At 40.7% G+C, this 107,072-nt stretch overlaps 7 protein-coding genes across 16 annotated transcripts; 3 read left to right on the forward strand and 4 right to left on the reverse strand.

Annotated features, from left to right (window-relative positions):
* Positions 1-20,088: 20,088 nt before the first annotated feature.
* On the reverse strand, positions 20,089-37,759 carry rpgrip1l (RPGRIP1 like). Of its 3 annotated transcripts, none has more exons than XM_076264634.1 (27): positions 37,679-37,759; positions 37,445-37,572; positions 37,170-37,261; positions 36,932-37,076; positions 36,032-36,342; positions 35,718-35,823; positions 35,435-35,578; positions 35,136-35,241; positions 34,705-34,851; positions 34,276-34,349; positions 34,013-34,152; positions 33,608-33,714; positions 33,444-33,494; positions 33,172-33,336; positions 32,946-33,063; positions 32,393-32,845; positions 32,163-32,305; positions 31,574-31,934; positions 31,182-31,444; positions 30,149-30,238; positions 29,985-30,065; positions 28,410-28,560; positions 27,495-27,592; positions 26,638-26,824; positions 24,692-24,776; positions 24,147-24,283; positions 20,089-20,956 (listed from the first exon to the last, which is right to left on the reverse strand). In XM_076264634.1, the coding sequence occupies exons 3-27, from the start codon at positions 37,255-37,257 to the stop codon at positions 20,832-20,834; spliced, it is 3,876 nt and encodes a 1,291-aa protein (XP_076120749.1). In that variant the 5' UTR covers positions 37,258-37,261; positions 37,445-37,572; positions 37,679-37,759; the 3' UTR covers positions 20,089-20,831. The 3 variants fall into 3 exon arrangements, with proteins under 3 accessions (XP_076120749.1, XP_076120746.1, XP_076120748.1); XM_076264631.1 differs by having other exon boundaries at positions 36,932-37,079; XM_076264633.1 differs by lacking the exons at positions 37,445-37,572; positions 37,679-37,759 and having other exon boundaries at positions 36,932-37,079; positions 37,170-37,385.
* A 2,223-nt stretch (positions 37,760-39,982) lies between these two features.
* On the forward strand, positions 39,983-54,980 carry bmal1a (basic helix-loop-helix ARNT like 1a). Of its 3 annotated transcripts, none has more exons than XM_076264636.1 (19): positions 39,983-40,102; positions 44,797-44,861; positions 45,011-45,155; positions 45,262-45,282; positions 46,713-46,751; positions 46,897-46,935; positions 47,283-47,440; positions 47,892-47,971; positions 48,065-48,157; positions 48,242-48,359; positions 48,970-49,119; positions 49,601-49,847; positions 52,203-52,309; positions 52,432-52,582; positions 52,820-52,905; positions 53,300-53,408; positions 53,540-53,633; positions 54,037-54,130; positions 54,263-54,980. In XM_076264636.1, exons 2-19 carry the CDS (start codon positions 44,849-44,851, stop codon positions 54,418-54,420), a joined length of 1,902 nt encoding a protein of 633 aa, XP_076120751.1. In that variant the 5' UTR covers positions 39,983-40,102; positions 44,797-44,848; the 3' UTR covers positions 54,421-54,980. The 3 variants fall into 3 exon arrangements, with proteins under 3 accessions (XP_076120751.1, XP_076120750.1, XP_076120752.1); XM_076264635.1 differs by having other exon boundaries at positions 39,983-40,098; XM_076264637.1 differs by lacking the exon at positions 46,713-46,751 and having other exon boundaries at positions 39,983-40,098.
* Positions 54,981-56,711: 1,731 nt separating this feature from the next.
* btbd10a (BTB (POZ) domain containing 10a) lies at positions 56,712-69,559 on the reverse strand. 4 transcript variants are annotated; one of them, XM_076264638.1, is made up of 9 exons: positions 69,421-69,559; positions 68,065-68,218; positions 63,351-63,547; positions 62,532-62,781; positions 62,337-62,439; positions 58,953-59,073; positions 58,293-58,490; positions 57,978-58,088; positions 56,712-57,565 (listed from the first exon to the last, which is right to left on the reverse strand). In XM_076264638.1, the coding sequence occupies exons 2-9, from the start codon at positions 68,163-68,165 to the stop codon at positions 57,249-57,251; spliced, it is 1,398 nt and encodes a 465-aa protein (XP_076120753.1). In that variant the 5' UTR covers positions 68,166-68,218; positions 69,421-69,559; the 3' UTR covers positions 56,712-57,248. The 4 variants fall into 4 exon arrangements, with proteins under 4 accessions (XP_076120753.1, XP_076120762.1, XP_076120755.1 ...); XM_076264647.1 differs by lacking the exon at positions 68,065-68,218; XM_076264640.1 differs by lacking the exon at positions 69,421-69,559 and having other exon boundaries at positions 68,065-69,394.
* Positions 69,560-78,783: 9,224 nt separating this feature from the next.
* On the reverse strand, positions 78,784-81,252 carry LOC143101350 (phosphatidylinositol N-acetylglucosaminyltransferase subunit Y-like). Its single transcript, XM_076264652.1, has 2 exons — positions 80,996-81,252; positions 78,784-79,369 (listed from the first exon to the last, which is right to left on the reverse strand). Exon 2 carries the CDS (start codon positions 79,161-79,163, stop codon positions 78,948-78,950), a length of 216 nt encoding a protein of 71 aa, XP_076120767.1. The 5' UTR covers positions 79,164-79,369; positions 80,996-81,252; the 3' UTR covers positions 78,784-78,947.
* A 1,780-nt stretch (positions 81,253-83,032) lies between these two features.
* vac14 (vac14 homolog (S. cerevisiae)) lies at positions 83,033-97,230 on the reverse strand. Its single transcript, XM_076264656.1, has 19 exons — positions 96,588-97,230; positions 96,028-96,178; positions 95,410-95,577; positions 95,177-95,239; positions 94,941-95,048; positions 94,308-94,417; positions 93,194-93,315; positions 92,564-92,701; positions 92,197-92,340; positions 89,494-89,557; positions 88,977-89,121; positions 88,789-88,854; positions 88,556-88,697; positions 86,960-87,092; positions 86,645-86,819; positions 86,338-86,456; positions 85,984-86,063; positions 85,410-85,560; positions 83,033-85,161 (listed from the first exon to the last, which is right to left on the reverse strand). Exons 1-19 carry the CDS (start codon positions 96,689-96,691, stop codon positions 85,002-85,004), a joined length of 2,343 nt encoding a protein of 780 aa, XP_076120771.1. The 5' UTR covers positions 96,692-97,230; the 3' UTR covers positions 83,033-85,001.
* Positions 97,231-97,822: 592 nt separating this feature from the next.
* On the forward strand, positions 97,823-100,599 carry zpd (zona pellucida glycoprotein d). 3 transcript variants are annotated; one of them, XM_076264695.1, is made up of 9 exons: positions 97,823-98,070; positions 98,444-98,495; positions 98,578-98,685; positions 98,779-98,987; positions 99,129-99,286; positions 99,367-99,609; positions 99,738-99,921; positions 100,179-100,290; positions 100,451-100,599. In XM_076264695.1, exons 3-9 carry the CDS (start codon positions 98,655-98,657, stop codon positions 100,576-100,578), a joined length of 1,065 nt encoding a protein of 354 aa, XP_076120810.1. In that variant the 5' UTR covers positions 97,823-98,070; positions 98,444-98,495; positions 98,578-98,654; the 3' UTR covers positions 100,579-100,599. The 3 variants fall into 3 exon arrangements, with proteins under 3 accessions (XP_076120810.1, XP_076120792.1, XP_076120800.1); XM_076264677.1 differs by having other exon boundaries at positions 97,823-98,495; XM_076264685.1 differs by lacking the exon at positions 98,444-98,495.
* A 178-nt stretch (positions 100,600-100,777) lies between these two features.
* On the forward strand, positions 100,778-106,766 carry mmp15a (matrix metallopeptidase 15a). Its single transcript, XM_076264665.1, has 11 exons — positions 100,778-101,289; positions 101,410-101,551; positions 101,919-102,067; positions 102,409-102,531; positions 102,683-102,990; positions 103,192-103,353; positions 103,477-103,724; positions 103,867-104,005; positions 104,478-104,628; positions 104,799-104,914; positions 105,170-106,766. The coding sequence occupies exons 1-11, from the start codon at positions 101,273-101,275 to the stop codon at positions 105,598-105,600; spliced, it is 1,986 nt and encodes a 661-aa protein (XP_076120780.1). The 5' UTR covers positions 100,778-101,272; the 3' UTR covers positions 105,601-106,766.
* Positions 106,767-107,072: the final 306 nt, after the last annotated feature.

A 107,072-nucleotide genomic window follows, 5' to 3' on the forward strand; every position in this document is an offset into this window, starting at 1 on the left:
GCAGCTTTTTAAAAAGGGGGAAACACCAACACAACATCTGGGGAGCTCAGAGTGAAGACGGCAGCAGAGCGAGAGGGGACAGTCTCATCTGATTACTCTCATTATCAACCAACGTCCAGGAGTCTGGCCAGGTAGAGAGAGAGAGTTAACAACGTCCAGGAGTCTTGCCAAGTAGAGAGAGAGTGAGCAAGAGAGAGAGAAAGAGAGTCAAATTCTCGGCTACAGTCTGGCAAAACTGCCTTTGCACTGTTCACTAGATCGGCCCGGTGAAATCCCATGGGCTTCTGCTTTGATTTATGACACACTTACCCATCTCTGTCCTCTGTCTGAGAAGTGTCTTCCCATTAGAGAGGAGATGAGTAGGGAGGAAGAGGTGACAGGGGAGAATCATATGGCCATTATTGTCAATCATCACTGGAAGTGAGCTTCAACTGGCCTGTTTCCATATCTCACACAATGATATAGTTGTCGTGGAGACAAAGAAAACAGTTCTAATGCAACTCAGATAGGAATAAAATTCATATCACTCTTTTCCCCTTCGCCAAACGGGCTGTGTGAAACTCGTGCCCAGAAGCTATCAGAGTCTGATCAAGATAACATAATGAAGGAATAAGTAGGCTATCTCTAAATCTTGCTAGACTGCTTCTAGTGTTATTCTTATGGTTTCAAGATATTGGTCTTTCGCTTGTCTCCTTGTGAAGATAAAACATAATAGCCCAACAAATATTCTATTTCTGAAAGATTATCATTTATGATTGATGTATGATTTTGCGTAAATGAACACTTATGCTATATCGGTATACCCGCAGATGACCATGATAACGGCTGAATAGGTCATAGGTACACTACTTAGCAGAAAACATGTCAATGTCAGTAGCCTAAGATAAGACTAGTAAGTTAACCTTAGCTAGCTAGCAAACAACCATGCTCAGCTAGCTTTAGAATACCAGCTACTTATTGAGAACAGCACTGAGAAAGATCAGACGTACCCTCATAGAACTGGTATGATGAATAACAAAAGCATGTTTCAGTTGTTTATATTCATGTAGCACTTTTGTATTAATTTGGCAACATACTTTTACTAAACTGTTACTGCAAACAGTTATTTATTTATTTAATTACGGTCTTTTTTCATTAGATATATTGCAACATTGTCAGATTCCTGTTTCATCCTCTCAAGTGTGTGTGTGTTATAAACTGAGCTTCACTAGGCGGCATGTGTGTGAGGGAGGCTGTGTTCATGTCTGTATGGTTAAACACAGTGGACAGACTGTGACACTGGATCAGGTAATTATGCTAGATGTGCAGATGTTGTGTTGTGAAGTCTTTACTGTAACACACAGCACAGCCACAAATACGACAGCATCTGCCTACACATATCTTTTCTTCATGCTGAGGTCTCTATTGATTACCCCCAACAGTAAAAGGGGTGGGTGTGGCATGCTTCAGTTAGGGGTGAATGTGATGTGTTGGTTTGTAAGCTAGCTGACCTCCAACAGTGTTTTTATTTTGATGTACATGATGGAAGCAGCGTTCTAACAAGATTCTTCAGCGTTCTTACAACCAACATTCAAGTAGCCTACATGACAGTTGTTATGAAGGTACATTGTTAGCACATAATGGGATAGTCTTTTTCATGGGGTATTGGCATTGGGTGTGCCAAAGCAGAAATGTAAAATAATGTCATGACATGGATAACATACGCATGTTGTATGCACTAAAGCTTCCATTTCTCTTCTGGATCTGGATCATCATCAGAATACAGTTAACAATGAATCAATCAAAACATAAACTTAGCCTGCTGGACATTTTTACTCAAACATATAGCATTTTTTACTCATGTTCATATAGCATAGCATGTAGTATATATTGTGGTTCTTTACAAATGAGAAGATGAGAATGGCAAGGTTCAAGCTTCATAGAGGCTTACTTCACTTAACTACTTCACTTTAAAATGAACATAATAGATATATAGATAGATAGATAGATAGATAGATAGATAGATAGATAGATAGATAGATATCATAGACACATATCACTTAGACACTGATTTCTTGTGATGATGAAATCACTTATTATTCATGGTATCAGGGTGTGTGTGTGTGTGTGTGTGTGTGTGTGTGTGTGTGTCTGTGTCTGTGTCTGTGTCTGTGTATTTGTTTGTTATTATCATCAGTTTGAGAAATACTGAAACCCACAGGAAGTGTTGCTGGCCTTGGCCAAACTGCCAACACTGAATCCCAACAGCATCTAACAGCCTCACCCCGTGGAGAAGCCAGTCTGTTCGCTGAGCCCTAATTATACCCCATCTGACACATCTTACAGTGCCAAAGCAGCGCATTTCTCCACTGATGTATACCAGCTCAAAACAAAAACAGTGACAATAATGAAATGGCAGAATTAAGGTAAGTATATGGAAGTACTTTATCATCTGCCCACGCCTATTCTCTCTGTTGACAAGTGACACTTAGCTCTTCTCTGTTTTACACTACGGCACATACTGAGCTCAGTGACATTCCAGAGTATTAGGGGTGTCTGTGCAGATAGCACAGACATGTTTTACTCACTAAGGATAAGCCCCTAGAGTGGGCATCTGCTGCTATAGGGGTGTGTGGACATAGCTGTTAAGTCCTACATACTTACATACCTACATTCCTCATAGATGGCTCACCCAAAAGTAAATCCCACATGATTAAAAGTAGTTAGCAGAGACTGGCCATGTCGCATACGGCTAAAGCCACAATAATTAAAGAATAACAGCAAACAACATTCTACAACAGCAAATGGCATCATATAATCTGCAGATCAGCTAACAGAGAAGGCACTGTCCACACATTTGTCATGGACTGGAATTGTTTTTGGAATCCATATGAAGAGAACATGTAGGAATGACAGGAATAGGAATCTCACACTGCCTCTGCACAATGCAAATATTTCCTGTTCTTATATTAACGCTATAATGTGGTACAAATGATAAAGTAAGGTCCTTCAGACTTGGCAATAACTGAGGTCTAAGATAATCCAATCATGTCAAGTCATCAAATATTTTATGTAACATATAATGTTGTATATGTAATATTGTATATATTTTATTTTATGACTTGGAGCATTTTACTATGTTAGGTGGTTCTACCAGTTTTGTTCATTTGTAATGTTTTTCTTTGACTGTACTGGACCACTTGAACAAGACCCACATTGTGTTTACAGTGTTCACTATGTCAGCTCAAAGTATTACCAATTGCACCTAATGTGGTCACATTATGCAAACACTGTACACACCTCAGAGCTTATCCAACTCAGAACACAATTACACCTGGATCATTACCACCGAGCATCGTATCCTGTCTAAAATAAAAACAGACTGGACTAAAGCTTCGCTGATCTCCGGACGTCATGTTCTTGTGTAAAATTAAAGACACTCAAAGCCTCCTCCTGGCAGGGGTAAAAGTGCTGGTACAATTACCCCTAACACTGGAATAACAGGGCACCAAATGGTGCCGTCAGCCTGTGGTTTAATTGCCTTGGCACTGCTGCCACTTATAATCACCTGTCATCACAAACAGGGGCTGCATCTGTTTCAACGTCTGTCCCGGCTGCCAAAACGTGCCAGTTTGAAGAGGAGACGGCTTTCGCTAACACCTTTCGCCCAGACCCACACAGGGAAGGTCACTCGCGCAATCAGACATCAGATGTCCTCCCACAGTGAAATCATTTAGAATGCTGGGCCACATTCGACTTTCTCCCGTGTCAACTGAAAAGCCCAGGGACAATTCTGACCACTGCCAAGTGTCTGTGAGGAAGTACACTTGTCCAAGTGCTGGACTATGGGCAGTAAATGTATCCCCTTATTTAGTTTATTAACGAAAGTTATAAATCTTTAAGTCCCTCGAAAAGAGGACATATTCACAGAAATAAACAGTCCCTCTACAATTACATGCCTGTAAACTTAACTCAGTCATCAATAGAGGATATTTACACCTTAGATGGAAGGAGGCCATGTCTGCTCTGTTGTTCACCAACAACCTAGCCGCAGAGCAGACAGCAGCAATGCTGCAGTTAACTCCACAAGCCCTCACCTAGTCTTAATTGACAGATTGAGGAATGGGTCAGGGGCTCCACACCTGATGGGAAGATGCTATGCGCTGCCATCCCACACCTGAGTGCCAGTCTCTAGGGTCAGGCTAAAGGATGGGCAAGGCGGCTGATGTATGGTTGCGGATGGGTGGCACAGCTGTTGGCAGGATGGGGCACTGGAGGGGGGGACCTCTGCCTGCTGGTCCAAAATGCTGATCCGAGGAAGTACAGAGGACGGCGATTATATCAGACTGGAGCGGTGATTACAGGGATTCATCTTTAGGAGTGGAGTGTATCCTACCGATATCATCTTATATAGCTGATGGAAGAACAATAGTGTACCCAGAGACATCTATGTGTGTGTGTGTGTGTGCGTGTGTGTGAGAACACCTTTTAAAGCGAAGGCGGTGGTCTTGTCATTCTCTAAAAATCAGCAGGGGGACACCACAGTGAGTCTGTCCTGCTTGCTACACAACATGAATAAATGATTGTGGAATGTGGTCACTTTGGCTTTGACAGTGCCAGAGGAGCGGCTAAAGATATGACAGGTCCGCTGTGTGCCCCATGGGCCTGCCCTGGCCATCAGCAGAACTCCTTTGCAATGTGGACTCTGACAGGAACAGCTGTGGCTCTAAGGACAGATTGATGAAATTTTCATAAGCGCTTCCCCTAAGTTCCAGTTCACCTTCAAGATAATTTATAGCCCAGTCACATGCTTTGTAGAGACGATATGCCTTACTGGAAATGAACAGTAACTGTCGTGTTAACTGTGATTAACAGCAGTGCAGGCAGGAGCTGCTACCCACTAAACATGAATATAATCAATTACTATTAATATTAATGGTGATGAGGAAATGTAGAGGCTCTAAAAATAACATTTAGCGCCTCACACGTTAGTAGACATATTTAAACATAAACAAAGAATTACATTACATAATTAACGTATTAGTTTAAAATCAAGATACCATGACATGTGGCTAAATATTTTGGACACTTCACACAGCATACAGAGCATGAATTTATGTTCTGGGCACAAACTAGCCTTGGCAATTGCGATGGTCAATCTTATTTCTAAAATGCTAAAATGAGCTGTACACAGTGATTTTTACTGTATCATAATCACCCACTCCTGAACAATTTTTGCACACTTTTATCGAGGAAGTAAAAAATATGAAAGAGATTAGAACTGTATAGTAGCATCAAAAATGCTACTCAAAAACCCAAAAGGCCCAATAGGAAATCAAAGGATGATGAATGTGAGCATTCCAACTACACTGTGATTTCTGAGACAACATACAGTACGTACATGCAACGATCCAGCATAAGCCACAGAGTGAGGAGCATATGAGCATTTATTCACAGATCATTTATCAAATCCACCCTGCCAGGCTCTTCCCTGGCCAGGGCTGGCTGCCCACTGTGGCTTTGGAGCCCCCACACACACTTAAATAAAACGGCCTGTTATTGTGTAATGACCTCTCTAAAAGGCCCTACATTGGCCTGAACGTATCCAAACAAACCCCCAAAGCTGTTTTCTGTGGGATCAGCTTGCTTGTGGAGTCACAACCCATATTTAACCAGTCAGTTCACATCCTTTCACTGATAGGAGAGTCAATGTGAGGTCACATCCTGAAGTAGTAATGGAGGTATGGGTCAAAGTGGAGCTCACATGTTATCATCTCCATGCATCTGCTACACCTTGACAGGTGCTGTAATCAGCATGTAATAAGCACATGCTCCAAAACCTTTCACATTTTTTATATTGTAATGCATTTTGATAAAGCAGTGGGGGCACATTGTTTGGTTCATAAGCAAAATACATTCTGCAATGTGGCCAGAGTATATCAAATAAATATACCCTTAGAATAAGTCAAGCTTCAAACCTTTTTTTAAAACTATTTGTGAACTAACATTCTCCTCTACCCTCATTCTCAGTCATGAATGAGTCTAAACAGAACGTTCAAATGTAACACCCCAAGTGTCCACCTTGTAGAGTTTTTCACAAAATCAACATGTTGATATCTGTTTTTAAATACCTATGACAGACAGACGTCTTGTGACGTTTCCATTATTTTCATCAATAAGAAACAATGTGTGTGAAAAAATCACTTTGATGGTTACATGCATACACACATGGACATGTATGGACATGTATATGTATATGATCCCCTGGGGATCAATAAAGTATCTATCTATCTATATTTCCGTCGATATGCTGATGACCCAATTCAGTTGTTGTTTGTTAATTATTTCAAATGGTTTGATAAGCCAAGCATTCATCCATACCTCTAGGATAGCACCTGATGTGTGTTATTACAGTTGTACAGTCTTGTTTCGTCCTTCTCATTGTTTTCCTACAAATCATTCTAAGCATTCAAAACAAATGTTTTTGGAGAAGATGCTCAAGATCTGAAACATCATACTAACAGTTCCGATTAACCAGTCATGTCAGTCTCCTACAGTCCAATCGTCAACATGTGTTGGCTTACAGAGTAACCTACCAATTAACCATTCAACTGATAAATCATTAATTAACAAGTGCTGCTTTAAACATTACCGTTGAGGGCTATTACTTCTCACATACTTCAAGAAGATTACAGTGCCTTTGTCACCTCACATGCACTGAGTACAGAATCACTCATGCTAGAGACTCAATGATACTGCACTTACAGTCACTGTGGATTGTAATAGGTCCCCATCTTCTACCAAAAAACAATTGATTTTATTTTCACATCTATAAACAAAAAGCTGGGTATGTCATTACGTTGATTTTGGAGAACATTTGTCACAGCATCATTGCAAATCCTACTACTTTGCACAAACAACACATGAGGTTTTAGGTCCAACCTGTTACCTGATAAGTGTTACTGGAGCACAGATGTGTGCACTTTCACATCCCAGAGCAAAGGTGTACTGACAGATGTCAGTATTATTGATCTGAAGCACGATGGACAATGATGAAACAACAGGGGAGGGCAAGTAATACACATGTATTAGCTATTCCCGATAGCTCTGACAATACTTTTCTCATACCCGAACAACTGGGTTTTCCTCTGCAGATCCACCCAGTGCATCCATCAGCCCCAACTCCCAGAGGGGCCACAACCCGCCATGGCCAGCAGCACTTACATCTACATCAGAGTGTGCCTTCTAAAGACACCCACACAAAAGGGACTTTATGGGCTGTCAGGCATTTAAAGACGTGTCCGAATTCTGGAGGACCTGAGGACCAAAGTCACAGTGAAAAGGGAAAGGATCAACATATTGCTCCAATAATGGAGACTGTGTCTGATCCACTTCGGCATACCACAGTAGGACAGAGCTTTTGTCACCGTGATGCTCTGTCATTCTGTCCAACTGTTTCTCACATGCTTGGCCATATGCTCTATACGGAGGAACTGAGGCGGAATGATAGGGCCAGCCTATTCCAGGGGCAAGAAAGGAGAGAGATCTGTACAGGCTTCAATCAAACCAGCCCCTAACAACACCCTATCCACAACATGCCCCCTCGGGCTCAATCAGAGTTCAACAGGCTTGTGCTCTTTTCATTCAAAACAGACACTATTTTGTTTTCCCAGAGTGATTTGAATGAAGACTTTGCATTTCAAATTGGCTTTAAAACTGGAAAATTAAAAACTCACTTGGAACAAACATGGATGCTGCAGAAAGACCTACTGTCTGTGTAAGAAGTTGACCAGAACATCTCTAGTGATGAATAAAAGAGCACATTTGATAATACTTAAAGATTTCAGTTATTCCAGAATGTACTAAAGTGTTTGTACATGGTAAGAATTGAACTAATATGGAGGAGAGAGTTAACCACAGAAGTCCCCTTCCCCCTGGAATAGCTTTGGGGTTAGATATAAGCCATCACAATGTGCGCGTGTGCATGTGTCTGTCTGTCTGTCTGTCGGTCAGTGTGCATGTGTGTGTGTGTGTGTGTGTGTGTGTTCATTAATTTACCAAGGAAACCCAGGCAACAGTTGTTGTAAAATGCACCAATGGTTCACATCGCTGTAAAGGCTGCATGGCTGTGGGAAGGGCAGAGTGCCAGGGTGTCACAGGCAGAACGGTGTAAATGCTTTGTGTTGGGGCTGACAGTAAGGGGTCAACTAAGCTGACGCACAGGTCAAAGAAGCTCAGCATTGCTCCCTTTTCCTACAACTCCATTCAGCTGTCCAGCGAGTTCAATAGATGGTGTGCTTGGTTGCACAGGTCAGATGTGGACTCTCTGCTCCTCACTGTGTTCTTTTCTGTGGCTCCGCTACAATGAGTGATTTAAAGCAAGCCTGGGCCTTTGCTGTGGCCACTCCTTCATGTCCACCGATACACCACATAGAAAGACGGACAAAAGCCGCCGCTCACCCAATTGTTACCATGCCATGAGGTTACGTACGTGACCTTCACAACTGGGGTGCTTTGAGAAGAACCTCTTGACAAGAACACAAAATGCCTAATAATGCTATTTGATAGTCTTTGATATCAGATGGAGTCTCCAGCTCTAAAATTGTTTTGAATCTAATGAATACACGTTTTTCCTATTATAGGCTAATAAAGAGAATTTCAGAATATTGTATGCGGTGTGTATCCTGTGTATGGTTAACATTGTGGCTAATCCATTTTCTACGGAACCCGGGAAATTCGATATTATTGTATCAGGAGAATGTGCACTCATTTGACTAAATTGTGCACTCATTTGACTAAATTATGCGCTCAATTTTACCAAATCATGCGCTCGTTTACTAAATCGTATGCTCACTTTGATTTTGTTCCCACATTTTATTCACAGGAACTAGGAGAGGCAGCACAACAGACTGCATGGTAAAGATGAAAGTTTTTGGCAACATTAGACATTCCCCTTGATCAATAAATCAGAAGTCACACATTGTTAAAACTCAAATGACAAAGTGATTTTTACAGACTGCAGCCACTCTCTTTTTGGTGTTGCAGTATGTAGTCCCACTCTTCCTGATAGCTAGCAGCACATAATATTGAGCCATTTATGCAGTTTGTAGAGTTTGATCTTGTGAATATTAGGTTGCAGTTTGCAGTTTGTCTACCTTAGTTTGTGTTTTAACAAAGACCTGCCTCTGACTTAATGATCAAGGGGAACTTTGTATATGTACAGCAAAGTAGTCCAAGTTGGTCTGTTGTGCTGGCCTACTTTCTATGAATAAATCATGGGGATGAAATCTTTCAAATAAGTGCACAATTTGATTAAAACAAGCACTGTGGTATAAAATTATCACTAATGTCTGTAAACATCATGATGAGACAAAGAGTGTTTAAACGGTAAAACATGTATTTATATAACCTCAATGACAATCAAGTAATACCCAGACATCATTTTTATATAATAACCTTTTATAACTTTTTAAATAACAAGTTTAACTATTTCTAATAACATAACGAAGCCATCCTACCAGAATGTGCACTCTGTATTCCGATGTCTCTGTTTGCTGCCCTGTGTCTCATTTTGTTGCACTGTGTCTCATGCTGCATTAGCCTAGGCCTTTTGAAGAAACCAAAGTCGGCCTTGAAGCTGCAAGATAACGCGTACACAGGGCGAGCTCTACTCATAACAACCAGTAGGAGAGTGCGGGGGGGCGAACAATATTTAACCCATGCACAATGTATGACCTGTGATCACTCTATACTGTACACCCCTGAACTTTCCGTAAACTTAAGGTGAAAAGTTCGTACCATTGGCAGCAATATTGCTGACTTGCGAAGATAAGAGCGAACAACGATCCTTTCATAACGCCATCTGTGGGTTCGGGGTAGTGTTGTGTCAGCATTGTGGAGGGGTATAAGTAGGAGAGTTCTACCTTTGTTCGGGAGTGCCTTCTCGAGATACACTCCCGTTTTATTGCTGTTGGTATTGCTGCTAGCATCAATAAAACAATTTTTGCATCGAATTCTGCCTGCTTGAAAGCTCTTTTTTGCTTTAGCATAAGTTTTATTGGTGATTTTTCTTGAAGTCGTGAGCTCAATTTTCTACTTATCTACTGACCGATTTGATGACCTTCCACCACGACAGCACATGTTTTAGTAAAAAATGACCACACATTATAGAAAAACAAGTGTACATTTTGTAAAAAGAGTGCACGCTTTAGTAGGCTACACGTTTTAGTAGACTCCATACATTCTCATGTTAATATAATAATAAATAATTCTAGTTGAATAGGTGCATTATTTTGAAAGAGCACAAATAATTCAATAAAACCATTAAAATGCAGCAGGAGAGCAACAATGATACTGTTGTTTCCTAATATCACTGTAATGTGAAGGTCTGAGTGCTAAAACAGCCTTTTAAAGAGACCCAATCTCAGCGGAGAGAATCAATTCTGCTCCCTGACTAACTGCGCTGCAGAGAAGTCCTTACCCTCACTGGTCAATAAAGGGGATTACTTCACACTTCAATTAATCTGGACCATCGTGCCTTTAGAACATGATTCTATGGAAACTTACTTATACGCACTTGAGAATGCCTAAAATAATTCCTGTCTGTCTGTCGACCCATCAGGTTTTAAAGGCTTGGGGTGACTGTTCTCTTCTGTGGCTTAGATTTTGTTGCTGTGGGTGAAAAGTTAAGATGAGTTTGAAACCCATCTGCATTTTGCACAGCATGGGGGTTATGCTGAAGTAAGCAAGTAACATGGGATTTTGCTGTATGAGCTAGTGATACAATGTAATACGATGTAGGCTACTTAATGTAATTTATGGAATAAAGAAAACCTTGTTACCATGAAAACCCATGAAAACCTTTTTATAAGTAAGTATAAGTATATATACTCTTTTGATCCCGTGAGGGACATTTTTCAGATATTATATAATGTACCTTTAACTTTCTTCTTAGGGGGATGGAATAGATGTGGATGGGCTTTTGCTGTGTCCACGACGCATAGTTGATGACCATGACAAAAAGGGAATGAAGCAGTGTTATTAGCAGAAGCCTGCAGAGGGGTGATGGTGGTACTCTTTCAGGAGCTGCATCTGGAACTACAAAGCTGAAAGCTGCAATGGCTTTACCAAACACAAGCCCAGGATTCTATACCCATGCCTACTCACTCCCTGGAATTCTCAGTGGAGTTGATCCATTTTTCTCTGGGGTGCCATCAAAAGAGCTTGTTTATCCTGTTATAAGCACTTCAAAGAGTGGCAAATATTCTGCTTGCACCATCTTTTAAGTCATGTTTTTTCTCTTGCTGTATTTCCAGTTTACAAATGGTCTGTGTAATAATCATTGTGTAGGAAAATAGCATGTTTACTGTAGGGAAAATTAAAAGTATTATCATGACAAAAAACAATTGTATACGATGCAGAGAAGCTAATGTGTCCTAATTTCAATAAAATACTCCCATACCCTCAGCAGATCTTCTCAGATATTGTTTACTAGTTTCTGTCATTGTAGATATCATATAATCTATATGAAGAGGGTTTATGGATAGACCGAGCAACCTTACAAAGACATAGCATTTTATGCACTGTGAAATAAGAAATATTTTTTAACAAAAACTCATAGTCATATTATTAATTATTAACACAGTGAAACAAATAGAATGAAGGAATGATGTACATTTTCAAATATTTTCTAGTCATTCTGTGTGGTTATGCTCAGTGATTTTTTTTGGTGTAAATTTTGTGATAAATGTCCAATACACCACCTGACACACAAACAAAAAATGTAGTGAAAGGAAAATCTTTTATGCTTTATAATATATTGGAATGAATCCAAGATCATCTGAATAATCAAAGAGACACTAGGTGTCCATTGATTGTCCCAAGTTGAGAGGGAGAATGAGAATCTGTGTTTACAAGTATCTGTGCTCACCATATGCTGTTCTGCTGTCTGGGCACCTGCTGGCTGTTGCCATGGGATCCAGTGGTCCAGCAGTGCCCCCTGCTGGTCAGCATCGGGGCCGCTGCTCTGCCAACTTCAATATGAGCTTGTGTGCCGAGTGGAAGTGAGCGTGAGCCCACATAACTGTGCGGTCGTCATCACACGGATCAGCTCTGTGTTTTCTGCAGTAAACGTGGCCTTTGTTGCTGCTGACAATCCAGAGCTGTCAGTTTCTCCCCAGCAGTGCATCTCACGGAGTCAACAGCAGCCGGCAGAGAGCTTTGAAACATCTCTCACGGTAGCAGAGCACCTTATTAATTTTGACAGGTCAAATTGTTTATTTGTCCCTTCTCACACCTGGCAATTACAGGGACTCCCATTTGGCAACAGTTATTATGATAATGTGTCAATCACGTGGCAGAGACTGTTAGACTTCATCCGTGTCAGCAGCACTGTGGAGAGAGCTGTCAGGGCAGCTGATTGGATGGCTGATGCTCAAAAAAGAATAATAAAAAAACAGATGGCTTGATGCAGAGGATATCCACCCACAGCATGTCTAACATTTGGGTACTGCATCACAACCCTCCAATTCTAGAGGATTCACTCTCAATTACGCTTCTGCATCAAATACTGGGAGGTACACTGATTTAGAGTAGCTTCAGTTAAAACAGGAGGATTTCCCTCAGCTGTTGACAAGGTTGATAAAGAAACAGGCTGACTTTCCAGATATTACCACATATATTCCAGATATTACCACATATATTCACAGCATCACCTCTTCACCTCTAATGCCCCCTGCCCACCCGGGCAAGGTTTGTTCAAAATATTCTGCAACTTCAAATACATCTGCAACTGAATTTCAATATTGTTAAAGGGTTTAGGGAGTTGAAACATTGTTCTAAAAAAAGCAAACAAATGTTGAAAATATTGTTCTAAAAAAAGCAAACAAAACTGTGCATTGGTTTGCACATAATGTGCTAGTTTGTTTTATACTATGTTGTGTAGAGTAGCAAGGTAGATTTTCAACATGCCTTATTTTAGGCCACTGCAAACTTGGTGTACTTGGTAAAGGACAGACGGTGTGACTGTTCAGTGGGAGAGAAACTAATAAAGATGTTCTCTTAACAAATGACAGATTAGTCTGAGTTGTGCCCAGTGACAACATTATACAATCTCCGGTCTATGATAGGGGAGTGACCACTTCGATGGGGGGGGGGGGGGGGGGGGGGGGGGGGTTGCTACAGCGTGTGGACTGTGTTCAATCACTGTTGCTACAAAGTGTGAGCTTCAAATACACACAGCTGAGAGAGCAACCCCATCTGAGACTGAGAAAATGGTATGCATGTGTAAAATACCTCACACCGCCAACACATTCCACAGAAAAGGCCACTGTGCACTAGATGGGCTTCACCCAGGTTTGACAATATCACACCTTTGAAGTGAAATTTGAATTAAAAGATGAAAACACATGCTTCCACGCTGAAGATAATATCGAGATTAATTAGGGGTTGTGTTGCCAGCATCTTCCCTGATGTGCTTAATCCCTTTTATTTTAAATGGTCTTACATGCCTGATTGTTTGATATGATGCCCCCAATACAAAACTAAGTATTAGTCATGGCTCTTACATGATGTTTAGCTACAACCTCAGAACAATTCAGACTGAAGAAAAATATTGTGTCCTTAAAATGTGCATTTATTTAAGTACACAACCATATAAAATCTATTGTTATTTCTTTTTCTTCTTCTATTGATGTTCACCTTATCAGCAAAACAATGTAAAGTGAGCATTTCAAACTTTTGTTTGAAGCACCACTTCAATACAAAGTAGGCAAATAGAGTACACACCTTTCATAAATTATGAACTCACTCAGACTCATTCTTCCACACACATGTGATAAGGAAATGTTTTTTTTTACCTGACAGTGCAAAGACAGATGTTGGTGTTTATTGAGCTCTCTGTCCATGTGTACATGTGACACGTCTGCCTGAAACAGCCTGCTCACATAAAAGTGACAGATTGGCAAACATTGTGACAAGCAGCCTGTAAAATGCACAGCACCTTTGGCTCTGCCAAAAGGAGCTTCAAAAATACATCATGTTCACCTCTGAGCTGACAAATCTGTAAGCCTGACGACACACCTGTGCAAACAGGTACGTGTTCAGGTGCTACAGCTAAATCCCATTAAGTGCAACAAAGAGGCCCAAGCATACTTTTAAGATGCCACATTTCACTTTTCACGTTTCAAAATCTTAATTAATTCATCACAACAGCACATACTTCTGAGGGGAAAGTTTTGTTAGCCATTCAGTTGTACATGAATCACTCAAATGAATCACTAACCCTGCCAATGATGTGTGACGTCTAACCAAGACAGAAATAGGTGTGCTCAATTATGCAGGTTATTCTCTGAAGGTGTAAGAAATTATACTCATTCACTGAGGTTAAGCACTCTGATGGCAACATTGGGTCAGTGATTGACATCTGAGGCACCGCTGCATCAGCCAATATGTCTCTGTGTTATTTATTAAATCTCTCTATGATCTTGTGCTAGTACACCAACAACTGCTATAAACAAGCTGCCCTTTCCCACTGAGTACAGAGAGTGGATGAACCTCTGAAACATGCACAATATGGACAGTCCACTTCATAAATCATGGCTGTACCCCACACAGAGACAACAATGGACTCATCCTGGACGAGACACTCATCATGTACCTATTAATCAGAGATGTGCTCACACTCTGCAACTTACACCCACTCAACACACACAGAGACAGTCAGTGCCCTTTGTGCAGATCATGCAGCTTTTTCTTGCTTAGTAATTAACAGTTAATTTATAGATAATTGATTGATATTGCTGTGACAAATCCTCTGTGTGTCTGTGTGTGTGTGTGTGTGTGTGTGTGTGTGTGTGTGTGTGTGTGTCTGTGTGTGAAAGAGCGAGAGAGAGAGAGACAGAGTGACTGGGATAACAATATCAAGGATAAACTTGAGGGAAAGGTCAGAGTTTTATTCTTGTCCATGTCCTGTTTCATGTACCTAGAAGAACATAGGCAAAACATTACAGACCTACCACCGGGTTTTTAACAGAAAGGTTAGGTTCACAATATTTGTTGTTTTAGGAAACTGCAAACTCAGAGTTGGTCTAAGTTTCAATCTTACACTTCTACTTAAAATAAAATATTTTAGAATAAAACAGTGTGAAATGGCTGTGAAATGGTAAGTCACCAACAGCAAATCTTTTCATAAATGTTTCCAACGTCTGGCAAGAAAAAGCACAGTTATCCGAGTTTTAAAGCTTACTGTCAATCCAAAACACAGCGGCCAGACATGTCCTCCACTCCAGACAAAAATTAATATGTTACTTTAAAGTAAATGACTCTGTCTTTCTTTAACTTTACCTGGGACAGTAGCTTGAAATGGTGGAATATTAACTGCATGAGAGGCATGAACAGGCTGATTTGAAAATGTAATGTTTGGAGAAACATGCTGTGCATATATTAAAGTAATGTTAATGTCAAGCTAGTGAAAACTTCAGGTCTGATGTCAGTGACCCAAGAGTGACTTTAACACCCAAGGAATGTCCAAACTGTCACGTACCGAAACCTCAAAAAAAGAAAGGACAAACTGAAGGGACAGTTTATGGCTAAGTAAGTCCAACCACTGTTCTGCGCAACTAATAATTAGCATAAATCAGTGGAGGAGCGAGCGGAGGTGGTGGAGCACAGGACACTCTGGGGCAGAGGTGAATAGATTACACCAGACCCTATGACAACCAGGCCAAACACATGCGCAGCGCAGTGCCATGGGTCAGAGAGGATGCCCAGGCAGCAGGGGGGCTGACCACAGCATGAAGTGAGACCCAAACGCCACCTAGTGACTCCCCATGAGCACAGTGCAAACCAAAAGAGATTGGCATGGGAGTGTCCTTTTACTTTGCCTTAACTCACACAAAACTAATCAAAATTGGACCGTGTTGGCTCATATGGACAATAGCAACATAAATACACATCTACAGCAAGCACTTGTACTGTTTTTTTCGGCTCAGTTAATGGCCCGAGAAAACAAATAGATATCACTGATGACATCACTGTGCTGACCACACAAACTGCTTTCCATTTATCAGTGTGAATCAGGCTCCTGTTTAACTGATCAGACTTAACAATCGCACTTCCTCTTGTCTGACCTATAGCTCATGAAGGACTCTTCTGAGTCTTGCAGGATCACTTCATTTTTGTCCGTGACAAACCCTTTTGCAATGCAGATGGATCTTTGGCTGACAACAGTGAGGTAGGTCAGAGAGTCTGGGCTCATGGTTCCCCTCCTCCTTCATTTCTTACCCTGACAGGAACCAGTCATGTTTCCACTCTGGCATTCAATGCTGCCTCTGTGCCCAAGTCAAACTCATCTGAATACATTTATTTGGAGACAGCAGTCATTTGGGGAGAAATCTACCTATATTACAATTGAAAATAGAGCACAGCAGCCAGAGGAAGCCCTATTTTCATGCACTTCTGATCATGTGGTTGACAGCACTGGTCTGTGGCAAAACGGATCGCTGAACAAAAGGCTGAGAACCATAATAAAGCCCAAAGGCAGGCTAGCACTACAGTAGCAGTCAATCGGAGACAAGCTGGAGCGCTCACTCACATCCACATCAACCTGTTCGAGCTGCGCCACAGACAAGCAGTCCAGCCAGGGGTCAGAGGCTACTGACTGGGCAGACAGGAATGAAAGGCAAACATCATGCACCAGTGCTTGCCGTGTGGATGTCCTCTGAGGAACATGCAAAACCGCTCTCTCATCCTGTCCACTTAGGCACATGTGTCAGGGTCCTAAATGAGCTCATTACCAATTCATGAAGGACAAAAAAAAAGATCTCCTGACACAGCGCTAGTCAGACATGCGGTATCTGTCTGAAATAAAAACATGTATGTGTGTGAATACTGCATTTCAGACGTCTTTCAGTGGAAATGGCAAGAGACGCTGCCTGTGCCAGACAAGAAAAAGTGATATTTGACATGCTTCCTGAAATGAGCTCAAAATGTCTGAGGTTTGCTGCAGCCCATCATAATATTCTTACCCTGTGAATTATAACTATAGAGAGCTGCAGTCTATGCCATGCACACCATCAGGATCAGATAGCATGCCACACAAGTGTACTGACATTTGTAGACATCTAATTTGAGTTTAATTCTAGTGTTTTTTCTAACAGTGGTTATTTCTATTTCTATTTTATGCAAGGCATATACACTGAAAAACACACAACTTAATTCCTTTTAATTATTTTATGGGGTAAGTAAGGCACCAAAACATGTACAGATACTGAATTCTATTACATATACGTATTATCCTGATGCTGCTGGCAAAAGCTTACGACTAATTTTTCACCGATGTGATCCTCTATTGTCACGGCCAAATCAGCCTAATGGTGGAAAATATGATAATGGGAGAACTGAGGGATTGTTTGATTGTTGAAGGATACTAAGCAATGATGATTATAGAACATTAATGCAAAGAGTCTCATGGACAGGTAACGCAGTACCTACCACAATATGAGTGGCCACCACATTCAGATTTTTCACTTTATCTTTACCAGTCCAGTGGACTTAGGGGGACGCACACACTTCCTGTGTCATATCATGAGGGTCATTGCCACTGTCCTTTTTATCCTTATCACCGATCTCATTGTGCTCTTTACTGAGCTTAAGGCTCTCCTCGGGCAGGTGGTGTGATGCCCCCTTAGGCGGTGGACTCAAAGTGTCACACACTCTCCAATGTGTCCTTGCCATCTCTCACCTCAGAATACGTGTGTTCCTTGATAAGCTGAGGAGAACAGATCAAACTGTTGTGAGCTATGACCGCAGCAGTGTAGTGTTTCAAAGAGGATTGTAAAGACTGCATCATCATCAGTCAAGAGTTCCATGGCTTCTGGCTCCTCTTTAGCATCCGTCTCAGTGAGCTCCAGGGGTGTGGAGACCTCCTCAGTGGCGTTCTCATTGTGCTCTTTAATATGAGATTGATGCTCCTCACTGACCTCCTGATCAGAGCCCATCTCTGCAGCCAAATAGTGGCTTTCTCTTGCTGAACAGATGGAGGAAAGGACACGGTGTCCCCAAGAGGTCCTTTGCTGTCCTCAGACTGCTGAGAGAATGTCAAATGTGTAAATCACTAACACAACATATATAGCCAAAGGCAGGTAAGGCTACTTCAAAACGTCCTTTTGAGATTCAAGGATATTTGCTTACTGGAGTTGCAAGGGAAGAAAACTCAACAAACCTGTTGGGCCTCCTTAAGGAAGACTGAAACCTCCTCAGTGTCTTTCTTGTGTTGAGACTGTGGCCTTTCTCCTGCTTGGGTGATACCTCAGATGATTCATTGTCCTCAACATGTCCTTTTGTACATCACAGGAACAGCATTGACACATTCATTCTGGGGCTGCTGACAAAAATAGTTTAATATTGTGTGTAACACAATAGTACCATTTAGCTAAGGACAGGTGCTACCACAAATCCATGGATTCATACACATAACTTTGACAAGACAGACACTTACTGGAGTTGAAAGGGAAGAGGACAGCTCAGTCAAATCCTGTTGGGCCTCCAGTTCCTCAGTGGGGTTCTCGTGTGTTCTTTAATATCAGGTTGAGTTGGATAACAACTGTTGTCTGAGATAGGTGGGCGGGAGTGGGGTGGTTCTAGCATCATGCGCCCCCGGACGCCCCCCACCTCCCTCCTCAGAAGTGGATCTTTCATATATTCTAGATTCATTAGATATAAAGTGAAATATTTCAAGCCATTTTTGTTGTAATCTTGATGATTACGACTTACAGGTCATGAAAACCAAAATCTCAAAACATGGGCCATGTGGGCAACAAGTTGTTACTTGTTGGATTTGTGATTTTGTTTCTTTTGTTCATACGTCCATAGGGACGGATATATTTCAATATTGATATCCTGTGATGCAGATTTATTATTGCATGTATATTTATGTATATATATAACAGGTCATTCACTCTCTGCTCTGCAGCTATCATGGGAGACTTAAGACGAAAATAAGTTTATTGTTGTTAATGTACTGTATCGCTTATATTTTCATCTGAGCAGCAGCCCATTAGTGTATCCGTTAAACTGCCCGAGTGTCCATCTCTCCGCCTCTGTGATGGGTCAGCATGATCTTCTCCTTCTCTGAGTTGTGAGTCACTAATAAGGCCTCAGGGGACAGAGCCAGTCTGGGTCATCAGTATGCCAGCCCCAAAAGACAAGGCCACTGCTGCGAGATATTGACCAGGCATATCGGCAAGCTCATGAATACAGTGGATGATTATCATGAACACAGCTGAGGTGCCAGAGCCATGAGGCCATGAGGAGGGTCAGTGGAGTGCTGCGCTGGGCAGACGACACCTACTCAGATGCACCATGTCGACTCAGGCCTTTCAAACCGACGATAAACACGTCTGAAGTTGAAACAATGTTTTTGTGCCATCCGAATCAATAGCTCAGAGAAGCTGAAACTACTACTCTTTAACCATAGAATAGATACATGGTGTTGTTTTCAACTGAGGAAGTTAGCCTAATCCAATAGATTGGCCAACATGCTTTCTTACAGTAACCCTGTGTAAGCAGCTCAAATATATTTCATTTGATGAAACTGGAAGATTTCAACTGATCGGTGGCAAACATGTATATTATGTGAACATGAATAAGAACAGCAGGTTTTTAACACACACTGAGCGGCAGTTAGAGTAACTGTGAGCTGTGAGAAACAATTTTCTGAGACTGACAAAAAAAGGGCATTGGATTAGAATCACAGACCGTATACCTTCAAGTACCGAATAACGGTTTGAATAGTTTATTCATCTCTGGATGCAGTATTTTAACCCATAAACTCAACATGTGCTCATAGACATTAGTTATCTATTTAACTATATTTAGAAGAAATAAGTGATCATAAGTGATCGCTCATGTCTCTGTAAACACTGAAATCAAACTACTGGTAGATGTTTTAAGAAATAATTGAATAATCCTCTATGGAATACAAACAGCATACACAGACAACAATAGCAAGCTTTTTAGCGAATCTGGAGTTCATAACATTTAAGAGATTATTCATTCACAGAAATTAGCAAATTTGTAGAACAAAAAACACAGAGTAAGATATTTGTGGCATACTTAGGTTGTTTATTTAATGTGCTTCAGGTTTCATAATGAACACAGAATTTGCACCACCACAAAGATCTTTTAAAATCTCTTAAAAAATCTTTCACTTTAAACCTCTTCAATAAATAAGAAATACATTCAAATACATTCTTGATCCTTTGAAAAGACATTTATGATCAAGAACAGTTTAAAAGAATATCCCTTGTTTTTTACTGCATGAAACTGAAACAGTTGCATTAATCAGTTTATGGGGTTGAATGGCCATGGAGACTTACATTAGCATTTTAAACAGCTACGTTAAATCCTATTAAAGCCAAATGCATTTTATCTGGCATCTTTAATAAAATAAAGCCATTTGGTAGTAAGGCTTATCAGGCTTTTCCCCAATAAGCCTCAACACTCAGTGCAAGTATAAACACTGCCATCAGTCAGCTATGCCCAGGGCAGAACAAATGGAAAGACCTTTCATTATGAAAATTAACATCATTATATGCTTCTTAACTCCAGGGTGCAACTGCCTGCATTAGGGTGAACAGACTGTTTTCTGTACCATTTTAGCTATATTATACAGAATACATATGAGGCCATGTGCACAAACAGGGATAGGGACTATACAAAACATAGTGTCAATGCCACTGTTTTAGGGACTATACAAAACATAGTGTCAACGCCACTGTTCTAGTGACTATACAAAACACTGTCAATGCCACTGTTCTAGGGACTATACAAAACATAGTGTCAACGCTACTGTTCTAAGCCAGGGCAGCAATGGGGTGGTCATGGTCAGGATCCTCCATGATGGACTTCAGAGCATGTAGAGCCTCAACAGTCACCTTCAGACTGCCCACCACCTCACTGCTGTCTGCAATGTCCACAACTGGCCGAGGAGAGAAGAAGCAGACAGGGAATTAAGAGCTGTGGAAATCAGAGAAGCCACAGCAGAAATGGCAAGGGATGCAGACAGATAAGGGACTAGGGATCGACCAATTATCGGCCTGGCCGATTATTAGGGCCGATATTTAGCATATTTATAATAATCGGTATCGGTCATTTTTTCCACCGATAAGCCGATATTGAAATGAATAAAGAATGAAACGCGCTACTTTGTCTGTAAAGTGTCTCTCACTCCCTGCATTTGCTACTCTGTGGTCAAGAGCATTGTCCCGCCCACTACACCGTCTGATTTGTTAGTTAGCACGAATGCAGCCAATCAGGATCGAAGACTGAACACAGACAAAGTTTAGGATTCTCACTGAGGCAGACTGTAGACTGGCCTTCAGCTGTACGGAGCTATTTTTCGAAGATGAGGAAGGTAGCCTACATTGCTGAAGTTGCAATGAATCACAATCATCTACACTGAAATTACAATAACACCACTTTAAGCTAATGTGTCTTTGATCCGGATCAATAAGTAAAGCACCCACTTCCTTCATTTAGCGAATTCCCGATTGATGCACATTACTGATGCTTTTTATAGTTAGCCTACAAACTCGGGTGCTGCATGTCGGGGGTTCTCTGCCTCCGCCTCGTTCGTTAATTGTGAATAACGGGACACCCTTGGCGGACATAGTACAGACAAGTCCTAAATTATGCGATAGCGAACGTCAAAAAGTCTAATTGCTCCTTTGTGAAACGGACTGTCAGAAAAGACAACATGCACCCAGGGCCAGCAGTAATTTAATCCGACCTGAACTAAATCGCGTCCTGAGCTTTAGGCTCTCAAAAGTGTAGCTTGTAGCCTATACATGGACACAAATTGCATACTTAAATAGCCTAAGAACTATTTTAAAACTGTTTTGATAAACTATTCAACCGTAACACTTGCCATCACGCATGCACCTCTTCCTCTCTCTCTTTCGTGCACTTACACACACGATGGCAAAGCATCCTCTTTGTGACAGGTCCCTTAACAAGCACATAGCCTATTGTGTAGGCCTAGTCTATGAAAATAATTGCTATCACTTAGCTCTTGGATTAACATGATACACAGGATTTACACTTGCAAGTGATGCAAGTTGATAGACAATTGTGTATCAAAAGAAGAAAGAAAAGTTTGCATAATTAAATGCTTTTGAATTAATTTTTTGCAGCATATCAACTTTACTACCTACCCCCCTTTTTGACAACTGACATATCGGTTTTACATATCGGTTATTGGCCTCCTGTTTTGGTAATAATTGATATCGGTCGATCCCTATAAGGGACTGCAGCATTCCTTTGCTGTTAAAAATAGAGCACTGTCCATTGTATTGGTCACACTTTACTCGGATAGTCTACTCACAGACCAGAGCCATTTCTCTCTATGGCTCTGTCACAGACTATTTACAGATGCTCGCATATTATTATGACCGCCGCGCAGCGAAGCGGCGGTCATATAGGTTTAGTCAGATTTTTTTTTCTTTTTTTCTTTTTTGCATGTCCAAATTTCCGTTAAGGATTCCCGGGACACTGAAAGACCGGGGTAGACGAAACTTGGTGGGCATGTAACCCCATATGGATAGCATGGAACCATCGTTTTTCGTTTTGATCTGTAGCCCCCCCCCCGCTGGACTGCACCCCCTGAAAGGAGGGTAGGGCAGACACAGTTTTCTGTGAATATCTCGAGAACCGTAAGGTTTAGGAGGACCATTTTTTTTTGTATGTTGATCTCAAGGGGCCATGTCAACCCATTCCATAACCACTCATTTCATGTATAGCGCCACCTAGTTAAACACAAAAAAGTAAAAATTAGGTGGTTAATCGCAGGTATCTGTGACCTAACATAGTCAAAACTGCACGAAATTGGAAGTGTATGATCATTATGACACCCTCTGAATGCACGCCAAGTTTCGTGGAATTCCGTTCATGGGGGGCCACACAATAAATTAATTTATGTTACTATACACCAACTGGCCTGTAGGTGGCCGGAGACAGTTTTCTGTGAATATCTCGAGAACCGTAGGGCCTAGGAGGTCCACCTTTTTTTTGTATGTTGGTCTTAAGGGGGCATGTCAACCCATCCTATTACCACTTATTTCATGTATAGCGCCACCTAGTTAAAAATTAAAAAGCAAAAAAGTAGGTGTTTTAATCACAATATCTCTGGCTGACATGGTCAAAACGGCACGAAATTGAAAGTGTAGGATCATTATGACACCCTCTGAATGCATGCCAAGTTTTGTGAACTTTCGTTCATGGGGGGCCTTACAATAAAATAATTTATGTGTACATTTAGTGACCGTACACCAACAAGGATTCCCGGGACACTGAAAGACCGGGGTACACGAAACTTGGTGGGCATGTAACCCCACATGGATAGCATGGAACCATCATTTTTCGTTTTGATCTGTAGCCCCCCCGCTGTACTGGACCCCCCGAAAGGAGGGTAGGGCAGACACAGTTTTCTGTGAATATCTTGAGGGGCCTAGGATGACAAATTTTTTGCCTCCAGGGGTCATGTTAACCCATTCCATGTGCACACATGTGCATAAACAGATACACACACACACACATACATTCACAGTAATCATACGTATGACACATACTCACACAGTAGACATATGTACGCATGCATGCACATGCACAAACACACATACGCAGGCAAACACACAAGCACGCACACACACACACACCCACACACATAAACATAAACGTGTACACGCACACATGCACACAATTCAAGAATTTCTCAGAATTATGAACAGGCAAGATGGGGGTGGGGTTGTATAAAATTAATTTTACATGTGAAATCAATGAACTAATCATGTTTTGGTACTTGTTGTCTAGCAGATACCAGTGAGAATTGAGTGTGGATAATGCAATTTAGTGAGACAGTTAGAATCATATAGGCCTTTCAGCGTGATTTATTTTTGTGGAAAAAATATGCTGGACTGGGCGGCGGTCATATTTTGTACCGCTATGCGGTACATCTAGTTACTAAACTCTCTGTTGACTACAATTTACAGTTATGGTTAAGGTTTCGGGTTGGATTTGGTTAAAATTCAGTAATTGTTAAACAACAATATACTACTGAAACATTTTCTAGCACTCGATGTGCAGCCCTCCTGTGGAGAACAGGCTATACTCACTGTTGAGGGGGACGTCCACCATGTCCTGCTTTCTCTCTAGGATGTCAGGGATCCTGAGGTAGGCCACGGCCACGTCCTCACACTCCTGCTCCTGCTCCTCCTCCTCTGGGGGGTCACTCACCACCGTGAACTTGATGCTGCAAAAGCCAGACATGGGCAACCTCATCACACAGCCACAGAGGGGCAGCCAGGCATGGGCAACCTCATCACACAGCCACAGAGGGGCAGGACTGATGAAGTGGACTACTTATGGGCAGTAGCATTTTGATTTGAAACCCAATCCAAAACAAGAACTGCACCAATCCCTAACCATTGCTAGTCAAAAAAGGAATGTGGAAAATAACATCTTAAACTTCCAGCTTTAAGCTGCAGCAAAACCTTGTGACTTCTCAATGTTACCTTTAATAATTTTGCCCCACCTAGAGTAGGAGATCTATAACACATTTCTGGCCATTCACATTTTGAATTTGCAATATACAACCCATGCAACTTGGGGACAGAAACAGTAAGAGAGCTTTGGCCAAGAGCTGGCTGCCGTGTCTTACCTCTCAAACTGCTTGGTTCGGCCCTCCAGCACTGCCCTGAGAGCCTGCCGCCGAGCCTGGTTCTTCTCCACATCCACATGAATGACTACAAGACAAATCAAACTCAGTCGCACAAAGTGGTTCAATGATTAGCACTGATGTAGCTATGCTCAGCTTTTGGTGTGCTATTGTCTGTGGCAACCTTTACCTTTAAAAGTCAAATCTTGACCATACCAATCTGAGCAACTACAGGCCTATATCAAATCTACCGTTCCTGAGCAAAGTACTTGAAAAAGTTGTTTGTAATCAGTTAAATACCTTCCTCAACGAAAACAGTATCCTTGAAAAATTCCAATCAGGTTTTAGATCAAATCACAGCACAGAAACGGCTCTAGTAAAAATAGTCAATGATCTCAGACTGGCTACTGACTCAAACAAAGTCTCAATCCTTATTCTTCTGGATTTGAGTGCGGCATTTGACACCATTGATCATAGCATCCTAATTCACCGCCTTGCGAAGTGGGTGGGTCTCTCTGATAATGCTCTAAACTGGTTTCAAACCTACATTACTGGCAGAGATTTTTATATCAGTCTAGGAGATCATGTATCTGAAAAACATGACTTGCCTTTTGGTGTGGCCCAGGGGAGCTGCCTTGGTCCCCTGCTATTTTCCCTATATATGCTTCCATTGGGAAATGTCATAAGTCAGCATAATGTAAACTTCCATAGCTACGCAGATGATACCCAATTGTATATTTCTGTGGAGCCAACTAACCCAGATGGCCTTTGCTCCCTCACTGCATGCCTAACCTCCATTAATCAGTGGATGAGCAAAAATTTTCTGAAACTAAATGATGACAAAACAGAGGTACTTTTGGTGGGACCAAAACTAAAGCGAGATATTGTTCTTAGTAATCTGGGGAACTTGGCACACCAGGTCAAACCAAAAGTAACAAGCCTCGGTGTCATCTTAGATGCAGAGTTAAGTTTTAAGCCCCATATCAGTAAAGTTACTCAAACAGCCTATTTCCACTTGAGAAACATTGCCAAAGTGCGGCCCTTTTTAACTCAACAAGATGCAGAAAAACTAATTCACGCCTTTATCACTAGCAGGTTAGACTACTGCAATGCACTTTTCACTGGTCTTCCCAAAAAACATCTAAAGAAATTGGCACTCATACAGAACTCTGCGGCTAGACTTTTAACTAAGACTAAGAAGAGAGAACACATCACCCCTGTGTTGGCTGAACTGCACTGGCTCCCTATTTCCTATAGAATTGATTTTAAGGTTATGTTAATTACTTACAAAGCTCTGAATGGCACAGCACCTTCATATATCTCTGAGCTTTTAATATCTTATCAACCACAAAGGAAACTTAGATCATCCAATTCTAATCTTTTAATCGTACCCAAAGTGCTCCACAAACAAAGTGGAGAAGCTGCTTTTATCCATTATGCCCCCAAACTATGGAACACCCTGCCTCTGTACATCAAGCAGGCGAGTTCAGTAAATATTTTTAAAAAAGATCTGAAAACATACCTGTACAGGAAAGCTTTTAGTTAACTCGTCTTATCCTGTAGACTACTTTTTCAGATTATTCTACATCTGCTGCTATTGGAGGGCGCAGCCAGCCAGAAGCAGATGGGCTCCCCCTATTAAGTCAGGTTCTGCTCAAGGTTTCTTCCTGGAATATGGGAGTTTTTCCTTGCCACAGTTGCCATATGGCGTGCTTGTGGGGGGTAAGAGGGTTAAGGCTGCCAGTCTTATGACATGTCATTTTCTATATTTTTGATATGTTGCTGAGTGGATCATAAACGGCCCCAGCAATGAAGAAATGTGATTGATAATGACTGACTGACTATTATTTTGTTACATGCTTCAAATGTAAAGCACTTTGAGCTGCATTCTGTGTATGAAAGGTGCTATACAAATAAAGCTTATTATTATTATTATTATTATTACACACCGTTGCTGTAATTGTAGTGGATACTCTGTCCAGGCAGGGGCTTGGGCAGTGACAGAGGGGTTTCAATAGAGGGCAGGTCCAGGATTGAGTACTCCACAAATAGCCGAGCGATGTCCTTATCAGCAGCCACCCTCGAGCCGGCCTGTAGCGTCAACGACACCACCTCCACACGAATGCGCTCTGATGGCTGAGAGGACACCGAGAGTGAGCAGCACTCTAACCAAGCACAACATGCAGCAGGAACCATACTATGGGACAAACTGTTCTATATTTGAACAGTCGTTATTTGCAAACCGTAGTCAAATCTAAATGGGCTTCTGTGTAACAGCATTATATCATAACACAGTCATTTGAAAACTAGCTTCTCATTTAGACCACACTGAAATGAGTCTGGATGGTTAAAGCTGAGCTAACAGATAAACCACAGGCATCAGTTTAATTTGAGCTCAACCACACACCCTCCATAGACTCTCATATCTGAGAAAACTGTAGAGCTGCTGCGTGTATTGATTTGACCAATTATAACCACACCACGGCAGGGATGAGAGCTCAGGAGTGGACAAAACATTCTATGAAGTTCTGCCTCACCATAAACAATGTAGCTATGTGTTTGGTGAGAAAACAACAAAAACAAAACAAGAAAATCCACTTCAGACCAAACTTATGCACTTTCACCCAAGTTTGCAGAGTGAATCTTTCCTCTCCACTGTTGTCTCATAATAATAACAACTTTCTCTGTGGTCCCTGACACATGTAACTATGGGAAAAAAAACTTGGTGTATTCCTCCTGTTCGATTTTTAAATGTAGAGTTTTCCATAAGTCCCACTGCTCCGAAGCGTAAACTTGCTGGACTTACCTGCTTCCGATTCTGTGTGCTATGACCTGGAACAATGCAGTCATCACTATCGGACAGGATCAGTTCATTCACTTCAGAAGAATCCATCTGTTGTTCGTCTAGGGAGAACCCAAATGCAAAGCAGTTACAAGCCACTAACAACAAAGCAAACGTGTCTCGGTTTCAGCCACATCTATTTCACACAGTGAAGGGACACTGAGGGTGCGATTAATTCCCTATGTCGTCTCTATGTCCTCTTATGCTATCTAGAATTGGTTGCCACTCCAGAAAACAAATTTGATCTATTTACAGAGCTTCCCCTGGAAGCAAGTTGTTGCTTAGGGAGACCGTTGCCTTGCTCTTTTCACAAGAGGCACACAACAATGAATGTAAACACTCACGCCCAAGGTTGTAGGGATTTTTCTTAGTGAATGGGAAGGATTGAGCTTCAGTAATATCATTCACACTCTGGGAATTTGTTCTCATTATTTTCTCCATGTCTCTTTCTGCCCCTCACCCTTGCAGTAATCCACTACTGGCCTTCTCAAAGCTTAAAGGGTGTCTACAGGCCAAGGCCAACGGTCATTAACATTTATGTTGTTAGTGGTCAACAGCACCTTACTGGACACAGTCAGTGTTATATTTGTGTTTACACAGTCAGCGCAATGTTTGTGTTGGAAGCTATTCTGTAAACAACAGCAGGGATATTCAGTATTCTGTATATACACATGAGAATAAATATTGATCTAAAGGGAGGATTTAGACTGAGACTCAAACATTCTCATTGCGGCAAAAGAACTATTTAAATATGAGTTATATTACATTCTTACCACTGCTTAATTAATAAAACAAGAAAAGTTGGCAGTCAATTGTAGGGTTTATAAGTTTATTTTTTTACTGATTATGTTTATTTTGTAGAAATAAAAACAAACTAACCCATTTCTTGCTTGGGTATTTCCTCAGATATTTCGGACTCCTCGGAGATGGAGAGAGAACTGGATGCAATCACTTGACCTTCAGAGAAATGGGATTCTTCCTCATCTTCCTCTTCCTCATCCGCACATGCTGGCTGCATGACCTCCACAGCCTTTTCCATCAGAGGATAGCAAGTACACAATTATTAATGACTGCATTTCAATTTGCAATTCCCAACTCCAGTTCTGTTCAATAATGTTGTATTGATGACCAACTTAAATTCTCTAAGCAAGTAGCCTTAATTGCAAAATCATGTCGGTTTATCCTTTACAACATTAGGAAGATCAGACCTTATCTGACACAAGATTCAACACAACTTCTTGTACAGACCATGGTTATCTCCAAGCTGGACTATTGTAATTCACTGTTAGCTGGCTTTGTAGTAAGATCGTTACAACTGATTCAGAATGCTGCAGCATGCCTGGTCTTCATTCAGCCAAAGAGGACACATGTAACTCCTCTCCTAGTTACTCTCCACTGGCTCCCTATAGTGCCAGAATTCAATTTAAATCTCTCATAGGACACTGACTGGATCTGTTCCCTGCTATTTTAATTCAATGATCAAGATGTACATCCCCAACCGCCCACTGCGGTCTTCTGATGAGTGTCTGTTATGTCGTCCAGCCATAAACGCTAGGTTTAAATTCAAGACTCTTTTCCTCAGTGGTTCCTTGTTGGTGGAGTTGCCCAGTGATAGTGATAGTGACCATTCCTGTGATAGTTTTGGGTCTTTCAAGAGGGGCGGAAATAAGTCCTGACAGGGCGAACAGAACCCCGACGCACAGCGACCTGAAGGGACTTATTTTATGGCTACTTGCCAAAACAAGAAAATAATGCACAATGGGTCTTTAAAAATGATTTGGCTATCGTCGTGGCAGAATTATATGAAAGACGTGAATCAAAAGCACAAAACCAGTTGCCATTAACAGCGGTCATTATAGATTTACCACAACTCCGAACGTTGGGAAGGCCCATTCATGTGAATGAAACTTTCTGCAGCACTCTGAAGAGCCGTGGAATAAGGTTTGTATTTTATAATATTTATTTATTTTGTAACACTTTACTTGACAGTATCGACATAAGGGTGTTATAACACTGTCATGAACACATGACACTGTCATGAACACACGATCCCTAACCCTAATCCTAACCTCTAACCCTAACCCTAATCCTAACTTGTTATGACAAAAACCGAATGACACTTAATGACAGAAGCATTATGTCATAAATGTTTATGACTTGTTTATGACACATTCATGACAGTGTCATGTCACTCTTATGTCGATACTGTCAAGTAAAGTGTAACCATTTAGGTTATTTTCATTAGGCTATAGATTGAATTGACATTGTTGTTTATTATTGCTATTCTCCTTAATGTAGTCTTACCAACTTTTTAATTGTTTGCTGTTAAATTTAACTATTGTATTGTTGTATGTCGCTTTGGACAAAAGTGTCTGCTAAATACCATAACCATAACCATAATATCAAACCATAAACATTTGTACTATGAAAAGTCCTTATGCTGAAATGCAGAACCTGTGGTGCTGCTGGGACCCTGGTCGTCTCTGGGTTGATGATTCTGCTGTTTTCGGCCCCAGAGGGCCCACTCTCCTCCACCTTAAACACACAAACAATCCTCAAGACTGAAGAACAGCATCCAGAACTTTACGGATTGCACAGTATAAGAAACAGAAACTTACTGGATGATCTTCTGTTGTTACGTCCACAAATGAGACTTTTTTGCTGGATGCCTTCAAGCTGATAAGCTGCCTGGGTTTAGGAAGTGGAGTCTACAGAGACGTGATGAATTAGGAAATGAATGTACTACTCATTTAAAACTCTCCAACTCTCTCTCAAGAAATCAAAACCTTCAAAATTCACAGATAATTAAAAAAAAACTACATTGCATAGTCTGCTTAAGTGGATTTAAACATTTTAATTTGGCCAGTAAAAGAGCCTGAAATATCAATTAGTCATTCTATTAAGTAAATCATTGTTGTGGTCTCAATTTTTAGAATTAGAACATTAAGATCTTGACTTTACTACACCTACATAAAATGTTTTCACAAAGTATCAAGTATAAAAGTATCATTTAAATGTGTCTCAAAGTTGGTTGCAATTAGGTCGCTAGTCCTACTAGGAGCATCCCCAAGGACTGGATTGTTGGCCAACAGACATTAATAAATCAACATCCTCATACTTCATATGGATAATATTAACATGTGTTTGTCTGCATGTAGCCTGCTTGGTAATCCAATAGGCAAAACAGAGTTCAGAGTGCATTCAGAGTTAGCAATGTTCAAATCAGTCCTTACCACAGACAGTGTGCTATGGCTATGGACATGGGTCTTACCACAGACAGTGTGCTATGGCTATGGACATGGGTCTTACCACAGACAGTGTGCTATGGCTATGGACATGGGTCTTACCACAGACAGTGTGCGTTGGCTATGGACATGGGTCTTACCACAGACAGTGTGCGTTGGCTATGGACATGGGTCTTACCACAGACACTGTGCGTTGGCTATGGACATGGGTCTTACCACAGACAGTGTGCGTTGGCTATGGACATGGGTCTTACCACAGACAGTGTGCGTTGGCTATGGACATGGGTCTTACCACAGACAGTGTGCTATGGCTATGGACATGGGTCTTACCACAGACAGTGTGCGTTGGCTATGGACATGGGTCTTACCACAGACAGTGTGCTATGGCTATGGACATGGGTCTTACCACAGACAGTGTGCGTTGGCTATGGACATGGGTCTGAGGAGGGGCCTTCTGTTTTGGCTCCTCTTCTCTCTGCTCCTTCTTTTCCTCTTCGTCTGAATGTTTTGCTTTGGTGGTCACTTTCACAGGTGTGTTTTTGACTATGAACTTGGCTTGTTCAGGGGTCACTGCAGACCCTGGTGGTGGAAGGTAAGTATACTTCCATTTTAGCATTACCTCAATGTGACCACTTCGACACCCTGCAGGATCAGCCAGCTCAAATGTCCCTGTGAAAACAGATGTTAACATTCAATATAAAAGTATATAAATGTGTGTGTGTGTGTGTGTGTGTGAGAGAGTGTGTGTTAAAATAATATTAATTAATGAATTAATTACAGGGTTTAATTACTACATACCAGTAATGGATTTATCATGGGCAAGGGATAACAGTGGAACTCCGGCTTTTCCCAAATACAACTGTTCACCTGCATCCTGGTCATCAAATACATAGAAGAAGAGCGTCTCTGCCCTAAGATAGCGATCAAGGTCGGCGTTCATTTCCAAAGGGAAGCCCTTGCAATCGTCAAAATAAGCATTATTACTGCTAGCAATGATTGGTGTATCATGATCAGGAAAGTCGTAAAGTTTGTAGACCACATATGGGCTTGGCTGACTGTTCAGCTCCCGAGATTTCAGGTTGCTGCAACAGCGCACTGTGACATAGAGCTCATTGAGGCTGCCCTCTGTAAGAGATGGGGAAGGATTCACAGAAGCACTCTGGAGAGAGAGAGAGAGAGAGAGAGAGAGAGAGAGAGAGATGAAAACATCACATCTAAATATGTCTGCATCATCAATCAAAACTGACAGCACTTGACACAAGCAGACACATAAAAAAGTTACATTTGTCAAAAGACAGAAAAGTTACATTTGTCATAGGACAAGTAAAAAAGGTTCTTTAGTATTGTCCCTGATGTAAGTACCGGTATCTGAATGACTAGGCAGTACCTGACTGTCTTGATTCATGCTGGAGCTCAGGTAGCCCATAGCTTTAATCCTCTCTTTGTAGAGGCGGATGGCCTGCTCCATAGGAACCCGCAGGCGGAGCCAATAGTCCAGAGTCCCAAAAGCCTGGGTTTCCCCTTCAACACCTTCCAAATCACATGACCAGTATTAGCTGAAAGTGACCTAACCTCAAAGGATGGACTTCAGAGTGTTCAATGAGTCCCCATACTCACCCACAAGATGTAAGGTACCAAACACTTTCCCATTGCGGTCCAACAATTGGTTGAGACGCAGATGACCAGCTGCTACTGTCCGATAGTCCACCCCCTCTGCCAGCTGGGTCTCCACCACAACGGTGCTGGTGTGAAGGTACTGCAGGAAGAGGTCGTCCATGCGCACCAGGTACTGAGAGGTGAAGTTGTAGGCTGGATGGGCGCCTCGCACCACGGGAGTGGACTGAATCTCAAAGTCAAAAAATGCAAATGTACAGAAAGTGGTAGGGTCAGGGTCGCCCAGCTTGCCCAGGGCTTCAGGGGATAACTGAGCATTGCCAAGGTGGATCTCTAGGAGGTTCTCTCCTCTTTCCAGGTTGATGGTTTCATCAAACTCATCTGCTGTATCCTCCTCTGTCACTTCAGGTCTGAACACATGGGATTTAGTGCCATATGCAATGTCTCGGAGCTGAGCTGTAAAGAGAAACAAAAAATATAAATTTAAAATTTACAGGAGTTTTGAGGTTAGAAACAATGAAATTTCAACTAAAATGACTGAAATAACCAAGCAAACCTTCTAGTTTCCTGATTTTAGCCGCTCTCATGTCTAGTAGGTGGGCAAGTTTCTCAAGCTTCATTTGACTCTCCAGCTTCAAGTCATCTAATTTACGATTAACTGCTTCAACTTCAGCCTATTCAGGACACAAAAAACAAGCATATGTTCATACAGCTTAAGAATAACACTGTAGCATTTTGGTAATCCTAGCTCTAAAATTTCTTCTCTGAATGAAGATCTTTACCTGATAGTCTTTATTAATCTTGTGTTGCATGAAGAGCAAGTTCCTAGTTTTCTCAAGCTCTTCGACAGTCTCAGCATGGGTGGCCTGCAACTCCTTCATGGAACGCTCCCCACTGGGCTCTCTCTCCAGAAAATCCAGATCTCCCCTCTTCTGAACCTTACGAACCTGAGGAGACAACGGTAAGAGTTCTAACAATGCAGAATTAACCGTAACCGTGACAACCTATGGCTAGGAGAAGAAAAAGCTATTATTAGCATAATTGCTATGAATACCTTAATAAGCATCAGTGCCTCGCTGAGTTCTGCTGCGTCAACATCACTCTCCTAAAAATGAATCAGTAATTAAAAACATCACCCAACACAAATGATGACAATCACACGAGTTGCATGGACACAGTGACTGAAATGGTCATATCAACTTTTTTCACTTCATGTACCTTTGTGAAAAACGCCATGCGCTCTTGAAGCTCTTCCAGTTGTTGTTTCTGCTCTAAGTAACGCAACTGAAGTTGTGAGTTTTCCTGAGACAATTTTTCATTTGTATCTGAGAAAAGAAAAAAAGTCAGATATGGTTTCTGTATCCAAGGATTACACAACAACTTTAGATAAGAAACTGTGGTCTCTTGTTATAAAATGTAAGAACTTTCACCAGTAACTTAAAAGGCAATAAGTGAGTCAAGAGAAAGTCCAATGAGAATAACGTGAAAGGCAGAGCCTGAGACAGCTGTCTCCGCTACGAATGGAGGCCAGGCAACCCAAGCCAACCAAAGAGCAATTTCAAAATACAGCTGCGCTAATTAGCATTAACATTCCCATATGATCAGATGTATTTCACCAAGTACCTCTCTCTGCCTTGATCTTGTCGAGAATCTCATTCTTGTCAGTTAGGTCTGATTTCAGTGCCATTTCAAGCTGGGCAATCTGAAGTTTGAGCTGTTGCTCTCTTGTCTTCCATTTCTGCTCCTGGCTCACGTCGAAGGCACTGTTGTTTTTTTCCCCATCAGAAGCATTTAAGACTTTATTAGAGATTACTGCTGAATTGACAAAGAAGAGCAATTAAGAGAACGAACAGAGAAAGACAGAGAGAAAAAGAGATATTTCCCACCTGTTCACCAGTTTATCACAGTTTTCTTTTAACAGATCTCTCTCCTTCTCCAGGTCCACAATCTGGTCTTTCAGCTAAGTGGCATAAAGACTGTTAGTCACATGTACAGTGATGCTACAACATCTGGGAACCATTTCAATATGTCTACATATTTGTTTTGACAAAAATGTGGTCAGATCATCCATGCAGAGGAACATCTCCATTGGATTAAGATCCTGATGTTCTGCACACAGATTGCACAATCTTTCTTTACATATGCAATTCATCCATTACATATGAAATGGCTAGATTCACAACATAGCAAGTTACCATGCAAAAAATGGCTAAACAAGCATCAACACTGTCTAGGCCACTAAGCACACAGCTGTAAAGCAGGGAGAGATTTAACAGTAAGATCATTTGCAACACGTTCAGCAGGATCAAATGTACCTCCTCTATCCTCCTCTGTTCCAGAACCTTTAATTGTAACTGGCCCTCCAGGTTGAGGTTCTTGAGACGCTCTTCCCTGAGTTGCTCAGTCAGCTCATCTACCTTAGTCATTACCATATCATGGCTGGCCTTCAGAGTCCTCTGGCTCTGCAACAGTAATAAAACAACCTTCAGACCCAGGCTGATATTATCATTATCCAACAATGATAGACTGTGGCCTACTAATGCTATGGGAAGAACATGCAACATTTACATTGACCAGCAGGGGGCAGACTATGACCTTAAAAAGCAGTAATTTACATGCAGCCATTGATAGTTCAGATTGAGATACATAATCAGAGTAAACTGATAGTATGAAACAAGGATATATTGATATCCTATTATGCCAGCAGAATCAGCTTTATTTGTGTGTGTTATTTTGAATTTCTTACCTCTTGAAGTTGTAAAAGCCTTTCTTCCAGCACAATAAAAGCATTCCCCTTATCAGCCAGTTGTTTCTGAAGTTTGATCAGTTCAACATTTTCTTTGATAGTTGATCTGGAAAACACATAAAAAAAACTTTCAGAACATCAATATGATTATAAAACTAACTAGGTATAAGCAGTAATGACCTCATATGGTCAACTCAACAGAAAGCTGATGCCACTTCAGATGGCTCTACTGAAAAATGCATGCTTTTCGGCTGCCTCCCTCACTAGTGAACAAATTAATGAATAAAACTGTGAAGTACCTCTGGCCACTGGCCTGCTGTTCCCTCAGCTGGAGGAGAGATTCCTCATACTCCCTCTCTTTTCTCCTTAGCTGCTCCCTGCATGCTTCTGTCATTCTCTCCATCTCTTCCATCTGGGCTCTTTGGTCCTCGATCACATTCTCTCTTCCAACAAAAAGACAGAAGACAGACAGAGACAAACCCATGTGAACAACCTTATGTTCTCAACAGTCAAAATCAGTATGTAACTGATTATTTTAAACATTTCAAAAGTTATTAATAAATCAGAAAATTGTTTACATACAGGTTTCGTATTTCAGCTCTGGCATCATCTAGTAAACTGTGGCCATAACGTGGAAGCAGACCGTGAGGTGGACGAGCACCTATGTCTGCTTCTGCACTCCTGGTGGCTGAAAAGAGTCAGAGGAAAACGCACTTACTAACTTTAGTATTTTGCTCAAGAAATTTCCAAATAATCACAGTGTGACATTGTCAGGTTAGAAGTCAAGGTTAAAAATGGTTACAGGTTTACAGGTTCAAGCCTCAGGTGGGAAAGGAAGACTCTCCCTGTGACAGGTGAACAAAACACTGCAATAGTTCTGAGGCCATAACATGCACCTCTGGTCGGAGTGTTGGCAGTGTCTTCAGGCATGGCAGGGAAGTCATCCCTCAGCCTGCGGAGGCCTGTGTTGATCCGTGACTGGACGTGGCCATAGGGAGTGGGACGGCGACTCTGCACCTGAAGCTGCTGCTTGGCAGTTAGCAATCGCTGTTTGAGACCCTCATTCTGTTTTTCGAGCTGATGGACCTTCTCCTGAAGCTCCTCAATCATCTCCTCCAACTCAACATCCCGACCTGCAACCACGCCAGAGGACGTCTGCTCCATACGTTTACGGTCCTTCACCAGCCGGATGAGCTTAGTGGCCATTCTATCAGCATTCAATGATGATAAAAAAACAGACACACACAAGTCCAGACACTAATGCAGAGTTCCAATAACACTTGTCAAGAACAAAATGAAAACGAATGCATAAAACATTAAAATTCTAATAAGTGAACAAGTAATTCTTCTCAGGAGAAAAAAATCATTGGTTCATATGAACTGAACCTATATAGGCTTTGTTTCATTTCTTTTATTGTTTATGGCTGTAGCCTGCAATGTATGTTTTTAGTTTTTAAAAATAGTGAATTTAGTGTTGGACATCTTTAGCACCACAGCTTGGTTTGGGATTCATTAACACAATAGATGGCCCACAAATCCCACAAATGTGAGATGTTACTTAAAATATAGTAGGTTAGAATATCACTGTAAGACATGAAAGTTCAAGATCAGGTTCACAATGAAACAGCACTTTCGTGAATAATTTATCTAACAATCATTAAGACAGCACTTGTTTCACTCTCTAACTGTACTCTCAATTACTACAAACTTTTAAAACTCTAGCTGTTTTAGCAGTAAAAAATATCTGCAGAGTAGGCAACCTCCTCAATAGCTTCAAACAACATGTATCCATGTACCTCTTGATCTTGTCCTCCTGTTTGTGGGTGTGCTGTTTCAGCAAAAGGTTTTCCTCATGCAGACGGAGGAAGCGATCTTCCAGCTCCTCCCTGCTGACTTTTGAGACTGCTTGCCTTGCCTTGGCATTCTGAGTAGTCAGATATTCTGCTGAGAGGATTTCACTTAAATCAGTCAATCAAGTCTGGTGTGACCTAAGAATCTACCCATCTACTACACAGACATCACAACAACCCAGACCTGGCGTCCCAACTCCTGCGAGGTTCAGCGACATGTCTCTGACTGGGGCGTCACCTGCCGTTTCATCCGCAAAGCTAGAACGTGACATATTTCTATAAAAAGAACAAAGTAAGTTACGTTACAGTTACATTGTTTCGAGGGGGTAATAGGGTAACTTTAACGCTACAGCACTAAATTAGCTAATTTGACAGGTAACTTGCTTTTCTGCAAATATACACTAACGTTAGGTCTATATAAAGCTACTACAAATACCTACATAATGTTGGTTAACTTACGTGGCTTTCTTCTGTGCTGATCGTGAATTCGAATAACATTCAAAACAACATTAAAATCAGCGCATCGTCCTCCTCCTCTCCTACATCAGCTAGCCATGACAACTAGACATTCCCGAGGAGATTATACTCTAAATATCAAAAAAGACACATTTATCAAGATTTAACGCTCCGGTCAGTTAAATGTTTCCACATAAACACGACAAAAAATCACATAAAAACAAACCAAACCCATACCATATGAGCAGAGATGGTTAAAGCGGATCTTTGATATGAGTGCAGATCAGAACGCTACCGACCAACCAACAACCAGCCAACAACACTGGCGCCTGTTATCCACAACAACAGTTGCTAACCAATTCTTCTCATTTTGATTTGCAGCATTTAGATTCTACTCACCGAAGATTACTGCCATCTACTGGCCTGGAGTATAACAAGAAGAAAACATGTTTTCTCATTTTTAAAAGCCATATCTCAGCATTGCTAGCTTAAATCTGGCCTAATTTTGTGCCTTTCATAAAGTAATGATAAAAATGGTTTTGTAATATGCATGCAGATGAATGCACATTACAGATTATAATATATTCACTTTTGACACACCATCCTCCACTCTGCATTTCTCAAATCAATCAACAACCCTTTCAACAGCTCACATATTCTCTACCTGTGCTTGCTGATTTATGCCATTCTGAGTCACTAAGCCTAAAACCTGTGTCACTAAACTGGCTTGTTTTTTTCCCTCCATCACTTTTGTTGCAACAGCAATTTATTTCCTGCCCAGTAGAAACTGTACTTTATGCAACAATTAGGAAGGCTGGTCTGTCACAGAGCTGTTGATCCAGTTCTACCTATCTTTTACTGTCTATGAGTTCTACACTGTGCCCACCCATCACTGTTTGGTGCAGCTACAAAAGAGGATAGGAATAGACTACAGACAGTGGGGAAATTTGGAGATTTGGAGATCTTTTTGAGTTCACACTCACATATACAAGGAATTTGGTAGTGGCTATTGGTGTCACTCTTAACAGTAGGCAATATATAGACAATAGACACCAAAACATTATTATAGACAGAACAACATAGGCCTAGCTACCAATTATAGACAACGTAAAGTATGCTAATATGACGAGTAGGCCTAGTATTAAGGCGAGACACGGCAGGTGAAAACATAGTTTTTTCATATGCACTGGTCAATTTAGAGATTTGGGCTAATTTGCTACCTTAGCATGTATTCTTTCACATTACAACAACAAAGTCCGATTTACACATTTAGGTGTTTATTTCATTACATTTTGTCTACTCGCGCCTGTATATTTCGCCTAAATTCACCATAGACTCTATATATACAGTCTATGAAATTCACCAAAGGTTAGCCTTCTAACGTTTCATGCTCTACCGCGACCGTGATACGAAACATGTGTAGTGGTAGTACCATGGGTAGTACTGTTGGAAAGCTCTGTTTTTCCTGCATGACGTTCTGCAATCCAAATATGGACACTTCCTTTGTATCCGCAACCAATCGCGAAAGTTCAAAGGCGAGTCTAGGCTGAGAACGGAATCTCATATATCTCGCATATGTAGCGCCTATGTACACCAAACTTTCCAGTTATACACTTACCAGTATTCTGAAGATATTTACAGAGGGATTTGTTAATAAATTATTCCTGCCCTGATTTATGTGACATTTTAATAAAAAAAGTATGGCAAAAATCGACTCTGAAATCCCTCTGTAATTTTATTTTCATCTTGTGTGTAAACAAAATGAAAAAATTAATTTTGTACCTGGCTTTATCATATGTTCAGATCTATCTACCGAAAATATATGCAAAATCGCGCATATTAAATGAGATGATGCCTAATTTGCATAATGAAACATTCGAATTTCAAAAAACTTGTAATACATTTTTTGTTCATACTTGTTTAAGTAATCAACTGAGGAAGTTTATTGGTAATGTCTATTATTTTAAAATTGTAGCCTATTCACCTGTAGTGTCTTGCCTTAAGGAATTATTAACTGGGCAACAGCAAACATGAACTAAATTTAAGACACTAAAATGAGAGAAACACATAGGCTTCATTGTTCAAATGCTAGTCCAGTTGGTTAAGTAAGGTAAGTAAGTTGTGGCACTGCCCGTCAGTCTTTCCTTCATGAGGCTATCTCCCCCACCAGGTTTACATCTAAGGCACCTTACATTTTTATTCAACCTAGTTAGATAATTCTGCAAGTTAACCAATTATTTTGTGCATTTATTGGAGACGTGTATTTACTCTACTTCAACATCCTACCCAGAAATGCTTAAATGGTAGCATAAGCCTACTAAAGGTGGGGTACTTCTGACACAAGCACACGTTACATACTCCTTTTACCCTTTTACACAACGATCATAGACTTGGAGGATGTATTTGTCATTCCATTGGCTGATAGCGATGTCCTTTGTGGCTTTTACTGTGTAAACTGTGCTTGGATTGGCTGTAACACTACATGCCTTATTCCAGAGAAATGATTGGATAAAAATATAGGTTAGTGTTTCGACAGTCATGACGAGGAGAAGAAAGTAGGTCACAGACCGATGCCATTTATGTCACACATTTTTTCAAGTAACGTTAGACTTCGCATCTGGGAAGGGAAAGCTACATGATATGCCCTAAAATCAGAGGCAAGTATGTTTTTTGATTATTGATCATGTTAATGTGTTCTTGTGTCGTATGAAGTCGATGAACAATGTGTTTTCTCCCCTAGTGACATAGCTAGCTAGAACTATTGATTTGCAGTAGGAGGGGCATTCTCTTCTTCAGGGTTCTCCCTCTGTAGGTGCAGTAGGACAACTAGCTGAACTGGTATTTGCTCTGGGCTATGTTGCGATTTCTCAAATGATGGATAGGTCATTGTCACGAAAATGAGTACTTTGTCAACTCAGACCTAAGTCGATATAGTATTTATTTAATCCCCTGCAGGGACATACGTTATGGCTAGGGAGCCTTTGCATATTTGATTAGCTTCTATCCGCCTAATTTCTGTCGAACATCTTTGTCAGATAGTTTCACAACCAGGTGTCGCTTTATTAACTATATCACGATATTGAAATCTGGCGAAGATCACAGTTTCCTTCCTAGCGGTCTGTTAGATGTATCCTTCATGTCATTCCATTTGATCTAGCTAGTCAAGTTGCATTTATTGTGCTTTAGCATCAACGTTAGCTTATGCTACGTTTCTGTTGCGCTGTGCCGAGCTGCCAAAGTCCATACGTAACGCTAGCTGACCGTAGACGGTCTAATCCACCATGATTTAACTAACAACGTTACATATCGGTAATGTAAATTCGTTAAGGTTAAATGTGCATCGTAATTTGTGGCGACGATAATTAACTCAAAAATGTATTTAGTATTGAATGATGCCTCCCTTCCCGTCTGACGTCAGTCTGGAAGAGAGATGGGGGTGAATCATGAGTGATGTGGGTAGGTTATTACAGTCAGCCACATTAACGTTATGCGGAAATATTAGCACGCTAACATTTAATGATTTTAATCAGAGCCATCTCTATGGCTCTTTTAATGTTATGTTGTGAATTTCGAGATGGCTTCCTAGATGTCATCCACAAACGGATTATAACTAAATTGTTTTTGTTGCAACTTCATGGTCATTACAGACACGTAAAATGTTGAAGATTGAGGGTTTTCATTTTTGTACCTGCATCGTACGTAGTTTCTTTGGGTAACAAGGACTGTCTTTCATGTATATAACTGGCTTGTTTAGCTAAGACACTGCGGCGCGTGTTTCCATATTCAAACCGTATAGAACAGTTTATTATTCAAACACACAATGTATGGCAAAGTTTTTTTTTTTTTTATCCCTTCTGATATATCCATCAGATTCTCTACGATGCCACCGGCCCTGGCTATACGAGGACACCCCAAGCTTGTGTTTGCTAATTTGACTCAATTTTGCTAACTTAACTCAATTTTTTCACAAGCCTCGGATATTTAATATGTAACTACAGGTTGAGATAAAGAGTAAAGAATTCATGTTACTGACGTTCGTTTAAAGATGCATGCTGTTGCGGTAATTTGTGTAAGTAAATACATTTCAAGTGACGTTAATGCTTCCAAAGATGAGGATTGGGTTACGCATGGGTGTTCCGCTGGTTGGAGTAGGCTATGTGAGTGAGCACAGCACAGCCGTGTGGGAATATGGCTCAGAGTCAAATGGGAAGATGCCATCTCCAGTAAAATGCACTATAATTCATCTTGCACTAATTTCACTACTGTGCACTTGCTGATAGACGAATAAGGGGCATTTGTACTCTTGATTTTTTCTTTACCCTTATCTATGATCTACACCAAGTAATAAAGGGTTTCCAGGGAACATGCACACTGATGGAAAAAATGTATAGCCTATTTGGTGCACCTCAAATATTACATTCAAATTTAAGCTATTGTGAGGCGCTTAAGTGAAAAGTTACAGTATTTGTATGTCGCTTTGGACAAAAGCGTCTGCTAAATACCATAACCCTAAAAGCCTTTGCCTCATAAAAACTTAATGTATTTAAATGGGGTCTGGGGGCTATTGTTTGCCTTATGATGGCAGGGATTCTCTAGGTGCATGTGTGATGTTAGGCCCTGACAGTGCTTGAATTTTCCAGCATCTAAGCTACTGTATTTCAGCAGACTGGTGACTTTAAGTGGGATGCAGACTGATCAGCAGGCAGAACGCAAATGCTCAAAACCCACTTTTTGAAAACGTGTCAATGAATGCTGGTGGCAAGTGGTTAAAGTGTGAGGAAAATAGTTTAAATATTGGCTCACTTCCAAAAACAGTCTAAGCAGTGTCGCTCTATAATTTATATAATTAATCTATAGTTTAAAGCATTTACTTTAAAGTTCCGAGTAAGCTTTCTAACAGTGGGGGGAGGGGGGGGGGTCAATATGTAGCGTCCACATCTCTACCCACTCAGCACAGCAGTACGTACATTCAAAACAACTTTGATGTTTGTTCACAGTCCTAGGTCTGTTAATAGGAAACAAAACAAGCCATAAAGAATCCCAGCTGATCAACGTGATGCTTCAGGAGCACGGAAGGGAGGGGTGTCATTTGATTGGCTGTTGATCACAAATATCAGCAATCTTTTGCAATACACAAATCGCTGACTGCATCTTTACATATGGATCAAGATAAGATGTGTTTTGTCAAGCTCATATCAACTTGTTGTGCTCCTGGCCTGTGTAACTAAGAACCCTACATAAAAATAAATGTCAACACTATAACTGTGTCACTTGCATCTTAATACATTGATTGGAAGGATTTTTTTCCTATTCCAAAGCATATTTATCCTTATTTTTAGTCTACAAAGTTATGCATGAGTCAAGTACAAAGTAGTGAGCTAGGGGCTAATGTGCTGAAAAATAGTCAACTGTTGATAATAAAATGAAAAATGACCAAAATAACCAATGACCATTAATCTAAATGGAAAAATAGAATGTATAGGTTTAGGTTACTAAATAATAACATTCCAGACTTAAAGGCTGCACTCAGTGAACACAGACCTCTGCTAAGGCTTGCCATATCTGAAAATGGGAACATGAGTCCGATCTGCTTGAACATTCAATGGGTTCTTCATTGGCCCAATCCTCCACCTTTTTGCCAATTTTCATGAAAATAGATCCAGTTTTTTTGTGTAATCCAGCAAACACACAAACCACACCAAACACATAATCTCCTCTGTGGTAGAGGAGAAACATTAAATGTTTCGCTAGGCTACTTTACAAGTCATGGTTCAATTAAATTGTGTTGTCATTACAATCAAACTGCATAAGGGCTTGTTTGGAAGTTGGCAAATGCAATTTAAAAGAATAGATAGAAGAATAATTGCAACATTGCCTATTTACTATAACAACATTGTGCTTTACAATAATAGCCAGCATTATCCCTCTGATTTCAGGTGTTAATCATGAATTACAATACAACAGGGTGTCTCTCGCCCGTCTCTCGCCAAATTCTAAAGTCTGATCAGAATTCTTAGTCTGGTAATACACATTTGGATTTGATTATGGGACGTGTTTCAACCTAGCCTTATTTGTGTAAAAGCACTTTGGGTTGCCATTGGTATGAAATGTGCTATATAAATAAAATTGCCTTGCCTTGCCTTGCCTTGCCTTGCCTTGCCTTGCCTTGCCTTGCCTTGCCTTGCCTTGCCTTGCCTTGCCTTGCCTTGCCTAGCCAGGAAGCCAGCCTGAATGCGATAGTGCAATATCAACATATCTTTTTCTCCAGTGGCAGCAATGTTGTTAACCAAATCAACTCAAGCACACTCAGGTGATGAGGATGACTGCTTCATTGTTGCTCATATGTCCATCATCGTATAAAGCCTGCCCAAACAATTTGATTGGCACAAATACATCTTAACTGGGCATATAGACTTACCCCCCACCCCCCAAATGTTGTGGGTAAGACTTTCAGGATATTAGCCATTAGCTGCGTCTAATAGACCTCTTAAGTTCGCCTACAAAAAGTGCCATCTTTGCCCATATAAGGGTGTTCATCAAAGCTACTTATTTATGGCAAGTTGCACTGAAAATTTGCTCTAAGTTTGCCGAAGATCACAGTACCTACTCGAAGGCAGAGAACAAAAATGTGTAGAGCAAAATGTCTGCATTTCAGACTTCTTTGTCCCCGCGAGAGTTTAACAGGTGAGATAATTCAAAATCCCCATGTTATTTTCCCAGAGGAAAAATTGCAAGATTTCGGATCTCCTTATATGGGCAAGCTTTTTTTGTTGGCAAACTTCAGAGGTCTATGCAAAAAGCCTAAGGAGAAATTAGTCAGAGTATGTAATTTTGGGTAAGATTGTTGATATTTGCACTCAACAGCCAATCAAATGACTTGAGTTCCTTCCATGCTTCTTCTATTTACTTCTATGTATATACTACTGTTAATATACGTTTTATGGACGTTTTGTACGATTGTTGCTGTTGTTTTTGTTGTTTGAAGGTGATGGGTAGCTACAGATTAAACCAACACTATTCAACAGTTTGCTACTTTTTGAGGAATGCTTTTATCAGGCAACTAGTTAGTCAAAAGTAATTTTGATGGTATGTCTATATAGGTCAGATAAATAGGCTGGAACACACTGCAAAAATGAAAGAACTTTTCCCAGCATGACATTGCAGGATATATCTGAATGACACCAGTTAGCATGTTAGCAAGTTTCTAGCTGTGGCAACAAGGCTCTGGGTGGTGTTTTAGGTAGCTAGCTAGTTTTAGGCCAGAACCCACATTACGGTCTGTAATAAATCTAATTTCAGCTCGAAGTGCCTAAAAACTATGAACAAATGTTTAAAATGTACACTTCTTTTTGTAGATCACAGACATTTTAGTGGATGGAAGGACATACTTTGATAACCTCGACCTGAATGAATCTCTGTGGTAAGTTTGCATATCTTGTTAACTGCCAAATCTCCTCTGTCCCATTCGATGTCTCTTTCAACCGTGATTCCTGCTTCTCCACAGCAGAAGTAATCCATATAAACACAAAGTAGGAGATTGTGAGTGTCTGTGCTGCTGTTTCGTTTCAGATCTAATGGCAGACCAAAGAATGGACATTTCCTCAACAATGAATGAGTTCATGTCCCCCAGCTCAACTGATCTAATAAGCAGTTCCATCAGCACACCAGGCATGGACTACAACCGCAAGAGGAAGGGCAGCACCACGGACTACCAGTGAGTAAACACCATACTAAAACACACACCATGTAGATGCTAACTTCAGTACTCCTGTCTTCTGTTAGTGCACATTTTAAGAGTCTGTTTTTGTCTTTGTTTGCAGAATTGATGGCTTTTCATTTGAGTGAGTATGGATAGTCATGGCACTTTTTATGGGAGGGGGTGTAGTTATTTTTTATATACACATAGCCTACACACAACCTTAGTACATTTACAACCTTCTACAATTTGATGTCCTTATGAAAACTTTTCTAAGTTTACGAGTTTAGGTATATAAATTGCTGTCATACTATGACTGCAGACTGAGCACTGGTGTATCTGTTCCCTAGTGTATAGCTCCCTCTAGAGGCTCAGTTTAGTGATGTCTTAATGATAACCTCTCACCCTGGAAATGTCCTCTGTGAGTTGTTTAATGTACCCCTGCAACTCTTAATGACAGTATTGGATTCCTCTAGCACAGTGTTTCCCAAACTGAGGAGGGCTGCGCAGGGAAAATATATATATTTTCTTCTTTGCCCTTAGTAATCATTAACAATTTGCCTGAAATAACAGGCTATTGAAATCTTATTTTATTCAAAGTGGTTCTAAACCTGACTTTAATCTGCTGTTTTGCACATTCACAGCGATGCCATTTATATTGGTCAAGGAATGTTGCACTTGTATTACACTTGCCACTTGCATGTAACTAACAGCCAATCACACCTCAACCACTTCCCAACAACATAACTCCATTCAGAAGTAGCAAAAAGCTGTCTGCTACATTTACAATTACATTTATTAATTTAGCAGAAACTTCTATCCAAAGCGACTTATATATATCAGTTATATTGCAAGAGCCATTCTACCTAGAGCAATTTGGGGTTGAATGCCTTGCTCAAGGGCACCGGTGGGAGCCAGGAATTGAACCCACAACTTTTCCGGCTGTTGCATGCTAGCCTCAGGTCCTTAACCACTACTCTACCACTGCCCTATGCTTCATCACGCTGTGTGGATTATGCGTCAAAATACAAAAACAAACACGTTTTTTCGTGGCAGGGGCAATAATCCGCAAAAAAAAATTGCTTTGTATTCTTAATATCATGGTGGTGTGCATGAGATTTTCTCATGGGAAATAGTGTGTGCCGCAAGATAGAGGAGTTTGGGAAACACTGCGCTAGCAGAAATGTATTTTTTGAAAATCAATTCACAAAGAGTTTGCTGGAATTGTGGTTATATCTCTGAATGTGGAATGTTTTGGTATTATTTATTATTTTTTATTCCATCAAAAAGTTTGCCATATTTGAGTCTAAATATGGATTAAGAACAGAATAAAAATACATTTTCATTTTGGGAAAACTGAATTATGGAAAACATACATACATGAACATACAAAACCCGACCTTACAGGAAACATAGATGTTGTCAAAACTGATAGAGGCGTCAAAATGGGGGAAATATCGTACACTGGCAATAAGCATGAAATAAACCGTCCTCACAGAATTTGATCAGGCTAGTCTGTGTACATAGTGAGTTCAATTCCTATTCTCAAGCTAATGTGAATGTATGTCTTTTAAGGGATAGCATGGACACAGACAAGGATAAACAGCTTGGGAGGTAAAATCATTAAGACCGTCGTCATTATAGAATACACAGTTATGTGGGAGATTTCAGTCGCAGTATAATGGGTTGACCGTAGCGTGACACTTTTTTTTTTTAATTTTTTAAGGATTAACATTTTTATGTGTTCTCTATTTTGCAGAGACTGTGCTGATCAACAAGGCCGGATTAAAAATGCCAGGTACATGACTGTTAAGGAATTGTCATTTGTGTTTAGGCTCAGCCTGGTTATATACCAACAACGTGCTAAACACGCAACAAGTGTGTACAGAAAAGTGACGTGTACTGGAATATATGGAGGACAAACAATAATGTTAAAAGTGGAATCACAGGAATTTGTAGCTGTAATATATCTAAATAGTCAGAATTTCACAGTTACATATATTAGTTACTTATACAGGCAAATGTGATCCTGTTGATGATTGCTGTCAGATAGTTTCTGTTGAGACTGTTTGAGAGACGAGTTATGTTCCCAGTGGTTTGGGAAGGATCGCCTCTTACTTTGTGTTATCCGCCATCTGAACTCAGGGAGGCCCACAGCCAGATTGAGAAACGTCGGAGGGACAAGATGAACAGCTTCATTGATGAACTGGCGTCTTTAGTGCCCACCTGCAATGCCATGTCTCGCAAACTGGACAAGCTAACCGTGCTGCGCATGGCTGTTCAGCACATGAAGACCCTCAGAGGTAAGACGGGTCATTCTTGCAGAGGCCGTGTTAAATATGTCTATCACTTAAAGCCTTTTGTCAGAGTACTACACCCACTGCACTTACAACCAGAGGATGTGCTAGGGTGCAGATATTTACAAAGATGCAGAAAAGTTTTTTTTTATTTTTAATTTCAGTACCAAGTTTACTAAGAAAAAAAATGATGTGTGAAATTAACAAGACCTTGTTTGCTACACTTCAAATGGACACAAAAAAGATTCTGTTGAGAACTCTGAAAAGAAGTCTGTTACAACTGCAGTCAGTCATGAACTCCATGTTGCCTTGTTGAGTTCCGGCCACGGGTCATGTCATGGGTCATGTCATGAGTCTTCTGTGTTCCATGACCACAGCTGGTCACTGGTTGCTCTACTGTGTATCAGCCTTTGTGACCTCCCGCAGCTCTTAACATTTGATATCCCACTTTCTCCAGGGGCCACCAATCCGTACACTGAGGCCAACTATAAACCTGCATTTCTGTCAGATGACGAACTTAAGCACTTAATACTAAGGGTGAGTTGAATCTCCCAGCAGTTGTTTTTTGTATGTGTTTCACTTTTGTCACAAGTGAGAAGATGTGACTGTTCCCTCTGTCTTCCCATGCAGGCCGCTGACGGCTTTCTCTTTGTTGTTGGCTGTGACCGTGGAAAGATCCTGTTTGTTTCAGAGAGTGTTTATAAAATCCTCAATTATAGCCAGGTACATATTGCAAAAGCTACAGTTGACCATAGAATGTTGTATAATCATCACGCAGTGTCCGCTCACTACTGTTTCTGTTTTCAGAATGACCTGATTGGCCAGAGTCTGTTTGATTACCTGCATCCTAAAGATATTGCCAAAGTCAAAGAGCAGTTGTCATCATCAGACACCGCACCGCGGGAAAGACTCATCGATGCTAAAAGTAAAGCTCAACAGATCTTCTAATGCTAGCATTAGATGCTCAACATGGTTAAAGGAACTCGACAACTGTTTGGGAAATTAAGCAGATACATACTCGGAACTACATTCTCATGTTGGCAAAGCACCACTACTTGGGCGCAGTAACACGCAATCACTGTGTCTAGGTAGCCGTGCTTTGCCCGCATGAGAATATAGTTCTGACTTTGTATCTGCTTAGAAAATTGCTGTGTCTCATTTTACATTGGCATATGTACATGTGAATACACAAGTCACAACACACAAGTCAATAAATTAAAACATTTTGGAGTTGTTAGGAAGTCTGTTTTGTCACTTTTGGAAGCTAAAGGCTAAATCCCACTTCCAGCTAATTATTTTAATCAGATACAGCCATGGGAAAACATTACAATGTCATCTCAACAAAACTGAATGAGACTCTTAGTCAAATGGAAATGTCCCTTGTTCTTAGCCATGCGTTTTGTACATGTAATATAAGCAGTATGGGAAGCAGTGGTGACACTGACTGTAATATAATGGATTCTCTCTCTCTCTGTCTCTCTCTCTCTCTCTCTCTCTCTCTCTCTCTCTCTCTCTCTCTCTCCTATCTCTCTCAGCTGGCCTTCCTGTGAAGACGGACATCACTCCTGGCCCGTCCAGACTGTGCTCAGGAGCCAGGCGCTCCTTCTTCTGCCGGATGAAGTGCAACAGACCCTCCGTCAAAATGGAGGACAAGGACTTTTCCTCCACCTGTTCAAAAAAGAAAGGTTTGTTGAAAGAGTTGTTGAGTGAAGGGCTGTGTGCTTCTCATTATGAGTATTAATGAGATGCCGTTGTGTATCCCATTGTAGTGTTATGTAAATGAGGACATTACACAGTAATCACTCTTCGCTGAAGGGGACATTTTAGGTCATGCAGAACAGCAGACAAGTGACAGAGGCCTCATGAAAAATGTAGACTTCATTATTATTATATTTTGCAAGGCAACAAATAGTGATGTTTCTTCCCCCTTTTGAAAGTTAGATTAGTTTAGATTAGATTACTGGTAGATTAGATTTGATTCAACTTTATCGTCATTGTGCAGAGTACAAGTACAGAGACAACGAAATGCAGTTTGTGTCTAACCAGAAGTGCAAAAAAGCAGAAAAGTGCAATGTGATATACACATATACTCTATCTATACTCTTGAAAGTTTTAAATGTCTTTCCTATTTTAAACAAGATAATCCCTTTCTCTTTGAACCTTTAGCTGACCGCAAGAGTTTCTGCACCATCCATAGCACAGGATATTTGAAAAGCTGGCCACCCACCAAGATGGGCCTGGACGACGACAACGAGCCTGATAATGAAGGCTGCAACCTGAGCTGCTTGGTGGCCATTGGCCGGCTGCACCCTCACATTGTGCCCCAACCAATGAATGGAGACATTCGCGTTAAACCCACTGAATACGTCTCCCGCCATGCCATAGATGGCAAATTTGTGTTCGTTGACCAGAGGTGAGTGTGAAATGATGTGACATGGTCAGAGGTGGAACAGTTTAGATTTCAGCTTCACATCAGTGAGCCATAAACAGTATAAACAAATGTACTTGAGAGAAATTATTCAATGACAATTTTAATTCAACGGCACATCATTTTCCAAAACTGGCAAATCTAACAAGAATATCAAACAAGGGCATTACATGTCTCTTTTACCATTGACAGGAAAATAAACAAAATAAAATAATTAAGGTATGTTGACCAAACACAAACCAAAACAAAACATGTTGCCACTCTTAAGAGAAGTAACTCTTGACTGAATTAATATGGTCATTTTAAAAGAGAATTGAAGACTCCTGACAAGAAACACCTTCAAATTGTTTTAACTTAGATATAAAATATCTTTAACTTCATAATTCAAGTGTAATAAACGTCTTTTCTCTTCTCCACTCTCTCTCCCTTTACACTGGCTCCCTGACCTTCAAGTGCAGAGATAGCCCCAGATAGCAACCATTCTGACAGCTAAGTCAGAGAAGATCTGTGCCTTATGGTTAAGTGTTAGTGTTTTCCATACTGCTGGTACCAGCAAGGGTGCCCTAAATGGTGACCAAAGAATATCCTTTACCTTTGTGAAAAGGAGAGGAGAGAAGGAGTTAGACTTCAAACATTTAACAAAATCTTGGCTTCAGTTTAGTTGAGAATAGTTCAGTAAATCAAACTAGTTTGAATCCCAAGCAAAAAACAAAAATAATTCTCTTATTGAGAGGAAGCAAAAAATTCAATACAGTTAACAGTCAGATGCATCTTACTACAGATATGTGACCTTCATGCATATCAGCTGGCCAACACACACACACTCTCACTCAGGGCTCATGTCGACTGACAGGAACGAAGACGGACTTAGTCTTTAGTTGCAATACATACAACACATAACATGTAGCCTATAGTCTCCTAATTATTCTGTGGTATATTTGATTGGCTGACACACAATGTTAGCAGCACTGGGATGTTTTGAATAGGCGTCCCCACCTTTATCTTAGTTGGGCCCAACTAATGCTGCTGACCATGTGTGGCTGCCACAGACAGACAAAGCTGCCAAGTAAGTTAACTTTCCCTTAACAACGCAGATGAGGCGGAAGTTTTCTTCGATTCAAATAGCTTTGCAGCTCCGAACAAACTATGCCAATTAGTAGTTCAAGCAGGGACAGGTTGACACTCAGACATGTTCGTATCAGAGAGTACCTTTAGCAGACAATTGCAAAGCACACATACACATAAACTGACTCATGTTCCTGATTGGTTATCTTAAAGTGACTGGTCTCAAAATTTGACAGATAGACTTTCTTTGCCAGAGTCCAATTTAGCAAACCCAGTGATAGTGATCCTTCTCAAATACCCAGACCCAGCCCGGAACAACTGACTCTTCCGGAGATTCGTTGACGTAGGCCAATCTGTGTGCGCACATAATCTGTTCCTTCTTTTCACGGGGCCAAAATGCCTGGGCCGGATAGCTGCAGCTACAGACCGCTTAAGGTTTCTGTACTGACTATCACCCAAAACTGTCTATTCAGTTCAGAAAGATAGGGGCCCTACTCAACCGAATCTCCCTTTGCCCAGCTAAGGGCAGTCCTAATAGCACTTTAAAAGGAACAAAATGTACTACTCACCAAAAGTGCGTCTTACCAGCGGGTTGAGGGATCACACACAGGAGGTTTGGATTTTAGGAAAAATAATTCTTAATTCAATAGATCAATATAATTCTTATCAATCTCGGTAGAACCTCCATAAACTTATTGTAATTTTGATACGACAGATGAATAGAGACCCAGTCAGACCAATAGTATGAAAAATCAGGTTTATTTACAATGATGCGCATCAAGAGAGACAGCATGACTTCACCTAAAGATCCATCAGCTGCTCTGATGACTGGGTCTCTATTCATCTGTGGTATCAAAATTACCATCATACTGTACTGCACTTCAAATGGCCGTGAAGCACACAGGCTTCACTGTGTTCTACAGTAGATGCACATTTTAATTGTTTATTTAGATAGTGACAGTGCATATTAATGGACATCAGTACAAGTACACAATGTAAATATGCTAGAATTAGCGCCATACACAGAGCATCATCACATTACACAGTGCTAAATGTCCGACAACAATTGCTGCAACTCTTAATAGTCCATGTGACTAAATGGTCCACAACCAATCACAGCTCATCACCTCTCTCTATTTTCACATAAGAAATTCCAAAATAATTTCCAAAAAATCCCCTTTTAAAATGTGTTTTGATATCAGTTCATTCATATTTGAGTTGACAATAATGCTAATATACAGTCAGTTGTTAATCAAAGTTTTTGTCTTTGTTTAGGGCCACGGCAATACTTGCATATTTACCCCAAGAGCTTCTAGGTACTTCCTTCTATGAGTATTTCCACCAGGATGACATTGGACACCTGGCCGAATGTCACAGACAAGGTATCATTTTCATCATTAGCTTAATTTGACAAAGACATGACTAAAACTGTAAGATGGTTTGCAGATAAGAAGTTCTAAGTGGTCATTGTTGGAGTCTGATGAGCTGTCTCATGCATTGCTAGTGCTGCAGATGCGGGAGAAAATCAATACAAACTGTTACAAGTTCAAGATCAAGGACGGCTCCTTCATCACCCTGAGAAGCCGCTGGTTCAGCTTCATGAACCCCTGGACTAAAGAGGTGGAATACATCGTCTCCACAAACACAGTGGTCTCGTAAGTGCAGCCGCATTCTACTCTTCATTGCACATTCATATAAGGATCAGTATGATTTATTGTTAAAGGTACAGTGTACATGACCTTTTCCGAGTCGAGTCTAAATTTGTGCTTCCTAGTGGTTAAATATCAAGGATTTGTGAATAGTAAAATAAATAGTAATTGTCAACCAATAAATGGGTTTATGATGTTTGTGCTTGTGTGTCTGTGAATTTCACACCGGTCCTCTCTTCACAGAGGGAGTTTGCTTGATGGAGCCGATCCCAATTACCCCCAGCCAGCGTCATCGCCTCAGAGCATGGACAGTGTGTTAACATCAGAGGGTGAGCTTCATCAGCAGCTCTCCTCTCCTCTCTGTTCTCTCCTCTCCTCTCCTCTACGTGCTCTCCTTTAGTAGTCTGAGGCTCTTTTGGTGCTCAATCTTGTACTCTGTAAAGGACACGTTCAGGTCAACACTGCTCATGTGACATTAGAGGATATTCTACTTGTTCATCATTAGGTTCAGAGTCAATACAGAATCTGTACATTAAGTACCAACATGAGACCAGTTGTTTAAGGTTTGTGTAGAGACCATAATGTCTTGTATAGCCACATTGATGTTCTGGCAAACTCCAAAGTGAATGTTGTTGATGCGCAGAGATGTGGGGGTCTGTGAAGGATGGGAATGTGACGTGTTGGTGATGGTGATGAGTTGGTGACTGGCGTGTGTGTCCACAGGAGGAGGGAGGCGTGCACTTCAGACGGTGCCTGGCATTCCTGGGGGCACACGTGCTGGAGCTGGCAAGATCGGCCGCATGATCGCTGAAGAAGTCATGGAGATCCAGAGGTGAGGGAAAGGACGTGTGTGTGTGTGTGTGTGTGTGTGTGTGTGTGTGTGTGTGTGTGTGTGGGGTGCAGTAAGTATGTTTTGTCCCCTTATCTGGCCCTGATGTTCCTGTGTCCTCCTCCTGTGTGCAGAATTCGAGGCTCGTCTCCCTCCAGCTGCGGCTCCAGCCCTCTGAACATCACCAGCACGCCCCCTCCTGACACCTGCTCGCCCGGGGGGAAGAAGGTCAGAGCCCATGGGAGCTGAGCGGAAGTGTGCTCTGTAGCTCCATCACCACACACACACACACACACGTCAGCACGCTTCATTTCCACACACACACACACTTCTCGGCACGCTTCACTTCACTCATCAGAATATAACCGTGTCTGCATGATACAAGTGGTGATAGACTCGTGTCTTATGAAAGGCTTTGCTGTGTCTTATGCACGACCAAATCTGAAGTGAAATACTCTTTTGGACAACACCAGTGTTCCACAGATAATTGTTCACTCAACAATTTAAAGATGTGACCTTTAGGGACGTCGGATCACTCACTGTAATTTGAGTGGGTGGTGGAAATGATTTGTCATTTGTAGGATGTTGCCTTCTGTCCTTCTCATGGTTATATTTTTTGTATCGTTTGCAGATTCAGAACGGAGGAACTCCAGATCTTCCCTCTGGAGGAATGGTGTCAGGACCGGATTCGATAGGATACCCATACTCTAACAACTCAATCATGAGTGAGTTACGGCTTTGTGTTTGTGTGTGTGTGCGTGTGTGCGTGTGTGTGTGTGTGTGTGTGTGTGTGTGTGTGTGTGTGTTGTAACTCCATCTTGATCCTTTATTTCTATTTGTTTCATTCCTACCTCTAGGTGACAACTCCCACCTGAGTATTGACATCATGGACGAGCCCGGGTCCAGCAGCCCCAGCAATGACGAGGCGGCCATGGCGGTGATCATGAGCCTGCTGGAGGCCGACGCTGGCCTGGGAGGCCCGGTGGACTTCAGCGACCTGCCCTGGCCCCTGTGAAGGGGGGGGTGGGGAGCTCTGTCGAACTGAAGGGGAAGGGGGTGGGGTGCCTAGACGCTGGTAGGTTATGAAAAACTCCTGGACCTGAGAAGCTGGCACCTATGGAGGCATATCAGCAGGACGCATGCCACTGCCCCTGTGCTGCTGAGAATGAGAGGTGCAGGGCTGTTGTCAAATAGGAACTTACACACACACACACACACATGCACAGAACACACATGCTTCAGTTCACACATACGCCTTTCCCTGCCAGACGTACTTCCATACTGCCTGTTCACAACAACATGCAAGTTAAGGCCCTCCTGTCCTCTGTATTTACCAGACCCGTCCCCTTATGCTCTTATCCCTTGAGGAAAGTCTCATTTTTGTTTTAGTGTTTTGATGTTTTTACACTACAAATGGTTTCAATGTTAAATATTCTTTATGTGAATTGTATCAAATCTTGTAATTCTATCATGTAAGAAATATTAATGCAAAGTATATATGGTAAAGTGTATTGTATCAGCAGTGAGATATTTTTAAAATAAAAGATATTTGTTTCTCTTGCTATTGAAATGAAATGTATGTAGTTTTTTGTAGTTTGACGCTGATCTAGTAATTGCAGTGTGACTGAGTAATTTGAAGCTTTATCAAATTGAGCTGTAATGTTTTAATGTTGTTCTCAATAACCACTTTAGCATGACCTGGATGATGCAAACCATCCTTCTGCCCAGTTACTACATCATGAGAAAGTGGCTATTACCCCATTGGTCCCGGGCTGAGATATTTTTGTAATATGTTGCCATCCAGTGGCAGAATGCTAGAAGCCAGTGAATGATGAGAGGTGCATTGCCTTGCAACGTGATGGAGAGTTCCCGCTTTTAGGCCTTTCTCTATTTTTTTTCTGTCAGTTAACATTCTCTGGGTTCATATTTATTGATCTGTGCCCCCCTCTTATCATGACCAGTATGATGCTTGTATGGGGAAGAATACACCTCCAACAAACAGAATGTTATTCAAACACTTGTTGACGGCCTGATGACTTGTAGTTAAATATAGTATGTATGCTGTAAAAATTAATTATAATCTAAAGATATGAAACAAGTGACACCAAGATGATGTTAGATGAAATGCTTCAATGCTCACCTGCACTGATCCCTTAACAATAGGAACAGCACTGCAGGTCTGTCATTTTATGCCCACATACACGTTGGCACGTCTGCCAGGAGTAGAAGCCCTGAGTCAGCCTGAGGAGGAAGTGCCCACTCAGTAAACGCTGATGTGATGACTCCCAACTACCGGTTCTCGTTTCTCCGTCCTATGTGTGGTAATAAACTGAACATTGAAACTGCTGTAGCTACAAATGCATTTGAACTTAAGAATGACTGGAAGAAGGTATACAAACTCAATGGTGCTGTTTACAGAGTTAGTGTTTCTCCTCATGGATTGTGGACTGAAAACACGTGTGACAAATATCACCCCTAGGGGACATCTAATGCTTTCTGTGCAAGGCAACATAACAAACCCACAGTAAGGCAATTTAAATATGAAAGGTAAGGTTGTTAATATCAGAAGCTTGAAATGTGAAAAGATGGTTACACTGGACACTGGTTAGTATGGTTGTGTTGTACAATTTGGAAAACAGAGGTGCAGTAATTATGAAGAAATAAGTAAGTATAAGTATATATACTCTTGATCCTGGGAGGGAAATTTGGTCTCTGCATTTATTCCAATCCGTGAAACACATTCAGCACACAGTGAGGTGAAGCACACACTAATCCCGACGCAGTGAGCTGCCTGATACATTGGCGCTTAGGGAGCAGTGAGGGGTTAGGTGCCTTGCTCAAGGGCACTTCAGCCGTTCCTACTGGTCGGGGTTCAAACCGGCAACCCTCCGGTTACAAGTCCAAAGCACTAACCAGTAGGCCACGGCTGCCCCAAATAAAAACTGACCACAACTCTCAGTCAGTTCTGAGGATGCCATGAGCGTCTTTTTAATTACTGCGTTCCAGTCTTCAAAAGAATGCCAGTCTTTCTATAGGCTCATCCTGACCATGTTGGCCAAAGTTAGCACAAAGTTATGTTGTTTCATAGCGAAGTGACAGTTTTATGAGGATAAAAAGGTGAAGTTATGCATATAAACTGTTTGGTGGGCTCAATCGTTCATGAGTGGCCAAGTATGGAGGTCAGCACTAAAACTGAGAATATAGTATACCTCGGACACAAAATAGAATTCCCATAAATCAAGTCAATAAGGGTGTTGAACAAATTTAGACCAAGAAAAACTTCCAAAAATAACACGGGAAGTATCATTTCACTGCAACAAAAGAAGGTACTTTATTAAAAGGTGACATCATTTCTGCATGTTGCCTACATGGTGGACATTTTCAGTGCTACTCAGCTGTAGCACTGTGTAGCATGCTTCACAGTGAGGCCACACACATACTGGGTTCCTGTCTGCAGTGAAATTATGCTTTCACAGGAAAAGTGACACACACACACACACACACACACACACACACACACACACACACACACACACACACACACACACACACACACACACACACACACACACACACACACACACACACACACACACACACACACACGGTGCAGCACCACTTGACTAAATAGCCCAAAAAACTCACTGTCTCACAGTAAAAAACAGACACACAAAGCCGTACTAAAAAAAAATCAAAAATTTTCCAAACTCAAAATGTTTTAGAATCAAAGGGGGCTGAGGAGTGGGCGTGAGGAGGGCTGTGGGGGCAGTAAGGCCGAAGAGCAGGTGTGAAGGCCACAGTGTCCGAGCTGGCTCCTGGTGGCGCTGCTGGTGAGCACGAGGGTCAGGTGGCGGGCGAGAGGGCGTCGGGCTCAGGCTCGTAGTGGTAGCTGGGCTGCGGCTGATGATTGGGCAGGATATCAAGTTCGTCCACCTGGGGCCCAGGGTGCATGACCACCAGCTGGTCCTGAGGAATGTCTGCGGCAGCTGCCGCCAGGTTGGTGATGGATTTGCTCTTGACACACTGGAAGTCCACGTGGCGGCTCTTGCCCTCCTCCTTCTCCCAGGACATGCGGATGAACGGCCGCTGCACATAGTTGTAGATGACCTCAGGACGACCCCCAGGCCGCTTCTTCACCTTCTCCTTGTACGTGGGATAGCCTGCAAGGCATGCGTTAACAAGTGTAAGGGCTGAGCTACACCAGGCACGTAACCTAAGCGTTCCGTTCGCGTTGCGTCTGCTGCAACAATTAGCTTCCACTATAATCAATGGAAGTAGCTACACCAGACGTGATAGCGGCGCGTACGTTCGAAAAAAATAGACCATTCATCTAAAATGGATTTTACGCGTCGCGAACGGAACACTTCAGTTACGCGCCTGGTGTAGCTTCGCTGTTAGTCAACACTTTAGTATTTAACGTGCTCATGTCTAATGAGTCTCTATTGACACATATCTGACCAAGCATGTCTTTCAAATGACATACCATCGGACAGAAACAGTATCACTTTTCCTATGCCATATGACATATGGCCAGACAGAAACCATATTACTTACTGTAAACAGTTATCTTACCTTCAATGCCTAATCTGATTTTCTTCAGTCCTCTCTCCTTTAAGACCGACTTGGCGACATCTCGATTTTCAATGTATTTGAAAAACCTGTATAGTTTTGTGCTGTATATTACTGTAAACAAGGAGAAAAGGACAAAAACACATCAGCGGGTCTATCTCAACATGAAAGAACCATATCTTTGTTGAACCAACGCTTGTTGATAAGTGCAATGAGAATGCTATGGCATAGGATTGTTTTTCTATCTACACTAACAGAGGTTTGGGGGACCTTACAGGTCAGCTATAAAGAGGTTTGGAGGCTCTAGTGGACACTGACTCTGAGAATACTCCTCTCCCATCTGCGGCGGGTACTCCTCATCCCAGTCCACCACGTCGTCGTCGGTCAGCACCACCACATGGCACTCCCGCTCGCCGCTCTGCGCGCTGGCCACCATCAGCGGCAGCACCATCTCCTCCAGGTAGAACTCAAACTGCCGCCGCGCTCCGTCGTTGGACAGCTCGTGCATTAGGGCACCTGCAGCCCGCAATAAGCACAGGACGCCTCGATTAGCTTCCGTCAAAAAACACACGCCTAAAATCAGACTGGCACACTGGACATTAGCTTCCCACTGTGCTAGAGCAATGTCCAGAATAGCCGAAACCAATTAACGCTTTACAGCTGATCAATACTCCGAGCCATGATGCAGACCTTGTTACAGCTGACGAGCAGCCAGACCACTGAAGGCACTGTATCAGAGTGCTGTTGACCTACTTCCTGAATAGCAACTCACTGAATGACAAACACCAAAAATAAAACCTTTGTCAGTAGGCACTCTCGTGCTAGAGAGGAAATGAGGATTAGAACACAGCAACCAAATGAAAATTAATCATCATAACAGCACTAATAAGAACATTCGAGTGACATGTCTAACTGGGTTAGTGCATCCTACACGTCAGGACTATCTGGTATTTTCTGAGGCCTATAACATTTACTCACTCAGGTCTCTGCACTTGATGGTGCTGCAGTCGAAGGAGATGCAGAGGTAGTCACATGCCTCTCTCAGCTCTGGAATGGAGATCCCATCAGGGCAGCGGATTATCCCCGACTTGTAGTAATCCTGCGTAGGGAAGCGGGTAGGGGGGAAATATAAACAGGCGGCCATTACTTCAACAGCACAGCAGAGCACAGCACACAGCCTGGTAACCAGACCAGGCGTGGAGCGAGCGCCCTTCACCCCTCCCACTCCTCTCCCCATCATGGCAGATCCATTTACAGTGAGGGAGGCAGCCGCTAGCTCACACACAATCGCACGAGAGGCACTCGCCTGCCATCTCGTTGAAAATGCCCGAGGTCTCCTGCGGAGTGTGCGTTCCTCGTTGCCCTGATTCTGATTCTGGTGCTGCCATGGAGCAACAGCACCTGCTGCTCACAAGCAGCGTGATCACAAAATGACCAAGAACATTAAAAAATTCAAACACACAAATACATCAGTTTATGCTCGCCGCGAACAAGAACTAGGCGGATAAGTCCAAGACAAAGCCGTGTCCTGTATCCTAGGCAATACTGCACACAAATATAGCAACACCCAGGCTATCAGCCCCAGTGGAAGCACAGTAACAACGGAACAAACACAAGGCAAATTGGACTGGGAGAAACATTGCTCACAGATACCTCACAGCTTCCTCCTGCTCAACAGCCCCAAAGACATGAAGACGTCGAAAAGCGTTGAATGGCACAACTTGTGCATGCAGAAATGAAAGCTCTGGCATGTTGTTCAGTATTAATAGTTGATCCCTGAAAATCTGTGTTATGTAAGACACCACACATAATCTGCTGGCCCGTAAACTCTTGTGTAGCTGGTTGTATCAAATGCAAACAAAAATTCACCATCACAAAAATCCTCTAGGTATTTATGCAAATTCTACCATTGCCAAATACATAAACACAGCATTATAAAAGATACAGGGCATTTCAGGGTCAAAACAAAAAAAGCCAATGATCAAAACAACCACAGAGACTAATATGGTTAAAGGCATTAGTCTTTTTGTTTTTTCATAATTTAGTGACTTTCACTTAAGACAATCTATCTGAAGTGTTCTTTGTTTTGGCGACCCTCTTTGTGCAAAATAACACAGAGTCGATGATTGCAGCATTATTTTGTTAATTACAGTAACCTAATCAAATTTCTTGTGGCTTGAACATAACATCATACACTTTCTGTGCCAAACACAATGATTTCATATCATGCGTTATGACACACATTACACTTGACAGAGAGAATTTCCCTTCACTCTGTTGTAAGGTCAGGAGTCACAAATCCTAAAAATCCAAAAATGTACTTAGGGAACAGTGTATGCAGGTTAGAAATCAGCTCAACATCTAGTTTGTAATCTGACTGTGTCCGTCATCAGTATTACTAATATAATTTATACTTTATGGACATACATCTCTGGAATTCAGTACTTATTGTCAGTAGTATTCATGTTAATTTATTGTTATTCATTTATTATTCTCCTTTTATCTGTTTCCATCTATTTTATTTATAATCTCTATGAGTTAGCATTTCACTGCTGACTGTAAACTGTAATGTTAAACTTGCTGCAAATCTTGAACTTGCTGCAAAATATTCAAGAACACAGTCAAGCATCTATTGCACAAACTCATGCAAGGAGCTACAGTCAAGCAACCCAAGACTTCCTTTGAGATCATCACTATGAGTATGAGTATATGCTCTGGCTGCCATACCAACTGGCTAGGTCACTACCACCTTGCCCTTACGCAACATTAATGTGGATCTCGCAACATTATTGTGGATTCTTTGCTATCTTTGCAATAGGCACTTATGTTCCACATCCTCTAGCTATGAGCTGTTAATGTTAGAAGTAGGAAACTAGTGGTATAAACCATCAATGACAAACTAACATTAGACTCATATTAGACTATTATAAGTACAAGATTTCCAGTAATCTCAGATTTAACACATGTAGGCTAATGAAAGTGGTGGAAGCAGGGTCTGTCTAGTGGGTAGAAATGAATCCAAACCTATTTACTACATCTTAAATGAGCTTAAACACAATACAGGAATACCAGACCTGCTTTTGAATTTAGTGATCAAACACACTGTTTCAGTAAAGTGCTGGCTTCATAGCCTGACCACAATAAAAAGTAATATTAACGCATCTGATGCAAGGCATCAATTGGCCTGTCCCTGCCAAAATTTCAAATGCCCTGAACAGAATTTGCACACACTGACGCAAAGACAGATGAAACAGCATATAGCGGGCAGAGGCATAATAACAACAATATTTATACTTGCTCATCTATAGCCAATTGTAATATTAAGCCGTGTGTTGTAAAGCATTTTTAAGACAGTAAACCCAAGAGAATGTAAAGCTTATCTTTCATATTTATCAGTCAGACAGTACTCATGATCGGTAAGGGGAGAAAGAAAAACTTGGTTAACTTGTTTTTGACGTTTTAATCATATCAACATAGCATCACTCAAGTTAAAAAGTGAAGTATTCGATGCTCCTATCCTGCTATTTCAATATGGTCATTTACACAAATCTTTATGCTTCTTTGTAAAATAAAGGGATCATCGTTCTAGCTACAGACTGAAATGCTGTTGCTACAGTTTACTGTTAGTCATGTTAAATATTTTCCCTATAGACTATATTATACTTGTATATATATATACACTATTAACTATAGATAAACAAATCCTCAGTATTTGTTTTGTTCATCTTGCAGTTCACAGTGTTCGACATCAATTTCATGTGAGTATAATTTTGTGTTCCTTTACCACATTATATATTTTAACATATTTTAACATTGTTTCAACAGTAAATACTGCTTTATCACTGCTAAAGAATGTACCAACTGTGTTTAACCATCTTCAGAATATTTGAGGTCACTCTATGTAGGTACACGAGTAAAGAGGTGTACATGTTTGTGACGTAATATTAAATTTGCAAGATCATCTGCCGTAGTTAAAATGCCACAAAATTGGTATAACTTCAATAGATCTTCAATAGACAGGCACATTGATGGCAATAGGTAATAAGCTGTAGTTCCTTTAATCATATAGCTAGAGGGGTCATTTTTTATTTAGTTTGATTCAAATCAGCCTTTTCACCTTCTTTATGAATTGCACAGCAAAGCAATGCCCTGCACATTGCTATCAGCCCAAACAAGAATCAACACATGATTAATAAACAAGCTCAGACATCTGCAAGTTCAGTGAACTCAGTGGTTTCTCCTTTCTCCCTCATGTCACTGCGGAGTAATTCTATTCCAAAGCCAACAGGAACTGGTCTATGGCTCTGCTGAACTGCGGAAGAAGGTGAACGGTAATCTGAGAGGTTGCAGAAGCCTCCTTACCAGAATGGCCCGGAACACCGTGGAGCTGATTCCCTCGGCCACCTCATACTCTCCCTTCTCATTGGGTCTGGTGAAGTTGTACTCCCTTCCAGATCCAAACATTCTACAACAAAGCAAGACAGACACACTCTTTAAGCATGTCAAATTGACCAAGTGTGGGCAAAACGTAGAGTGTGTTGGGGTGAATGGCCGCACCTGCCCAGCATGGTGTTGGGCTGAGCTGTGAAGACGGAGGGGTCCACTACAAAGCGTGTGTTGTCCACGATCAGCGTGACTCGCTCACAGGTTCTGATGCTGCGCAGGCCCTCCTTGGTGCTGTCGTAGATGTAGGTCAGGTCGGTGGGGCTGTGACCCTTACAGGACAAGTCGGCACTCAGCAGGCCACTGGTGGCTGCTCGCAGGGGCCGGGGGCTGGTGAAGTATGGAGGAGGACCAGAGTCACGGTCTGTGGGGATGAACATGCAGGACAACATGTTTAAACCCTTGAGGCATGAGGCCACTAGAAGAGGACTTTTCAGGCCATATGGTCATAAGTAATAATAAGTGCAATATTCAACACAATAATGGTTAAAGTGACAGTGTGTGGAAATGTGTGTGCTAGTTTTGATGTCATCTACAAGTTCATTGTAATGGCATACAGTTATCTAAACCTAAGGGCAGATAAATGTGTTTATCATTCTCACTAGTCACGCAGGCTAGGCACTTCCACCATCCCCATGAGAGAAAAGCTTTCATAGCTTTCATAGTTTCCAAGACATAAAAAGCAGACCTTTTAGGGAGTTCCCACCAAGACAAAACACTCACTGGTCCTTTAAATAATTTACTTTGTGGAGAAGATGGATCAAAATATCTGGAGAAGAATGAATGGGAATGAGTCTGCACTCCACTCAGCCTGTTCCTGTGTTCATGCTACAATGGTCATTTCAGCACTGAATAAGTACTGCATCATATATTCCATAACTACTGCACAGTCTCACAAAGCTGCTGTGCAGCTGGACCTGAGTGGGCCCTCACCGCTGTGCTGCAGGCGGGTAGGTGAGGTCACATTCCGGATGCAGGGCGTGAGCTGGCCCTCGCCACGCTCATGGGAGGAGTCTCGGGAGCGGTCGCTGGGTCGCCGGTGTTCTCTGGAGTGTTCCGGCCCACCGCTGGCTCCCTGCAGGCTCATGGTCGCCAGCTCCGACTCCAGCGCAGAGCCTCGCGACTGGGCACTGAGCAAAGGCAGCAGGAAGGTTAAAATAAAGTCATCTGAGGACCTCTCAGCAGCATGCAGCCCTTTCATTAATACATGATGCAACCTAAAAATGGACATTGTATAGTCAAATCAGGTCATTTTAGACCATTTTATTAGAAAACAGGCAAACATTACACATTTGTTGTTAATATGTTATTACCACTGTATGTCTAACTTTCTGACTGAGCAAACGTAGAACATATACTAAGACTATTTAAACATCTGATCATTGCAAGAACTAGGTGGCAACACCTCGGTGCAGCATGCAAGACTTGTCAATGAAATGTCCCTCCTCATTCCACATGGACAAAGACATGCTCAGAGGAAGAGCCAGGGCACAGAACAAAGAAGCTACATCTCAACTGTTTCTCTTGACAGTTCCAGACCGATCTTAATCCCACAATAATGTGAATCTACTAAAGTATTACAAATATTTAAAATCATAATTACATATTCTTTTAAAAAGGTTAAGTCATTATGATAATGACAGAAAGAGGTGACAGGACTCAACAAGGATGTTCTTGCATTGTTCTATTTGACAGATACTGTAGGTTTAAGTAATACTAATTTTTAAAGATATCTATATAAAGAAAATATCTAAAAATATATGAAGAAAATATATTTAAAAATAAGTCTTGCCTAGCCAATATATAAAATCCTCCAATACAAATAGATAAAACATTATGCTAAAGCTCATTTCATTCATGGCTCAACATAGACAGAACATGATCTGGCCAAACTGCTGGACCAACGCTTGACATTTGATGTGTTCTGGGACCTCATCATAAGGACTGCTCAAGTCATAAAAACCCTCTTTACTATTGTGTATGCTTATCCCAACTACATTAAAGAGGATGTTGTCACCAGAAAATTAGGTCAGCTAGATAGCTGCCAACATCCAGCACAGAGACGTGCTGAAGTACCCTGAGCCTCAGGGAAGAAACACAATGGAAAAGCATTGTGAGACTATGCATCTCTGAACATGACTTTTGTTCGATGATGAGGGGCACTAGTGAAACTCAGTGTTTCAGACAGATTATTTTTCTTTTTTTTTTAATCTACGAAGCAGATGCCCTTTACTTAAAAGAAAGGTTCCAATCAATAATGCACCGCGCTGACACAGGCGGGCTAATGTTACACTGGAATGCGCCTAAAGACTTCAAGGGCAGAAAAGCGAAGTATGTTTTGATTTGACTGCATCAGAATATAACTTCATTGCGATATTATCTTAGAGTCATTAAAACGTTCAATAATTTGAGTTACTAAAAGCAGATTAAACAACGTGTGGTTTTATGAAAGTCCAAAGCATAATTGCATCGCCAAACAGAAAAAAGAACCCGATCACCTACCCCTCTTTACCACAATGCGCTTTAAAGACAAGGCAGCAACACGGAAAGATCTGGGGGATAAGAGCATAAAAGACTTGCGGTCCTCCAAACAATGCGGGCTTCCCAGCTGGTTTAGCATCCTCTGGCATTACTTTCCAACTTCTGCATATTTCGCATACTCCCTGACAACTTGTAAGGTGTGCATACAGCTAACACTATTCCTTTGTCACTCTGACGACCACAAAGGGAGGGCACGGGGACAGTCATTAAGAATCGTTACAGGAGTGCCGTAAGAAATGAATGGCCGTTTGCTTTATCCAAGACTATGACATGTGCGGCAGCCTTGCTGACGTAGACCGACCTTTATCTCTGTATTGTAGCTATTCTGTGACCGCGCAGGATCCTCCTCCAATTGGCAACGACCGTCGTATTCAATGAGGTGATTTGGAGGGGGGTGATGAAATATATGTACAGCACAAGATATCAAAGATGTCTTATAGTCTTACACTATCAAGAGGCGTGTCATTCAGGATGTTGCAAGCAACGGTGCAGTGATTGTCGGTGCGCTTAGAGTAACCCAATGATTTGAGCGCATGTATCTGACATAACGTTTGTAACATGAAGGTGAAACTGCGATGATCACCGATTTATGTGCAGTATTAACAATTTTGGATTCATTAGCCTACGGGGGGGGGGGGGGTATACCATATTATTGAACGAGAGAGGAAGTGAAGGTATTCATATTCACCATTTGCTCCAATATAGCAGACACGAACCTTTAACAATTTCAATCACCAACTGCATAAAGCATAAAGGCGTTTCTCAATTGTTTTGGCCCAGAACACCTATAGCACCAAACTGAATTGAGGGTGGCGCTGCAGACCAGCAAATGAAAGAGGTTCCTTGCCCCATTAAGCTTTGAATAAAGCAGAACAGAAGAAAAAACACAAACATTGGAAACCCAATGGGTCTGGGACATTCTGGTTAAATATATAATGATAAAAAAAGCATTTCCCAATCAAAATTAAGCGTTAGATTGGTAAACATAGCTGAACTCTTCCTCCACCATGTAGGCCTATTATAAAATACTGTGACAAGATTCTCATTCATGGTAAAACTTACAAACGAGATGGATGGTTCCTGCTTCGCAGCCTGTGCATATTCAGGAGAGTGCAAATGTTTAATGCTGAATTTAGGATGCATAGGTTCATTTGATAACTGCAAACTGGACTGGATTTATTCAGAATTTTCATTTTTGGATGTAAACACAACTTAGGGAATTCAATTGACAAAGGATAGCTGCATAGTTGTCTTGTTTGCCAACAGCCCAGGCATGATTGTGCACTTTGCTGCAAAAAGTTCTAAATTTATCTAAATGTTGGTTTTGAACTGTAATGAACATAAAAACAGAAGTGTCTTTTTCATTCCTTAAAACCATTCAGGACATGATTAACATATCCACCCCACTGCAGACCTCGGCTACTTTAGGTTCAAGGAGTCAGATTGGTTTATTTTATATGGACTATTTCAAGAGCATCCTATGTCCCCACACACATTTAGACCATGTTCTCTGATCATTAGCCTACTTCCAGATGGATCATGAGATTCTTCCCAAGACAACAATGAGAGGCTCTGATCTAAATGTAAACTGCAGAAAGTATTCACAGCGCTTCATTTTTTCCACTTTTTGTTATGTTACAGCCTTATTCCAAAACGGATTACATTCATTTTTTTATATTCTACACATAATACCCTATAATGACAACTTTAGTTTGAGATTTTTGCAAATGTATTAAAAAATAAATCACTTGAACATAAGTATTCACAGCCTTTGCGATCAAGCTCAAAATTGAGCTCAGGTGCATTCTGTTTCCACCGATCATCATTGAGATGTTTCTACAGCTTAATTGGAGTCCACCTGTGGTAGATTCAGTTGATTGGACATGATTTGGAAAGGTACACAAGACAGGATTGTCTTGAGGCACAGATCTGGGGAAGGGTACAGAAACAATTTCTGCTGCTTTAAAGGTGCCAATGAGCACAGTGGCCTCCATCATCCATTGAGGGAAAGATAGATGAATGCAGCAATATACAGAGACATCCTGGAAGAAAACCTGCTCCAGAGCGCTCTTGACCTCAGACCGGGGCGACGGTTCATCCTTCAACAGGACAATGACCCTAAGCACACAGCCAAGATATCGAAGGAGTAGCTTCAGGACAACTCTGTGAATGTCCTAGAGTGGCCCAGCCAGAGCCCAGACTTCAATTCCATTGAACATCTCTGGAGGGATCTGAAAATGGCTGTGCACCGACGCTCCCCATCCAACCTGATGGAGCTCGAGAGGTTCTGTAAAGAGGAATGGGCGAAACTGGCCAAAGATAGGTGTGCAAAGCTTGTGGCTTCATATTCCAAAAGACTTGAGGCTGGAATTTCAGCCAAAGGTGGCACAACAAAGTATTGAGCAAAGGCTGTGAATACTTATATATATTATATTTTTGTTCTTTATTTCTAATAAATTTGTGAACATTTAAAAATACTTTTCATGCTGTCATTATGGGGTATTGTGTGTAGAATGTTGAGGAAACAAATGAATTGAATCTATTTTGGAATAAGGCTGTAACATAAGAAAATGTGGAAAAAGTGAAGCGCTGTGTTATACTTTCCGTATGCACTGTATCTGGCTCATCAATAGAATTTACACGAATAATTCATATTTTGAACTTGATTAAGCATAACATTCTTCTACACCAGTGACAATGTGCACAACATTATTCACAGAACTTCCTACACCAGTTCCAAATACATTTTCTCATCTAGCCCAGCAATACGGTGACCCAACAAATGATGGGAACCCTATCATCATCTACATCACTAGCTCTACTGCTCAATAATTGGTAGTCCAAGCTTTCAAGTCTTCAATCCATAAATTCAGGACAAATCATCGCAAATTTCACAAAAGCCAAGTAAACATCATTAAAAAGACAAACAATTACCCACAATACTTATTTTGCAAATGCTGACAGGCCATGCCATCACCTACACAAGTGTTACATTTGCCTTCAACAATGAATTTTAGCAATGTTAAGGTTGTCACCAGGGCTCCTTTTAAGCATTTTACCAAAGAACTGTATGAAAACTCAATTGTTGTTTTTTTTTTACATTTACCTTGAGTGTTTACAAAGTTTACGAGACCGGCAGTTTGCCTTATGATCCCAGGTTTCATTATCGCTGGAGTTGCTGTCATATGAAAGAGGACATGAAGCCATCACACTTGCCTCTGGGTTAAAAGGCTGGAAACCTCGTCAAAAATAAACATATCCTGCAGAAATCAGTAAAAATGCATCAGCAACATTTCTACCTGGCAAGTTGAATAGTATAAGTAAGCATCATATCCTAATCTAATTTCAGCAGCAAAGCATCTTCATTTGGAAATACTGATGCCAACAAACAATGTCAGAAATAAGAGAATGTGTTTACTGAAGCCAACTGAATATTCTCCTTGGATATCATTTTTCAGTGACATTTATTTGAAGCAAGGGGATTGATTCTCAATCGAAAGCTACTGACAGCATCAAGTAGGCAAGCTTGGCTTAATACTAGACAAGGCCTAAGCATCAAATCATAATTCTGTAGATAACAACTTGCCAATTTGGAGAGAAATGTGCTGACATTGTAGCACAGACCTACGGTACATCTCCAATTGAAAACTTTGCTTAGACGCCTCTCGGTGTCGCCAAAGTCCCAAATATGCATGCCAGCAGTGACGCTGCACACCCTTCATTTAACGCTACTTTTCATTAACAACAAATTGTAAGGTGGAGAGAACCATTTTCCAATACTTAATACAGGACATCCATACATAAATCTAAATGTATTCAAGTAGGCTACACATAACATTGATTTCTGCCATGTTGCTCAATTAGGCAGGAACATGTAATGCTGTCTAGCTAACGTTAATGTTACTTTTGCTAAATAAACACTTTATGTAAATGTTGAGAAACTCTGTATTAATATTTTCCAATTTCTGTCACGTCATTAATACAGAACACATTTTTTATATTTTTATTCAGCTAAGGATAGAATAGTTCAAAGTTGGCAAAGTTACAACTTTTTGTAGTTAGCAGACGTAGTCAAAGATAGGCCTAAGCGAATTTACCAATGTAAACATTAGTTTAACGTCAGCGTCAATGTTACTCTCAACGTAATCAGCGTTTCCGTTATTTACTTTTTCTCATGAAACCATCTGAAAGGCCTAACATTAACGTAATTTAAGTGGCAAGACCTTTACATTACAGCCTGATTTGGTAGCAAGAATCTAGGATAGCTAAGTTAATGTTTAACACTGAAAGATCCAAATAAGGCAACAGTTGGGATCACCAAAGCTAACCAAGCTATGATAAGTTATACGACACCTGCCGACCGACCCCTGCCGCTAGCATAGCTAGGATGGTTTTTGACAGACAACCAACCAAGTAAACTACCGTTAAACATATCAAAACAAAACCTCCGACGTTCCTTTACCTGTCAATTTAGAATGAAGCTTATTGTTAATGTACAATGTAGCATCGTAGATCTAGATGAATAGCGTATGCGTATGCCCGGTAAAGTTGCAGTTAACGTTAACTGAGTGTCTAAGCAGCACCCACTGCAACAAACGTTAGCTCTTCATTGCTTTAGGTCTTTGCTTCCGTTAGAGTGTTGGGTAATCACGTAGCATAGTTCTCGCGAGGACATGACGCCATCGCAGTCTTTCTTTTTGTAAGATGAAGATGCTCAGGCTATAATTGGCAGAATAATTTGCATTTTTAAAACACTTGTCAGTATTTCAGGACAGCCTCTTACATTCGTTATTGAAATTGTTTTGCTGATATGTTGACACTGTTATCTCCTCCAGTGGGTTAGACCACTGTAATTCCAAATATAGGCAAAATATAGGCCCTTATAGGTCCAAATATAGAGTGGCCTAGGACTAAGTTTTGAGTTTTGAGACTAATGTCATAATGTGCACATCACATCATATTTAGCATAAGTTTGTTGTTTAGTTTTGTATCATTAGTGTAACCCTTATGTATACAGTCTAGGTGTAACTTGCATAATATATGCATATAAAACAAACTTTGTGGTATGACCTACGATATTTGAGAGTAGACATGCGTTAGTTTTTTTCCTGGATGTAAGCTATTTCCAAGTCCTTTCAATGCCCTTTAGGCCTCATCTACTATACTATTATACATTCTCAATATTGGAGTCATAATTTGGGAAGACTTCACTTGTGTCCATGCATGCACTGGCTAGAGTAGCCAATTCACATGATTTCTCAACATACAACGTTGGCAACAATTGGTTCTCAAAAGGAGTAATTTAATAAATAGGATTTATCGTCAGTGCTGACATAAGGTTACTCATATATCAAACAGTGAATACAAAATTGAAAACGAACATCAACAATTATAATTGATAAATAGCAAATTACAATAAAATAACAAGAGACTATACTTTTGTGAATCTTGTCACAAACAGTCAAATAAATTCTCAATAATGAGCTACCCATAGACCTTTTGGTGAGATAGCAGTTGCGCATTATAAAAAAAAATACACTGAAGGCTACAGCCACATCTCAACAGTCGAAATTTGCTGGAGGCTCTAGGGTGAAACATGTCAATGATGCCTCGAGTAAAACAGCTACAATAGGCATTTTCAGAAGTGAAATAAAACAGATATAAAAGTTTGGTCCCGCTCATCTGTTCTTGCTGAATGTATTGCTGGGGTTTACAAATTAATCAAAAGTGCATGCTGTAATGGCTTTGCCACAATTTTCTACATTCAAATACTTTAGAATGAAGGAATATAAATAAAAACAGGACACTTGTATAAATATAAATAAATAAGCAGATTAAAATATCATTATTTCATATTGGAATAGTCAATAAAACCCACAGAACTCGCTTTCAGGAAAGATTTAACTTTTCTAAAATGTCCATTATGTATTCAACATCACCAGGAGGTAACTGCTCGAACCCCGGTAAATCTTCTGGAAGCAGCCTCCGCGCTCTCCCTCGGTCTCCTCTCTCAGAGTTCCTGATAGCTGCAGTGTGGATGTCCCGAAGCTTCATTTGGAGCCAGTCCTGTCTCTCCTGGATGTGTTTGTGCACTCCAACGTTGTGCATTAGCTGGACCTCGCTCACAGACCTTTTTCTTAGGCATGAAAAATTAACCATTAGATTTTTTTGCAAATTTCATTACGCACAGAATTTAAAATTGTATTCTCAAGGTAATAATACAATGTTTACTTTGTAAAGACACTGGAAAATAGTACAGTATTGAAATGTAAAAATAAATTAAAAGACCAACCTCACTGGCCTTCCGTCTGATTGAACTAAGTAGTAAAACAAACCGAGGATAAGAAATACAGTTCTTCTGGTGGCCAACATTGTGATTTGAAACCTGCAAAGTAAAGACATTTTCAGCACAAAATTATCAGCTAGGCTTCATGTTTTATTGTGTGAGCATATTACAAAAAGTATTAAGTATGTGACTATATAGATGAATTTATCATTCCACTTGCCTCTTGTGGGTCAGCCTTCTCTTGGCAAGTTTTTTTTTGCTGCGCAGATTTTGAGGCTGTAGATGAACAGATCAGATAAGATTAGAAGCCTCGCTGAGTTCCTTTTATAGCCCTCTGCCCATTGATGAGCCGCCTTCATTATTGGTGTTGATGTCACTCCTCCCTTGATAGGGATAACCACGTGTTAAACTTCCACTGACTTGGTCACTGCCGTTTTTTCAACACCCTGCGTGATAGCGCGGAGGTAATTGTCGCCCACTTAATACCTTTATGTCCATAAATGTTGTTTTAGTGGACATAGAGGTATTACGTTTAGAGGTAGCCTATTCAGTTTTAGTTACAATATCAGTTTGCATCACCAGGACACAAATTATTTAATCGTAGCCTATTGTTTTCAAGTTGATGTAGACGTTTTATATTAAAACAAAGAAAAGAGGTTTTGTGTTAGCCATTGCCAGATGCTCTTTTAAACTCCGGACCGAATTCTTAATGTTTTGGCATTTGCCTAATCACAGTTTCATTCATCTTATTTTGATGCAGTCAATTTCGGGATGTGGGATACATACATAGGCTACAAGGTGCATATGCTATATGTCACCGTGAAGATGATAGCCTATTGTTATTTTTTGTTCGGACATGGAGAGCATCTGAAAATTACCCTCTGTTAGGCTATGAAAGAAGACATTCTTAGTCCTTCCTAGTCCTTACCTTCCTAAAATGTAATTTTCCTTTATGAGGATGTCAGCACAATAAACAATTAACATAATAGTCAGATAGAACTTAGCTGGTTAGTTATTAATCATATTGCAATAACAACAACACAACAATGTCTGGCATATATTATATCATTCAGTCTGACCCTTTCACATGTGTTTCTTATCCTCATGCGTGTTGTGTATTGAAGAGTCAGGGCTCCCCTATGTAGCTACAGGTGTCTCAGGGGACGTGGGAGCCGGACAAGCCTGTCCTAGTTTTATGGCCTCAAGATGACACATTAGGTAACTATGACAGAAGTTTTCTAAATGGGGAAGAGGAATGGCTATGTCATGACACAGGGAATACGTCCCAGAGAGGAACCAAACAGATCCGACCTATAGATGTTCCCTTTTGGGCTGGTTAGGGTTTCTGTCAGAGCTGCAAGCATGCCTGCTGCCACTCACACGAGGAAAAAGAAGATGACGGCAGAGAGCAAGCAGTCCATGACGTTACATGAAGACTTCAGCAATTTTCGGCCTGTGGGGCACAGAGGACAAGAGGGTCATCACTGTCATTTAACATAGTCTATGTAATGTTATTTTATCAGATACCCATACGGCACTCAATGATGATATTAGAGATATTAAAGAAGTCTCTCTTTGCACCTGTTGATGTGTTTATTCTTTGATTTACTATCATTCTGTTAAACAAACTACACAGGTGTTAAGCAATTAAAGTTGTTTACATACCATATGCACAAGATTTATGATGCTGTGGGTCTGCATGGTAAAGATGTTGACCCCCTCCTCATTTTAGGTAGTGCTGGTATGGCCTGCAGTGGGCATGGCCTGTTTAGATGACACCCACCAAACAAAAAGACCTTTGGCCTTTGCATGTGATCCTAAACCCTGTCAGTACAATTCCAGGCAGTATTTAGCTTCATGGTGCACAGGGACCTTTCAACCTCAAAACTTCAGTTCTCATTACCTCATGTTGGATCAATGTGTGTGCTATGTCACTTAAGATATGTGACACAAATATGTATGTATTTTGAGATGGAATAAGAATCACAAGTCTGAGAAGATATCTGATACCAGTGAGGGTCTTTAAGTTTTATTAAGCCTTTAAGATTATTCAGTAACTATTTTGGAGTTTCTCCCTGATTTATTGTAATGTAACATATGTTGTGTGAGCTTATTCAAATCGAAATATTAGTATGAAAGAAAATGGCCTCCATTGTTCCATTGTTTAGTGCATCACAAATCCAGCCTGACCTATGACCTCTTTATGATTCATTCAGATTTTAGGACAATATATGAACACATATGAACAAATTATTACATGCTAAATGAGGGTGTCAAGGGCAAGTGACTAACTATTACGCATTTACAAACATTTCTAAGTTATTAGACTTTCACTTGCATTACTAAATGAAATGTTGGAGAAAAAACTGCCTTTACGTCAAGCTACCTCTAACCAAACAACAAATCCGTCATAATAGCCACTTCATGCCGGCAAGAATAAATATAGGAAATGCGTAACTTTCTAAAATGGCGAGAATTCCTAGACCTCTTTTGAAGATGCCGCCTGCAATGAAAATAAGTCTAGCTGTGCAGATATGGAATGACGGAATATCACTGCAGTGTATCACCACAAGGATTCATGCATGAATGAACAGAAACAACATTATTCTGCCTTTGGAAATAAGCAGCTGTAAACCCACACTTCCTTTGACTGAGACTGCCCTGGGCCCAATGGAGGAGAATTCCATTCCAAAAGGCTTTATGTGCCTGATGAAGAAATGTAAAGGATGAACATCTGAGGAAGACAGTTTTTATTCGACCTACACTAGAGTGACAACTCTGGAGAGGGGTCCAGACCTCAGTGGTTCCATCTATCAAGGATTTCATCATAATTCATCACTACCGAAAAATCATTCGCCACCCACTTTACTCTCACATGTCGAAGTGATGAATGTTTATATGACAGCAAAAGCGTGTGCCATTTCAAAGGCTATTTCAGGGAAACAAGTGCTACTGGAGGTGTTATTTGCAGCCTGCCACGGACCTAAGACCGTGTTAAGTGTTAAGTGAATAACATGTAGTGGCCGGGCCATTAAAAACACCTTTGCACCTTTACACCAGAGAGAAGCAACAAAAATACCATGAAGTTTGTTCTGCAACTGAAACAAGTCATGGAAACACAACACTTGTCGCAGATGTGTGGCTGAAATAGGACACAAGAAGATTGTCACTTTAAATATCGAAAATCACCAAAACTCAAATTATATTCAGTCCTCAAAATAGTTTGAAGTTGTACCGTTAGTCTTACTATACTGTAACAATTTATTATTAATCAGAGCTAAACTATTACTTCTTATTGTATCTGTTAGGTGAGCCAGAACATGATATTTGCAATCTTCTCAATTTCCCTGGTATTATTTTATAGTGCCTCACTCTCTTCCCTGTAATGAAAAGCATTCACATGCATGTTGAATGATAAGCAACCAAACAGGCACCAACAGAGGTCACTGGAGTTATAAATACAGACTGTAAAGCTAGCTACCAAGGTAAAAGGAAAATAATTTGTTTTAGCATGGCTCCACCACTTTACAATTATACACATTACACAATTATATACAATTGTAATATTAGTGAAATGTTTTCATGGTTGTGGTTTTATCCAACAATTTCTTAAACAAACCTCACAATTTCAGATAGGTATCTCTATGTTCATGTAACCTTGGCAGTCTTGAATAATGTAGGGGATTGTTTTTCACTGTCTTTACATTGAAAACACTAAAACACTCAAACAGCATTTAGCCTTTGTCGGTTGGAACACAACTTTGAGACAAAACAAGTAGGTTACTACAAGTATATAGACAGACTATGTTGATGTGTCTACACAGCGTACAACCTTTTATTGTGCATGATATCTTCATGATCAGATTATATCCAAAGAGGTCTCTAATAACTGTGTTGTATAATCTTAAATCAAAAGAATGTATAACACAGGAGACTCAAAATACCAGTTGATGGAAAGACCCATGATTATGACCCATTGGATAATAATGCACTGTGACCTTCTACTTAATTCAGGGATTTACAGAGAGCTGTAATGTCCGCTCTACATTGACGCCATCTCGGAAAACACTCAGTAGCATGGTGTTAACCAGTCTGGTCACTACAAGACAACAAGAAGCACAGCATGATCGTGTTGTAATATGACATTAACAATCTTGCAGATTATCACGTTCTTTTAATAGAAGGGCAGCTTGGTTGGAGGCACTGATGAGTGAATTATGACTTTTAGTATCCGGGCGCTCTGCTGAGGCAGTGAAAAGCTTGTGGCTACAACCAAGTGTTTTAACACTTAAAGGGTCATGCTGGTTTCCAGAAATAGGTAAGACCTATGGTTTGAAACATTCATCACCCCAGAGCTACAGATAAAACAAATCCTTTGACTGTGCTGGACATTTACAGGCAAAATTAATGTATAGCGCTTACATGAATGGGCTATCAAAAGAGTAAAACAGATGAGAACCTCTTTTGAAGTCATTGTCTCAGTCAAACAATAAAAAATAGGTACATCTTAATATCTGAACATCTGGTTCAATCAAATAAGAATTTAAGTATTTCACTGTATATTTACTGTATTATATGGATATTGGATATATATTATGGAAGCCAAAACCAACAGGCAGTGTAATTTTGGTGCTATTTGCTAATCTCTCTCATGATTTACTGCATCTGCGTGGTAATGCATCAGCAGGTAAAGCCAAAGCCACTAACAACTGTTGTACTTCACTCCACAAACAGGAAGTGCTTCATTAGGCCTACAGCAGCTCTGATCTCGTGTCGGCTCTGCGTATTACAGTGGCAGCAGGTAAAGCCCATCATGCCTGTAAATCACCCTGACACTACAATGCAGTGCAAAACTGTCTGCCCACATGACATCAGTGCCCTAGCCTCTCTCTCTGATACTCTCCTGTGGGGGGATGACAGGGGACACACTATATTGTCTTACCTAACCTAGTCATTCTAATTTCAACATCCATATAGTATGGATATAAATATAATAACCTGCATTATAACCAAATGATTGTATTTTTTTTTATATGAATCTGTGTTTTGGCAACCCTTTACAGATCAAATAAAATAAAAAATAAAAAGAAGATATAAAAATAATACAAAAGCAGTAGGCCTAGCCATATTTTTTCAGTGCTGCAATGGGAAAGACGTGAACAAGTCCGTAATATCAAAGCAATTGTTCACATAATAATTTTTTATCATTAATACAATATTATTTCATGAGTAACTAAAGCTACAGACGTCACATTTGTTTTTCTGGGGAATAGGAAACTGCCAGCTATTAAAATAAACGTATAAATCGTGAGGGATTTCCACAGCAGTAACTTGCAAGAAGAGAACCAGGGAATATAATAATATGACACAAAAATAGGAAATCAAGGGTCACAGACATCTACACGTCTGGGATCTATGATGCAGATCCGAACAGTGTGGCCCAAAGTTGTCTAATAGGCATATCTAGGCCTACTTTAGGCCTATTTGACATTGTGAAGCAGCTATCCCATTTTCCACTGTAAGACGAGCAGGTCAATAAATTAGCCTATGATTTAAAGTCTGCAATCTTTAAAAAATCTATATTTTTGGGGGTAAGGGGAACGAGGAAGTCCAGGCACACGTCATAGCTTCACTTTTCAGCTCAGTCTCCCGCCACAGACTCACTAGCCTACACAAGTTGACTCAAGAGCTACATGGGACCTCAACAAGGTTAGCCTATTATCAGGTTTTAGCCTAATGTCTGTGTATTAACGTTAACTGAGAATATATTACTATTTAATGCCGCTGTAATGTCGAACTGCATATCTCCCAACCTTGTTTTTAGTAGGCCTTGGTATGACAGGCTATTTTAGCGTGAAACAATGTAACACAGGACTGACAAGCTAACAGTGGTCAGTCCCTAGAAAGCGGCGTAAAATCCATGCAAAAACATGTCGCATCCTATAAATCTTCCTTCGGTTAAGCTTATAAACTAGGCGTTTTCTTGTTGCTTTTGGTCTCTTTAGCTGGCGATTGGCAAAACTGATCAGTTTCCTGGAGTTTGCATTGGGGAAGAGCAGATGGCCTGCGAGTTGTACTTGGTAAGTTATCCCTGGCTTAATTTTGAGTAGGCTATAATTAAAGTCATTGGCCTACTGTTTCTTCTCGAGTCTATCATCACTGTAGCCATGTATTTTCCCCTACCCTGTTAGCTCGGATATGACTGGGTCATACACGTTTCACACATTGATTCAGTGTCCTTACTGTTTAGAGCGAGATGGCCAACTGTATTGAAGAGGACTTCCTACCACCAAACACCTCAAGGAAGGGGGAAAGTGGGAAAAAAAAGAAATCAAAAAAACGAAAAAATGACAAGGTCAGAAACCAGGGGGAGCCTTCACTCTGTCTCAGCTTCAGTCCAGAACACCACTCAAGGAGCTTAAATGATAAGGAGAAAAAGAAAAAGCATAAAAAGAAAAAAAATAAATCAGCTTTAAAAGACAAATTGGCACTCCAACCAAGCAATGTACCTCCCGAGTTAAAAATGTACAAGCCCTCTCATAAGGTAATTGTCAAGAGCAACACAGGTCATCACCCAATAAGGTCCCAAGCACTTGAAGAAATGAGCAAGCGTGCACCAAAGGCTGTGAAATATGTTAGTCACAATCGTGGCAAAGTTCGATCTAAAAAGAGAGTTCTCTTTGATTTGTCACCAAAGGGCTCAGTAGTTAAAACATACCGTGATGCACCACAATTTGCAATTTCCAAGACAACATTTATTTGTCCTGGTGAGGAACATGAAACGTATGCACCTATACTCCAAGGAGCCAAGCACTGTGAGGAATCCCAGGAGAGCGCTGAAGGCATTGATAGCCAGGATCTGTTCATAACACAGAATACATTTTTATCTCCATCACTGTTCCCAGTGCCCAGTGATGATGAATTGACATCAACACCTGAGCTTAAGCTGACATCACAACAGCAGCCATCTCAAGAGCTACTACAAAATGTTGCCAACAAGTCAACAGCAGAAAAAGCCACTCAGACCGAGAATTTCTTCACATCTCCAGAACGTTCAACCTTCCTCAATTTTCAACTCAATACATTGACCAAATGCACTGAGCAACCTGTTGACCTGAGCTTGCCCCAAAGACAGCGAGGGCAGAAGAGTATGAGCACAATGAGGGAGGAGAGTGACCTGCATCACCATAGCAAAACAGATCTTACCCAGCTCAAAGTTGTGCAAATGCGTCTCAACGAATCATTCTTTTTTAAGATGAAAGGAGAGAAAGAGTCCCCAAAATCACAATGCCCATTAATGAAGCTTGAAGAGGACTATGGAAAGAAACATAAAAAGTGAACATTGACTGTTGTTTATGGATAAGCTTGAAGTCTTAAAGACCAATTCAGTATTTCAGAATCAACATGTTCAGCTTTTGTTTCATGGCCTTCTAAAATAATCTCAAATACAGGGCCTACTTTTAAATGTTAAATCTACCTTGATTTGGAGTCGTTCATCATTCATGTTTATGACGTTATGAGCTAGAAAAGAGTTATCCCTTGCTTACAATTCAAATTTATTTAATGACTTTTGTTCAAAAGTTGGCTGTATGGTATTTGGTACAAATTAATGGTATTTGCTACAATAATAATAATAAAAGAAAAACATTTATTGTGTTGTAGGTGTGTATTGCAGTAGTCATTACTAGGCTACAATAATCCAGTTAATTGTGTCTGAATAGTTTGATTCCCATCCATTTCCACAGGTGGAAAAACACATAGACAGGGATTGTAACAGGTAATAGAAGACTGTAAAAACACAAACTCCCAGTGCTGGTACAACCCTGGGGGAAATTCTCGTCTATGGTTGCAGAACAAAGAAGTCCCAAAAGGGAAACGACAGGGATGAGAATGGTAATAGTAGATAGAGATGACAACATATTGTATCGTAAATTAAGAATCAAAATGTAACAACTAAATAGCCAGTTTGTTAAGTTAAGCTTTAGTGGAATTGGCTGGCGCTGATGGTTCTGGGTTCTTTTGAATCAGCCTGGCATCCTGAGGAATCATATTTGGAATTCCATCAATAATGGGGTAAGCGATGCCGAGTTCCTCATTTACAAGTTCGTTGTTTTTTCCGTCGTATCTGAGAAACAGAAACATTCATGAGAAATGATGTTAATAATTTGCAGTGTTCAGGTTACTCAAAAAAGTAATTAGTTAATTTAGCTACATCTTTAAATTGTAATTAGATTCATCATTACTACTTTAGAAAAGTAACTACTTAACTCATTACTTAACTTGAATTGGTCTTGTAATCTACCAGTTCCTATATTTACCACATTCAAATACAAGAAGAAACAGCCTAGTATCCTTTTGTTACACACTTCTGACCAGTAACAAAAAAAACTAACCTAGCCTAGGCCTACTAAGCTTAGTTCAAGACTCAAGTTAGCCTACATTTAATTATTCAACAGAGTAAAAACCAATGTACCGGGAAATGTACCAAGGTACAGGGTCTCAGAAAAGGATATTTCAACAATCCAGTAGACTAATTACGGAGCCCCTAAGGGGACATGAGCAAAGTTTAGTTTCATGTGCGCACATGAAAGTTTCGCGTTGAGCACATAACGTTTTGCGTGAGCACATTAACTAAACTTTAGATTTTTTTTGCTCATGTCCCCTTAGGTGCTTCAACTAATAACTAATAATTTAACTGAAATTTTAACTCAATGCCCTAATGAAATTCAGAGCTTAAAGAATATGTTAAGCCATTGGATTTCAAAAGTCAGTCAAGGGTGGGGGATGGGTATTGCTGTGTGCGCATGCGCATATCAAGATGCGATAAGCATCCATTATATTTAAAGTAGCTGTGGCCTCACACATTTTTTGTATGCATATAGTGCAACCCAAAGTGCTCCACACAAAATGACACATAAGGCAAAAGATGCTGAGCAGCATAGTCAACATCATACCTGTGACGCAAAGACATAAACAAATTCACACTGTTCTCCATTTGGAAAATAAGTAATGGAATCTAGTGTATGGATATGTATGCCACCATATATGAAGACTACAAATATGTCTGCCACATATTCACACAGAAAGTTCTCCATATATTTAGAAAATAAGTAGTGGAATCTAGTGTATGGATATGTATGCCACCATATATAGAGACTACATATAACTCTGTCACATATTCACACATAAACTTCTCCATATATTTGGAAAACAAATAATTGGATCTAGTATATGAAGATATATAGCATCTTATATGGGAAATTAAAATATTTTGTATGCATGTATGGACATATAGCTTTGAATATATGTTTGACATAAATATTTGAATCACATATATGTCCATATAAGTAAAATTATAAGTCCCTGTTATTTGACATATATGTTCATATATTGCCATATATCACATTTTTGTATGGGTATATGTAGCCTAATTATCGGCCATTACATAGCCTATTATCAAATCAAATCAGACCGATTGGGTTATTACACGCACAGAGAGGAGAAGGGTAAGTGTCTAACTCTTGGGTAGACAGCACAGCTACTTTCTCAAGTTGACGTGTTCATTTTTAAGGGCCCGTGTCTATAATACACACGTTACATTCTTCACTGTTTAAGGTTACATTGTGAGTCATTACTCCCATCGCTGACAATGAAAAAAATGGTAACCTACTCCTGAATTAATTGGCAAAAAAGTATAGTATTCAAAAGTATATGGCTATAATATAACATCGTTCCCCCATCATATCCTCACCTGAGCTGTTTTTTTGATAGTGGGCATACGAGAATGTCAAGAAGGGACGTGTCGAAACGCTCTGTGTTGACCTTTCCCCCCGCGTTGTCAGTTAACATTTGATATCTTTCTGATGTCAGGGGAGTAACGCCACGCAAGAATAAAACAGAATCGCCTGATCCTTGAAGACGGCTAATTTTGTGAACTAATCGCCGATAAACAGCCAGAGACATGACCGAAAGAAATGCCCTCCAACGAAAACTGGTCGTATAAGAATTACGTGCACCCACGTTTAATTCACTACGTGCAACTTAGTTGAGAAGTTCAGTTCCGACTCAGTTCAGTTTACTGCGTCAGTTTCTACAAATACAGATAAGAACAAAAGTATTCATACCCCTGGCAAATATTGATTCAATGTTAATTTTCTCTTTATCGATATGTTTGTTCTGACTGAAAATAACACTACCACATGTCAAAAGATTGTAAGACAATGTGGTAGAAACATGGAATAAAAAAAAGCATTTTCATCTTTTTTAACATTTTTATGAAAAATGGCGTGTCCAAAAGGATTCATACCCTTTTTAAATAATCAATGGAAACATCTTTATTTGCAGCTCTCAAAATGGTTCTTATAATACTTACCAAGCCATACTCCATGTCTCCACAATGATTCTAGACTGCACCTTTTTAACAGCAATCTGGGTTTTGAGTCAAGAGAGATTATTTGCCATCCCTCTGGCCTTGTGCTCACTTCTTTGACGGATTGAGGTCGGGACTATGGCTGGGCCATATAGGGTAGGCTATATGAATAATTATAAACATGCCATTTTTCATAAAAATGTTAAAAAAGATAAAAAGGCTTATTTGTTTTATTCCATGTTTCTACCACATCGTCTTACAACCTATTGGCATGTGGCAGTGTCATTTTCAGTCAGAACAAACATATTGGTCAAGAGAAAATCAACATTAAATCAATATTTGCCAGGGGTATGAATAATTTTGTTCTTAACTGTAGCTACCAATTAAATTTAAATATTTTAATAAACAATTAAACTCACTTCTAAAAAGTTGAATGGTAACATTTGCACAACTGGAGGTAGGGGTTTGTGCAACCGTTCCTAAATCTGTTCTGTCCAGCTGAATTTCAATCACCACAGGATGGCAATGTTGTGTAAAGATCTCAGACCAGTAGTCCAGCAGCCATGTGGTCAGACCTGGTTTTGTCGGTATTTTTTTCCAGAATCTTGTAGACTGGCGGTAGCTCTTTAAGATTTAGGAGTTTGCTATCCAGTGATTTCCCTTCAGCAATTCTCGATATTAAGCCTTTCTTGTTCAATGTGCTGAACCGACAAAACAGGTTCACCCAAATTATGGCATTTGGCTGCCAGACTATTTGCATCTTGGCTGATTGTGGCTGCATTCTCTCTATAAAAGGCTGTAGGCTATAAAGTAGCCTATATTGATGCAGCTTGTTACAGTCATGTTCACATGTGAAGTGTAAGTGGGAGTTAGGTGAAAGACCCCCCCCCCCCCCCCCAAAAAAAAAAAAAAAAAAAAAACTGGACTCTGGAAGTTGCTGTTTTTTGTATATAGCATCTTTTTTTACACAAAACTCTGGACTCTGAAGTTGCTGCTGTTTTTTTGTACAGCATTTGTTTGCACTCTGACAACACATCTTTCTGCTCTATCATAACACATCATAGCCTATACACATTTTGGCTGACTGTGTTGTGTTCTTGTCTTGTGATATTGTTGCTGCTTATTGTTTAATGTTAGGAAAAATGTCTGTTGAGCACTTCATTATTACTCTTGTGATAGGAAATGTCTTACCTGTTGCACTTTTTCTTCTTCACCGTGGGATAGAGAAAGGCACTCTTGATTCCTCTGCATGTCTAGTATATGTGCGAAGAAATTGACAATAAAGCTGACTTGACTTGAGATAGAAAACATCAGAGGGACACAGGTGTTCTGTTATGTTGTGTATTGCCCGGTAGTTTGAAGCGATTCATGTCCTTCCCCTCACACATCACAAAGGGATTGCAGGGCACTAGAAAAGCATAACCTCTTTTAGTGTTTATTATATGGCCACTCACTACAGTGTGGAGAAATGTCTTATGGTTTGGGATTATTCTCATATGGCCAAAGATGGCACTCTCATCATTTCAGTTAGTAATGTTCAAAAGAGTTTAGCCACAGACACTTACATGATCTTCATTCTTTTCTCAAGCACACAATACAGTCAGTAACATGTCCAGTCAATACATTATCATGTTATACTGTACATAAATCATGATAAGTACATCTTTTTTTTAATTTTTTAAATACATTTTTAAATGTTTTTATATCAAGAGATTACCAGCAGCATCAAAGTCGATTCAGTTAATAGGAATCCACATGCTGTTAACTGGTGAAACAGAACTTAAAAAGTTCTTAACAAACCCCACAGCTGTAGATGAAGCTGAATAAACTGAAACTGTGGGTCCATATTGGTTGGCCAAGGTCCTTGTTCCCTTGGTCATGGAGTAACACAGGCCGTTTAGAATAATAATGAACAGTTTTGCTCAGTCAAACCAGTACCTTGATGTCGATGTTGAAGCATTTCCTAAAAGTGTTATGTTGTGTTATTGTGATAGTAAGGTCCATGGCTGTTGTCCCCACTGCTGACACCAAGGAAAAGTCCATTAAGTAGTAGCAGAAAGTATATCTTAACTTGAGTATATTGCTGCACTGATAGAAGTTACCTTTGGCAACACCACTAATCAATTTCTGTTTTGCTACTGACCTCTTTATACTGGAGAGCAGACCTCTCTTATGCTACCCATGCATCAGAAGATTTTGATTTGGGAAAGATTCTTGAAAGATTGGAGTCTTTTAACTAATGGCCAAGCTTTCAAGCATTCAAGCTTTTCTCAAGACTACAATCTTTCCCAAACCTTGTTAGTCTTCTGGTGTAAGGATTGACGGCTTTACTTTAAATTTAGTAAAACAAAGGGGGTAGATTTACAACATTATCACTTACAAATGTATATTATAACACAAAATAGGTAAGGACTACAATTGACCACTGCAAGCTTATTGTAACATTAGATGTTGCCAATATCATATGAAATCAGTACAGTACATATAGTAAACTACAGTCCTAGAACATCTTAAAATTCAATATTTGTGATTTAGAAAAGTTCTGAATACATTTAAAAAAAACAAAAACAATAGACACTGGACATTTTTAAATCAAGAGTATAACATGTACCCCGGCCCTCCAAATGGAACACCCAGTCAGTGCTTAATTATATAATTCCTGAAAGAGCAAGATGGAAGAGGGGATAATAGGGATTATTCATGCCATCTTAAATTTAAGATTATTTGGAGCTTACTATTATTTATTGTGGTCCTCATTTTTTAATGATAATTTAGACAACACTTACATTTGCTGTTTACATTAGATTGGTGATCATATCAGGTCAGAGAAGCATATGTTATAGTGAAAAGATGTCAAGGTAAGGAATGTAGAAGTCATGAATACAGATGCATCTTTACCAAGGTGAATCCAGAGTGAGGCGAGAGTAAGGTATTCACAACGCAGAGTTGATGCTTGGCATCAGAAATCAAAGAGTGCTGGTACTTTTATGTGAGATGTGAGGTATAAGAAAAGCAATGCCAACAAAACTATGAAGCTGCTGAAAGCATTTAGATGTGTAATCTGACACTGCTTGCATACTACCCTGACGATGAAAGCTTCCTAGTGAAGGACTTACTTGTGGCTAGTCTTTTAGTGCCAGCACTGGTTTGAAATAACTACAATACAATGATTTGAAAACATTCCAATCACTGGTCAAAGACTGCAGAGGAAAATGATGGCATATACATTCCACAAACAAACAAAAAAAACGTATCATCTTATCTTAACATAAAGCACTTGAAAAACAACGAGTACAGTACATCCATACATGATAAAAAGTTCCCACTAGAGGTCCAAAATCAGTTAATGTTCATTTAATACTTGAAACACTGCACTCCTGACAGTGCCTCAGAGCGCTAGCTTCCTATCGGTGTGCTCTGCTCGTCCTGTGCGCTGGTGTCGCACCTCCAGGTGTTTGCTCTGGACACGGTCAAAGTGCTGGAGCAGCTCCGTGTAGTCCACATGAGCCTGATTGGAACGTTTGATGTTGCAAGACTTTGAATCATCCCTGGGGAAAAGAAAAGTTGACATGTGGTCATTTCACTAACTGATGACTGATTGCTGAGATTGAGTTGAGATGTCTTAATCAGTTAAGAAGCAGAGGAGGTATAGAGTACAATAGTGTGGATGAACTTTAAAGGAATGCAGGTCATTGTACACTTTAGAGTACTGGTACATCAAGTGTTGAAGCACTTGGGACATTGGGGTGATTTAATAAGAGGGTGGCCTAGTTGGGATGGGTTTTAGCATACATACAAGGTCCTCATGAGTTCTGGGTTGGGTACGCAGCGCAGTCGATGAGACAGCAGCTGGAAGGCCTGGCTTTGAGGCAGCAGCATCAGAAGCCCATACAGAGCTTTGATTAGGTAAGGGTTGTTTTCCACATCCAGAAGCTGCAAACGCAAGTCTGTAAAACAATGAGCAAATTACAGACCTGTTTAGAGCACCAATAGATCTCTTTAGTTCACCTACTATAAGTACCCAAAGCTGCCATGTTTGCCCATAGGAGATCCGGGAGCTAATCGAAGCTAACTACCTGTTGAAAGTTGCACTGCAAGTTCGCCATCTTAACATTCCAAATATCACAGAACCTACTCGAAGGTAGATGACAAAAGTCTGTATGGCAAAACATTTGCATTTCAGACTTCATTGTCCCCTTAAGAGTGTAACAGGTTGATAATTTAAAATTCACATGTTATTTTTCCATAGGAAAAACTGCAAGATACCTTATATGGGCAGATTTTTTGTAGGCAAACTTCAGAGGTCTATATGTAACCAGGAGGTACAGAGACAGAAAGTCATACATTAAAACAATCTGGTTCAAACTCACAGGTAAAGATGGGACTCTCAATAAGTTGCACCAGTTTGTCCACTTCCATGAGGAAATCTACAGTCACCTCCAGGTCCCCACTGAGAGACATATCTTAAGGAATCGTTTTATACACCTACTCTAGTACAAAACATGATGTGCCAGTTTCCCAGACATGGATTAAGCCTAGTCCTAGACTAAGAGAGAACTGAAAGATCTCTACTGAAAATGATTTTAATCTAGGAATACACTTGATCCATGTCTGGGAAAGTGATCCAATGTCTCAGAAACACACATTTGATTTTTTCTTGATAAAACCAAAGTCAGAGTGTTGTATTTCAATTTCAACAAATTGAAACATGAATTCAAGGATACAACTTCTGGATGAGCTCATAGGCATGACGGTAATTCTGTGTCAGGAAGCAGAGGGACACCGTTGCCACGGGATTGTGACACCAGGATCGGTACAGACAGCAAAAGAGAGCGCCACTCTCCTAAAACACATGACATACGAAAGGTGCTTAATGTACTGCAACAACTTCACTGTGGGGGGAAATCAACATAGAGAAAAGTAGACTTTGGGATCAAGTCCGTCTTCTTTGTCTATGAACAGATATCAATTACACTCACAAAACATTTCTGAGGCCAAAAGCCTCATCAAAGGTATGGGACTAGATCTAACCTGAGTGCGCAAGTCCTTGAGCTGGTTGCGCAGCTGGAACAGTTCGGCTGATGTGAGCAAGATGGTGTTGAGTGTCTGCACCATGGTCGAGGCAAACTTAAGGTCCTCCTCCTTCAGCAAGATATCTGCCATGGAGTGAAAGATGTTCTCTGCGTGCAGAAGCAGACAGAGCTGTCTGCAGAGTACAAAAACACACACATAGGAGCTGTTAAGTCTGCTGTCTGAAAAAACACTTTACCGAGGCACCCTTAAAAGTAGCCTGAGCATCATCTAGCAGATGTCGGAGAGAAGGTGCTAGAGTCTGAGCATGATCACCTGATGATGAAGGCCCCCCTGGTCTCCAGCAACTTCCTCTCCAGACTGAAGCGCTTCAGCAAGTTTATCATGAATTTGTAGAAGTAGGAGTTCATGCTGGGGGTGGAGGGGGAGGAATCAGCCATTTTGGAGCCTGCAAGAGTGACAGCTTCAGCTATTAGTCATGGACAGTGGGCAGGTATGCAAACAAATGCAAAATGCTCTTCTAAGGCAAACAACACACAGCAACTGCTAATGAATTTTTCAAAAAATCAAGATGCTTAACAACACCCAAACCCAGTGGCGTAACTATAGTAGGTGCAGCAAGTGCAGTCGCACCAGGGCCCGTGACCTCCCGGGGCCCGTCGCTACCCCCGCCCTGCCTCCTTTTTTTTTTTTTTTTTTAGAACTTTAGAATTTTAGAGCACGGAGAGTGAAGAGTCACTTTGACGATCTATCGGAAGATGAGCGCTTAACCGATGCAGAGAGATACTTCAAAGTGCAGGTATTTAATGCAACTCTGGACATCATAATCAGTCAGCTCTCCCAAAGATTTGCAAGTATGCGGGAAACTTGTCATGTGTTTGAGTCTTTACGTCCTATGACCCTTCAACTCGCAGGTGATGATGAACTGCTTGAAAAGGCAAGACGTTTGTCAGACCATTATAGCAGGGACATTGCACCAACATTCCCAACACAACTCCTCTCATTCAGGTCTTGCTTTAAAGCAGAGATTTCACAGAAGTCATCTATTTTTCAACTTGCCAAAATGCTGGTGGTAGATTATGACAGTGTAAGTGTGTAGGCCTACTCATGTTGTTTCTGACATTGCCTGTGACTGTGGCAAAAGCTAAGCGATCTTTTTCCAAACTCAAACTTATTAAGACCTATGCCTAATAAGCAGCATGGGGCAGGAGAGGCTCCGTGGGTTAGCTATCCTGTCCATTGAAAATACGAGAGCCAGAGCATTAAATATTGGGAACACTGTTGACGATTTTGCACAACGAAAGGCTCGTAAGATGGCCTTCTTCTAATGGCCTAATTCACGCATATTGGGGGTTGTATGCATATGAATGATTTTATTTGGTTTCTGGACGGTTAAATAAGTTAGGCTACATTAAGTTTTGTTTCTGCGCAGTGCGAGTTTATAAGCAAGCAATCTACGCTTGCAGTTTCAGCAGAGGGTTGAAGAAGCGCATTGAGTGTTCCCATAATTCCATGCGAGTTGATGTTAATGCAGTAATATTAGATTATCCTGGCCTGCAGGCTGTTAATAAAATTATTTTTTAATGTTTTTACATGTAATGGATATGTAGTCGTGTGTTTTTTATTTGAAATTGTAATCTGTAACTACTAAACTACTTCGGTGCCTCAGGCCCTTTGCATAAACAATTGAAGTCACCCTTAATGTGTATCGCATGTATCAGAGCTAATTCATCCTGGGCCAAAGTTCGTCGGTATGGGGCCCGCTTAGCGCTCTCGCACCTGGGCCCACCATTGGCTTGTTACGCCACTGCCCAAACCATACTACATGCTATGTCTATATTAATCTATATTATATTACACTGCAGACAAAGTCAACAAGAAGTTTAGTTGAGAAAAGCACAAACGCCTCACCAACCACCAGCTGCTGGCCAATACTATGCTCAGGAACCTGGAGTTCCGTTTTGTCAGAATTGTCACACATCCCGGAGTTGTACGTCTGTCCGGCCGGTGATGATGCAATCTCGGCAAGCACTTCCAAATCTTTCAGTATTACCTGAGGGTGCAATGATAGAGAAAAAAACTTTTCCCACAAATCACTTTGCAGGTATGTAGTGGACAGTCTGTGGTCCATAGAAAAAACATACCTCATCAGATTCATCAGAAAGAGTCTTCAACAGCATTGGGAACAAACTATCCGTGTGTCTGAACATCTATGAAGATAACACACATAGGAACTCTTTCAGTGGAAGTATAAAAGCAAGGTCATACTAAGAGGAAAAGAGGTCTATATTGCACGTCTTAGTACAGTGTGAAATGGTAAGGTTTGGCTCACCTTCCGTGGTGTTTTTATGTAGAGATGGTACAACCACTTGAGCACAGCAATCCGAGTCATCATACCTGTGGATGAATCATGCAGGTGCCGATCCAAAACCTGAACTATTCCATCAAGATCCAGAGTAACCTGCGCCCTGTCTAAACTGGGATAGTGACATCACATCTGACAGTGAGTAGAATGCAGTGGCATTTACACAGTTTCCTCTTTAAATGTAAAACTGTAACTGCTGTCCTGGGGTGCGTTTCCCAAAACCATAGTTAGCAACTATGGTTTTGGGAAACGCACCCCTGATCCTGAGTTTGTCATTTCAGTCACGCGTGTTCATACAAAATTGCAGATGTAGCCCAAGTGTTAAGAATATGAATGTGTAAACAATATCTGGCTCCTTAATCCAGACTGGGGTTTGGTTTTGGAATTCAAGCAGTATTAATGGGTGTAGGATTAACAAGGTGTCCAAAGGGGAATGAGGAGAGACACAAATTGTTTAGGTATGCTTTGACATTGTAGTCCTCACCTTGCTGGGGTGAAGAAGCTAATTTTGCTAAGACCGATGGACTCCTGAGAGGCATTGAGTGAGTCTAGACACAAAAAAAGAATCATGAATAATATCAGATATCGCAAGAGGCCGCCAGCTGCACAGCAGTGTTTGTCTCAATCTCACATAACCATACATGTTGGCTTCCATTTCAGCCATTACAGTCATACCCTGGTTCCTCCATGTTAGTTTCAATAACAGCTCAATTCTCTGTGGTCAACAAATCGAGAACATAGAATACATCTATGTAAAGGCCTTTACTGTAAAACACAATTCTTCAGAATATATTTGCTGAAACATAAAAGGTACATTCTAATTAACCCACAGTTTTAAAAGATGACAGTTACACTGTAAACCCCCCAAAAATTTTAGGATATTCAAAACATTTTAAAACACAAAAAGTTCAATGTTTGCAGCCACCTTTCATACATATGGCTGTGCCTCAAGCACTACTGCTAAGCTTTCTTGGTGTCAAATCATGGCTAGATTAAATATTTCTGAAAGAACAGTGCATAGCTTTAAATCAATACATGAAGCTTTGCTAACTGAGAGATAGAAAACTAACTTCATCACAGATGCAGAATTTGCTAGTTGCTACATAATAAATACAAGAATCTAATCAGCTAAACTACTGTCAAAAGAAGGCTGTTTGAAAGTGTTCTTAGTTCTTCATTGAAAGAAAAAATTACACCGATTTCAACCATGTGCATCTGGGGCACAGACTGACAGGTGTTTCTCAGTACACACAGGGCTCAGAATGAAGACTGATAAACCCTGCGTTTGTCAAAGGAACTAATCATATCTTTCTCCTCATAAACTAAATTGGTGACTGCAAGAACACATCACATGAGAAATACATTTTCATCCTTCAACATGATAAAAAATAACATCAAGAAATGCAACCCCTTCTTACAGCATCTACTTGTCCTTACGTTCCAGACTAGGGCATGTGATTGACAGGCCATTGCTACGTGACAGGCTATTGCTAAGTGATTTGTTGGGGCTTCCTTTTCCTGATTACTTGGATGTTAGTGGACCATGGTAATTATTTTCCCAATTACAGAGGCAGATTCAACTCTCAGGGCACTTGCTGGCTCCCTTGAAATTTTGCAACAGTCTTATGGGTCATTCCACGTCAATTCAACCAGGGCCCACGCACTTAGGTCTCAAAAAATTCTGAAAAAATTACCAGGTGTACCTATGTTACCCAGGAGACACACTGTAAAATTACTCTTATGTAAGATCAATACTTTCCAAGATACAGCCAGTTTTACAGGGGGAGGGGGGTGTCGATTTTGTCCAGCCTCTTTTTTTTTTGTCAAAGTTCACAAGCCCACAGCGCAAGAACTAAACCATGTAGGAGGCTCAAATTTTGCATGCTGGTACATAAATAGGAATAGCATGTAGCAAAATCGTCACGTTTGGTCTGGATAATCCTGCATGGTCATAGCTGTCCCTCAGAGTTTTTGGCTGGGCTCTGTTTAAGCCTTCAGAAGACATATTTGTACTCAACATAGGCTCTTGATTTATTTTCCTTACTGAGATAAGTAGAAACACTCTCACAAAAAGCAATGAACAGAAAATAAATCCCTTCAGGGTCTGAACAGCAGACAAGTCTGAAAAATAATTTTGGTTATCATTTTCAGAGCACCCAAACACCATGTGGGAATATACAAAGATTTGTAAAATGTTTTATATAGAGTCACCACACTGCCACCTGTGGTTGTATAGAGTAACCTGTGGTAGCTCTATACAAAACATATTGATGTCAATGGTGCATTTTGCCCATGTGCGTGGGCCCTGGATGAACTGACATGGAATGACCCTTATGCAACTGAATCAGATCCACTGAATCAGAAGATTGATAGCCAGGCTACAGCCCATTGCAAGTGAAAACAATACCAGTTTATTGGATAGGGGTTCTGGAAAGACCAGAGGGCATGAGTTGCTTAAAAAAAAGCAATGATACAAAATCATGAAGCATGAAATACCTTTACTATACGAGATAAAAAGAAACTATTCAAATGAAACTCAATATCCTCCACATGTATATGCCTAGGATCAAGTGTCAAAGTAGATTTTTACTAATTCAATGTTCATTTCATGCCCTCTGGATGAAGCCTCTTTTACTGATTGAACACACATTGATCAACATGTACATGAAGTAGCCACTATAGCTCAGCTACGTTGCGTAAATGTGATTAATGTGATGCACTCTCATGCATGCCCTCTCAGTTTGGCGTACACCAAGAACACAGGCTTAATGAAATGTACAGACTGCTTAAAATATCAGATGAAACCAAGCTGCTCTGAGAAGGAAACACAGGACTGGAATACTTTTCAAAGCAGGAATGTTTCCCAAGTGTGGCCAGACTGTTGGATTATTAAGTACGACTGTATTACATTTTACATCATACATTCTCATAAAAGATTCCTCTTGTAATAATAATCTGATGTATTTTATGAGATCCAGTGCTACAGACCTCCCTGTAATGGAGTATAGTATGCCCCATATTTCTACAAGGGAAAATGTACATGTTCATTTTTATTGCTGTAATAAAAAGTATGCATGTCCTGCAAGAACATTTCTTTGTTTTTGCCACCAAAATGTCTCAAATATCTACTAATAAATGGATAGTTCTTCCTCAACTCAGCATTCTTACATGTACTTGTGTTACTCACCATTGAGATCTTCTTGGGACTTAGGTGGGCTGTCCTCTTGGGGAGGGGATGTTTGTGACCGTGTTTCATCTTCCTCTTCATCATCCTCAGGGGTGACCAGTTTCATTAGACTATGATTACACGCACTGGCCACTTCTTTAGTGCCTGAACAACATAGATTAAGGACAGAAATACAGCAAGAAGTTGTTTTGTAGTGTTGTATTTCCATATTCCTTGCATTAGCTGTTACAGTGGATATTGTACATTACATATTATGTGCTCTCTCTATGCCTATGATTTTTTTTCTACATCGGTAACCATCACTGTCTGCAACATATCTCTCTCACACACACACACAGAGTGGCAGAACACATTCACATAAGGATACTTTTCTTGCGGTCATCATAGGAGAGACCAGGCAGCACAGCGGTCAGGATTCCTGAGGAGTAAGGAAGCATCACACGACCAGCCAACTGAATGAACTCCCTCATCCACGTCATGGCTGTCAGCTGGATTAAGTCATTTGCTGAAATAGTACAACGGCACAATGGGTTATTGACTATGAATGACTGAACCAAAGAGAACACATAAAAATGGTGTCACATTTCTACTCAGAAGGTCGTATATATGAAAAGCTTGTACTTCTCCATGACAATGTTTTGACCTCAGCATAATACATTTCAGCCATAATATGGTTTATTTTCATTAATGCCTAGGGCATTTTCTATTTATAGACATTTAGCCTAAGGGTATAGGTCCTCATACTAAGTATGTATGTGCACAAATAATTAATCCACTGGAATTTAATGAAAACTGATAATTCAAGGTGCTTGATATATCCAAAATCCATACAGAGAAAGGAGTAAACTTGAGTAAGAATTCACGTATAACCAGATCTATACAGACTTTAATGTGAAAGGCCACATGTGTACACCCTACATTTAAAGAGAGGGCACGATGTGATCCATACATTGCCAGTTGAAGGTCACTATATGTTATACGAGTACATCACACTTACTGAGCTTTGACTCGTCTGACACCTGGCAGTGGATGACTAGAATGTTAGCCATCTCAGCAAACTTCACACTAGATGGAGTCTTTTTGATCTCCTTGAGAAACTCCCCTAAGACCACTTCACACCTGAAAAATAAGGAATGGTCATTGTTTTTATCCAGATTTGGGTGTACTAAGAGAGACAGACACTAAGAGACAGAGATTCAAAGAGAGAGGGATCCTGAGTGAAATAACAAAAGCACTGCAGACACATGTTCCATGTGCTATATAGGCGTTCCTGCTATTCCTCCAGGCTGGGAAGAAAGAGCCCCTTGGGATATATTTTATATAGGCCTGTACAGCCTGTCCTGACAATAATAGCATGTCAATCAAAGGTGAACAAGGCTGACGTAGTACCACCCTGCAGATGGTGTAAGGATTAACCAGTTATATGTATGAGGGGTTTGGGGCAGGCCAGTGGTGGTCCAGACACCTCCCACATCTACTCCATCTACTGCTACAGACCCCTGCACCCATAGGGCTTCTGGCAGGTTGGCGTGACTTATGGTGGCTGAATATCAAATGACTAATTTAGAAGCCTATTTTATGAAATAAACATGCCTGATATCCTTGCAACCTTGCATTGGCACTACTCGTGGTTCATCTCAGACAAATTGGGTTACTCACTCTGGGAGGATACTATTGGTACATGTTGTGCTGCATCAGTATGACGGTCGTGGTGCACCCTGTTGTGTCACAGTCAATATTTCAGGGCATTTCTGTTTGATTACTTGTTACACTGGGAGGCCTGACTGTTGTGGAAGATTCTAATCAACGTGGGTTAACATGTTGTCCTGTGTATAAATCGCTGTGTATAAATTGCAAGGCAGTTTGTTGTTCCTTTGCAAACAACCCCCACCAACGTGGAAATTATATAATGACAACAAAATACACAGAATCTGTCTTTAATGGTATAGTATCCCTAAAAGTATTTATCATTAACCTTATGATGATTTTCCAATAATTCTACATTGGAGAATCACAATCCTCACCTTTTATTTAACAGAGAAAACAGTGTTATTTTAAATGGAAAACAGTATGTTAAAAATAGTACAGAAGAAAAATAAACAGGTACTCACGTCCGTCTAATCTCCTTGCTACTGTCTCCCAAAATCTGAAAGAGCCCATCCAGGATTTCTGGCAGGTAGTCGATAAGGTTGATGTCAGGGACTGATTCCAACACCAAAATCTACAAGGCAGTTGTACAGAGAAAAATAGGTCTGAATCTAATTGTAAAAAGATGCAGGTTACCTACACTTGAAACAGTAAACATAGCATTTGCATAATTACTCTAAGAACCCTTAAAATACATACAGAAGCTGATTTAAGATGTATGCATTTTAGATTCAACTTTATTGTCACTGTGCAGAGTACAAGTACAGAGACAACTAAATGTAGTTTGCGTCTAACCAGAAGTGCAAAAAAAGCAGAAAAGTGCAATGTGACACAGTATAGACAGGTGGTGCAGTATGAACAGTACAAGACATTTTAGTGCAGTGTAGACAGTAGTATACAGTTAAGAAAGTAATTCTGTACTTGTTTTGCAACTTGTATTGAAATGCATTTCAGTACTTTGCTATGTCATGTTGGACTATCTCCATCATGAATCATTTGTAATGTAACAAAACCTGACAGCTTTTAGTTTGTGGGACAAAAAAAGATAACAGTTCTCATCATTAGCATAAAACTAAAACAAAAATAGCTTCTCTTACCCAGGAAATGATAAACTGCCGAGCATATTGGTTGTTGGAATAGATCCGCTCACGCAGCAATGGGACGAATGCTACCAGGTCAAATTTATTACTTTCTGTGACAATGTCCTACAAGAACACACAAAAAATGTTAGTCAGGAGTTACAAACTCTACCTGAGTAATTAGTGTCACCTATTGTAGACTTGAGGCTTTAATAGTCATTTTGTGTATGAAGAAATCAACAGCCCTGTCTTACCTTTAACAGTCTATCAAGGAGCTCAGAGCCACTTTTCACATTAGGATCAGGATCTGCTGCAAGCTGGGAGAGAGAGACAAACACTGTCTCTATGTAGGAGCATTACATATATACATAGGGCTTTCCCCAAACTATTTTCCAATTCTAGTTTATAGAAATAGATCACCTTCATAAATGCATTCTTCGAATTAATAGCTAACATGAATATATGGAATAAGGAAAGTTTGTATTACCTTACTAAGCCCGTCAAAAAGCACATTGAAATGAGGCAACACCGCTCCTCTGGCAACCTTTACGATATTGTATAGGGCCTCACAAGCATAGTATCGTAATCGGCTATCAGAGTCATTGAAGCAGGTAAGCACAGGTTCAATAAGCTCTTTCAGATACAGGCCAGAATCCTGAAAATACAATAAACAAGTCACACTATAGCCATGTCTACGATCATATTTAAATTTAAATATCACACAATCAGTGGACAGCGTATTAGTGCATCGTACAAATGTCATGTCATAGGGACAGTCATGTCCAACATCCTGACTTGCATTCTTCCAATCTCTGGTGGCCCACTTTTCTGTTCCATAAAGATGCATTTAGCTAAATTCTGAATTCCAACAATGTGAGTATCAGTACAGGGACAGCATGTCAACAATGCTTTCCACAGTACTAGAGAACTAGGACATGCCTCCAGTCTATGGTAAGTGCATCAGCATGTATAGGCCTACTTGTGATAGGCTATCTATTCCATAAATCATTTCTAGGACAGGGTCTTTCAGTTGGAGACATAGGTTGGAGACATAGGTTTGGTCTAACACATCACAAAGCAAATGGATTTCACATTGTTCTCTTACCTTGCCAAGAGCAATTGAGCAAGCTGCCAAGCCAATAAGCCCACCTTTGCGACTGTGGGGGTGTTGGGAGAGGGCAAACTCTGATGCCAGGATCTGAATAACATGCCTGATTTGTGTGGAGTTATTTTGAGCCACAAATTCACGTACAAGTCTGTGTTGAAAGACAAATATTTATTTACTTATATATTCAGAAATGTCCAATTAACAAGAGAACATGACAACTTCAAAGATATGAAGAGACTGTCTGGTCAAAAACATTTAGAAAGGGACACCTCTATGGAAAAGAGTGGAACTGTCATGACTGAGAAGAACTGAGTAGGCTAAGAATTTCTGAGAATGGGCTGTATAGGCGCATTCTTATATATACGCAGTCTTGCAGATCACCTGATGCGTCAGATGACATAGGCTATAGTGCATACCATTAGTCGATTAATCATACAAATTATCTGAGTTAAATATGATCATATCAGAAAAAACATGGCAATAGTAAACCTACGGATGTCAAACTAGAATGTTCAGTAGATAGACAGAAATAATCGTAAACGCACATTGACACTTACTTCTCAATTTCTAGTGCGGCAACTTTCCTCTTCTCGTACAATTTATCATTTAGAGCTCGTACTATGTTTGGGGTCAAAGGCGAAAAGTCCTTCTCTGTATTCATGTTCTTTACTACAAGTCACGCTACCAATGACAAAAACACCTGCACGAACTGAGTATTTTCAGTGAGTGGCCTTATGCCACGGATACAAAAAAACACCAAACAATTAAATGTAACAATGTAACCACGAAGTAGCCTCCAATGTGACTGTCTCACACGCTACACACAATCAACTACCCACGCGAGCAGTCAATCGATTTCCACGGGTAAAAGCGATTGTCATCTGTCTTCAAAAACACAGATGAGGTGTTTAACCGTTTATCCAAGCAGTATGACTGTCTGTGAGCATACACTAAAATCAAATATATAACGGTAGGCTAACGTTATCCTCCATAACCTGATGTGTCCGTAAACGTAAACGTTGATTCTCACACGAACCAAAAGATCGCTGATGTTACGACCCTCGGCATTCACAATTGAATGTCGAAGACTTGTTATTTCCCTAGCTAGCTATATAGGCTACAGTGATCACACATATCCATTTGTGGCGATCATAACAGAAGTTCCTTAAAAAATGAACTCATTTGTGTAGCCATTTTTCCCGGCTCACATGACTTTCTGCACTTTTCCAGGATAATAAGTCAAACTCCGATCAAGATGTGCCCTGCCCAGGCCCCAGTGCTTGTGGAGTTTCTAGCATAGGCTACTGCAGCCTGCAGACAAATCGATGTTTCCTTTACAATGTAATCGTGTAGCCTAGCCTACTCAATCTAACCCATATGACTAAAGAAGTGCTTTCATTTAGCTACAGAAGTGAAGTGAGCAATGTTATTGATGCAGTTGCTGATTTGTTGCCCTCACCAGTGTCCACATTGCAAGCAAAAATAGCATTAGTTACCACAGTGCTACCTTTAAAGGGATGCTTTTAATGCAACGGGTCCACTACTTGGTCTTATGGCAGGATGTGTCTGGCGGACCAGCCTTCTGCCTCATTATAGTGTTGCTGCAGAATCCCACCTACTTTGGCTACGGGACCTTTGGGAAGCCCCTTCACGTGACTATGTCTGAAAAACACATTTTGCCATCTCTTGATCTCAAGACCACAATGAAGATGAACATACATCCTGGCACAAAGCCAATTAACGGGGGTCAGTTAGAATACAGGCATGGGTGGCATCTTTGAATAGGCCTTGCAGCTGCATACACGAAATGAGTCGCAGAATATTGGTGGGTGGGCTGGTAACACAGCCCCCCACACATAGGCCTAGATCTTGCACACTTTGCATTTATCTGATGCCATGAAAATGTGGATGCGACTTTTAGCCTACCTTGATATCAAACAAGCAGGGACAACTGCAATTATACCGTCCGTTCATAGTTGACGAAATAAACAGGCCATCACAAAAGGTTGCAGAGCATGTCTATAAACATCTATTTCGGAGGTAAGACCGCATGGAATGTAGGTAGGCCATCTCAGAGCAGCTTAACTAATAGGGCATTGCCTGTCAGAATTGAACTGATTATAAACACACCGGTGTCCTTCATTAAGTGCAATCAAGAGAGCAATTTTGAATCGGGTAGTCTGTCTTTAGGTCTGAATTGCGTTCTCAATTTTGAACTTTTGCAGCCTTCCAGTTCGGAAAATATAGGCTAAGCGTGTTCTTTTCCCTTTTTGATCCAAATGATCTGTCTTGTAATGCTTCGGCCTGGACATAAGGTGCCCACACATTAATTAGTATGATGTTGACATTGATGGTAGGCTTTAAGACTGTTGGAACAATGAACATAGCCCAATTCTTATTTTTTGTATTTCAGGCAACTGTAGGTTTTGTGGTGTTTTCCCTCAGCCTTTTTGTTGGTGTTGCTGGTGAGCAGTAGCGGTCTAGATTTCATACCATCTCTAGGCCTATATTCTAACAACAGTGTACTAACTGTTTAATTTGTTGTAGGACTATGCGACGTTTCACACTGTACCAATACCAGCAACTGTATACTATCTGCTGATGGACATAGCTGTAAGTGCGCCATGGAATATTATGGAGATCTGTGTGACAAAGGTAGGTAATGCAGGGTCAGGTAATGCAGTATCAGGATGTCAAACAGTGTTAACCTGTAGCCCATGTGGTCCTGCTGTTTTCGCCCCATTTAAGTTGCTTCGATGAAAGTAATGTGCGGAAAGAACTTCATTAGCATCACAGTCATCGAGGATTTTTTCAAGTATTACAACGTGTCAGTGGAATCTCTGCACTTGGCAAACAAAAGCTGCAGAGCCCATAAGGAAGTGATCTCTGCTGTTCCACACTACATAGTGCGAACGTCCAAAGACCAGTATGCTGCCTGTGGAGGCAAACCTCTGGAGGTGAGTGAATTCCCTACAGGATCCAGTCCTCAAGTCTGCTTTTGTTTATTCTCTACAGCTGCAGTTTATAGGTCCCGTCTGTATTTGATTAGGTCATGATAGTTTATATTAGCCATAACTTTCCTGTTCTTCCTCCAACAGAAAAATATCACACACATTGCATATTCCCTAACACTGATGTCAGACCCAAATGTACATGAGAATATCATCAGAGATCCAACTGTGAAAATTGATTACACATGTGTGTATCCATATATGCGAGCAGTCAGTCTACCCTTTCCCATTCATCCCTTCTCCAGGTACCATTAGGCCTATATTTCATATATGAATGGATTTCTTTATCATAAAGTGTATTTTAATAAACAAGTGTCATTTTCAGTGAGACAGTGGTGCGGATTGATGAGTTGGATGCGAAGGTTGAAATGGCCTTGTTTAAAGACCACACCTTCACGGATGCCTTCAGCAGTACTCCGTCAATTCACCTGAGGGACAAGGTGTATGTGCAGGTGTCTGTGACAGAGCCCAAGGATTTCTTTCTGCTGAATGTGAATGAGTGTTGGGCTTCACAGTCACCAAAGCACAATGAAACAACAGGCTTGACTCATGCATTGCTTCTGAATGGGTTTGTTCACCTATTTAAAGCTCACCATGTATCATAGTATGGACAGATGCATCTTTAAAATTGTATATTGTGGAATCAAACCTGAACCATGTAAGCATGTAGAAAAAGTTACATTTTTTTTTAACCAGGTGTGTCAATGATGAGACTGTAATTTTTGAAACCGGGACTATGAGTGAAATGTTTGGAAATGGCAAGAGTTCCACAGTTCGCTACTCCTTCAGTATGTTCCGCTTTGTAGCTGAGCCGAGTGTTGTCTACCTCCACTGCAAGGTGCACATTTGTCCTCCAGATGAGGATGAACCATGCAGACCAGTAAGTTCTTTGCTCATTTTCAGTAGTCCAATGTGGAAGTTAATGTTTAGTATTCAGCAAAGAAGACAAACCAAAAACACACCTCTCATATTACATTACGTTTAAAAGAGTTTACCTTCAACAATGACTGCCAGAATGTGTTCTTATAGATGTGTGGTTGTAATTTAACTCTGGGATGACTTCCTCTGAGCATTTCTTTCTTAAAAGTGTTTGATACTTCCTGGTTTGTACTTATGGTCTTTTGTTGACTCTTTCAGAAATGTAAAAGCATCACTAAACGAGAAGCTGCAAGGGAAGGCCCAACCCAAGGTCTTCTGTCTTATGGGCCCATTAAAATTGACAAAACAGAAACTTCCACACAAAAATCTAGTATGTGTGTTTGGTACTTTGAAATTTAAAATATTTTAAAATCCAAGTTTGGAGATCTCATCTCCAACCTGTTATTTAAATTTGCACAGACTTGCTGGCCTAGTAGTGTATACAGATGCATTGATAAGAGTGGTATTTCTTGTTTATTAATCCTTTCCAGAGCTGGTGCTTATGCTGATGCTTCCTGTGGGTGCAGTCTGGGTCCTGGGTTTGTTTCTCTTAATCCTCATCACCTTTGCCAAGGCTGGAGCCAGAAGAGTGTCTTCAATTTCAACTATAGATGGCTGAAATAAAATATGCATTTACTTTTGCAGTGTCCTAGTTGCAGTCTCTGACATGCTCAGATAGACATTCTAATTAATTTACAAGTAGGCATTCCATACGGTAAAATGGAAAAAAAACAGTAGCATAATATTCTAAATCACTAGATGGCAGTGGTTGTTACTTTTGTTAATTTCTGTCATTGATATAATAAGCCTAACATTCACAGTTGTGATTATTAAGCTAATAATAACATGGGATAGTTTTATGCGATGGACACACTGACAGTATTAGGGGGAGTGGTGTGTTTGAGTTAGGCCTAGTATGTAAGCGGGTGGGGCAGCAGCCTAGCTTGAGAGAGTGGGCTACAGTGGGATTAATCTCATAGAACTCTCGCCCGGACGCCATCCAAAACATCTCGTGAAAAGTTATGCAGGATTTTCCCTATCTAGTTCAGTACAAGCCACACCATATGCGTTTCTTCTCAGAGTTTCGATTGGAAAGTTCAAATGCGTGCTAATATATGTCGATAAGACAGTTGGCGGCGTAATTTGAGGCGGACGAGCAATAGTCTACATTCAGCTGATAGACGGTCCGAAACTTGATCAAAGTTTTCAAGTATTGGCCCTTCGGCTGTAAAATTGCCATTTTAATGACAAATGCTGTGAAGCAGAGATTTATCGACGCTTGAAGCGCATTTCAGGTCCGCTTTCTTCGGTGAATGATCGCGAATGTAAGGTAATATTTATTAGTTATTGAGTAGCCTATGCTGCCAGGGTGGTCTAGCGTGTTTCTTAGCTACTTTGCTTTGTGTTGTCGGCCCGTCCAGGTTTTTTGACGGTCAACGCTATTCTGCAGGCTGGTGAAGAAACGGGGTGCAATGTTATACCGATACGGACGTTTTTCTCCTGGATTGTTCAAATGGATTATTTTCCCTTTGTGGTTGTCACTTATTAGTAACTTCGAGGCATTTGCACAAGATGAACCCTTCAACGCTGAGGTAATCCTCTACAATTTTTAAAAGAATAGCCTATTGTTTTGAGCTGCAAAATCTTATCCCAGGTGTTTTTACTTTCGGCTATGCCTCCGTTCATGGGGTAGGGGGGCTTGCAGGGGCTATTATTCTATTGTTCCATTGTAGCCTATGACGGGGTAGCCTCACAACAACTGGGGTGCATATCTTTGACTTTGACCAATGAGACTAGTAGCCATTTCAATGCGATGACACAGTGTGCCATATATCACACACAGACACATCAATACATCTCAGTGTAGACCGACCCTTGACGTCCTTCCCAGTAGACTAATTCTTCTAGTTTCCTCCCTCAGTTTTACAGTAATGTTTTGTTTCCCTCTCGCAATCTCAGTCCTGGCTACGGAAGTATGGCTACTTGTCCCAGGCTAGCCAGCAGATGTCCACCATGCAGTCTGCACAAATCCTTTTGAATGCGGTCAGCGAAATGCAGCGGTTTTATGGCCTAGAGGTTACTGGAGTTATGGACCAGGCTACCCTTGGGTATGGATGCCCTTTATTCTGACATTCTGTTTACATTTGGAGGAGCATGTGCTGTAGGCATTAAAACTGGTTATTGATTTATTTATTTTTAGAAACTGAAAAAAAAAAACTATTTTTAACATTCCATTTGCCAAAACTGGGTAGGCCTATTGCTTTATTTATACATTATTTTTTCTAAACCTGTCTAGGGTAATGATCAACTTACATATATGCTACAGTAAAACAAAACAAAAACAATTTGTAACATTACTCCATTTGCCTTTAAACAATAACAAATAATAATTTATGCGTGGCAGAGACGCCTGTAAATATTTCTAATCTAAAGCATTATACCACTTCAGTGCTATGAAAAGGCCTCGATGTGGTGTGCCAGATCGATTTGTGCAGCCAGATGAAGGAAGCACACGAAGAAAGCGATTCGTACTCACTGGCCAAAAATGGGATAAAGATAAATTAACTTACAGGTAAATTGCTATTTCTTAACCCAACATCTGATTATGTTTGACCAATCTTTTTACACAATATCAATTATGTTTTCTGAACTCTTAATTATGGGTTGACATCATGTAGATCTCATGCAACAGATACATTTTGTTTCCTTTTTCTGCTTCTCAGTCTTCTTAACCACACACCCAAAATTGGAGAGCAGAGGTCATTTGAGGCAATTCGTAAGGCCTTTAAGGTGTGGGAAAGGGTGACGCCTCTTACCTTTGTAGAGATCCCTCACAAGGATATAAAAAATGGCAGCCAAGGAGAGCCAGACATATTGGTGCTGTTTGCCTCCGGATTCCATGGCGATATGTCTCTGTTTGATGGGGAGGGAGGGTCCCTTGCTCATGCCTTCTTCCCCGGCCCAGGGATGGGTGGAGACACACACTTTGACCTGGATGAGCCCTGGACACTTGATAACCATAATGAGCAAGGTGACTTGATTCAAAGATCATCAGACCCGGCAATACTGTACATTTTTCAATGATGAATGTTAGCCTATATGTTGTACTCATCTTTGTGGATATTATTGGGTAGCTCTTTTTTCCTGGCATTTCTTTAAAGTCAGTGGAGGAATATATAAGTATAAAAAGTATATATTTCACATGATCACACCACTGTTGGTTTGTGTTCAGGTGTTGATCTCTTCCTGGTGGCAGTCCATGAGCTTGGCCATGCTCTTGGTCTGGAGCACTCCAACAACCCCTCAGCCATCATGGCTCCTTTCTACCAGTGGATGAAGACGGAGGATTTTTCTCTCCACGAGGATGATCTGAACGGAATTCATGAAATTTATGGTGCATTTCTTCAAATAATTGCGTCTCATTTTTAGTCTTCTGCCATCTGGCCTGTCATTGTAGATCTATAGTAAAATATTTGTTCTGACCTGAATGTGAATATGAATGTTTAATGTCTTGAAGGACATCCAGTGCATGATCCAACCCAGGCCACCCCTACTCCATCATTTGACATCATCTCTACAGTTCCTAACCGCGTCACCCCAAAACCCAAACCAAGACCTACCAAACCCTGGGTTCCACCAGTAGCTCCAACTAGAAGGACCTATCGACCACGGCCAACACAGCGCTCCGATGGCGCTCCCCCCAATATTTGTGATGGCAACTTTGACACAGTCACTTTGCTGCGGGGAGAGATGTTTGTTTTTAAGGTAAATGAAACACTTCATCTCCAGTATTTAGTAGCGTGTTATGTCCATTTTTTTAGTTGTTTAGTTAGTTAGCTGCATTATTATGTAAAATACCATTATATGTGGATGAGAACTGCTATCTTAATGTCTCTTTTAACAACAGGGTCGTTGGTTCTGGAGGGTCCGAAGGAACAAGGTTCTGGACAATTACCCAATGCTTATTTCACTGTTTTGGATGGGACTGCCGGATAACATAGATGCTGCATATGAACGTCATGACGGGAAATTTGTCTTTTTCAAAGGTCTTCCTCTCTTCCTTTAGCAGCATGCCAAGTGCATTCAGTGTACATATTTCAGTTGTGTGTGACTCCTTTCACTGCTTTTCTAACTGCAGGTTTGAGTAAAAACACTGAGTATGCAAAGCTTTGTGGTGCTCTGTCTTTAAGCAGTCTGTTTCTCCCATTGACATTCTTTTTGCCAAATTATGTCACTAGTAAAACACTCTGAAATGTTAATGTGGAAAAAGAGCCTCTTAGTGTTCAGCACCTGGCACAGCTGCTTAACTGTTGATTGCGTCATACACTAGACCAGATGCTGACTGTTCTACTTTCAGTTTGAAACTTTTTTTGGAGGAATCGAATTAGAGAGTGGCCTCAGTATAAAAAGCTAGCTGCCTTTTATGTATGCATGGCTCAGGATGCATTTGTAATAGATAGTTAGTCACATTTTGATTTCATTTTAGTTATGTTGAGGTTGTCGTGTTTGATATTGCAGGGAGTAGGTACTGGGTGTTTCGAGAGGCTGACTTGGAGCCAGGATATCCACAGGAGCTCTTTCACTATGGCCAGGGCATTCCCACAGACACAATTGAAACAGCCATTTGGTGGGAGCCAGCAGGCCACACATATTTCTTCAGAGGGAATCAGTAAGTACACATGCTTTGTAAAAGTCCATCCTTTGATTGTCTGATGCAACGTTCTGGTGTAATGTACGTGACAATGAGGCTACCAGGAGTAAGTCTCCAAAGTCTACAATAAGTATACATTATTGGACATTTATACATTAGTATACATCTGTAAAATCTGTGCTCCTCAGATATTGGCGCTTCAAGGAAGAAACACGTCTTGTAGACGAAGGCTACCCTAAACCAGTGAGCGTATGGAATGGTATCCCTGCTTCCATCAAAGGAGCATTTTTCAGTGAAGATGGAGGTAAGTGTGATGTTTTCTCCTACACAGAAACCAAATAAAAATGATTTTGAACTTTTTATTACATTGTAAAGACATTTAATCATCAAAATACTCCAGCTTCAACAGGAAACTTTAGTTTGTTTTACTTCTAGTTGTAAACGCAAAGCTAGGGCAGAACAATTGTAACTACATTTGATATATAAAAACTGCAGGACCCCACAATTATCTGGCTTTGGTGTTCGCGCTCACTCATCATTGTTCCTTTTCTACTTACAGAATACACTTACTTCTACAAAGGCACTCAGTACTGGAAACTTGACAACGCAAAGCTGCAAGTGGAGAAGGGATACCCCAAATCCATCGTCAAAGATTTCATGGGCTGCACAGTGTACTGGAGCCCAGATGTGGACACTGATTCCAATCCAGATGGGGGCAAAGGTGCCGATGAAGATCCTACCGTCAACGGAGACTCCAGCCATGAGGATGGAAAGGAAGAGGAGGATGAGGAAAAGGATAAGGAGATAGATGTGGTAGTGAAGGTCAATGACAGGGATGATCATGTTCTAACCCTAGTCCTGATCACTGTGCCTTTGGTCCTGATCCTGTGCATCCTGGGGGTGATCTATGTCATCATTAGCACGCTCCAGAATAAGGAGACGCCAAAATATCTGGTCCATTGCAAACGATCCCTGCAGGAATGGGTGTGATCTGCTTAGCAAAGCGGATGGATCTGAACCTCTCTCATCCTAACACACAGCACTGCACTCACCAACATGCCTCACTCTCATGGCACTCTCCACACTAAAACGTCCATCCATACACACACGTCTCATAGGGGTCTGGATCCTGCTCCTCCTCTGACCATGGTGCTTAACCCTTTCGTAGATATGGTTAAAGAGACTATTTGCACTTTTCTGTACTCGAGTGTATATGTTCTGGGGTTGTTCGTGTTGTGGTCATCTGCTCTCATGGCATACCTGTGTGTCCCTCTCCCACTGAGCTCAGACTCTTGAGTTCTTGCCTTGAACTGAACGAATGTCACATCTGTTATGATGAGCCTTACACCACTATATGTACCCATTTGTCTTTACACGTTGGTCATCGTTAATTCACTGAAGGCCAAACGTACAGACGAAGAATGTGTAGTCGCCTGCACATCTTTAAGAGGCCTTTTCAGTTTCTGTCTGTGCAGAAACACTGGCCTGGCTAATGCAGCCCAGATGTTGCTGATTTAGGAGTTTGCAAGCTGGGGATTTTTGGACTGTCAGTATTTCCTTCGTCTGTCTTTAACAGTCACTGCCAAGGAGGAAGGGGTTGAGGGGTGGGCGGCGCTCCCCTGGCACCCAGCCATCTGACCTACATTAGTGAGCCCCACCACTATTTATGGGCTCTTTCTCTTTCAGAGGTCTGCCTGAAAAATCTTTTTTCCTGTGAGATTTTGGTTGATTTCCCTTCCCCTCCTTGTTTCGCTGTAGGCGCACTCAGTGTGGAGTCATTGTTTAGACATTTGATTCCCTGTCTGCGTGTGCCATTGTTCATGATCTGTGGTGCTTTAAGTGATTTAAAATGAAGGAAAGTGTGGAATTATGTACCTAATTTTTTAACTCTTGACAATTTGCCGTGCTTCCCTGCTGTTTACCAACAATCTGGCTTTTATCTATGTTTTGCCTTTGCACCTTGTGTGGTGACTATGCCTAAGTATTTTTCCTTACGCTTGTCTGCTTGTTTGAAATAACGTTTTGAAGATTTTTTGAAAATGTTGTACTTTAACATTGTTTTCTTGTTGCTAAAAGAATCATGCAGGACATGTATGGCTTTTGCACAGATACATGTAACAATTTGTTGCTTAGTAATAAACACCGCTGTAAGAGTCTTGACTGGTTTTATAGAAATGTTTGGATGCTTGCTTTGCAAAGGCAATTTAATTGAAATTGGCATCTGTGAGGAATGAGAGAGCTATTAAATGTTATGTGCTTGTCAAAAAGCATTTCCAAGTTCACAGTTTGCAAACATTTTTGCTCCATGTGTTGGTGTTTTCAAACATCTAGGAGGGTGTGGACAATATCCAGCTTGCTGAATGGGGGAAACAGCTGCAGAAATGCAGGTGCAAGCAACAGTAACCTGGCAACACCTGTCAGAACTTACTTAGTGTCCCTCCTGGACATGGTTACCCACACAC

This window comes from Alosa pseudoharengus, unplaced genomic scaffold (assembly GCF_046254945.1).
Source record: "Alosa pseudoharengus isolate Yale_2024_CS ecotype anadromous, Long Island Sound unplaced genomic scaffold, YU_APseudo_1.1 YU_APseudo_1.1_scf_10, whole genome shotgun sequence".
Lineage (NCBI taxonomy): Eukaryota > Metazoa > Chordata > Actinopteri > Clupeiformes > Clupeidae > Alosa > Alosa pseudoharengus.

Bases quoted from the DNA above. Each gene is read 5' to 3' on its own strand.
- rpgrip1l (XM_076264631.1), bottom strand. From the start codon at position 37,257: ATGTCACGTTCTAGCTTTGCGGATGAAACGGCAGGTGACGCCCCAGTC. The intron at 36,343-36,931 runs GTACATGGATAC...GAATGCTGATAG, and splicing joins CAGGAGGACAAGATCAAGAG to AATGGCCACTAAGCTCATCC. The intron at 32,846-32,945 runs GTTTGCTTGGTT...TTCTCTTTACAG, and splicing joins TAAAATCAGGAAACTAGAAG to CTCAGCTCCGAGACATTGCA.
- bmal1a (XM_076264636.1), top strand. The intron at 47,972-48,064 runs GTGAGTTGAATC...CTTCCCATGCAG, and splicing joins TTAAGCACTTAATACTAAGG to GCCGCTGACGGCTTTCTCTT. The intron at 52,583-52,819 runs GTAAGTGCAGCC...CTCTCTTCACAG, and splicing joins TCCACAAACACAGTGGTCTC to AGGGAGTTTGCTTGATGGAG.
- btbd10a (XM_076264638.1), bottom strand. From the start codon at position 68,165: ATGGCTTCATGTCCTCTTTCATATGACAGCAACTCCAGCGATAATGAA. The intron at 59,074-62,336 runs GTAAGGAGGCTT...TTCCCTACGCAG, and splicing joins CGGTGTTCCGGGCCATTCTG to GATTACTACAAGTCGGGGAT. The intron at 58,491-58,952 runs GTGAGTAAATGT...TGCGGGCTGCAG, and splicing joins CATCAAGTGCAGAGACCTGA to GTGCCCTAATGCACGAGCTG.
- LOC143101350 (XM_076264652.1), bottom strand. From the start codon at position 79,163: ATGTTGTCATCTCTATCTACTATTACCATTCTCATCCCTGTCGTTTCC.
- vac14 (XM_076264656.1), bottom strand. From the start codon at position 96,691: ATGAATACAGAGAAGGACTTTTCGCCTTTGACCCCAAACATAGTACGA. The intron at 86,457-86,644 runs GTTAGATCTAGT...CATGTGTTTTAG, and splicing joins TCAAGGACTTGCGCACTCAG to GAGAGTGGCGCTCTCTTTTG. The intron at 85,561-85,983 runs GTGAGTTTGAAC...ATTGTTTTACAG, and splicing joins TGAGAGTCCCATCTTTACCT to ACTTGCGTTTGCAGCTTCTG.
- zpd (XM_076264677.1), top strand. From the start codon at position 98,366: ATGATGTTGACATTGATGGTAGGCTTTAAGACTGTTGGAACAATGAAC. The intron at 98,496-98,577 runs GTGAGCAGTAGC...AATTTGTTGTAG, and splicing joins CCTTTTTGTTGGTGTTGCTG to GACTATGCGACGTTTCACAC. The intron at 98,686-98,778 runs GTAGGTAATGCA...GCCCCATTTAAG, and splicing joins TGGAGATCTGTGTGACAAAG to TTGCTTCGATGAAAGTAATG.
- mmp15a (XM_076264665.1), top strand. The intron at 103,354-103,476 runs GTGCATTTCTTC...AATGTCTTGAAG, and splicing joins CGGAATTCATGAAATTTATG to GACATCCAGTGCATGATCCA. The intron at 103,725-103,866 runs GTAAATGAAACA...TTTTAACAACAG, and splicing joins GAGAGATGTTTGTTTTTAAG to GGTCGTTGGTTCTGGAGGGT.